The sequence below is a fragment of the Myripristis murdjan genome, chromosome 17 (genome assembly GCF_902150065.1).
Source record: "Myripristis murdjan chromosome 17, fMyrMur1.1, whole genome shotgun sequence".
Lineage (NCBI taxonomy): Eukaryota > Metazoa > Chordata > Actinopteri > Holocentriformes > Holocentridae > Myripristis > Myripristis murdjan.
The window spans coordinates 13,860,167-13,999,014 of record NC_043996.1 but is presented as its reverse complement, the minus strand read 5'-3'; the positions used below and the strand labels follow the sequence as shown (position 1 = coordinate 13,999,014).

The window sequence follows — 138,848 nt, the reverse complement described above, 5'->3', positions numbered from 1 at the left end:
TCATGAGGATACATTTTGGGAAATTTTGGAAATTGCAATGCAGTGTTTATTCTTACTTCTTTACTTTTCTACTATGTTTGACTGACCAAAATGCCTCAGTTTTGACATAATGTCAACAAATATCCCGATGTTTGCTCTGTAGAACTCCCATTACATTTCCCAATAAATCTGTATATTAAGCCACTCTTGCGTGCTTCGTGGGGGGCTGACCTTGGTCACACTTTTTCAGCCAAGACTTACTGATCAATTACGGGCTTTCCCAGCCTCCTCGCTGCCTGGCATATGGGCGCTTAAAGGCGCGAGAGTGGAGGAGAAAGAGGGGTATCATTTCATGTGGAGATCAGGGCCTATAGGCAGTGAATGGGTGGATTTAGGGGGGACTGTGAATAAGGGAAGGGGGTCCTTGGCTGTACCAAAGAAAAGAATCTCCCACAGATCAGGGAAGAGTCTGTTTGGGAATATTCATGATGAGGATGAGGAGGCATCATGAATTCATGTGTGTCTTCCGCGCGGATCATCTCTTCGGTAAACAGCGCTGTGTACAGAGCCAGGATGTCTTGCTTTCGATCGATGTTTGCCATGTAGTTTTGTGGAAAGTGTTGCCTCTCCACAAAGCAATATGGGTTTTTGTGTACTCTCTGCTGTATTCCTTTGTATCGGTGGAGCAACAGATGGAGACTGGTGGAAAGACATAAAGAACCCAAAACACACAGCCTTTCTTTCTCACAGCTAGCTACCCAGCGAGAAAGACTTTCTCAAGCTTGTTCTATTTCAAACATTTTGGTCTCCATCTCCTTTCTCTTTTACCCATACGTTTTTTGTCCAAGTCGTGTACTTTCAAGATTTGTGCCTATACACACATTCTTTGTTTATTCTTTCTTTACTTACAACGGTTCCCACAAAGCCTCCGGGCCTGCCAGGACTGCCTAGTTAGGAGAATAACTGGCAGATAGGGGAGTTTTTGTGGTTGTAACACTCACTGTTTTTGCACCAGAGACTGTTAAAAAGATTTTGGTGCCATCTCAATATGTCTGTAACACGCAGGCTGACTGTAAGCACTTCTGAAAACACGCACACATACACACTACACTGCTTACTCTTCAAGGCCTTCTAATGCTTTTTGAAGTAGCGAGAGTGTGTCCAGGTTGAGTTTTGCCAGGGCCTGAAAGCCATTAAAGGACAATTAAAGACTTTATAGTTCTGGATGGCTCATTCAACTTCATTCAGGATGTGAACATAGTTTTCTACTAAGCGTTGCTGCTGCTACAAAAACATTTTAAAACAACATTGCATATTCCTCACAAAGTTTTCATGCAGCAGTCAGTTCCTTGCTGCACCACTTTACCACAACTATTAGTTGTTGTTGGACACATAAGGCTGTTGCCTTGATTAATAGTCTGGACACAAGGCCAACCTGATGCTCACTTATGGTTGGGCTCATTTTACAGATGACACAAAGGCACCCATGTCTGGTAAAAGGCCTGCTAAGGTCTGTGACCCAGCAGACGGTCACAAAGCCTTCCTCCTCCCTCCTATCCCCTTAGCATGGGCTCCTTCCTCGGGGCATTATGGCGTCCCTGTCCCCTTCCTTTATCAGTCCTCCCAGCACTGAATGGGCTCTGTGGTTGGTCAATAAATTCAGTGATTCAGGGGGTGGACAGTTGCAGCCGTGTTAGCGTTTGTTCACAGGCTTGTCGGAGGGACGGGCCCCGCCCCGCGGCTCTTTGTCTCCCCTGGTCCCTCGACAGGTTAGAAGTCAATGGAGGGCCTTGTGCTGAGGTGGCAGGGGCAGGGATGGAGCCGCCTCTCACATGGCGTTCACATAGGGGGAGGACCAGCTCATATCACTGTGACACTTGTTAGTGTGGGGCCACACAGCGTTGTTGGGTTGCCTCCCTCTCTCCCCGAGGGCCGACGTGATATTCAGCACTTTAAACAAACTAATGGTTAAGGCTGTGGTGTTGCATTGGGGTAAGATGATCTGCACTTAGAGGCCTGGAGTGACCACAGTGAAAAGACATTCATGTTGCGTATCTTGCTATCTCATTTTACACATCAGACTCACAATAAAATGAGGTCAGGGCTTCGTTTGGCCCACCGTTTATTCGAAACACTCTGCGGTGATGGTATATCCAGTCTTTTAATGGAATAAGAATAGCAGTGACGTGCTTTTGTGCCCTCTGAGGAAGGTGCCATACTGTGGCTGATAAAGTTGGGTTAGCCCGCTTCTCAGGCTTGGCTTGGGTAAAGCATGGGAACAGGCAAACTGAGAGAAAAGAAGACGAGGAGAGAGAGAGAGAGAGAGAGAGAGAGAACCATAGATATAGCAACAGACAAACAGAGAGGGGCTTTGGGAGACAGAAAGCAGCGAACAGAAAAAGACGCACAGAGACTGAAGAGGGACTTAGAGCCATGACTGAGGCCTAACTGTCATGAGAAGATGAGAGTTGCCATGGCCACCCAGGAGCCACCCAGCAAGCATGTGAGCAGGGGAGGCTCGGGGGCCAGGGGCCTAGGCCTGGGCTGGTGGATCACATGCACTAACCAGGGATTATGTGCATAAGTGATGAGCACTAAGCCGGCAGGTGAAGAACAGAGGCCCTGGGACAAGGAGCGCGCCATCCCTCAGGACAGCTCCCCGAAAAGAGCAGGGACTTTTTCCCAAGTGAGGCTGATCTCCCATGTGAAGGGGACTCAGCCAGAGGTCCTCGAGTGCTGAAAGGGCATCCCCCAGGCTGCTTTCACAGCGTAAGTGGCCAAAACGGTGGTCTTGTGAGTCATCTTGAGTGGCAAGAATGGGCCATCTTCACATTCATAAATCCCAACGCAAACACACTCATGGATATGGACTTGGATAAGCACCGCATGCTAGTGTATCAGCAGGCCTTTTGTCAAGGGAAGCTTTTTGGTTTGATGTCGATATAAAAGAACTGACAACAGATTCTGCAATCCTATCTGTGAGAAAGAATAAAGAGCCGACTGCAGGACTGTTGTGAAGTTAACTTTGTATATTCTTCATGCACAACAGGCTCCGGGAAGCCCGACGTAACCAGCCGAAATCAGCAGGTTCAGAGGTTGTTTTTCTGTCGTGAATCAATCCTCATAATATCCATGGCCTTACAGGAATGTGTTTGAACCTTGATGGCACAAAGAAATCACATTCCCATGCTCTACAGAGAGAAAATTCACAGTTAACCAACCTCCCCCAACACCTTTTCAAGACGATAGTATCCCTGAACATATTAACATGTAAATACACTTAGATACTTTGACAATGCACTGAAATGCATATAATCTACATGCTAACTAGTCCTTTAAAGAGTTTTCACTGCTGAATGTGGTTTAGAAACACTTTCATGTCTGGGTTTTAAAAATTAAATGTGAGGCCTCTCTTAGAATCTCTAAAAGACTTTTTCAATTTGATGAGGGATAAGGCGATGACTGGATCCCCTTTCAAAGGGGAGACCCAGAGTTCAATAAGACTTCAGTCTCATTGCCTTTGCCTCCAAGTTTAAGGTCTAAATGCTGGCTTTTTAAGAAAGAGCCCACGTTAGGTGACAGATGGCAGGTTGTTATGCTGCTAGGAACTGAGAAATACCAGTTGCTATGGTCCCTTTTTCCTCTGCAGCTTCACTCGCCATAGCTAAGCATCCCTTCCATCGGTTTACTGACTTGGAATAAGCGGACTTGAAACTGCTCAGGTTGTTGTTGACAAACATGAGCCTAGATGAGTCTCCTAATCTCCTAGCTCTTTGTCCCTTCTGTATTGCCGTATAAACAGGGTTGAATAAACTAGAAAACTAAACCTCTGTTTTCAGGCTCCTCTTATCTCACGCAGGGTTTAATCTAATGCCCTCTACCCTTTTTACATCTCTGCCTCCAGTAAATTCGACCATATTTTTGATTCAGTGTGTTGTCATGGCGACCAGTTATTTCCCATCCTTGAGCCCCCCTCCCCTGCTCCTCTTCTCCATTGATACCACTACCTCCCCCCACCCCTTCTTTTTTTGTCCAAATAAAACAAAGCATGGAGTGAATGCGCTCTGAGGTAGGTAAATGTATTCAGTGACATCAGCCAGGACGATTCTATTCTGCCGGATTCCTGTACCACTTGTTTCCAGCCTTGTCTGGGGGCCGGACACTCTGTTGGGCCCATTGTCCCACGTGTATTCCACACAGGCCTGCAATTAATGGAGGCCTTGTCTAAGGCTTCTGGAGCAGAAACTGCTGTTGGGGAGGGGGACAAAAGGCGGGCAGGCCCAGGGCTGGGAGTTGCTATGGGAGGGCCCCCCTTCCCTCTTTAAGGGGGAATTCAAAGGGAGAGGGAGGTACGGAGAACGAGCGGAGCCCTAGATGAGATGTTTAAGTGATCCCCTCTGTCTGTGCCCTCCCCTTCTGGCCTGAGATGTTTTCATACCGGCAGTTGAAAGGGAACTTTCCCAGTATTTGATGATGAGGATGGCCATTTCGCTGCCCTACTGGCTTGGGCATGGCAGGGACCAGGTGGAGGGTCAGTGCAGACCAGGTGAGGATGGAGAGAAGCATGGAGGCTGACAAGTGGCCACTCAGAGTCGAAGCGCTCTATTATCCACTATCCAGGCTGCACAGAGCTGTCGATTGCTAATTTATCAGTGTTACATCGCCTAATGACTCCAATTTTCTCCCCACAAGGGAGAGTTCCTTTCAGCTGAAGTAAGTGATAGATTTTAGCCAACATATTCCCAAGGGTAAACGCCCTTCTAATCCACTACAATTTATATGTCTTCCTGCCCCCTTTCCTTCCCTGAATTTGTTGTTATCAGCCATATGTTGGACGTTGATAGCTTTCTTACCCTTCCTCTGTCAGTGTCTAAGCTCTGCAGTGTCTCCCATCCCTGTGTTCCCACACTGATACAAATCAGGATTGTGCTATAAACCACAGGTCCAGATCACCATCCACAATAAAGGGTTGTTTGTGCCAGAGAAGCGGGCTTATTGAGACCAGAACTGACAGGACATAATTTATGGTCGGCTCTCCTCCTCTTCAGCACCCTCTCATCTGTTGCGTGAAGAACCTCAGCCTCTTTCAAAGGAGCATCTTGTTAAAACATCAAGTCAGAGGACAAACTAACCATTTTATGTGATGCCTAATGAGCACCCACATGATAATGCATTTATGTGATTTAAGTGTGTTTTTTGAATACAGAGGAAACTATCAGTTCAGAGTTGTTGTTTTTTTTTTTTTTTTTTAGCAGCATGTCCTTTCTTAAATTGGAAATTGGAAATAACCAGTATTAACTCTTTTGAGATGGTCACTACTCCCCTGCGAGCATATTTCTGATAGATAGATAGAACTGCATTACTTTTATGAATCATCGTTGTTGGAAGACACTGCCCACTTTAATGCTAGCTCCTCTTATCCTCCTCAAATCTGGACTCAGGGGAAATGTGTGAAGCTATTTTCTGTCTTGTATGTTTACCCTCCAAACCTCAATGCTAACGGGAACACCGCTATCTTGATTCCATCTTAACACCTTGCTATAACAGTCACCATCACCGCAGCCACGATGCAGGTTTATGTTGCACAACCACTTTTTATATTCCGACTTCATGCATTGATCATTTTCTTGTCAATTACTATAACTACATTAGTCACATAACTGGTAAATCTCATTTCGGGCAGAAGGATTGGGTATATTGCATTTGAATATTTGCTCGGGTTTGCAGTTGTGTTGTGAGGCACTCTTGCAAAACCCGGGAGGAAGCCATGGGTAAAAACACTGACCTGGCTTTTGGGGTCATTTCACCTCTGAGGATTTAGGAGCTCTAGAGAAGACTTCTGAAGTCTATTAGGGAGGATAGAGGTGTCTGGTGATAAACCTGCGCCAGATGAAAGCAGTAGAGGTCGATGAAAAAGAGATGTCTGTCAGTAAACATGTCAAGGAAACACTTACTTACATAATATCCACTCTAATGCTGTAATGTTAATGGATGAACACAGGGAGACTGTGCATATAGAGGAATGTGGGAAAGGTCTAATGTGCAATATATGATGAAATTCCACAGAAATTGTTCAGGATGTTTTCTGAAGAGCCTGAAAGGTTTCACTATAAGTTTTTTTTTTTCTCTCAAAAATATCACGTTTGGTCCACTTACCGAAAACTAACACAGTTTCATCCACTTATCTCACCTCCACTATCTCTAACACATTACTCCTCCTTGCAAAAATGTCTGTATTTTAGTAAGTGTTGATGATTTAAAAAAGAATTCAAAAACAGTTGGCATGTGACAACCGCAGTAGAAACGTCCTCAAATGCACCTACATCTCTCAACCACCCAAAAAGGGGCATATGTGTGAATAAAGTGGTCTAGAATGAGGAAATCCACACCAACTGTATCCTCCTACTTTTACCGTTTGGTGTGCTCTTTTCCTATCAAGCATGGTTTACAAGATCTTGCACTCTATAACATCTGCACAGGGATTTTTTTTTTATTCACAGTGCCACTCTAACTTAAGAAATTATGCCCGTTCTCCACAAGACTCATTGGTTCTTATAAATGTTTCCAACTCAGTACGACGACCTTGTTGCTCTGTTACTCTGATGAACTATCAAGGCTTCAACCTCCTGCATGCCAAGCTGCACGAATGCACCTCTAGAACAAATGTGCTTTGTAAATATATACAGATATAGCACAAAAAAATGTCTACTTTTGTAATATATGTGATTGATTTAGGAAGACATATATTATTAAAAAATGGGGGGAAAAAAGGTCAAACACTGCAGAGAATTTGGACGATGAAACACAGTATTTTAAATTACACAGACAATGGTGTCCTGCATCCATACGTGGAACACACACAGTTTCACTTACAAAATCTGCAAGTTTTGGCTTTATAATTGGGTTTTATAGCCCTGAAAATGGCCTGAAAATAAAATTTCACTCCAAGTGAGATTGAAAAGGTGCAAAAATACAAAATTATTGCACAAAATCAACTTTTTCTGCTACTTTTATGAAGGATGGTGGGACAGCTAAGTTCTAGGTTGATTAAAGAGTAACATAAATGTATCCTCTGTATTTTATCAATAATTAATGATCAACTTCTGGTTAAAAAAAAAAAAAAACAATAACAACCCAAAACATCCACAGTGTGATGTTTTGGAAATGAGTGGTGATTGATTTCACCCTTCATATATCAGATAAGGCAGACGGGGAGACTGTGTTAATGGGAGAGGGAGGACGGGTGAGTGTGTCAGGATGGCAAGCCGGGGATTTCCTCCTGACTCCGGCAGACGTCAGGCCTGGAGTGTGTCAGGCTGCAGGACGAGCAGGGGGCCAGCTCTGCTCTGCAACTTTCAAGCACTCGCTGACCCCCAGAAAAGCCCTCACACATTTCTCATGCTGCATCCAGGACAGGATGCATGTGTGAGTGTGTGTGTGTGTGTGTGTGTGTGTGTGTGTGTGTGTGTGTGTGTGTGTGAGAGAGAGAGAGAGAGAGAGCAAGAGAGAGAGAAAGAGTATTTGCACTGAAAGGGCTTGGATGGCTTATTGTTAGACAGCCTGTGATTCACAGTAATGAATGTTTAACAAAGTTGTCAAAAATACTATTTCTCTGAATTTCCTCATGCTTTCAGCTAAAGTCTCCCGTAGAGTTAAGAGCTCTCACTGCACATCAAATGTCACAAATGTTGAAGCAACAGTGGGCAAAGTCAACTCTAACCTGCCACCCAATTATTTGGGTTGTTAATTGATTCAAGTGTTTATTCCTCAGCATGTTGAACGCCGACCTCAACAACATCAACTCCATGAGTGGACACACAGCAGCCCATTAAACACTGCTCCAAATAAACATTAACGATAATAATGATTCAGCAGCTGGAAAATTTGCTGTACATCTTCTGGTTGTTGTAAAGTGTATTTGGATCAAACTGCACTCAACCTGAAAGTGCTAATAACATTCAAACGTAAAATTAAAATTATACTGGAAAGGTAACCTGCATGGAGACCCTTATATCATCTCTGCTTGACACCATGATCACACTGTTAGAAGTGATATTGCCAACACTGTCCAGTTAGATGTGCCTTTCTGGGTCCAACATGGCTTTGAAGGCACTTTGCAAGTGTGGTTGCATTAAAAATCCCAGTATAATCATATCATGCCTTGTATATGATCAACTTAAAATGGCATGCATATAACCAGAATCTTGCTCTGTTGAATTCTCATCTGTAGTTTTAACTGTTAAAATTCACCCTTTGGTTGTTGCTGCTGTGTCTTTGTATGATGTCAAGTGTTGCCTCTTGGTGTATTATCTCATCTTTATTCCCACATTATATGTAAGTAGTTAAGGAATATCAGAGCCATAACTAGACACAAATTTGTGATCCTTACAATTCTTGGGGGCATGGTATGGCGGATTTTGTGTCTGCAATGTGCTGGTTCCCGACTGCAGTAATACAATAATATTTGTTGCATGCATGTCTGCCTCAATGATCCTTTTTTTAAGCTTCCTTGCAAAATGCATAGAAAAACGTTGGTTTTCTTGTAGGGCCATGCATTCATTATCAACACATAACACGAATGAACCCAGTGCAATGCAGTGCAGCTGCGGCACACTAATTCTCTCATGTTAGATGAGTGAAATTCAGTTGGAAAGTTACATCTTTGATTTGCACCTGCGCTGCGGGATCCCTCAAGGTGAATCAATTTTCCATCTTTTGAACCAGTTGAGTGATTTATCTTCTCGTGTATAGACTCGTCCTATCTTTGTTGCCCCACATCAGTCAGCGCATCTCGTCCTCATGCTGACAGGTAACCAATGGGAGGGCCTCCTCGCACGAGCCTACCGCCTCCCCGGCAGCAAGCTCCGCGCGCTCATTGGATAGGACGTTACAGTGGGAATGGAACGCGAAGAGCTTGCACACGAGCCGTTCGCGTGCAGGCACCGGCTCTATAAATACGACCCGAGGTGCAAGTAACGGGAGTGGATTTGATACCTGCTTGGTGTTGCGACGGAGACTAATTCACCTCTGACGTCTGCCTTTGTAAACACCTCCTCGGTTTTCAAGGAGAGAGCGGGACACACTGCCGGGGCTAACTTTCTTTTTTTGTTGTTGTTGTTTGCAACATTTGCATTCTTGGTAAACACTTGTCTGCTTCAGCTGGTCCACTGTTGCGAGCTGAAGAGCCGAAGATGCCAGCGGGTACTTTAGAAAGAACATCCCCATCCTCCGTGGCCGCTACTCCTGCAAGTGGCAACACGACACCCGACAAACCGCGGACTCTGGCGGAGAACAGAAAGGTATTTCACATCTAAACACCTACAAACTTGTCGTTTTGTTCATTTTCGTTCCCCTGTCGACCGAAATTGATACATGAGAACAGTTATGACACTTCAAGAGTAGCTTAATGTTATTTCCCCCCCTCTCTTCAGTCCTCTAAACCCATCATGGAAAAGAGGAGACGAGCGCGCATCAACGAGAGCCTCGGCCAGCTGAAGACCCTCATCCTGGACGCGCTGAAGAAAGACGTAAGGACACGTTTGGTTATTCATCCCTTATGAGGTCCAACCCAGCTTTCATTTTGGAAAATAAACTAGAAGTAATTAAGTCGGCGAATTTCCGGTCATTTGTAAACCTGCATTTATCATTTTATCACTTCAGAGCTCCAGACACTCCAAACTAGAGAAGGCGGACATCCTGGAGATGACAGTGAAGCACCTCAGGAACTTGCAGCGACTTCAAATGACCGGTATGTATATTTTTATTGATTTATCATTCTCTTTCATACATTTTGGCTGGGAGTTTAGATCTCCAGATTTAGACTTGGATCAAATTTAGGCTATCGTCCTATTGTCTAGTAGAAAATGATTACTGATTTTACAAGCTTCACTAGTAAACTTAGTCAACAGCATATAAAACACCAGAAGGCCTACATTATTAAATGGTCTTGTGCTTCTCTTGAATATACTATCTTTTCCTCTGTATTTTATCTTTTCTGTGCCTTTCCTTTGATTAGATAAAACACATTGTAAACTGTTTAGAGATATTTGCCTTCTTTCTTTCTTTCTTTCTTTCTTTCTTTCTTTCTTTCTACTCATTTATTTTTTATTTCCACAGCTGCTGTGAACACGGACCCGTCCATCATGGGTAAATACAGAGCCGGGTTCAGTGAGTGTGTCTGCGAGGTCACCCGCTTTCTGTCCACCTGTGAGGGGGTGAACACTGAGGTGAGGACCCGTCTTCTCAGCCACCTGGCCGCCTGCGTGTCCCAGATCAATGCCGTCAACTTCTACGCCCCTCTCCCGGGGGTGCTTGGATTCGGACAGAGCGGCACACAGACGCCGGGCGCTGCCTCTGCTCAGGTGCATGGGGTGCCTTGCAAAAGTGGCTCAGCGATGAACATTCCCCCAGAAGCGGTGAAGCTGTATGGCGGGTTCCAGGTTGTGCCAACGCCGGACGGACACTTCGCCTTCCTTATTCCCAGCGCCACCCTCGCACCCCTGAGCTCACAGAGCAGCCATCACATGTCACCTGTTGTGCCTCCTCCAGTCACCTCAGACTCCATGTGGAGACCGTGGTAGGGTCCCCCATTTGGAAAAAAAAAAGGACATTTACCCAATGAGACATATTTTTGTATATTTTGTAAATGATTTTCAGATGATACTTGAGTGAAGTTTACACACATTTACTTTTTTTGTTATATGGGCTTCTTTAGGAGCTATTCCTGGCCTCTTTCTTTACTGTGTTGTTTTCTGGCATTGCTATGGCACAATTTGTTTACAAATTCCTTGAAAAGCTCTTCACTGGTTTCTTTTTGAGATCAATAAAATGTTTCTGAGATGCTTTATGCTAAACTGGCCCCTATTTGTCATTTCTCTCCCACTGAAAAATGTTTATTTTGCCTTGATTTGTACATCTTTATTTTTATTTGAATTTGAGTGCAGGTTGTCTCTTTCAAAAATGCAATTAGCTGCTCAGGGTGTGACACTTTGACTTTACTCAGGTCTGTCTGAAATTGTATTAATTAACCAAAGCGACTCCTGTTTAGAAGTGTTCTCTTCCTGCCTCGTCCACACCTGATCTCTTTTACCGTTCTCATCGTGGCTTGTTTGGTAACAGTACAAGCCTGCTTTCTGTCTGGGAATTTATACCTCTCAAATGAGGTAAGGAACCTGAGAGGTTGTCTGCTTGCTTTCTTGCCAGATGGGAAATTGTACTGATATGTGACATGACTGTGAACTGAATGACAGGGCCAAATGAAGACTAGACTTAATATGATACTGCCACGGTCTAGGTATCTCTGGGATTAGGTGCAGTTTGAAAACACTTTGCTGCTTTTGGGCTGTCCTTCCCAACATTTATCTATCTTATCCCTCAGATTTCTACAGTTACAATAAATGACCAGTTTACATTGAGAAGGATACAACCCTTTGACAAAGTATTACAAAGCAGACTGGAAATCTAATTTAAGGCGATTTGGATCCTCTTTTTTATTTTCACACAGGAAGTGTATGTTTGCACATGAGATCTCAGAGGCTTAGCAGCAGCAGCAGCCTGGCAGTGCGGGTGCAGCGCTGTCCATTTAGCGGACAGTTAAAGAGCCGACTGTCCCAGCGTGTGTCCTGAACATGGTGCTCACACAGCGGGGCACGGTAGAGCGTGACCAGAGGTCACAGGTGCCCCTCATTCACACTCGCAGGACAACACAGCTTCAACAGCATGTTGCCCAAAATCTGGCAACCCATCAGCAGACCTGGCAGCCCATCATCTGACAGGCAGGGCCTCCTTTTGACAGCATCAAACACTGGAGCCTCAAGAGGCAAACAAAATCACACAATCCACAAGCATGTTCCTGATTTTATATTCATGGAATTTTATGGATTAAATTGGATTAGGAATAGGAGTAAACTCTATCTTTCAAAGTAGTCCTTGCTCTTCCCAAAAACAAAAAACAAAACTGAGCTACAGGAATGTATTTTGTAAAGAGTCTATAATATTTAACTTGTTAATCAGTCTATAAAGGAACAAATACTTGAGTAATGGTTTTTAAATTTAGCTTTGCCGTATGGAAACATCAACAAAATCATTTTCACCTCAACAGTTAGGAAAACTCTTGTCCTTGTGCAAATGATACAGTCAATTAAGTTTACATCTCTGTTTTGCCCCATCAGAGGCTAGACTGGCAGTAAGTAGGACTAAAGGACAAAATAGAGACTCCCCTATCAGGGCAGCCTTTGAGAAGGGCCTCCGAAACACAAAAACAAAGACTGGCCCCTCAGTGGCTCAATGGCTCCTCTCTTTGTGGCCCTCTCCATCTTCATAAAGGGCCTTCCCCTTGTTTATCCAGGAAGAGGTTTAATGGTTTGGAGGGGGGGGAGGAGGACCACGCTGTCACTTTCTCCATGCTAAAGAAGGCTTATTGTTGAGTGCTCCCAAAGGGTCGTGGGCTAAAGACTTTTGGAGAACTCTTCAGGCCAGGCCACGGTCCTAGATAAGACGAGCACTGAAGTGCTGAGCAGGTTGCTGCTGTCCATTTGCTATAGGATTCTCTATGGTGATGAAGTACGATGGGGGACGCTGGAGTGGTTTTAAACGGGGCAACTTCACCAGATGATGGCCACTGAGAAAATATGCTCTGTCTACTGGTATTAGTCACCTCCCTCCTGCTTTTGTCCAATTGTCTCTAAATCCTTCCTTGTGCTCCCTTTCTCTTCTGCGCCTTTCATTCTTCCCTGCATCAAAACCCCAGTTTGATGCATTATTTTCCTATACCTTGTAAAAAAAAAAGACAGAAAATGGCAAACATGAGGCTGGATGAGGCCTGCCCCCTCACTGTGCTCCATGATTGATGGTCTCTCTTCACAAAGACAGTGACAACGCTGACAGGATCCCTGCTATGGTGACCATCTCCTCCTGACACACACCGGAAACCTCCACTGCCGCCGCCTCGGGACTGAATCGGTGCAGTATTGTTCTGTTGGTTGTTATGGTGTTTGATGGGGGTCGAAGTAGCCAGCAGTGGTTCACATCAAGGGTAATGAATAGATTATGCACTCGATATCAATGGTGAATGAACAATGCTCTTTGTCCCTCTTTTGATTTAGCTGGTTGTTTTTGAAAAACCAAGGAACACACTCCGGCGCAGTTTACAGGGTGAATTTAGTATCAGCATGACACGATAACATTGAAAGCGCAAAATTTATTACCGTGGACCCACACAGCGTGATGAGGGTGCGATCCGACAACCAAATAACTGCGGTGCTACATCACAAGTCATCACAACTTCAAAGGGGATGTTGTGTTGGATGGTGGGCTGGGTGCGGGGGTCTCGTTTTCCTGCAATGCTTGGCCATATGCCCATGAGGCTTTATGAAAAGAGCCATAAAGATACACTTTCACTGCAGGTGTCCCTTCAAAGTGAGAGATCCCATAATGTGGATGCTCGAGTTACAGACTTTTGGTCTGACCAGGCAAGCAAGACTAAAAAATCATGTGTGATCAACTGAGAAAAGCTGACAGAGTCTAACTTGTGAGGCAGCAAGTTTTTGTAGCTTTGCAAAGTAAGTGGCTTCATGCAGTGCTGCTGGGACAGGAGAATACTCTGCACGTTTTGAAGCCAAGACAAGGTGTTCTCTGAAAACATGGAACTGAGATTTGATGAGCCAAACTTTTGATTGGCTGCTATTGAACACATAAAATTCTTGAATGATTGTCTCAGTTTAACCATGTTTCAACAAACCATGAATTGTCATGAACACTCAATCATTAGGACCCATTGCGCTATGAAAGAAGGACGTCTCTAGAAAATTTAATCATTTTGGAGCAGCAAAGTGCTAAATTTCACTGCAGCTCCTCACTGCAATGATTTATATGCAATGCATCGCTCTCTCCATAATAAGCCCTCTCCATCGGGGGGGATGGAAACAAAACAAGGATGACCAATATAAGAACGGGATCCTGGGGCTGTAGTTGCAGATTGATCCTCAATAATTGTAATTTGATGATAAGAGGCTTACAGCCCCTTGTTATCCTCCAATAGGGAAAGACAAGACAAAGGGCAGCGTACCAGTATGCTAAGATTCCCATTCTAGTGACGTCTCCCCAGCCACTTAACACCCACATCAGGTCAGCTGTTCTTAATTTGGTCAGCAACACCAATTTAGCCTCCACCCGGGGGTCTGAGTGCACTGAGGGATAAATATTGACCCTTGTTTGTAGGTATGACTCAAGTTTTGTCGTAAGTGCAAAATGGCCTATTTGTGTTCTTGAGACATGCGGGTCACCGTATCGTGGAGGATGTGTGTCACCCTCTCATTTGCTGAGAGGGACCTAATAGACACCTCTCTATGCGATAGAAATGGGTGTTGGTTGTTATCTCACGACTGACTGAACTCATTTAAGGATAGCTGGAGAAGAAACAATGAGCTTGTACTATAGTAAAGATCGGATTATATTTGGTTTCTACATGTTCTGCCCCCCACAGAAAAGACAAATGCTTACACCCTGTTGTTTTGAATATGATGTTAAGAATGATAAAAATTTGTGATTACTGATTGATCTGACTTGGTTTACAACCACAGATCAGAAAAAAAAAAAAAAAAAAAAAAACTTTTTTCCTGAATTCCTACTTTGGCCAGTGAGTCTCAGATGACCTCTAGTCTTTGTCCCTTGAACCCTGCCCTGCCCTCCCAACCTCTCTCCTCACTGGCTGTCCTAAACTCTGTGGGAAACCCCCCCAGTGTTTTGTCTTGCTTGGACATTGTGTGTCTCACCAGATAATGTCTGCTCCCCTCTGCCGCTTCCCCGGCCCATCTGAGGACGGCCGGTGTGGAGTATGGTGTCTGCCCTGACTGCACACTAAGCGGGACAGAGTGGTGGGATCTGGCCGGGGGGTTAAGCGCTGCTTTTCATCCCGCCTCACAGGACAGCGCTCACACCCTGCTGCTGTAAATTTGCCAGTCTATAACAGTAATTGGCAGTGATGGATTTCGACAGGTGATTTGGTTGTGAGGATAACTCTATTAATCCCGAGGAAACAAAATTATTGGGGTGTAGAGGAGGATAGAAAGACAAAGAGACAGAGGAAAAGCATAAAAGCATATAAGTATTTATGCAGCTGACCTCTGCCAGTTCATCTTTTGTTTATAAATGTTAATTAGGCTCTAATCCATGATTACTTTGCATTTATTTGAGTTGAATCTCATATTTTCATATTTCAGAAAGTGCTTATACTGAGCATGCGTTCTTGATGAAAACAAGAGATGTCAAACTTTGCCCCTACTCTTGTGCATTAATTTATGTTTTTCTAAAACTTTTCTAAATTTATCTAAATGCCATAAACAGCCAAAATAATGACATGTTCACTTCATTACATGTAGGGTATTGATTGCTTTAGTTTTCATTGAGCACTACTAATTCATTCAATAAAAGTGATATTTACTTGGCAATACAGAAATCACTTGACACAATTAAATTGTTGCACTGCACTCATCAAAGCAATATGAAATCACTATATTTCACCTCAAAGTCTTTTCAAAAATATGTTTCATAATTATATAGCTTGTGTGATGGTTTCGCCCCTTCTTGCTTCATCCTCTGTAATTTATTTATAAGATGTTTACTTTGATGCTCAGCATGCTCCCTGAATAAAAGATATGCATTTAACGACTTCCATATGACAACGTGCTCGTTAGCGAACATCTCTGTGGGAAGGCAGCATTTCCCCACTTCAAGTGTTTTCTGTTTATCCCTCAGTTTTGGTCAAGTGAAGATTACCTCCACTTAAGGCCATTCCTCCAAACTTTGGCAGTAAGACAGCCTCTACTTTTTGTCGTGTGAATTGTGATGTCATTCAACTCAGGCCAAGGACCCAATCGACCCGCTGACCTCTGACCCTTATAAACTATGGGGTTAGAGTGCTGTATTCAAGGTGTTGCCATCTGTGTGCCTCGCTCTGTCGAGTTTTCCCTCCTCCCTGCTCCTCTCTCTCTCTCTCACTTACTCTTTATCATCCCTCTCAGTATTCAGGAGCAGTGGGGTGTTAAGACGACTCTCACTGGATGATCTGTTTGTCTCGATCAACTTTAAAACCTCTGGACCAAAGTATGCAGGGTTCCTTTGTCCACCCCTGCAACCACATTTTGTTTGAATTAAAGATTTGAATCTGTGGTAAAACAAAATCCTCTATCTTAAAGGAATATTTTAATGTTTTGGGAAAAAATAGCCTTTTTCCAACAAAGACTAAGACATGATGTTTGATACCATTTTCACCGCTGTATGGCCGGTGATTCAGTTCCTATGAGTTCCCTTGAAGTCCATGGGAGTCATTAGCCTAGCTTCATCAAAGTGAAAAAAATAAACCTATAGTAAATCTATTATTTATCAGCCATAGGCTGATAGAGAGAGGCTTTGTCTGTGTATTAGCCTACAGAAAAGAACTAGAGTCATATTGGAAATCAAACATACCACTATCAAAACATGTGTTAAGAGATGATTAACAAATCACTCATAGTTCCTTTTAATGATGCCAGGGTCTTTAAAACTATTGGGCTGAACCTTGAACCGTACAAGAGAAGGTTCATCCACCCCCTCTTATGTTTGAGCTGCATTCATGAAATGTTGATAGCACTGGTTATCAGCTGCTGAGTTAAAGGTTTGTTTGCAATATTGACTGTGGTCAGAACATATAAATCAACTGGTTTTAGTATAAAGAAAGACCAAATGACAGAGCAAAGGAGCAGTCTTCCTCATAACATATTTGCACATAGAACAAAGTCTGATACAGCAGAAAATCCATGTGGAAATAACAGGATTAATCTACTGAGTGGTCAGTGTGTTGTTGCCACACTGCAAATCTTCTGACCAAACCTTTTTCACAGTGTGTTCATAAATAGTGCCATCATCCTCCTGGAACTGTACCTTCACTGTCAGTGGTGAATATTTGCTTACTTTACACCTGATAGTCATGGTATCATTGGTAGCCTGTAACGTACAGTCATGAAGGTCAGACATCCCGTCTTGAGGTATATGACACACCAGCTGGTCCTTCTCAATAGAGGTCACTTTGTGTCCTTTCAAAAATCCAGGGCCCTTGCAGAGCACCCTATCAAGGTCCTCTATATCTGCACTGTATTGCAGCATCCAGTCATGTAGATAGCTCATGTGGCAGTCACATTTCCAAGGGTTTCCGTGCAGTCTCATTACGTTTTGAAAGAGGAAGGTGTCAAACAACCCCACTGGGAGAGACTGGAACTTGTTGTCTGACAGGTAAAGCTGCTGAAGGAAGAACTGCTCCTCAAATAGCTTGCCGTCCACCTCGCTTAGGTTGTTCTTGTGGAGGTGAATTGTCTTTGCGGTACCGAGCGAGTGGAAGATCTTCTCCGGCAGCACGATGAGCTGGTTGTCAGATAGGTCCAGACTCTCCAGGCCTGTAAGATTTTTAAAAACGTCCACAGGAAGCCTGGAGAGCTGGTTGGAGGACAGGCTGAGGTGTGTGAGAGACTTGAGACTGACGAAAGAGTCAGGGGACAACTCTGTCAGCCTGTTGCCTTTCAGGATCAGCTCCTTCAAGCTTGGGGGAGTGACACTAATGAAGCTTGAGAGCAAATTCCCGCGGAGGTTCAGCACCTCCAGTTGAGTTAGCACAGAGAAGATGCTGTGAGGGAGCTCTAATATCTTGTTCCCCTCCAAGCTGAGCTCTTTCAGCTGAGAAATATTGTGGAAAGTGTCTGGAGAAAGACCACCAATGAGGTTGTAGTTCATTTTCAGAGTTTCTAGCCTAGCCAGGCCAGAGAAATTCTCCCATCCCATTTCCTCAATTGCATTTTGGGACAAGTCGAGGACGCGGAGGTTGTAGAGATTCAGGAACAGAAATATGGGCAAATGTGATATGATGTTGCCCTTCATCTGCAGAGTCTCTAGCTTCTTAAGGGGATCAAACATTCCTGGAAGCACAGTTTTAAATCTGTTGTAGTTGAGGAACAGTTTAGTGAGGTTTCCCTGCTTTGAAAAGGTTCCCAGGTACAATGTCTCCAGCCAGGGGTTCCCGCTGATCTCCAGCTCTTGCAGCTCAGTGAGATCCTCAAAAGCCCTGGCGTGAATATCTCGCAGGACGTTGTTGAAGAAGACAAGCTTGGTGAGCTTGGGGCTCTCATGCAAGGTGTTGGTGAACAGGTACGTCAAGGATGTTGTCATGACGATAAAGTCCCGGACCCCCTGGGAGATGTTCTTGGGTAAAGACGTCATTCGTTCATCGGAGCACAGTACCTGGGTAGGAGTGAAACACTGGCATCTGGCCGGGCAAGGGGTTTGTGATACTGTGGTTCCTTTGTAGCACAGAAGCACCATAAGGCAGAACGCGACGCCTATTTCCCTGTCCATTCTCCACTGTAAAAAAAAGTAAGTGCTTATGAATTCATGTATTAAATCCAAAACTGATACAGTTTTGATATCAGAAAAAACATCCACATTGTATATTATTATTTATATTGCTTTGTAATTAAAACTAACAGTGCCATAAAGTGGCATAAACAAAGCTTAACATACCTCTGTTCTGCAGGGATCAGGCAGGACCGAAGCAAATTCCTCTGTGGATTTAAGAGCCAGCAGACACAAAGTGCAAATGACAACAAGCCTGAGTTGGGCAAGACAAAACCTTTGGTCATTGGCCAGGTCCTGCTGTCATGTCATTAGCGCACAACAAAACGTTTTCCTGAAAATCAGTACTTCAGCAAACCAACACACAATGAGAGGTTACCTGTTATTTGCCAATGTAAAGTATATAATATCTACAAAAAAAAAAAAAAAATCTGTGAGCTATTGGAAGTTGTTCTGATCTTGACAAAGTTAATTTTCATGTCAGAGTCAGTGTAAGTCTGCTGATTCAGTGTTTATCACAACAAAACAAACAGATCTGAAAGAAAACCTGCTCTTGTGTGCCAGAGTGTAGGCACTGTGTCAACTCTGGTGAAGCTGTTACACTGTAATAGACTGTAATAAAAAGGGAGTAACATGAGAAACATTTTTCAACCCTAAAAATGCTTAATATGTGGTGAAAGATAACACACAATGCAGTTATTTTATTTTATTTTTTATATTATTTATGTATTTTGAGTTGGTGAGTTGAGGTTCTTTTTTTTTAATCCACACAGCCACGTCACAGAGATATATGGATTTATACACAGTTCATTATATTAAATTATGAGTGACTATACTACATATTGTTGCTTTTAATCCAATAAGTACTGACACTGTTTGACAAGTTCCACAACAAGTCTGGGTTTTGATTTATATTAAACACCACTATGAGGCAGACTGTGTCAGGAGGTGTCCAGTTGTCTCCACACCTCCACTAGGTGTCTCACTAGTCCTCCAAACCCCGACCAACGGTGCTGCAGCTCCAGGATCCTCCTTGTCCTCCAGGTAATTCCCTAAAGATGCACAGTTTAAAAAAAAAAAAACACAGGACAGGAGCACCAGGACCTTCACCCAAAGCCCTCAGGAACTCAGGAAGGATTTTTTTGTTTGCAGTTTCTAAAACAAAAGGACCAAAGGGATTTTTTTTTGCTTATTTATTTATTTCATTTACTTTTTTTTTTTTTTTTTTTTTACTTATTTACTTTGTGGAGGTGAATCATGGCCAACGCTGGGATACAGCTCCTTGGGTTTGCGCTGGCCTTCATCGGCTTCATGGGTTTGATTGCAGCCACAATCATGGCAGAGTGGAAAGCCTCATCCTATGCAGGCGACAACATCATCACAGCTCAGGCCATGTACGAGGGACTGTGGAAGTCTTGTGTATCGCAGAGCACGGGTCAAATTCAGTGCAAAGTCTATGACTCACTCCTGCAGTTACCAGGTAATATTTTGCTCTCACTTTGTGTGTGTTAAGACAAACTGCATCGATTATATTACATAGAATTACCACCAAAGCACTGTATTTTCATCCTAGAGTTATGAGCAAAGTGAACCTACAAATAATTGCTCTGTCCAAAAGTAATTTATTCTTTTAAAAATATGGGTCAGGGAACAAAGAGAGTCACTGGCTCATGTTTACATGATGTGGCCCTACCCACTACAGTGTTTTCATTAGAGTGCGATGAGATTCACTTCACAAAAATTTGTCTCTTATGCTGAAAAGTTGAAGATACTTTTTCCGTAACATCTAGATTTAAACAGGAATGTGTGTAACCACTGTGTCACATACCTTTAATTCAGACCTTTTAAGAGGTTTAAGAATGTCTCCTGTCCTCTGCCTCTCAGAGGACTTCATACATGTAGAGACAAGTCAGTCAAATACCAGTGTAGGACAATCAAAGAGAAAATGCCTCAAAGCCATTCAGCAAAGGACCAGAAGCCACAACCATTTTAAGACCTTGCTTGATTTTGTTTCCTGTTAAATGTAGTATGATTCCTCTGGATAACTGGTAAAATAGTCACAGCTTTACCGGAACAAAATCATCCTTGAATGAACACGCCAAGTAAAATTCGACTGAATGTGACTCATGGCAACTGAATTCCCGCCAGTTCTCCTCCTGCTGTGTACAAGAGGAAAACAAAAACAGCTCTGAGACAGAAACAGAGAAACGATAGAGTCTTTTCACAGCAGCCATTTTGACATGAAAAAGCAGGGTAAACACAGGTGTCTGTGTACTTTAATTCTATTAATGAAGCTTCCCTTCTGTTCAGGTCTCACAGAGCCAGGGCCCTGTGGTGCTCATGCGGGTTCATTGGAAAGGCTCTGCTGCACTTTAATTAATGTCATTGGTAACATGTCAATATGGCTGCTGTGAAAAAGATCTATTGCCATTAAACTTTTTTTCTTATTTCTTTGTTTTTTTTTGTGCCACTGTACTGAACCCACCTACTCATCTCTGGATGTTTGTATTTATTTGTACAATCAGAATGCAGAGTGGGTGACAAAGTAGGGTAGGCACAGTGGCGAAAGTTTTTGTGGGATCTGATCCTTTGCAGTGAGAAGAATTAATGTCCAAACATACTCTATTGAAATCCTGCAGCTTTACTTCCACCCACACCAACTAGAAAAGCCAGAGAGCAGCAGGGACACACACATGGCTGTAGGTGCGCCACATGAAATGACATGAAATGAAACAGACATCGACTCAGTCCTGTGCCGTGTGCGTGTGTGTGTGTGTTCAGGGATTGTACAGGGAACTCGAGGCCTGATGGTGGCCTCCCTCTTGCTGTGTTTCATCTCCGTCATGGTGGCTACGGTGGGCATGAAATGCACCACCTGTCTGGCAGAGGAGCCTGAGCAGAAGGACAAAGTGGCCCTAGCTGGAGGGATCCTCTTCCTCATCTCCGGTGAGTGCTCCTCAATCCAGAAACACTGACGTGATGTGCACACACACACACACACACACACACACACACACACACACACACACACACACACATGCACACACTTCTTGATCATGTATTATTTGGCTAGTGGGGAAAAGTGTATTGTTCTGAGTGTTAATGCACCATGCACCACGCTCCTATATGTTGCATCTCTGTAAGTTTAAAAATGGAAAATGTATTTCTGCACACGGTTTCCCAGGTCTGTGTGCTCTCGTGGCAACGTGTTGGTATGGCAACAGAATAGCACAGGAGTTCTATGACCCCTTCACTCCCACGAACGCCAGGTGAGGCCATCCTTCTCTGCCTTTTAATCCTGTGGGCCACATACACTAATTATCAGGTAGCAGTGTGGATGTGCGGAAATGACTCTCGCCCTGCTGCTCTTTTGTTTGTCCAAGCCATCATTTATGTTGTGCAGGCATTATTTTCAAGTACTCTGTTCCATATTTTTGTACTTCACATGACAGTAATGGCTTCAATCCAAATTCTGTATTTGTTGTAAGCTGTTGCTGAGATATTTCCTTGGTTGAATTTGTTTTCTTTACAATTTTTTTTTTGAAAGGTAAAACTCAGTGTTAACTGTGCATTTGCAGGTATGAATTTGGAAAGGCCCTGTTTGTGGGATGGGGATCTTCCTGCCTCACCCTCATAGGAGGAGCCTTCCTCTGCTGCAACTGCGGCAGCAAGCCCTCAGGGAAGCATCCACGCTACCCACCATCCCGCTCTGCAGGCCAGTCAGGCAAAGACTACGTGTAGGACTGGAGAGCATCTGTCTATAAAAAGGCCATAGGTGTGCATTGTCTTTTTTTTTTTTTTTTCATCACTGAGCTTTGTTCAATATTTTGCAGCATCTAAAGTATATTTAGAGGGGTTGTATTGGTTGCATATTTACATTTGTCAGGATATACACTCCCTTCCTTGGTAAATAACATTTTTCTCATTTGCATTTATAGGCAAAATTCTAACTTAACACTTTGATCATCAATTGGACATGAATTCAAAACATTTCAGGACATTTCTGGGGAAATTTTACTGCTCAATCATTGGGCAGCCGCTCAGGAGAGTTTAGATGTTGTGCAAAATTAGTAAAGTCAATACCATTTTATTTCTGATATTTTGCTTTGTTTGTTTGAATTACTTCTTATCATTGTGTATGAATAAATTGCTCATTATGTCCACATGATGGGATTGTGATACAGGTTTGGAGCTGGTTGACTCTGTTAGAGGTGAGATACATTGTACAATAATGTAGAGGCAGGGTTAAACTCTATGATGCGGAGCATGATCAGACCCAAAAAGCCCCAAAAAGCAGTCAAAAATGAGACAGGGAGGCCAAGAGCAGGTCAGCAGCAGAGTTAGTCAGCCAAGTGTGAATGCATGGCTCTCCACAATGAAAGAAAATATGCAGTGGTTTTCCAGGAATATAAAGCTGAAAGTCAAAGATACCTAAGCAGTCTGCACAGTATGATATTCACTTAAATCACCATATAGAGAGATGACAAAGCAGATCGTTCTATGCTTGTTTCTGCTGACAACATCTAGAGTTTACTGTTAGTCTTTGAATGAAATGATGCAGCAGCACAATTTGTCTGACTCTGCCAGCTCTGAGAGACACAGAAGCGTGCAAAGCCTAGTCATTTTTTGCGCTGTTCAGTGGCTGACAAACATCTTCTGAAAAGCAGGAATCATCTGAAGACTATGTAGGGCTTTAGAAACGTAAAACTGAGTGTGAGCATTGTCAGACTTTAGGATGCAGGAGTGGAGACAGAGGGAGTAAACCTTCAGTGATTCACACTCAAACCTGACTGTTGGAAAGCATGAACACTTTAAATAATCACACAAAGAGACAAAGGAAAGGAACATTATCTTTCAACTTTCAAAATCAAATGTAAATGAACTGTTCCTTGCTATGTTCCTCACTAGTTAAGACCAGGCTTGAGTAGACAGATAAGGAGGGGAGAAATGCGTAGCCACAGGGAAGGAAAACCGATCCACAGAGCTCAGGGAAGAGAGGCTGGGGAGCGGCTGCAGCTGGGGAGGCATACCTCAGACCTCTGCCTGTCCTGACACGCCTGTTTGAAGACACAAAGAGCTGCAGGAGTGTACTCGTCACTGTCAGGACCGGTGCCTTATCCAACTCCTTTTCATTCCAAAGAGCTGACCTACCTGTCAGCACACAGCAGGGAACTTTATGCGATCAATACGCTGGACCAAAAACAAAAAACAAAACAAAACAAAACATATCAGGAATTCCTCTCCTAAAATAATGAAGGGTTGCTTCATTGCTGCCACAACTTTGAAAAAGTCCCCACCCCAAACACAGCATGTTTTGGACTTCATGAAGTGAGAGGAATAAAAGTTGTTCCACTGCAACCAGTGAGGTGATTTCTCAGGTAGACAGCGCCACCTTCTGGCAATAACAACGCCTCAAAAAAGGGTGCCCTCACTTTTATAGGAGCACACAAGCCACCGTGTTTCAATGCAATGTTCAATGTCAGACTCTGAATAAAAATACTGCTACTATATTTTTAAATACTGTTAAAGGAGATGCAAGTTGACCCTCAGTAAAATGTGTGCAGCTTGCTCTCTTTTTCTTCAGGCTGCTGTGCGGCTCCGTGGCAGCTTCCCACAGGTCATTTTCATACCACAAGGTGGAGTCAGAACAGAACAAGCTACTTCTGGAGGGGAAAAAGGGGTGTTTAAAATTACCCACGCCTATGACGTTTGTGCAGATTTTTTTGGGCCTGGGGAAGATTTGAAAAAGCATTCATTCCTGTTTTCGTAAATCTACAAAACACTACTCGCTACATTACATTTTATTAGTCAGTCTTCTCATGCAGAGCGACTTACATTGAGTGCAAAAGTGTGACATCACATTTTTAGATCATCAGCCCCATACAAAACAAATAGCAAAGCATGCACAGGTCAGCCTCAGTGCCTTGATAACAGACCCAAATATTTCTGTGATATTTTTACTGTAAGGTGGATATCAGTGAGTGTGTGGTTGTTATTTTTATGAATTTGTGATGTTTTGTTAGGTATTTGTTTCATAAATATAGCTTCATTTTACTATGGCTGTTTGAATCTTGGTTAATGTAGGTTGTTGTCCATTTTCCTTTTTTTATTTTATTTTATTTTATTTTTAATAAATAAAATGCTTGAAAGACAGGATGAAACATCTGTGATAGTTGTGGGGAAACTGGACCTCTGCAGCATATAATAACGAGATATAATAATATCAAATAATATCACATAATAATAATAATAATTATACTACTACTACTACTACTACTACTACTACTACTACTAATAATAATAATAATAAAATATGAAAATATTAATTAAATTAAAATTGCAGGAAAAATAAAATAGAGGAGAAATACAGGAGAAATAAAATAAAAACAGAATACAGGCTTGCTAAGAGGAAAAGAGATTTAGTTGTTTTATGAAAAACATGACAATGTTTAATATATGAGAAGAGATGACAAATATCTGTATATACAGCATCTGCAATATATAGCAAACAAAGACGAATATGATCATATGAAGACAAACAGTATGTGAGAAATGACAGCGTATGAAGTGTAAAAACACAATGTTAGTTTGAGGAGTGGCAGGAAAGAGAGAGCGAGAGAAAAGGACAGGAGCATTCGGGATCAAGCAGAGGAGGAGGTGATGGAAGACAGGGGTATGAAATAATTTCTGAAAAGATGAGTTTCCACCTGAAGTAGACTATAATAATACTTAATAATTCATCCGGGCCAAAAAGCCTCAGGTCCATAGTTGACTCAAATATTTTATATCATATGCTCAGGACTTCTTTAGTTGATACTTTAGGGTTTTGAATGCGGATCTCCTTCAGAAAGACTTCTTTCTTGTTTTAATGCATTTCAAAGGCATTTTAAAGTGAGGGTTTGACTCCGCCAGAGAGCTCACACACAGCGGGGGGGCACGCGGCTCCTGGTGGGACGGCATTCAAGTTCAGTTCCTGAGGAGTTACAGTCAAGATAAATGAATCATCCGTATCTACTCTATAAATAAAAGTACCCTGGGTGCACTTTTCAACAGGGTTCTTCCAATCCAGTTTCTTGACTGACTTCAACAGCAAAATTAGAGAAGAGAAAGTGCAGTGAGAGTACAGGCTGTGTGATGTCAAATGGGGATGAGAGGATGATCATTTATTCTTCATTTAATCCAGGAACTGGACTCACATGACTTTTGAGTGACACATATATTCCTTCTGCACTCTGATGCCACACACCAAAACATCATCAAGATGCATTTATGGGACCTAAAATAAGATTTGCTTTCTAAAGGGAAAATTAGAACAGTTTGGAAAAGGACATCCATTTAAAATGTCTGTCAGCAACCCAGAGATAAATAAAAAAAAAAAAAAAAAGAAAGAAAGAAAATGACTTCATCCTGCTATAAAATGTTGGACATCTGTTTTGCCACGGAAGTAAATGAACCCAAGTGAGACGAGCAGTGTTTTAAGTAATTATAAAATCATGTTCTTTCTTTTCTTTGATTTTTGTGCATCAACATTCGCTCCTGGATTCTCTTTTAGATTCAGTCAATATAAGGAATTTTGTCTAGATTTCAGTACAAAAACTCAAATAAAAGTATGTAAAAAAGTAAGCATAAGACAAAAACGTGCAAAAGTTAAAGAGAAGTGCTTGGTGTACGGCCACTAGAGGACAACAGCTATCAAGGTTTGTCTTGGTTCATGTTAGACTGACATGGTGCCAACAAGTACTTTGGTAAGAGTACCAGTTAGATATATCTTTATTCAATGGAATACCAGTGAGAGAAAATTTCTAAAAACCAAAAAATCAAATTGAATCAAATCAAATAAAAACAATAATAACAATTAAAAAACGAACATCATTGTTATACTAATGACAACAAACTACTGTTGTCTCTGAATCATGTTCCCTCCCCCTTTTCAAACCACTCCACTTCTCCTAATGTAATATAACACACTCTTATACTGAAGGGCAAAAAATGTTAAAACTTCATGTTGACTGTATGTATGCATGACAAGTTGATATGAAGTTAATACTCAATATTAACACTCACACACAATATTAACAATATTATTAACATTATAATATCATTAACAAAAATGTGACCAAAACTACTTGACCACTGCAGTTGTTTTTACCTCTCTTTTACATGATCATTAAACATTTTTTTTCTCTGTTGCCATGGTGTTGTGGCTCTAACTCTCACTGTCCTGAACACTACTTTCTTGAAATGCAGGCAATCTAAGAAAGGAGATTGATTAATCTGCTCTTGAACTCCGCTGTTGAACTCTGATTGTCACTCTGCATTAAAGCTTCATGGGATCTGACATGCAAGTGTCAAAAGGACTCTCGGATAATAAGATGAAACAAGAATTAAAATACATGAGCATCCAGTAAGCATGTGTGACCTGCAGCAGGAACGCCAATCCATTTGACCCTTGTCCTTTTAATAATATCATCCCTGGAAGGCTGTAAGAGCTGTCTTAGGCCTTAAGGAGCATGATCTAACTGTGTCAAAAGTGTTAAAACCCCAGCGTGAGCGTGCCTGTATCACCACCCTGCCACAGCACTAGATGACTGTATATAAATCATATCAGTTGTTTTTAGACATTATTTTATCTCCAGACCTGAATTGACTTGTGCATAACTGACTAATATAGATCACAGTTTGATTTTAAGCCCTCATATCATCAGTGTCCATCAGTGTCTTGAGGATTGGTCCAGGCAGTGATCCTCCAGTAGAAGCTGGGTGTTCTGAATCAGATTAACTTGATCTGTTAATCCCAATCCACTCTGTGCTCCAGGAGGTGGCAGAGGGAAGACCCCTGTGCTCTTAAGAGGGCTGCAACGCCAATCTGGAGCCCTGTCTGCATGAATCCAAACTTTGATTCATCATTTGCCACCACACTGTGCAGCGTGCGGGGCCGCATGGTGTCAGTCACACTTGTTTTTCCTTCCTATCTATGGTAATAATAGGAAAATTCAAAAATGGAGGGCAGCACAATGTCATAGTGCCCACTGACCTCAAAAAGAGACTTAAAAGGTGACTAGCAGAGGTCGCGTTAACAGAGATGCTGCGAATCCCCACTGCAGCACTGGTTAGCCAATTAGAGGATGTGAACTGCCTATCTTGGGACCTGGTCATGTTTCTCTGACCTGTAAATACCCAGCAAGAACAGTGCTTCTGCAATTTTCTCGTTTCTCTGAATCACATCCACATCAGAGATAGAGATGGTGCAGCATGCAAGGACATTTGAGAAGTCCTGAAGCTGTGACTTCACCACGAGCCACGCTTCACCTCCTGTGCCTGCCGAGTCCCCAAGCACTGGCTGTCAAACCTGCAGTCTTTCAGCTTGTTTTTGTACTTTAAGGACAGATTTGGTCTTTTTAAACCCAGGCTGTATTAAAATGTTGATACCCATAATTTATAAGCATACACTGGTAGCTTTGGCATTGAAAATGTTACAGCTGCTGCTTCTTACTGGCCTTCCACAGTCCAGCAGGGCACTCGCTTTCAGCCTCAAAACCTGTGAAAAACGTCCTTTTTAAAACAGGAAAACTTACAGCACAGTCAAATACAGCTTGAAAATGTCCACCCAAAATTAAAGGTAGCAAACAGTGCTTTCTATCAAGTTCTTCTTAGTATTTACAATGCAAATGCTGTCGCAAGTCAGAAATTTACAAGACAGAAATTCCAAGGTCTGAGCTGGATTAGCAGCAAAACAAGATGCAAGCCGGTATTTCATAAATATTAAGTAAAACTTGTTAAAAAGCACCTTTTTTGGCTGGACAATTTGAAGATGCATTTGATTTGCTGTGAGGTCCTTAATTGTTTTCAAAAACAACATTTATAATCATTTTTGATGCTGAAAGTGAGTGAGCCAGAAGCTGCAGCACAGCAGTACCTTTCTTGTCACCACAGCTAGTGTTGAGGTGTATAGATGATAGGTATGAACGTTTTAATATGACCTAGGGTGAAAAATAATCAACCGTTGCTTTAATAATAATACCTGTTTCCTACAAATTCTCAAATCCTTACGACCACATAGGTCGTTTGTTCCAATGCTCTAATATGACTCAAAGGACCGTTTCCTGGGCAAGCTGGCCAGCCGCTAAAAATACTTGGTTAAGATCAGGAAAAGGTTATTGTTAAAGTGAGGGAAAGGTTTGTTGTAACGGTTAAGGTTTGGAAAAGGTGAGGGTTAAGATTTAAAACATAACTATATATCGTAATAAGCTGCTGTTTTTTTTTTTTTTTTTTTTTTTGCTGCAGGACTCGTGTGCTGTGTGTACAGAATATTATATCACACCAGTCCTGTGCTGTTAGATGCATTTAATATTGAGCGCACATGTCATGTGTCACACTGCTGGACTGATAAAAAAAGAACATCAGCAGGCAGGATGCTTGTTTGGATTAATAAGTGTCCAGGAGGAACGCCGGCTGCTGAATGAGCTCAGTGTGGTGGCTTCTCTTAAGTGGTGCCTTGTGTTTTATTTTGCTCCAAGCTGTATCACATCATTTTGCTCTGTGATTGATTGTTGATTAGATAGATCTAGGTGGGCCCATCTCCGAAGGCTCCTCCGAGAAATGCTTGTGATGAATAGCTTTAAAAATAAATGAACTTGACTTGAGTGATCTGACCTCCTGCTGAGGCTGCTGAACACGGTGTGTCCTCACAGCTCTTTTGGATTCAGCGCTAAGAAAGCTTTTTCCCTGCGTTTATTCTGTGTCCCGATCTGCCTGCCTTCCCCCTTGTTGCACGTGGAGAAAAATGAGCGCTTCACATGCAGACACACAGACAAACAAACTGCATGAAAAATTTACAGAGGCATGCACACCCAGACACATAGACGCACATGTGTTTTAGCTTTAAATTAGATTTATTTGAAAGGAAGCTCCGGACGCTTATCAAGACTCTGAAGCTGATCTAATGAGATCGATGTCACCAACTTGACTGATATTAAGTCTAAATCCATTATGCATTTGTGTGTGCATCTTTGTGTAAATTCATGTGTGTGTCATGTGGGTGCGGGCGTAATCAATTCCCATAGCATATTTACTGCACCATACAGTTCATTATCAGTTATTCAGACTTCACTGGCCTCCTCCAACACCTGAATTTTTTTTCCTGCATGCAAGAGCAAAATAGATGAGAATCTCCATGGGAACACGTGTGTCTCACATTTTACCAGCCGTACCTGTCAGGAATAAACACAGCAGGGTGGGTAATGTCTCCATCCACTGCACCACATGTAGAGAAATACCAAGAGGGAAATTCACACATTTTTATGCAACCACAGGAACTGCAGGAATGTACTGTAATCTTCAGCTGGTTGTTATGCCTTTAATGTTAACAGTCGCTGCCTGACATACATCTTGTGAAAGTTTGACCCTGTAGATAGGATTTAATACAAGATGCCAAACTTCATTGAGGAAATGTATCTTTGACTCCAATAGGTAACACATGCAAAAATAAAACTTCCACTTGAAAGCGTTGGCATGGATAGCAGCACAACCATTTAACAGCAACAAAACCGAGCCCCCCCCCCACTGGGCACCAACACTTTCTCATAACCATCCCTTTACGGTTCAAACCCTCCCCCACTCCAACTCTTTTGATCACCGCATAAAATACTCTGCCAAGCATCTTTCTCCCTCTGTATCAAGAACATTTCAAAGCTCCTTTTCACTCAAACCCTAGCAGGCTTAGAGAAGACGGTGCAGGCCTTTATCTCCTCAGGGATGTACCTCTGTAATGTGCTTGTCATAAGGACCTCTGCCAGCATGTTGCTGCCAGAATCAGGATGATATTTTGTCAAGATATTCATTCATTCTTAAATTTTGACTTTTCTTGCACAAAAAAACACAAATATTCAGCATTTCCTCAGAATTCCAATTTTGACAGGAAGGAAAATTACATCACTATTAGACTTTAAAATGATTGACTGAAGAGATTAGCAGCTCTTTAAGGAGCAATTTATGGACCCAGTTTGAACTTCTCTCCGTCTCTTGTGTAACTTTGAAAAATGCAAGAGTTTGGGATGGAAGAGTTCGGAAGACAAAGGAAGTTTCTAGCGAGAACGGGATCGACAGAGTATTGAAAATCTACCTTTATAATGGGGGAAGAACATTTTTTTTAAACCAAATAATGGATTCCTTGAACGTGGCACATGTCCAATTGAGCACCAGCTGCTCATTTTAACCACCAGAGGCTGAACGGAGGCCGATTTTGTGAGATAAATGCAGCTTGAATGTTGACAGTCTGACTGCCATCGTTGAATTTCATAACTAAGTATCTACATAGTACTGGATGGTTTACAAGTCAAAAACAGCGTTTTCGTGTAGAGTCGCTCTACACAGGGCAGAGTGACCCAGCCCACAATCAGCTGGTGGCTGAGGCAACATCCACCCCCATCTGAGAGGATTTTGCCATAAAAAAAATCCTCTCTGACAAAAGTTTTGTTGTGTATTGGAGAGATAAGAAAAATAGTTGCAGTCAAACTGTCATCGTACTGCGATCACCACAAATCATGATCAAAACACTCCCTTGTTGTGCTAACCTCGGGGGAGTGTAATAAAAAATGGGATGAATCTATTCCTCCTTTTGCTGGGAATCCCCTGAACCCTGTGAAGGATAATTGTGGACTTGTTTGGTCCCGAGTTTGGAAGCCACAGCATTAGGGTTTTAGGTTTTAAAAAGATAATGCAATAAAATAAAAAATCACAAGAGCATTACTGAATTAAATGATTGAATGCAAATATTCAGTGCAATTTCATGGCAGGTGCTCACGAGGCTATAATCAGGGGAAAAAGGTCCATCATCTGAGCAGTGGACAACTCTGAGAGGCCGATATCTGCTAAGAAAAGGCAAATATCAGCCAAATATTTTGTCATCCTCATCTGATGGACCCACCCCACGTATCTCCACACTGCAGGCCTCATTTCTACACACTGAGTGTCACGTGTTGCTGCGCCGCCCGACCACCTGGGGGCACCGTAGACACCGAGCCGCTCACTGACACAACAGGCCTGCCAAGCTTCTCACTACAGGACATTTTCTGTGTCTAAATACCTCAGCACCACCTCTGACCCCTCATTACCTGTTTTTTGTTTTTGAGTATAATTAATATTTTTCTATTTAATAATCATTATATTTGTTTTTAAATGTCACTGATTCATTACTAATCATAACATTGTCAGAAAACAGCATCACGGCCATTGACAGAGGCAAGTAATATCATAACTGCTGTGATGTGGACTATTGCTTTGTGGCATTTAACGCATCTAATCTCATCTCACCACCTTTTGTCCTCAAAGAAAAAAAAAACATAAAAATGTTTCCCCTTCAGCCTTAATCAAATACAGCAAACCCTCCACGTGGCAGACACATGGTTCTGATCATGAGACATGGAAAGCCCGAAATAATCAAAGTTCTCCGTTACAAATCTACACTGACTTCATTACTCCGACTGGTGCTTTTCCCAGGAAATATTTGGCCAAGGTCATGGATTAAAAAAAAAAAAAAAAAAAAAAAAAATCAGATTTTTTAATTAGCACTGCATGTTGTGTGTTGTCATAAGAAACTAATATAAAAATGCTAGTTGAAAGTTGTGCACCCATGTGGTTGAGTGATGGCGTTCAACTCAGAGGGGTTCAGCTCTTCTTGTGACCTATCCTAAAAGATCGATGTGGATGTTGGGTGTTTGCGATTGAAAATTTGGAAAATTCATTCAAGATTTGCTGCAGTCCTCTGAGACAATCCCACAATCTGATCTCTGGTTTTCAGTACACACATCTGAATCTCATTATTCCTCTGGTCTTCTGCTGGACTTATGTGGCTTCACATCTGCAAGGATGGAAAGCAGCTCTTGAAGTGCTGCAGGCTGTAATTTTGTTTGTTTGATTTCACTTTCCTCCATATAAAAATCTTCTTTTCCATCAAGCACATATAACAAAACTATTTAAATCGTTTTGCATACAAAACATTTGATCAGTTCAATAATTGTACACTTGGAAACAGTTATCAATAAGCAAAAGCATTCAAAGTTGGAGCAAGTCATGAAAGCAAACACTGTGTAAATAAGTTTAGAAGTCTGTGTTTTAGAGATGCAGGTCCTTCTCAAGTGTTGCATCAGGTCGTTACATGTCTGCACTGATTCCTTCCATTGAATACACTGCTTGTTATTTTATACAGAAATGAACCAGGCTGCACTGCCCACTCCTCTCTGATGCTGTATTTGGCCTGCAGAGAGGCACCCATGTAGAAAAGGCTCATTGATTGATTGATAATCCCTGCAGAATTCAGTTGGCTCAGGCTCTTAATGTGCACCCTGTGAGGTCTGAGGCTGCAGCAGCTTCCTGGTGCTTTAGCTGATTTAAAGATGCTCTATGCAAAGCTGCCACAGGATCTGAGTGAGGACCTTTTAGACTCAACTGGCAAAACACATAGAATAACAATGCAATTTGACAGTTGAGTCTACATGGTTCACATTATTGGCCCAACTCGCTGATAAACTTATTCCATGTTTTTTGTCAGCTTTCTCAAAACATGTGTTTATCTTGTGTTTATGTCCCCTAAAATGTCTGACCTTGACAATACTGGCTTGTATCTGTGCAAAGTTTGTCACTAGAGAGGTGTTTTCACACTCTTTACTGAGGGTGCACGCCCCTAAAGTCTGAGATTCAGACGAAAGCCAGGCCAGATTGAGTTGGTACGTCACACATCTGACAGCCAATCCCGTCAGCTGACAGGGCAGTGTTTTGCCTATCATTAGTGCTGGTGCTGGTTGTGTTTGGTGTGTTTCAGTATGAAATAGCTGCTTCACATGAACAATATTAGTGTAACTAAGAGATTCACTTAAAAAAATTACGTTGTTAGATTATGAAATACGGCACAATTTTCATCCGTTTGTGGGACGGTACTTTCATGTTCTGTGAACAGAGCTCTGGTTACGAGCTGGTGTGTGGGCAGGCAGGGGGTGGGAAGACACAATTTGCATATTCATAGATCTGTGCATTTTTAATGAGGGCAAGGTTAGGGTTACATTGTAGGCACCAAGGGATGTTATTTCATGGAAAAAAAACATCTAAATATATAATATTGATGAACAGAGATTATTTTGAGGGGCTTAATAAATGACTGGAGGGGACTCTTCAAATTATACCTTGGCAATTTTGCACACTCCAGCTTTAACTTACTTTCATTCAACAGTGATTAATTTGCACTGCACTGCCAACAAGTCTAGTGCCTTCAAAGGCTGAGCACCACAGACCACACTCACACGATGGCAATTTTCATCTGACAATACTGTGATCCAAATGAGTTTGTTTTACTTCCAGGTTTTTAAAAGAACTTGAAAAGAAATATGTCCAAGATGTTTGTGCCACTATGTAACTGTCCCCTGGCCGGTGGCTGCAGTGTTGCTCTCTGTGATTACAGAGCTGTTCAGTCTGGTTCAAAGTCCTTTAAAAAAGACATTAAACCTGTAACAGCTACACAAGTGCAGCTGGTGGCTTTTACCGCTCTCTGCCTCCTTTCGTAACATACATTACTGCATATGTAGGACTGTGTGTACAGACTGCTATGGGGCAGGTAATCCTGTAAAATAAAAAAATATATATATTTAAATAAATAAATAAATAAATACACACACACACACACACACACACACACACACACATATATATATATATATATATATATATATATATATATATATATATATATATATATATATGTATATATACTTTGTAATACCATAATTAAGAAATGGTAAATTGATAGTTAACTATACTTTAGTAATTTTTTTTCTTATAGTTAACAAATAAATGATAATTAATAAAGTTTACTTATTACAAAGAAGACTATTTATGAAAAGCTTATTGTTGCACACATTAACAATAACATGTTGTATACTATATTAACTATTAGTCAGTGATTACACAATGATTACATCTACAAACATTACATAGATACATGGACCTGATTTTTTAAATCACTTTATTAATGGGTAATAATTGATTTGTAAACCTTAAATATCAAACACCCAACCTTATAAAGACCATCCGAATAATGTTTAAAGACGCACAACAAAGTATTTATTAATTATTCACCAAGTATTATTAACACCTGTAGCCACTTTATAACAGCCATCCAAGTAATGTTTATTGAAGGTTTACAATTCAATTATTACTCTATTAATTCATTAACAAAGTTTTTACATAATATTTGGTCCATCTATGTAATGTTTGTAGATGTTTTACAAATGATTTCTTAAACGTTTACAGATGATATGGTAAGCATGAACAAATACTTAATATAGTATACAAAATGTTATAATGTGTGCAACAACAGACTGTTAATAAATAGTCTACTGTGCAATAAGTAAACATTATTAATCATGATTTCATTGTTTGTTAATTGTAAAAAAAAAAAAACAAAAAACAAAAAAAAACTATTAACTAAAATTTAATAAACTATCATGTTATCATTTATTAGTAATGGCTATTAAAAAAGTGTTACCTTTTAAGGTGATCATTCAGAGGGTTGATAGATATCGTGTGTTGGCTGTTCTTCAAATAAAAGCCATTTCATGTGCAGGTTGATGGTACATAGTGTACAGTAAAGCTTATGTCAATACTTTATGTGCCATAAATGAGAGTCTAAGTCAATCATTCCATATGGTCATGCAACAAAGGCAGAATGGACGATGTCCTGTGGCTGTATTCACCTTCACAGACCCTCAAGGCTGCTGCCATTGAAAGTAACGGCTATGGACAAGAAAACATCCATTTCAATTAGTTCTGGAGCAGTCACAGGAAGCTCAAGGCAGCTAAAGTTCATGTCGGGCACAATGTGTACACAGTGTTCCCAGCTGATTCAATTTACAGGCAACCTGTGCAGAACAGTGCTCAAAGGACAAACAATTAAGAATAAGAGGACGACAACAGGAAGCTATCAGTACACGGCTGCAGTCCTTTCATTCTGAAATTGCCTAATACTTCTCCACTTGACCATTTGACACATGCACACAGACAGGCACACACTCTCCCTCTCTGAAGTTTCCTATATGGACACATTTGTGGAGGAGACGTACATACTGACCCACTTTAATGAATAAATTGTCTTGCTCCCATTTCTGGATTATTAACATGCAGTTGTCTTTTGAAGCCTTTCTGAGCCAGTCTGACCATCCTAAGTTGTGTTGGCTCCTTGCTGAGACTTGGATATGGCACCCAGGGGCGAGAGCGCAGGTAAACAGCAGGGGGCTATTTAGGCCAGGCCCTCAGCATCGATTGTGTACCCCAGAAAGCTCCTGTTGCTAGGGCTAATCTTGGCCAATAAGCCATGGGTCACTAAGTGTTCATTCGAGAGTGATTCATCCATCTATGGAAAAAAAATCAAAGCGAGAGCTGCTGTGCTGGAAGTCTGTATTGCTGTTTTGCCAAGCCACTGGAGATATCACATAATGACTGAATTGTCCAGTTTACATTCAAGGGACTGGACGCACAGCATGAGGCACTGACTGATAGCGGAAGGTACTTTTCCGAAGCATCTGGTGGTACAAAGCCAGCGGCTCTCTTTGACAGGTTACTCATGAAGCACTGTCTGTCAGCCTGTTGGGATGTGACATGTGAGCAACGTTTCAACCAGAAATCCATCACCTTTTGACCCAAGGGGAGTCACTGAGCACCCCGAAGGACCATACTGATGTTTTTGCATGTTTAAACCCATTTACTACATTTCAAGTGTACTTAAAGGATAGGTTCAGTATTTTTCAACACAGGCCATATCAAAATGTTGACACCCATCATTACTAACAGTACAGAGCACAACCTCAGCACTGGCTCTAATGATGAGAAACTCACCACTCTGCTGCAGCTTCTTGCTGGCCTTCAGCACAATCCACCCTGCCTAAAAACATTTTTGAAAGCAGCAAACTCACAGCAGGGTCAAATATGTCTTGAAATTGTCCGAAGCTATGTTGATTGAACACAGGAGGCTTGCACTCTACTGTATGATAACTTTGGATAGATGATTTGCACCACAGAACATGAAAAGAGCAGAAAGGTCTTTTGTAAACAAATCAATGTTACAAGATGGTCAAAGTAGCAGCCGTTTTTATGTGTTTATGTGACTGCAACCGGAGATCCTCTCTGGCTGCAATTATAAAAAAAAAAAAAACATTAAAGCTCCCTGAAATAGTTTTACTTTTCTTCTTTTACAGAACAGAACTAAGGGATAGAGGATGAGTAAGAGTAAATTTAAAAAGGGAAGGTTTAATACACAATCAAAATCTCCTCACAGACAAAATCTAATCAAAACTCTACAGGAAAGGAGGGAAGAGCCACTAATTACATGAATTTTAGGCGGAGGGTACAGGACACTGTACTGAAAAAGATAATATTTTCCATTTAGACCAGTTAATAAAATATACGTGTGGAACAGCAAAACAGGAAGAAGGCAATGGTAGCTTTGCAAAAAGCACTGAGAATATATTCAAGTGTTGCACTGGCAGAGCTGCAGCGAGTTGATTATGTGGGTTTTTTGGGGAAATAAAGGCAGTAAAGAATATGTAAATAATACAGATTGAATTGGGTTTTGTTGCTACAACGTCTCATAATGTGATTTTATTATAGTGTTTTGACCCATACAGACTTACAGACATAGAAATTTAATGGGCAGAACACTGCCAGTGAACCTGTCAGCAGCCATCTCTGAGGAAGTGATAACTTTATTGACACTTCCACTGGGACAAAACAAGCAGCTGGCTGATAAGTGCATCTCTCACGGTGTGTGTGTCTCAAGGCAACAACAAAGCCGTAAGTTAAAGTTAATGCAAAATTAGTTAAAATCATCTGAGTGCTGCTAAAGTTATTAGGAAATGATTGGAAGATAATTCATAGCCTATCTCAGGTTGACATTAATATCAGCTAATTAGGTGTATGTTAGTTCAGTCATCATCAACACTCCTCTGCCGACGCCATGACATCAAGGAATGTGTACAGCACAGTCACTGACGGCAAGGTGAACCTGGAAATACTCGACGTAAAAGGCCCACGCCGGTTCTACTCATTCAGTTTCTGCAGTTTCTAGGCTTACAGCACAATACAACTGATAAACAGAAGTGGAAATCAATATTTCACCAATACCCTTGACCAAATCAGCCCAAAATATTGGTGGTTGTTCAGTTACATTCCTTATCAACATGCTCACCCCAAACTCTTCCGCTTATTTTAATAAATGTCATGCACATGTTTAAACTCCAGTGTCTTAACAGTCTGACTTGAGTTTTACATGCAAGTTAAGTGAGCATGCATAAATCTTAATCTAATTTTCCACGCTGTTATAAGAAAGCATGTTAACCGGCCTTGCAGCAATGAGCAGGATCTGGAATGTAGGCAGCACTAATTAATTTAGTGTGATCTCATAGCAAATCGCATTTTCTGTGGTACTTGTGATGTTCTAGGGAAGAGCTAAAGGGCCAGTGTACCTGGCTGATAACGAAAACTGAATGGAAACTGTCAGGATTCAGTTGTGTAAGTGTTGCGCAACGGGCTGTACACCCAATCGTACAATGAGCAGAGTGTTCCCGAGGGAATGGGGGCCAGCTATTCAATCCTGCTGCTGCACGTAATCTGCTAAGTATCACACTTCCGTAAATATAAGAAATTTCACTAGACAGTCGGCATTCAAGGGTAAACGCTGACTAAGTCAAAGCACACCCAAGCAGCTGGACAGACAATATCGTCCAGATGTTCGACTGCACTGCCACAGGTGAACCTCCAGTCTTCCATTTCATATTTTCTTTCCCATAATTAGACACATGGTCAAAGACTCAATGATAATGAGGGTGCAATGATCCTATCTATCTTGTGCGGAAAATTAATTTGTTCTCATATCTTTTCTCTCTTAATCACTGTTTCATTTTGCTTTGGTGTTCATGTTTCTATGGATTTTTTTCTGTTTCATAATCACATATGCGCGCTATCAGTAATTGTCCCTTTGACATGGTTGGCAGCAGCCTTTGTGATATTTTATAAAACCATCTGTTTATGTACTCAAATACATCCAGGCTGATAACAGGAGCAGTGAGCTGAATGTCAGGCTGTAGCAGACTCTTCAGGGAGGTCTAGTACAAGTTTACTTTTCTGCGCCGCGTCTGAGTCTCTCAGCACATATTTTTCACTTTGTATTGCACCCTCCCAACCCCCCCCCCCCCTCCCTTTTCCGTTCACAGCAGTGCATCATACATACAATAGACAAGAATACCAAATTTATATTCTCACAACGACTTAGCCCCGAGATAATATTGCAATATATACAACTACCACAGCTACCAGTTTAATTAAAGTTTATTTCTTGCCTGTTGGATTTTGGCCAACAGCAACAGGTCTGCGCAGAGCTGTGTATGCTGTGGTTTTCATCCTCGCTGTAGTCCCGGTAGAGGAATGTGATCTCTCAATCCACCCAGATCTCCTGTGGCAGACTGTGAACCGTGTGTGAACCCTGTGCCCTGGATGAGGCTCATCAACCCCCACAGGTCAGACGTGGAACGAGACTGGAACCTCCAACTCAATGGGCCTCATTCACAGAACGTCTCCTTCTTTCTTTCTTTCTTTCTTTCTTTCTTACTTTCTTTCCTTTTCTCTGCTAAAAGTGTGAGCAGCTCAGCAACTCTACATCCTACAGCAGCTGTATTTGGCAGCTGTGCTCCTATTGCACCCTACTGCTTAGTCAAGGCAGCTCACACATATTGTCCAGGTGGAGGGACGACATACATACTTACCTGTTTGTCCACATTGAGTTGATTTCATTGGCTGAGACCACAGATGGGGTGGAGGTGAGATGTGCTCTTTAACAGGATACTTCCATCTGCACGTCTGGAAAAAAATGGACACCTCGGCTCCAAAACATAATCGTGTTCAAATTTTTTCTTCTTCTGTCAATATACTGTATGTATGATCTCAGCAATGCTACAGCATGTTTAACTCAGTCTGTCATTCTGTAGAGCTTTTTTTAAAAAAGAAGTTTTGATGTCTTCTGGGTGCGATTTGATGATGTAGGCCTGTGGTGTTTCATCAGCCAAGTTAATAAATGATTTGGTGCAATAATGTCAAGGGATGTATTTTGCTGTAACAGTGCACAACATGTGTATAACATTGTGGGCCACTGAATTTGTAGAAATTAATAGAATTGTGCCCTCAATATAAACTGCTAACATTAGCTTTGTACATGAGGTTTACTATAGGCAGCAGGTAATTAGTTACATCTCTTCCTTTGTCCTGATTCCCCTGTATGAATACTCAATCCTCTAATCCTGTGGCATATATATCTGAATACACAGTTTTTGATTCTGTAACTCACACCCTGTCCTATGCTAAATAACTGATAAGCTAACATCTATATGCAACAGTTAGAGGTAATAATTTAGAGGCAAAATATAGCAGTATCTTGAAAACTGAGCAGACAGTAAATCAAAATGTCCAGTTGCAAATTCTCTGATAAACTGACGGTGTGTCGGCCCACGCTCTCTAGATGATGCTTGTAAAGCCAAACTTAAAATGATTGTTGATGGGCATGTATAAATTTAGATTATTCTTTCACAACCATCACTCACCTTCTGCCATGGTCTTGTGGTTGCTTCATGGGTGTAACACAAAGCACAACAATGTGAGTTCAAATCCTGGATGATGTAACATATCTGTTAGAGAAAATCACTTTGAGGTTGATTAATGAAGGGCTGAGTCTACTTTAATGATCCCACAGATGGAATTCATGTGTCAAACTGGTTTAACATTGACATGTATGACAGATTAATAAATAATACTGTCAGGACTTTAAAGATGATCGGGATGATGGGGAGCTTTGTCCTAAAACTTTTAAATCATCGGATGCCATATTACAGTTGTCCTTTTTCGTCTGGTTTCCTCAAGAAAGTGATCAGTCACATCTTGCTCAACTGGTAAAGCCTCTGCTTGTCAAGCTGAAGATTGAGGGTTTGAATCCAGGCCTGCATTTTTTGCAGTCATAAACTGCCAAGAACAACAGATATACAGATTTTGATTATAAATAACTTGAAAATGATCTACATCACACTTCTTTAAAAGCCCAGAATTTCAACACCATATATCAAACTGTCTGAAAAATGCTTTCCTGTTTTATCCTGGCCCAAATGTGAACTTGTCCAGCAATGTGGTGGATAGAATGGATGCAGAAGTTTAAAACACAGATGGAAAAGTTGGACCATCAAACTCCCTGCGTAGCCTGAATGCACTCAAAGTGACCAGCACTAACACGTTTGGTTCTACATAGTTTGTTATGGGATATCATCTCTTCAGTCTGTATCCAGCTGCTATTACAGCTTGGCAACTAAATGCATTTTTGTGTTAGGATGTTTATTTCATTTTCTGAAAGTGCCAAACCAAATACCACAGTAAACAATTATATTTAATCTTCTGCTTTTGTTTGTTTTTTGCACCTGAACCCTATTATGGTTTGTGGCTATACTGTCCATCTCAACGTGCTGCAAAGACCCTCAATATGTGTGCATCCACAGGCAGATTGATGATGTACACTCAGAGATGAATTCTGATTGCATGTGTGCTTAATGAGGCACTTTGGCTTTAAGGGACTCAGTGTAGTTGGTCACCTTGAACACACTAGGAAAACCGGCTCCCTGTTTGTTTACATAACATGTTCATCCAGCACGTCGTGAGCATGTGGGTTCTTACATGCTGATGTAAACAATGCAACTTTCAAAATATTCCACAATAAGGCTCTGCAAATATCTGTTGAGATACTGAACAGAAACAAAAACAAGTTTGTTTATGAGGAAAGCTGCACTACATCATGACATTATATCACCGTCAAAACAAAACACCTCTTGGATGTGTGTCAGTGATGTCTCCAGAAACTCTTGCAGTCGGGACACAAAGGTGACAGGGGGGTGTTTTTGTGTGTGTACGGGCATCGGCTTTCCTGATGCCCTCAGTCACTTCCGTGGTTTTTTCATGGCAGACTGGTTACAGTAGTGAACAGTATGGATTACATCCAGGGGCCTCTCCTACTCTAACACCTGAGCAGCGTCTCTAGCAGGCGTGTGATGTTATTATGTTTCCTCCCTCTTGTCCCTCGTCCGTGCTGCAGCAGCTTGGAGCAAGCTGATCCAGACAGCGGTCACACAGTCGTCCTGGAAACTCAAAGGTGTCAAATACAAGGCCAAGGCAGAGGGCCGTCCCGCCACAAGGATGCTACCCAAATAGGCTCTTGTGATTTGTATCATGTGCTGCACCGCCCCTTTCACACCTCCCCATCACTCCCATGTGAAACTGTTGTTTACCTCCAGCTCAGGTTACCCTTGTAGTTTTGCCTTCATGGGTCTTGTGAAACCAAAGAGATGACCTGGAATTCTATCCTTTGACCTTTTTCTGGAACATGCTCCAGTGAGGAGACTGCTCTCACATAATTGGGTTTGCTTAAGGAGCGTCTTTCTCTCTTTTGTTCTCTCTATCTTTGTTTTTCTGTTTTTGTCTTTCCTTCTTTTTTCTTTCATTCACATTCAGCAAAGAAGAGCCATGATCATAACACAATATGACAGTGTTTTGTTGTTATTGTTTTTTTTGTTTTTTTTTAAATCATCTATAGGCACCATCTCAATCTCAGTGTTAAGTCAACACTGGAACCATGACTTCAGTATATGAATATTATTGTTATCGCTCTCTGCAAACTGAAATGGACTGAAAAGAGAGAAAATCCACCAACCAATTCCTCAACTCAGAGACAAAAACATGGTGCACACATGGTCTCATATTTCAAGTCACATTTCAAACTGGATCTACCACTTAAGTGTATAGCCTGACCTTGAGTGGTGGGAATGTGAGCTGGAGTTGACACAGGGCAAACAGAGAAAAATCTTACCAAAAACAAGGCTGTCTGTGCGCCTCTGAGAGCATATAGAAGAAGCTTGGCTACAGTACAATAAACAACCTGCTACATAATGACATTGACCAGACAGAAATATATAATTGAGTAACTGAGTGAACATTTTTGGATCCTGATGATGACAAAAAGTGGAACTGGCAGCTTTGGCCCCTGCGAGTCCCATGACAGACAAAGCAATGCTCTGATGAGCCTTAAAAAAGACACAATGTTTAGTTTGCGTGTCTGTATTTGGAAAAGCGGGAGCCACTGTGAACAGAGCGAACAGAACAAAAGGTTAAAAGATAAAGATCCCAAGGTCAAGCCAGCTGACTGCCAACAGCTGCATTGATGCAACAACATAAAAATCAAAACTGTCAGTGTCTTCTCCAGTCACCATAATCCATTAAACAATATCCATTGCTTGTTTGTGTACTCTGTCGTGTTAAGTTAAACTAAACCAGGCGTCGCTGTAATTTTCTGAACATGGTTTTGGATTCCAGTTGTCTGTTCAGCATCTGTAAAGTGATTTATTCCAGCTCTTAATGTAGACAGTGCTACCTTTTATGTACAGTAATGCTGTCAAACTCCATTTTCACTAATTGCTATTTAGATGATTCATTAGGGCCAACATTCACACAGCTCAGAGTGGAAAAGTTACCCATAAGCATGGGAAAAAGAGAAAGCTTTCTGGGCCCAACCACAAGGGGGGCCCATGAAGTCCCTAACCCCAACCCTAACCTTTTTTCCCACCTGCCGGGAAAAGGGAAAATATGGAGCTCTGTCTGTGTATCATCCTCTTCCATGGTGCTTAGGTGAAAACGTTAAGAGAGTCATAGCTGAATTTAACCGCTTTGACATCTACTGCACTGGACAGAAATCACATGAAAAACCATGTTCCCCTGGTACTCCAGCTGGGCGTCGTGCCCGTGGTACACCTGCGACCATGCTTCTGGTGCTCCATGATGTCAAGGCCAGACACCTACCCCTCCACCCCCCACTGACCACTGGCCGCACACCCACCCTGCCTCCCAGCCTCCACCCTGACTTTTTTTTTTTTAAATTTATTTGCACAGAGCAGCAAAAACACATCAACAGAAAAGTAGGCAGATGTGCAGGTGAGATTTAAAAATTGTTTTATTTGCATCTTTTTTTTTTTTATTTTAAAGTTCTCATCTTTAGCCTTTTCCTTTATTAATTCCATCCTGTGATGTGTTTTATTCTTTTTAATGTTTTATTTAATGTGTTTTCAAGCACTTTGAGCTGCAATTCTTGCATGAAAGGTGCTATACAAATAAAGTTTTATTATTATTATCATTATTATTGCCTACAGAGGAAATTTCACCTCAGTATGGATCAAACAACAAAATTCACAGATGTAGGGTTAAGGGCTTTATTGATCTCCATAGGGAAGTTCCTTCTCTACATATTGACCCTAACTATCAGGAGCAGTGGGAAGCCGACGTGGAGCGCCAGGGGACCAAGTCCAGTGTTATGCCAGTGCCTTGGTCAGGGTCGTACATGTGTACTTGATGGTGGGGAAAATGTATGTAAACACGCTGAGAACATGCTAACTCCACACAGAAATGCCCTGCCTCAGCCCGGATTTGAACCCAACACCTTCTAGCTATGAGGCAACAGTGCTAACCACTGAGGCACCATGTAATCCACAAAAGAAGGTAAACAAGCAAAAGTAAAAACAAAAAAGCAAACATAAAGTAACATAAACATAAGTTAAACCAAAACATGAATAAAGTAATGTAGTGAGAGTGTGTGTGCGGTTGCATAATTCCAGGCCAGCCAGCCATGACCCTAACACTGACCCCCAGTGACCAGAAGCCAGCAACCCCGCCTCCACCCTCCACCCTCCTCCGGCCTCTGGCCTCTACCCTCCACCCTCCACCCTCCACCCTCCTCCGGCCTCCGGCCTCGAACCTCTACCCTCCTCCAGCCTCCAGCCTCCAGCCTCCAGCCTCCAGCCTCCACCCTCCTCCATCCTCCAGCCTCCACACTGCAGCCCCGACCATCCAGCCTCCACCCTCCAACCTCTACCCTCCTCCAGCTCCCACCATCCAACCTCCAGCCTCCTCAAGCTTCCAGCCTCCAACCTCCAGCCACCAGCTGTCCTTGAGCTCCAGGTGTTGATATGAGTAGAGATGATATGCAAATATAAACAATTAGATAAACAATTAAATTCCAATATGCTGCACGTCCATTTAGAAAACAAACAGAAAAACAAAAAGATAAAATTAATGAAAGAATAAATGACTACATAAATAAAGGTTGAGTAATTAAAACAGTTTACTGTTAAGTATTTCAAAAATATACATGATAATATAGACAGTGACACTGCTGTGAGTATGACCTGCTATCCTTGTAAATATAAATAATTTGCATTCTTTTTAATCTTCATTTTTTTTATGACAATGTGTCAAAATCTTCAGTGGTGAATATTTGATTTTGGAATCAAACTATGTGTAAAAGTAGAGTGGACGTAGCTCATTTAGCTGAGCAGTGGCAGCACTCAGGTACAGCACAATCTGGCATAATTTCAACCTCAAGACTCCAATCATGCTGCAGACTACCAATTAGACTAAATGTCTTACACGGTGGTATCTTTAAAATGAGCCCAGTGGAAAAGGGTATTGTTTTTTTTTTAAATTGATGTCGTTACGGTATGCTGCTGGAAATATCCAGATCAATATACTGAGATCCTCAGGAATCCAGGCAACAGTGAGCGGTCTGTAATGAATAGTTAGAAGAAAAAAAAAAACCCAAATTAAATGCGCTGTCTGTTCATTGTATTGTTTGGTCATGCTCTTGTGATTTTCAAAATAGATTTTCCACAAAGAAACACCAAATTCTTTTCACCTTTCAAACCTCTGCCCTGTAAACCTCAAGCGTTCACAAACTGAAACAGTGAGGTTGAGCTCAACACCGGCCAAAACCTCAGAGCTTTTGACCTCACAACACATTCTCATGTTTTAAGTTATTCCAGCTTGAGGCTGGCAGGCATCGAAAAGGCAGATGAACTTAATCTTCAAGATGTTTAATATCCATAAAATATTTTTAACTCACCCTTAAAATAATAATTTGACACAAAATGAATGTTTTTTAATTGATTTCTGCTTGCATTACTTAAACATATTACTTGTAGATGAGATATTTAATTTAATGTTAGACCAAACATCTTAACAGGCTGCGCCTCCTCTACTGCTCATTGGACCAGAGTGTGCAAGCTATTCAAGTTGCATTTCTGTGGTTTGCTTTCACTTAATTGAGGTTTTTGGTTGCATGGATCCAGTTCCTCAAACTGCTGTGTGACTGAGAATGGCTTCATTTTTTTCACATTTCTAGGAAATGAATGGATCCAGCTTTGTTTTCTTCAGTAGATGTTGCATTAAATCATGTTATTTATCCTTTCAAAAACAACGCTTCAACAAAATCAGTGACTATATACTCATTTCAGACTGTTCACTTGCAATGGTTGTCTGACTGATAGTCAAGGTTTTTCTATGAATGGCATTCACTCTGGCAGTTTTGCATTGCTTTCATAATCTTTTATACTTCCTGTTTTCCTCATTGTTGTGAATCGCCTTTATGTAACACTGATTTCTACCCATCCTGCAAGTTTGCTGTGTAAAATATTAAAAGAAAGCTTAAGTGCAGCAAAACATACAAATTAACAACAGTGCAAACTTTAAACACACTGTAAATGCAATTTTATTAGTTGGATATTTTGTATCAAGGATATTGTGTAAACAAGAAAAACAGAAAAGTAGGTGAGGAGTTCAACATTACACAACAGCATGACAGCAAACTCAAAAGTGGAGCGTCAATGCGGTCACAGTACGATGCAGCCTTTTTAACACACAAGGTCTCTAATCAAGTGCCCACTATTTGTTCTAGCACAATTTGTACAAAAAAGGCAGAGTAATGAGAGCCAAGAGACCTTTAGCGTGTGTAAACTCCAAAACATGACTTTGCTGTAATATGGATGATTAAAAGCACAACATCTGCTCTGTGAGTGACACTTCCCTTTTTCCACTTCACAGCAGCATTCCCCGAGCTAACAACACACATATATTAACTGTCAGACAAAACCAAGCCACGTGAGTCTCTCATGTCTGTGCTGGATGTCTGACTGCAGAGGAGGCAGACGTCCAGCACTCTAGCACAGTCCAGGGGTGGGGTGTGTGTGTGTATATGTGTGTGTGTGTGTGTGTGTGTGTGCAGGGGGAGGGTGGGGAGGGGGGTGTAGAGGATAACATATTTTCTCAGTGACAGTTACAGTTTTAAAATGCCCACCTGTCTGACGTTAACACAGGTTACACATTAACCTACTTTTCAAATAAGTCGAGTGCGGAGCCAGCGTTGCATTCTGTTTGTTCCCTCACCTGTTTTCAAGGGCAGATTTTTTTTTCCCTTTGAGAACATGCAATTCATAGAGCTATAAATCATTAAGTTGTTGGAGAGACGGAAAAACGCTGAAAAAACCAAACAGCGCTCGTATTCCTAGCGTGCTTTAGTGAGAGGATAATGCACCATCTCGCGTGTTGACTCCCAGCTCTTCTCCTCACGCTGGCCCTGAAAGCTGAGAGGAATAAACACTATGCATGGAATCTGGAAAGCCACAGCCAAACCCCGTGGACTCCTCTGGGCTTCGGCCCGCTTTGCCTATGGGCTGAAGCCCCATGTGAATGTTCATCCTTTAAGAAAAGAAGTCGTTTAATCTCAGCACAATAGCGAGGGGTGATTTTACAACAGCTGGGCACCATGAATCACATGTGAACCCACGCTTAAGACAGGCTACACAGAAATAGCCACCAACCAGGGTAGCTAAGAGACAATCCTAATGATATGCTTATGGGCTGAAGGCATACTGCTTGGCTGACGTAAGGCTGATCTCCTGGCTACATCCAGTGATACCTCTGCGCTGCACAGCCTGAGCGTTGCTACTGTGCAGTGTGAGTTATATATTTCACTCTGTGGACTCTCTGGTGCTGTTTCAAATACAAAGCCTCGGCTAAGGTCGAGAGCAGATCTTTGGCATGAACATGCATGGAATGCTTTCCGTTCGTTACCAGGAGGCTGTTGAACCTGACAGTGTTTGCCATGGAAGACAAAGCACTCTGTCAGCGAATGTGCTTAAAGGGGGATGTTGTCAGTGAGGCAAAAGATTATATGTGGAAAAGCCAGACCTCACGCAGAGGAGGCACTGGAGGAAACGTGTTGTGCTTCATACAGAGTTCAAAGTGTTTTTCCGTTCTCAGGAGTCCCGGATGATATGGACTAAATCAAATATCACAATATCTTTGACCCATGTTAGTGTTATGATGACAATTGCTGGGATTACTAATGGAGGTTTTTACACTAAGATATTTACACTTAGAGATTTTTGCTAAACAGTCATTGGTAATGTCGATACAAAGACCAAGCAGGCAGAAGGCATTAAAGAACAGCAAAAGTACAACTTCCCTTTAATGTGATGGAGCCTTTAAAATCACGGAAAAACAACACTTGTGCCATATTATGATACTATGATCTTAAAAATCCCAATAAGATCTAGTCTCATATCGCATTTCCCAAAGATGCAATCTGATCATTACCACATTATTACAATAACTATATAATCATTTCCTCTTTTTCCAGAACAACAGATGCTGTGGTTTCATGAAGACAGAGTGTACCAAAGACTGATTCTGTACAACTAGATGAATAAATAAATACATAAAAACATAAATAATACATATTTTAAATGTACCACACACGGTTGTGATGTAAATGTGCTTCTCTGGATGAGGAGAAAAAGTCATACATCGCTGAGATGAAGTTTACTTAATGCTGCTCTGATCCCTTTGTTTGATGATAAAAGCTACAAATAGCTGTTGGATATTTGTTGCATAACTGTCCACAAGAAGAAAACTAAAAACAACTCTGACTTGTCTGCAGAGCTCTGTATCCCCACTCTCCCTCATCTTTGGTATGCAGCCCTCTGGCATCTTTATTGCATCTTCCTGCAGCCAGCAACTCCTCACAAATCTGCTGATTAGAGAGGCCATATTTCACTAACGCACCAGAGTGGGACTAGATGATCCTCTGGATTTATTGGTCCATGGGCCAGAGCCCAAAATTGTCCTCGTCAGTACCACTCAAGGCGGCAAAACGCACTTATAGTTTTTGAACAGATCTGCGTCTGTAGATTGGGTATGATAAGCATTCCCGAGTGGTGGCTTAATCACCGTAACCATCAATAAGACACTTTTCCCTGCAATGTTTGCTTAAACGACATATTTTCTTTTAGCCCTGTGGCATCTAGGAACAGTGCCAATTAAGCAAAGGCCCAAGAGGCACGGTAACGCCCCCCTATATGTCATTTTCAAAACAGAACTCACCAGTTATGACACTTTGGCGGGGTGGATTCCCACGTGCTGCTGCATATTCAAGAACTGCTCATCTTGAACCAGCCAGTCATTTAATACCCAAATCGTGGCCTTATGTGACACGTAAAGATGTTTAGTTTCTGTTATAGATAGATAGATAGATAGATAGATAGATAGATAGATATTGTGTTGTGTTTTTACTGTAATATCCTAAATATTGTCCTTTGGGGAGAGATAAAGCTTTCTGATTCTGAGGTAAACAAACAAACAAACAAACAAACGAGTGAGCATGGACATTCAGATGTTCTTTGTTACCTGTGTGTCTGTCAGGGTCTGGTGATATGCCCTGACCCCACACAAGTGTTTCAGCGCAGAGCCTTGAGAAACTTCTATGTACACAGAGCGTCAGAGCTGCTGGTTCAGATCAGGTCACGTTCTCACCGTGAATACACAGGCACACTGAGGTGTTAAGCAATGTTTAAAACACACACACACACACACACACACACACAGACAGACAGACAGACACATACACACAGAGAGACTGTATTTCTTATTACGTGTGTGTGGTTTGGCTTTTTTTAAGCACATATTTTAGATACATGTTACCAGAAATTACCAGGAGCACTACCAAATAAATAAGCACATTTACACTAAAGTTCTTTCAGCTCCCATCTGTATTTGAAGAGTGCAGAGCATTGCAAACCGGATGTACTGAAGATAGATAGATAGATAGATAGATAGATAGATAGATATCTCTATTTAAACAGACATGAAATCATTTTCAAATCCATTGGACTGACATCACAATAGAACATTACCATGCAGTAATCCATCAATCACCAAACACAGCATCAAAGCAGTGACAAACATAACAAAAGCAAGAAATTTAAAATCTCACATTTGAGGGAGACAGTTGAGTCTCAGAGACCTTTGGTCTTCATTGCATTTATGAGATGCAAAGTATTTGAAAGCTGTTTTGGCCGGCCTGCACACAAACGCCTTTCATGAAGTTGTTGCAGAGTAAAAAGTCCAGGCCAAGTCAGAAAACTTGTGAGCTTATTTTTACCTCCTCCATAATGCAGAGCTGGTTGGACAAATCGAGGGAGCTCTCTCAAGCTCTGACACTGCTTTGGTCGCACCAAATGACTACATGGACAGGTCACACAGTACAGATACCCCCATTACTTCTCCAAGTGAATGGAAATTAACTTAACATCGGATTCATGAAGAAGCCAGTCTGGATGTACTGAGAGAGGCTCTCACAATTCCTGAAACAGTAGTGCCATTCTTTGGCATGAGGACACCAAATGTTGCAAAAACCAGTTACAGTAACAGTAAGAGCATCTTCCTAGAGCAGTTTCCTCTTTTGGTGTCCTCAAACCGGAGTATGACTGAATAACATGCTTGGCTAGTTCAACATGAACAGTTAACTTGTGAAGCCATTCCTCCTGGGCCTTTGTTTAACTGGCACTGTATCAGGTTTTGTTCAGCACAAAAATCGTGAAAGTATGCCAGTTTCTACCCCGCTATCACAAAGTGGACCAGTTTGACCTTTTTTGAGCTATTCTACTGGACTCTATCAAGACCATATGTGAGAGATTTCTGCCAGAGTCATTCTTCTAATTTGAGGCCCACAATCGCCTCTCACAATGGGACAGTATGGGTATATTATACATTTCCTGAATTCTTAGAGTCCTGTGAGAATTCCAGTGTTTATGTTTTGTGTCTCTGATGTTCCTAGATGCCATAAGGCCAAAAGAAAATATGTGGTTTAAGAACTGTGGAAACATGTGTCTCATTGATGGTTTGAAGAGCTGAAGCGATGCCTGTATTTGTACATAGTTTCACAACTGGGCTTGAATGAAAGATGGCCCGTTTTAAAATAATACCAGACAACATTATTAATAATGATAAATGTCCTCATCATGAGCCTAAAGCAGGATATTCCTCTAAAGTGTGTTACGGGGTTGGTTCACCTCATGAGCTGATTACTGTGACAAAGCTGCTATTCAGGGATGCTCATCATTCCCAAATATCATCTGCAGGCATGGATATTTTCAAAAACTAAAAAGTAAGTAAAAGTAAGTTTTGTCACCTTGAGTGGTACCAGGATGTGGTGTGGTCCATGTTTTGATGTAGAATCAGCTGTTTACAAGCCTAATCTCTTAAACATAAAGGTGCAATCAGCTGTTTCTCTAGCCAGTGAAATTCTGAGCATGCTCACGTTTGCTGTGTGGGAATGACTTGTGGATAGGAAAAAGAAACTGGTGCCATCAGAACTCGTCTGAACCCACTGTAACTCAAGGTACTTGAAAGTTAATAACTTTGCAAAATTAAAAAAAAAAAAAAAAAAAAAAAAAAAATATATATGTATATATACGTGTGTGTGTGTGTGTGTGTGTGGTTGTCATATAGAGTTAGTCCCTGTATCAAAAATCTCTGACAATACATTTCAGAGTGAAGAAAGGTGAACATTTTTAAAAAGTGCAATAAATCCCTATATAAACACAGTGAGCGGTGCAGTAGCTGTGTTTCTACAGAGGGCGCTTTACTGCCTTTGGTGAGGAGGCATTTGGGGACACTCACAAGGTACATTCACTCACACACATTGTTATTGTAAAACAATTCACCTTAACCTGATAATAGCCACGGTCCCTCATTGCTCACTCTCATGTTATGTTTTGCTCTTTTTCCATTTACGCTGTTAAGAAGATGTAATCTTTACCATTTATGTTGGAATATGGGCAGACTTGCATAACACTAGTAGAAAAAGAGCACCACTTGGAAAAAAAAAAAATCACAGTAAGGTTAAAGCAGGACATTCCTTTTAATATTACCGGTGTTCAGATACAATATTAACCTACACTACATCTACACCACACCATATTCAAAATGAGAGCTGTTATCTAATATAAAACATGTGTACACAGTATTATGCAAACAAGTGACAAGTCCAAGTCTGAGTGATTCCCACTAGGCGCCTGAACGGGGATCCTTAGAGAGAAACTTAGGACCCTCAGGCAAGTGATGTTGACATGATGTGGATTTGTTTACATTAGCTGATATGTCCTTGCAAACCTGGATAAGGAGCACACAAGGCCATGCATTTGGTTCAAGGCTGCAGGGATCAGCTCTGCCATTGGGTACACGCACTTCCCTGATGTCCAACTGGGACAAACACACTGATTTTGACCCAAAATGCAGATGCACAGAGGCGGACGTGCGATCTAAAACACCTCGCTGAAAGTCCAGCAAATACTACAAGCAACACAAACAAGGCCGGGGTCACACAAGGTGGAGCTCGGGATAAACAGCAGAAAGGTACAAGGACATGGAGCGCTAGAAGGCACATTAGAAAATCTGGCAAAGATTGCTGGGTAAATGACTGGTTGATACAGCACTGAAGGCTGAATAGAGATGAGGATTTTAGATAGGGAACAGGTGTGCAGTGACGGGAAACACAGGGAAGCCTAGAGGACAGGGACTGGAAAAGCAAGCAAGCAGACCCTGCCCCTGAACAGCACAAAGGCAACAAAGAGAGAGGCGACACTGAAGATGAAGGTGAGGCTGAGGATGGTGAGGCAGGTGTGGGCTGTTGTGACACTTATTGTGGGTAGGTGATTGCATTTCTACCACAAAGCAAGACAAGAGGTTATAAAAGGTTTGCTTGTATTATTTTCCAATAAGAAAACAATTCAAGAGGAATGTTTCCATCACCTGCCAAAATTTGTCCCTCAGAGCGGTCTCCCTATGATCTGATCAGCTGTGCTTTCATCTTATAGGAACGTTTCATTTGAAATCAGGCACAGTGTTTTTTTTTTTTTTTTCAAATCATTTTTTTTTAACATTCCCACATTACTGCACCTTCATTGTTCACAAAATGTTGAGTAAGCATGCAAGAAAGCACGCTACTTATCAACCCTCCCGTCCCAATCCACTGTTTACATTTCACTGATATTCACACAACCGCCCAGTTTACTCTGTGTCTTATTTTGTTTTTTTTATCTGAGTGGAACACAACAATACAGGTTCTTTCCGTGCCCGGAAGGACAAGAACAGGATTTTGATGAGGAAATAGCAGGATGGGAAGAAGGAGTGATTACAATAAGCAAAGAAGTTTATAATTAAATTTAGCCCTTCTCTTTTTTTCTCCAATGGAGAATATCCCAGCTTGTAAAAAAAAAATAATAATAATAAAAAAAAATAGATCAAGACAGTGCATATAGTAATGGCATGTGTCATCCGGTTAATTAATGTAACTAATTATGGTATATGGTGTACACATGTCACATTTTTAGTCTTTATTCTCCATTTCCCCATCCTTCACCATTCACTGTGCAAGAAACTGAAAATTTAAGAATAAGAGATAACAAATGTACATTATTCCCTGGATCCAGCAGCACTGGAGCCATTATTTATAGTTGATTTGCGCAGCTAGCGCACATGTTCTTTTTCGGCAACACCCTGTTTCACATACTGTTCCACACGCTGACTCCTGGGAGCTGCCCAGTGCAACCACAGCCTTCTCCTGTTGGCCCCTCTGCAGCTCCACTGGAGCGCTGCCCTTGCTCAAGGACACTTTGTTGGTAGTTGTTAAGGTGTGAGAGAGCATTACTCATTCATTTTCCCCACCCAGATTTTCCCAGCTGGTCTGTGCGGACTTGATCGTAAATTGCATGAACTAAATCACTGGAGAGGCACTGTGGATCTCATCAGTTACATTCCTCGCTCTCACCCCGCCTCACCCCCTCCTGCTCTCCCGCTCTCCTCCTTCACACCTGCCCCTGAGGCTTCCCTGCTACTCCTGCCAAGGTAACACGTATAAAACAACAGGAGAAACCACCGTGGTATTAACATGTCACTGGTGTTTTCCACAGATAGCATGCACTCAGAGTTAGAGTGTTGCAACATGTGTCCTCTTTGACAACCGCCGCTTTTACTGCTTCACATTCCATGTTGTCAGGGTTCAGCTCAAACAGGAAACTCAATGGGAGGTTTTGAGTTCTATAGATTTGATTTTTTCCCCCTAAGATTTATGATTAGGGTGCTGACGAATATCTGCGTCAATATACTAAGCATTATTTGTACAGAATGTGTCAAAACAAAGTGAATTACAAAGGTACAAGGTGGTTTACGAGATTAAATGACAAAGAAAACTTAGCCATAAAGATAAAAATATAAAATGGAACAAATATGTAGAATAGTCAGTTTTTATTGAATTTAAACTACTTTAAACAGATTTGCTAATCAGTTATGTCTAAGTTTACAGCTGATTTACCTCACACATAATTCCACATCCTCATAACCGAGTGGACATAAATCTACTGTTTTTCTGACAGATCAGTGTGGCCGCCCTTCTTTGTCTTCAGCCATTGCTCTAATTGTAGGGCCTCCTTTGTTGCAGAAAATATGCAGGCATGCACAACTGTTATAACATGATGTCTGTGTGCTAATAGAGGGAACAACAAATGATGCCAAGATTCCTACAGTTTGAAGATATACATACGTAAGAGGAGACGTGGGCCAAGATGTTTTTGGATTCGAGCACCACCAATATTGGGCCCAAAAATAACAACTCTAGACTTCTCTGAATTAGATCATCATTTAGTAAGGGACACTGAGCTCTGAAGATCCCTAAAACAGTTCTGTGAGATGAGCAGCTGTTTCGTATCCCCTGGGTTTCCAGACAGGTACAGCTGGGTGTCATTGGAGTAACAGTGGAAACAGATGCAGTACGTGGGCAGATTATAGCACCACAGGTAAAATGGACCCCTGGGACACCCTAGCTAACTTTTTTTTTTTTTTTTTCCAGTGATGATCTGCACTCTCTAGCGGTAACAAAGGGACTTCAATCCCAACAATATCAACAATAGGATGAAGGTCAGTCTAGAGCAGGACTAGCGATGCCAACCCAGTGTGATCTCCAGTGTAAAAGCTGCACTTACTGAAAGATCTGCATCTAAAACAGGACTTCCCTGTCTTAATTATTAATAGCAATACATTTCTCACTTCATTAAATGTGCCATGAAGAGCTTTAAAACCAGATTTAATATTCAGAGATGACTTGAGACATCATTTTCATTACTGTAACTGTAATGTGTAATCTACTGTTCCTTAATGTGCCAGATGGAGAACAGATCCGGGGCAGACGGCCTGTCCTCCACCCCCTACGTTGGGGTCATTTCGGATCGCCTATGCGAGCTAAGAAATGCATGGGAGGTTTCAGTGTTGGCTCAAAATGTCTATGGCCGTATTTCACTTGACAGCGCTGATGTGCCCTGATTTGGCCGTGTGTGGCCTTACCGAGGTTAAATCTGTCTTACACATGTCAACACATAAAGGTTTATTTTCCACAGCGTGCGCAGTCCTGCCACCGGGGGCTACTGTGGTCACTCACTCACTCAGGGACGTTTGGTGAGGGATGTTTAGCAGGATACATGTGCAGTGAACACCGTGGGTCTGAACGGTCTCTTGCTGGTTTCAGAGAGAGCACTGCTGAGAGAGCTTTTTTTGTGCAAGTGGGCAATTTCACTGGTTTGCTACATTGTTAATGTTTTCTGTAAACATTATTAAACATGGCAGGGAAGTGGCTGCTAAGTTTAGTGCTGGCTTTGGAGGCGGACACTGAAGGCTGCAGTAACAGTTTATGTTTGTATCTGTAACTAGAAAAGCAGTAGACGTTACTGGCAAACACTTGTTAGATATTCCCAACAATATCCTACTCTGTTAACACAGCTCCACTTCCTCTGGTGTTGTAGTATTTTTAGTGGACATGCCATCCAGTTCCTTTGCTTTGAAAACACAGACCGACAGTGTCATCATCAGCTCTCCCTTGTTTTAATGATACTTTTTGGTGCAGTTTTAACAATAAGAACTGATGATAGAACAAATACTGTTCATAAATACTAAAGGCCCGTTTCCACCAAAATGTTCCTGGTAGTATTTGGGGGACAGGAGCTGCTACAGGAACGTCCTCTCGCTCGGCCCTCTCACCTGCCGTGTCTCCACTGAGAGGGCCGAGTAGGAGGAAGGTTCCTGTAAAGTTACCGGGTGGTTGCGCGACCAAGACCGGGGCATCAAAATGCGTGTTGTTAAAAAAGCGTGTTGTTAGCGTTAGCTAACGTCCGCTAGCACGTTAGCGTTAGCTTGGTAGTGTTGGACGTGTTGCTAAAGCTAACGCTAGCGTCCGGCTGTTTTGTTGCTTTCTGTTGACGCCACATCGCGCCGTGAGTAAATCCAATCAGCACCAGGTAAACCCCAAGCCCCACCCAGGAGTTTTTCGGGGCCGCTCAGAGTCCCTACCCCGAGGCAGGGCCGTTTTTTAGCCCCTGTAAAGGTTCAGGAACTCTCTCCTTCAGGGTAGTTTCTGCGGTGGAGACACGCGACAACGGCCACGACCCCGTAAAATTACCCCGAAGTTCCTGTGGTGGAAACTAGAGTTCTCATCGGGCCTAAAAATTAAGACCCAACCCGACCCGGTCCCGACTGGGCCAGCCCGAGGCCCGACCCGACCCGACTAATTCGCCAGACTTTAGGCCCGACAGCCCGATAAAGCCCGAGAAAAAAAAAAAAAAAAAAAAAATCGCCAAATTCGCTATTATTTAGCAGAGCCGGTCGGCCGCGGCACCGGGGCACCATCAGTCGGTATCAGGCGAGCCGGCCGCGGCACCGGCCAGCATCAGGCAGCTCACCTGTCAGATCCGGCAGACCTGACCGGGTGGGCGCGGTATCGGACGGTGCCGCGGCCGGCCCGCCTGATACCGACTGATGGTGCCGCGGCATGTGCGGGTCAATACGGTAGTCTAGAAAACTGGAGTTTTTTTTTTTTTTCTCGTGCGCCCCCAAGTAGATTGCGCCCTGGGCAGTTGCACTGCCCATAGCTGAAACCGTCCCTGCTGCCGAGTCTGCCAGCACAGCGGGATACTGCTGCAACTCTCTCTCACTTGTTTGCGCTGCGCTCGCACAGCTGGTTTTCTGCCTGTCAATGAACGTTTAACCTCCAAATCCAATCCAGTCTCTCACTCTCTCCACCAGTCACATAAAAATGAAACGTCATGATCAATAACAGAACACATAATTCTATTTTTTTATTTAAAAAAAAAAAAATCCCCCACAGAACCCGAAGCCCGACCCGACCCGCCCAATTCACGTAAATTTTAGGCCCGACCCAACCCGAAAATGTCGGGTCGGGTCGGGTCGGGTCGGGTCGGGTTCGGGCAGAATATGAGAACTCTAGTGGAAACGGGCCTTAAGTATTGTATTAGATACAATCTGCAAGAGATGTCAATTTTTAAGAGTCATTCATACCTTATAGTGTTGTATTCTAGAAATCTTAATAAGTCACATTTTTTTTTAAAGTGTATCACTCACAGTATCTCACGTGAAACACAGTAAATCACTCGAAATTAAAATGTGCAACAAATTTTATCACAGTTTAGAGACCCCAGTTATTGCTATTGTAACTCCCCTTCCCTGTTCACGACCAACCCATACACAAAGTTTTAGGTAAACCTGTCCAGAACTTTTTGCATAATCGTTCTGACAGACAGACAGACAGACAGACAGACATGGCAAAAACATAACCTTGGCCACCTCCTTGGCAGAAGTAATAGCCAATAGTGGTGCTACCTGAATATGCTCTACTTCTTTAAAAACTCTCCTGTGACGTCCTGTTGGACAGAGGGTGGTGCAGGGGACGTGGATGTATGGGCAGTTTCTTGTTTTTGTTCAGCCTCCCTTTAATTTTCAGGGTGTGTTGTTTTCACATGTTTGAAGGGATTACTTGTGTTGCTGCTGTGTGGCTCTTTCTTGTCACAAATGTTGCATCTCGCTTCATTTTTATCTACAGGTGAAAAGCAGCACCACGCCACGCTACGTTTCCCTCCCATTCACTCCCAAGTTTGCTATGGAAGTGCCCACCGTGCATTATGCACACTCGGTTCTCATGTTACATAGGTTTCCACAGTCATGTGACACAGGCCACCTAAATATGTCGGGGTGTGTTTACTGGCACAAACAGCAAGTGATTTGAGGGGGGTGCCATCCCTTTTGTTAACCTGCCGTCCTCCCTCCTCACCCCCTTTTAGCAGAGAGAGTGCAGGCTGAGGGTTTGTTTATTTGAATATGTTAGTGTTGTATGCCTGACTCTCTGATCCTTTATCTGACTGTGGTTTGTGCAAGTTAGAGTCTGTGACCCCGAGCACGGCCCTGAAATATCAGCAGCCTAACTGTGCTGTGTATTGATAAATCCACAGTGCTGCCCGGGGTGCTGAAGTAGCAGACCGATTTGTAATTGCGCTTTTTTCTCTCAGTCCCTCCCCTCTGTCAGTTTTGTCTTGGATAGATAATATTCTCTGAACTATATACAATAAATATTCAATTCTTCACTATATTGTAGCCTGTATACTTCACAGAGTAGTGCCACCTTCATGATCACAGCGACAAGTAGCAGTGTGTAATTGCATTTAGTTTTTACTGCAGATGTTTTGGAGTGGAGCAGGTAACGTGACTGAGTGAATGAACCTGCACTGACCGCACCACACTCAGCTGCTACACTTACATAATTTGAATTAAAGTTGTGTTTTGAAAAATTAGCATTTTTAAGATGCTTAATGTCCACATCCAGTAAAGGAATATGCCTGCCCAAAATATATGTTTAGCCTGACAGCAGTTCTATCAAATCAAAATTATAATCGCAATTATAATATCAAGAATTAGGCTAGGCCTCTATGATAATCCTGCAGTCCAGTACATACAGACGTGGGTTTGGGATGCAGGTCTCTCTTGCTCTCTCTCCACTCTCTTTGCTGTTTTTTTTTATAGGTGCAAATACTTCATGTTCATTGCGTGTCCTTCAAATAACTTGGATGATAAAAAAAATAATAATAATAAAATAAAAATTCCAAGGGGTCATGTGGGTCATGGCCTGCCTCTACTGTATTATGAGAAACATGAGAAAAGCCTCCCTGAATAAAATCAGTCTGATGCTTTAAATTCAAAAGTGAATTTCCTCATTACTTTAATACAAAGTTATAAAAAGACCATGGTAGTCGGGAAAATAGGATAATAATAGGATAAAATGGAATGATTCCCTCATGATTCTGCTTAAAAAAGGTGGCGGCAGTTGGGAGGGAAAAATAAATAAATAAATAAATGAATAAATGAATAAATAAAATATTGTGTGTTTACACCCTTAATCTTTTCCCTCGCAGATCAAATAAACATTTGCAGCTGATGTCACATGTTTCAGATTACTAAAACTATCTTGTACCAATGAACTACATGCAGTAGCTTGGGAGCCAGAATTAGGATTATGACCTCTGCTCAGGCATTCAGGCTCTCAACTTTTGTGCTTTTGACTTTTTTGGTATTTGCAGTTCATTTCATACTGATCCCAGCATTTGGGGCACATCCTTCTTTTCTTAATGGAAGTGAGGGGGTGTTGGATGTTCTCGTCAGAGCAGAAATTAAATACACAATAACATAACACAGCAGGCCACCACTGTTTTATGCACTTGGTGAAAATCATGGCTCCTGTTACTCACTTGAACTCATTCTGGCCCTTAAACAAGGCCAGGCATTTCTTTAATTACTCAATTGAAGTTCAGGTTCAAGCTCAAGTTTACTTAGAGTCCCATTTCACAGTTCACAGAGTCAAAGGGCATTACAGACTCACAAGCAGACAACAGACAAAACAGGACGACACCCCCGACTTACTCATCATTGTGGGCGAGAAACAAAACAGAGGCGGATCAGGGAGAAATGGCAAAAGGGAAAATGGGAAAAATCTTGAGAAGGATCACCAAGAGAGGAGACCCCTTCACAGTCAGACCGGTATGCAATAGGTACCAACCCAGTGGGCAAATTACCAAAGCAGACACACAGTCGTACTGCAAAGGAAAACACACCAACAGACAAAATAAAGACAGCAAAAGCAGCGGGGGGCCTCAGCTGAGGCAGGCGACGCAGCCACAGCAGCACAGAGCGATGATCAGCCAGGACGAGGAGGATGAAGAGGGGGGATGAAGGCAAGTGGGGGGGACAAGCTTAAACATCTTAGATTGCACAAACACATACTCAAGCAACACACACATCCTCACAAACACTAACACACAAGCACATCTAAGAAGCTGCACTCAATTCTAACACATGATCCCAGAGCCTGGAGGCAAGGACTGAGCAGATAACAAAGCAACCATTCATGTATCTAATTAAAGGACAATTCCAGTTTCTTTCCATATTTTAGCCTGTGTGTGACACTGAAGGCATATTTCTTTTTTTTTTTTTATTTCTACCAACCATTTTCTAAAGTGTTCTTGTTTAAATGTTAGAATGTGTTTGTCTTACCCTCAGGACAGCTATTATTGTCTAGTCATTTTGTTACAGTACAAAAATCAACTTGCAGAGACTTGAAACGTGCTTCAGATAAATTATCCACCACAGTTAACATACTGTCCTAATTTATTTATTTTTCGACATTACTTTATCGTTGTGTGCACTGAATTAAAAAGCTGGCAGGTAAGGGCTGTTCATGTGCAGATAGGAGGCACCAGCAAGGAAGAACCATAAAAACCACACACTCCAAAAATCAAAACAAGCAGATTATCGTATGCGATAGAAGACGGTAGAAATGTAAACTGCATGTGTATTTGAGTACATGGACTCATAAAAAAATGGAACTGTTCAGCATTTAATTTAGTGTCTTTCCAGGAGTTTGTGAGGCCAGCTGTTGCCCACAAAATTACCGTTCGTAGATCTTGTTTTATTTTGTTGAAGCCTAAACTTTTCTAGGAAATAGAAGCTTCGTCAAGATTAAAAACAAAACATAAAGATATTTGGATTCAGGTTCTGGTTAATGGTCCAGCACGGACTGTGGACTGGCCTAATTCTGCTTCAGTGCTCCTTCTCTCATGCACCCAGTTTACAAAGGCCGTTTGTTGTGTCTGTAAAAAAGAAATTATTGATGGACCGGTGGGGTGTGCCATAAATCACTATCAGCACTTTAGCTCTTATGAATTCATACTTGTGACTCTTTTTATTTTTGGACGATCCAGGATGGAGCAGCAACAGACTCTGAACACTCTCTGAATTCCTTCCAGTGCTCAAATTCCCCGTGCACCTGTATCAACAACGAGAACTCCTGGCTGGACGAAAAGGAGGAGTACGCCCATTTTAAAGTATGAAAAGAAAACAAAACACTGTCAAAAAAATAAAAGAAGGAATACAAAACACTTCCTTTTAACGGCTTGTCACAGAATTACATGGGGTCCTCGTTGAAGGGGAGTGTGATGGGCTCGTATGAATCTCTGCTGTCGTGATGCTGTCACACGCATATCACTATTGTCACGCATGCGTGCAAAAATGCTGCCGCTGATGCAGTTTGGTGACTCAACCGAAGACCTCTTTTAAACCTCGGTTAATCCTTGGTTTTGAAGATACATGGCCTTTGCATATATCACTCCTTGTATGCTTTCTTGTGTTTGTTTTCTATACGCAAATTACTTACATTTTTACTTGCAACCTTCTCCTGTGTTTCATGTTGATTCACTTAATGCAAACTAAGCTTCAAAGAACAGAGCCCGATGTCGTGTCTGAAAACAGATGTCTGTTTTTGTTTTTTTTTTTTATTTTATTTAGGTGTCATACACCCTCTCCTAGCTGCCCAGCCCTAAATTTGTCTTTCACAACACGATAATCAATTTGTACTCTGACAAAACCCAAAGAAAATACATTTCATAAGTTCAGAATTTCAGAAATACATTATGTAAATTCACAAAATACACCACACTGGGACATATTCAGGGGGTGTAAGATGCTCTCTCTTCTCCTCCATGCCCTTTCTAAATGTTTTGTTGAAGCATAAATCTCCTCTTTGAAGAGCCACCTCAACAATTCCCGTCACACAGGATTTGTTTAAATTTTCATATTGCCTTGTGTTGTATTTCATATCAAAACTACTCACACTTAATGCAAAATAATCTCTGTTTTGACGAGGAGCAGAGGCCCTGTTCCTGGCAGCGTCGTCCAGGCAGCTTGACACTGCAGTAGGTAACTGGGTCATATGAGGACAGGGCTGATGAAGTTCAAGACTTTTCACACCCACTGCATTGCCACTCGCAGTTTCATTGTACACTTCAGCCCCTTTTCAACAGCCTGAAAGTAGTTTGAAGTTCAACACAGCTACAAACATCTGCACGCTGTCTATACTGAGCGTTTCATAAGGTGAGGTCAATGTCTAACCCAGCAACAGCTGCTGAAAGACGACCCCGACCTTTGTGCCGTAGATGATTAAACAGTCTGGTATTTTTGAAGCACCTCAGAATATGTGTACACTTTTTGATCATAAACAAATATGTGTGTATTTTTAGCTGTGCAGTAATGGAGCTCCTTCACTGGAGTAACATCCTGTACAAAAACGTCTGGCACGATCTCTCTGTTGTATACATCGCTCAACGTTCTGTGCTACCAGCTCCACAGAAATGGACATTTGTCTCTGACGTTATCTGTGAAGACCGGGCTAGTGTTTTTCCAGAGCAATATTTTACTAACACGACCTTTGCTCCCTGTCAAGCAACCATGTGCCTGGGTCATGTTTTGGGACAGGCACGTTGGTATCCGTCTGTGTCTGGGCCGGGGTCATGGGAGTTCACGAGTGGGGGTGGGGAATATTGCATTTTCACACATAGCACACTGACCTTAAACAACTGAGACACAAGAAGAGCAGCAGCAAATTTGTTGCATGGCTTGCTGGTGAAATCACATGGAGTGTTGTTTCCATGGCATGTCATCTTCAAATAGGCCCTGCAGAAAGTGAGCCAGTGGCTTTGTTTGATTTATGGGGAGCAGAAGATAAAAGGCATGCACAACTGGAAACAGACAAATGTACTTTTGATCATCCGGCAGTTCTTGCATTTTTAGATACTTCAAGCTCAAAACATGGGCGGGTTTCCTTCAGTTAAAAATTTGGGTTTGTCTGTGTGACAGCAGGGTAAAAAGAAAATTGCATCTTTCAGAATGCTGGCATGTTTTTTCCATATCTTTATTTGTGGTTATGCATTTCGGACCTTTCATTTGAAACTGACAAACCAATCACGCACGAAGCCTGATTTAACGGTAAATAATTACTACAAAAGGAGCAAGAGGCGGCATGTTTCTGCAAATAGGTTCATTTGACTCTTGAAGGCGCAGATGTCTACCACAGCAGTTCGTGTGTTTCAGATCTGCTGTAGCTTATCAGCCAACGCATTGCAGCAGAGCTCTTGTAAGCATGCAAAGTGTGAGATGCCGTGCTGATATCAGAAAGGAAAATCTGCAAAGAAGGAGTTAAATAAACAACCAAACTAGGCCATCACAGCTCCAATTTGTGACAAGTATCTGTCATTAACTGAATGTATCAGATTATGATGTTGTTGTTTTTTTTCATTGGGACTACAAAGCACCGCTTGTTTCAAAAGGATGTGAAGATGAACAAACCACAGAAACTTGAGCCACTTAAGATAACCACAGGGGAAAAACACTGAGTGAAAACATGATGAACTAGAAATAGACCTCATAGTTGCCATAGCCACCTGAGCAGCTGTATTTTAAACCTGTTGAGCTGGACTACAGCTGTGGATGGTTTCAGGCGGAAATATCTAATGCAGCATGCTTCAAGACAATGATGGGAAACCGCCTTCGTTGATTTCAGTTTTCCCGAATGCCTCTTCTGGGTGTGCTGGTTAATCAATAACACAACACTGTCATTATCAATTAAGACAATGTCTGTTACCTTTTAAATCACAAAGCATCTGGATAGATGCTCAAAATGTGAGTGACTCCCTCATGCTTGCCTTTTGGTATTGTCAAAAAATTAAATAGACTTGGGAGGGCATGGAAAGATGGATTACAAGAACATGTAACTGTGTCTCATAAATGTTGGCAAAATAAAGCAATTGGATGGCAAATTCTTTTTTCATCATGACTGTATAAGAAGGTAATAATGCAAAACTGGAGAAATGAGAAGCACGTACACCTCAAAAATGCAAAACATGAATGAAAACATTGAAATACTTCTCGAGCATTGAAAGGCCGACGTCGGAGGACAGCAGCAACGAGAGAAAACGAGAAAAAAGAGCTCAATTCATGAAGCTCAGTGCTGTGGTGAAGATACGGTGGATAACACACACACACACACACACACTCAAAGTCACTCATAATGTGTATTTATGTGTTTTTTGTGTTTATTTCTGCCACAAACATAAGTTGCTGTACATCCAGCTAAAATCACAATGAAATCAGTGTGTTTTTATTATTTTTACAAAATGAAAAGTCAATTGGATAAAAAACTTGCCTGCCATATGTGTCCAGAGCAGCCTAGGTCTCATTGGAATGTAATGTAACCTATCCAAAACCCCCCTGCCAAAATAAAAAGGTGAATGCTGCTTATCACTACACTTTAAAGTTGCATCATAATGTTTTTTTTTTGCTTTTTTTTTCTTTTTACTATGATAGAGCATTAGGTAAACATTTAAAAACTTAATACTGCTCATTCACGTCTAGTGAGCCAAACGCCAAAAAGCAGATTATTTTACTAGGAGTGCTTACTTTTGCCGCTAATGTTTGTTTTCTTTCCAAGAAGGAATTGCATAAGTCATGAGAGAGTGTAATAATGTTATGTAATATGTTGTAATTACCATTATTAGGTGTTATGTTTTGTATGTTATTATTATCATTTTTTTTTTAAATCAAGCTTGCAGGATGGTGACAAGCTGCACACTGGCCTGCTTTATATGATCAGGCCGCACGTCACATTTCCTGCAGAGCTGTCGAGAGAGCAGCAGTGGGATGTGCATGCTGGAAGTGGTTATGAGATAGAAAACGACTAATGAGATTAGGAGCAGAGGATCAGGATGTCCCATCATGAGCCGATGATGAGGAGGGTGGAGGGAAACACTGCTTTAGTTTAGGCTGGTGGTTTTAGTGATGTCTCTCTCTCTCTCTCTCTCTCTCTCTCTCTCTCACTCAGTCACAAACACATACACACACATGGTTTTCTTTAGTGCAACTCTTTACAAAAAAGGAGAGAAAGAGGTGTGTTACTTGACAGCAGACCTCACACAAGACCTCATGGAACTCACTGACCTTCAGAAACATGTATGAGAGAAGATGCACTGAATTTGCAGTCTGGTGTGTGTGTGTGTGTGTGTGTGTGTGTGTAGCCTGATCTAATAATTTAACACAAGGTGGTTTTCAGTGTAAAATGAGCACTGAAAAGTTTTTGTTAAATTTCCAGGAAAACACCAAACCTCCACTGTGCACTTGTAAAACAAAACAAAAAAACAACAAAATAAACAAATAAAACTATACTCCAAATGCAATGTGCTGAACTAACCGTAGCAATAAAAATAATATAAATAAATGAATAAAAATTAAATAAAAAAAGCAAAGCTTTTTCGCCATGAGCCCTGGTCCCAAACGTGTTCAGTCTAAATGGACTACAAACAGCTGCAACTCTGATTCACAGATGCAACGTCACTTCAAAGAGCGCGAGCCAAAGCGCGAGCCGAGCAAGTTATCAGCTCGGCGTGCTGCCGGCACCACCAAAAAAGTAATCCGAAGCAGCACCTGCATGCAGCGGGAACACATGTGAAGTAACGCGAATTTCCGTCGGGCAGCATGGTGATCAGCATGGTGATCGTGGGATTAAGATGACTAATTTCTGCTTTCTCTGCAGCACTCCAGACTGCTTTACCCCGACAACACGCTCATATTCTCCACGGTATATATAACTCAGTCAGGTGACCTTGTCTGCGGACTCATCTACCGAGCAGGGGGGTTGAACCTGCACACAAATCAAATTAATAGTTTGAATCCTCGATTTAGTTGATATTAAACACACCGTGTCGCTTTAACACTCACTTTTCTCCAGTTTCGACACCTTCAGCCCTGTTTTGTTTTTATGAGGGCGATAATAAACGAAACAGACACGCTGCGGCTCCCCCCGGTCGTGGTCAAAGTGGTACGGCCCTCTGCTGAAATTCCGAGAATTAAGCTGCTGGGTTTCTTAGAACTGGATTCTCAGAACTGGTGATGCACAGAGTTTCGAGGAAACTTTTACAAGGTGACTTTTTTTTCTCTACTATTTCTCAGAATTATGTCAGAAGTCTTGAGAAGTTGCAGACGCACATGTCGGCCGCCCCTGGCTGCCCCTTAGGCTGGATTATTAAATATTTTGAATGATATTTCGTGATTCCTTTTTTTTTTTTGTTTAGCCGTGTAACATGTGAATTCTGAGATTTCACTGTTTGTCTAGCCTACATGTTGGTTTTGACAGCTCCACTGTGCTTCTTGACTTGTCTGTGGCTCCAGAGTGCGCCTTTAGCTGTACTTCACACAGGCTATTCACATTTTATTTGCTGACCAGTAGTTGTTGTTTTTTTGTTTTGTTTTTTGTTTTTTAAAGTACATTTTCTCAGCTGCTGTACATTCACAGTGACTCGGAGATTTACCAGAGTTTAGTGACCCGACGCTCACTCGGGCTAAAGGTTTTCTTGCTCGGTGTATTGAATATTATTTGCTCAGGCTATTGGTCAAGTTGTGGCTGCTGTCAGTGTTGTGTAAAGTCGAGCAACAGGACCAGCCTGTCTTGTCACATCGCCGTGCGCATTTCTTTTTCTAGTCTTGGCTGTAACAAACATCTCACCTCACTCAGTGTTTTCACTGCGGAGCCGACGACTGTTATTATTAGTATTTTTACTATTATTGTTGTTGTTATTATTATTATTGTTGTTGTTGTTGCTGCTGTTGTATTTAAACATTTGGGAGCAATAATCCTCATTCCCAGTAGCAAAACTGTGGCATTTTTTACCCAGACGTGTAGCCTGATGCTACTTCTAAACTTGAACAGACTTGTTTCGGCCTGTTCCTTGGCATATAAATTAACCAGCTTCCAGAAAAAAAAGAGAGGAAAAAAAAAACATTTGAAGTCATATCTTGCGAAATCCGTCTTTTACAGTGAAATGATTGAGGTGTTGGCAATAAGTTGTCGGGCTACTTTGCTGCGTAGGAGTGGATGGTAACGGGGTAAATAAGATGTGTTCTACTTATATGGTGGAACAGGAAACCTCTTAGTGTACTGGCAACCTAATCTGTGCAGCCAGGACGGAATGTGCTCACTGCCAAACACGTTTACAACCAACAGGACTTAGCCCACTGGAGCTGAGTTTGATCGACTGTAGTCTGTGTAAAACCCAGCCAAACGGATTTGCAAATACAGTGTTAATCAGACATCACATTTTTCTCATGTCAGCAGTGTGGAATTTCCATGTACTTGCATGTATTTTGCAATTAAACGCACCATGTCTGGACTGAGTGGGCTGTAGAAGTTTTGAAGCGAGGGGGAGAGAGAGAGAGAGAGAGAGAGAGAGAAAAGTTAGAATAAAGGTTGTTACGTAATGCCTGTTTTCACTCACACAGCGTATCCCTGTTCCATAGTAACTTAATGGATAAACAGTATTGATGATATGTAATTACGTCGTAGTAGAGGCCCTGTAATAAGTGAAAAAAAAAAAAAAAAAAATGGCTGAAGTTGTTTAGTGGTTTAATGGCGCCGCCTATTGATGGAACAAACTCAAAGCACATGCCAAGTTCAGAGGTAACGATGATTGTAAGCCCTGAAGCCATATCTGTGTTTTTAAAAAGTGAAATTATCCTGAAAGTGGGAAAAGGAGTGCAGTATGTGTCTTTAGTTTAGTATTAATCCTCAGCACTCACACTAAAGTGGAGGGTAAACTCACTTCAGCTGCAACATACAATTTCACCATTTTATATGATGTAAATTCTGATTATACATTATATTACATATTATCAAATAGATATGTTTTTTGCTTGGTTGTTTGTTTGTTTTTTTAAATTTACTTTTTCCCCAGTGAAAGTTGAATATTAGTGTAGGCTGTTGACCTCTTGTTGATGGTCAGCTGGAGGTCTGAGGGCACCCACCTTTTGATTTAACACTCCAGCACTGTAGCCCTTTCTGTGCAAGACTTTATGTGGGCCTTCATGCAGGAATGGATTTCTTGTGAACAAATATGTTTGTTTTGTAAATACAACTGAATATTTTTGCTTTCAGACTGTGACAGCATGGCCACTACTGCAGATGGCTGCATACAGTTCACACGCCACGCGGGCGACGTCCTGCTCAACTTCAACCGCCTCCGCAGTCGGGACATCCTGACCGATGTCACCATCCGGGTGGACGGACAGCGTTTTCGTGCTCACAAGACAATCCTGGTGGCCTGCAGGTACGCTCCAAATCCTGCAATGACTTCTTCACACTGCCGCTGGGAGAACTGACTCCTCAGCAGCACTGGCGCCTGCATATCACCTTTTTTTATTTTATCTTTTATCTTTTTGAACTGACATACCTACACCCCTTCTTAAATGAGACTGTGCAAGGATTGTGTGACTTATTTCCATGCCTTTCCAGATAAATTGTTTGACATGGCCCATGCCTGTTATCTGTATAAATTTATAACACATCACGTCATCTCTCTTTTGCCTACAGTGGCTTCTTTTACTCCATGTTCATGGACCCTGACAATACAAACCTTAGTGCCATCAGCTTGGACCCCAAAGTGGACGCCAAGGGATTCTCCATCCTGCTGGACTTCATGTACACCTCCCGTCTGAACCTTAAGGACAGTCTTGTCCTGGCCACCATGAACACAGCCCTCTACCTCCAGATGGAACATGTGGTAGACACCTGCCACAGGTTCATCAAGTCTAGGTAAGAGAGAATAGAAAACATGTGATACTGAACTCACTGCTGGCTGTGTAAAAACAAATGGGATCTGGACCGGAGTTTATCATTTTTCTCTGACTCTGTTTCCAGGCATCAGTCTCTGAATGTGCAGACTGAAGAGGTAAAGAACAACTCGGTTCTGTCTGAGGAAATCCCTGCTGTGAGGCCCGAAGATGAAAAAGAGCCAAACTTCAGACCTAGCCACACATCGTCATCCTCTCTCCAGGATTGCCGGGGTTATCCCCCCAGTGTTTTCAGCGGCATCAACACGTCAGGCTCCTACCACGTCTACGGACACCTCCACATCCCCGTTGGAAAGCTTGATGATGCTCATACGATGGCTGCCCTTCCTAGAGGTGGTGATTTATCTCAGAAACTCTGCACTCAGGGAACCAGCACCAACCTGGCTCACACCGAGTCCACCAACGTCATGCACCACCCTGTGCCATCCCACCCCAACTTCCTCAACGCAATTATCCGACCTCTGCCTAGCTCCGCCTGCCAAACTGGAGCCCACGGGAGCCTTCAACGGCCTGCCTCTCCGATGGAGGAAGACAGTGTTCAGCACCCACAAACTAGTTGCCTGGGTTTGTCCCCTAACTTCAGTAAAGGCGTCATCTGCAGCCCTCAAAGTCCCCTCAGATCCGACTGCCAGCCCAACTCCCCCACTGAGTCCAGCAGCAGCAGAAATGCCACCCTGAGCCTCAAACAGCCCTCCGGCTGCCCGGAGGAAGCCAAGGCTCGCAACTGGAAGAAGTACAAGTTCATTGTGATGAACCAGACTCCTGATGAGAGTGAGAAGGAGGCTCAGGGAGGCAGTGCTGAAGCTGGAGCCTTGTCCCAGGCATCAAGCCCCTGCAAGACTGGAGGGTCAGGGGGACACAGCGAGGTGCAGCCGGGCGAGGGGGACAGCGAGCAGAGAGAAGAAATGCCAACGTCTCAGACTGCTCACCAAACCAGCAGCAGGTAAACCTCAAGTCACTGACAGAACTGACAGTAAAACAAGAACTTGGACACCATGCTGTGTAAACGAACAGTGCTGTTATGATTTTCAATGGAAAGGATCTGAATTGGATTTTAGACATTTTCTTACATGTGTAAATTTACTATCATGTGATTTTGTAAAAATAATAATCATCATCATCATCATCATCATCATAATCATGCATGCTGATAAAGGCTCCAGCCAGCCTGAATAAACATTGTAGGTGGATGGAGGGATAATGATAATATAACAGTTTGTTATTGAATGGTTTTGTTTATATGTGCATAACTTCACATTAACTCTGTGGCCTTTCTTCCTTTGCACAGCCACCTCAGATGCTCCTCCTGTGGTTGTGACAGCCCTCAGTGTCTGGAGATGGGCTCGCTCTCTCCTGGCTCATACAGCGGAGAGGACACCCCCAAACTACAGTCAGAGTTCACCTCCTCCAGCTGTGGTGAGTCAGTGTTCTCATGGAGAGGATGCACATCAGTCTTGTAGTGGCTGAATGCATAGTGCTATGTGCGCATCGACTCAAACTCTTCTGTTTCCCTGCACAGAAAACAACACCTACTTCTGCAACGGGTGCGACACAAAATTCACAGAGGAAGACTCCCTGAAAGACCACATGCTCCAGGTCCACAGTGACAAGCCATACAAGTGCGACTGCTGTCAGGCTGCCTTCCGCTACAAAGGAAACCTGGCCAGCCACAAGACTGTTCACACTGGTAAGACTGATAACAACTGGTGAACTGCTCATTGTGTTAGATGTTTGTTGATGTCAGGGTTTCATCACAGAACCTGTTTGTGTGCATTTCCAGGGGCGAAGCCGTACCATTGCAACATTTGTGGTGCTCAGTTCAACCGACCAGCCAACCTCAAGACCCACACACGCATCCACTCAGGAGAGAAGCCGTACAAGTGTGAGACGTGTGGTTCCCGGTTTGTCCAGGTGAGGAGTGCAGCTCTTTACACTATACAGTCAAAACAAAATAGCTCATTTGAAAATAGCAACTTACTGACAGTGTTAAATCACTGTCTAGAGCAGCCACTTGTTCCTTAAATTTGCATGTTAATGAGGAAAATTGATTCACTTTACTTAATGCTTAAACAGATGGATTTCATATTACTACAATGCATTTGTTATGTGAAAATAAGTATGTTTGTTGACATACATATGTGCTAATTAATGCATTACTTAGCTTAATTAATAGCCTAATTTGCATAACTGTTTATTGTTGAAGTCGCACTTGAATGAAAAATAACTTGTTTGCCTTATTAGCTCGTTCTATCAAACCGTACATCTATTTGACAATTTATGGCAAAAGAGTGGCAAAATATTTTTAGACCAGAAATCTCATCACTTCCAACCAATAAAACCATTTTTTTAAAAAAAATTCTGCCCCTCTACTCTTCCCATCACCCTAAATGATATTCCATTGGTTTCCATTTTTGAATGATCCCTCCATTGCACCCCAATATCTGTTACCATAGGAAGTGCTTCATATTGCAAAGGTCGATGACTGTGAGTGAAGTGAATGTGGCTTTAATGTGTCGCAGTGATTATGAAGTAGCTCAAACGCCTCATGTTTTGTTTTTAAATTCCCTCTCAGGTAGCCCACCTTCGTGCCCATGTGCTGATTCACACGGGGGAGAAGCCGTATCCCTGTGAGATCTGCGGAACACACTTCCGCCACCTTCAGACGCTCAAGAGCCACATGCGCATTCACACCGGGGAGAAGCCGTATCATGTACGTATCCATCTCTGTCTCCCCTCGTGACCCAGTGAGCCTCCTGACCAAATAGAGAGTAATCCCTTCCACCCTGTGATTCAACTGGCTATCAATAGTTATAAGCCCTGTGGCCACCGTGGTAATCCTGGACATCCATAAACTATGTCTGGGAGGATGGGGAGGGTTGTAATCCAGATCAGCACAAGAAGATTTAATTTAACTAGCTAATGGCCATGATTTGCGACCCGGTGCCATGTAACACATTAAATTCCATCTGGTGTGTGCTTTCATTCAAAGAACCTTACAGTCAGATGAGTGGAAATCACACCCGTAAAGCTGACAGTGTCATGCTCTGCAGCTAGAGCTGAGCAAGACCACGTGTTAATAATACATGTGTTATTTCCCCTGCTTGTATAATGCATGTATACTGTGCCCTGTTTGAGCACAACCAAATCCGGCTCAGCTGTTTTGAAAACTGGCTATTTAAATGGAGATTTTTGATCTAAATATTTAAATATATTTCTTCTGCTCCTCAGTGTGAAAAATGTGACCTACACTTCAGACACAAGAGTCAGCTGAGGCTTCACCTCCGACAGAAGCACGGTGCCGTCACCAACACCAAGGCTCAGTACCGCAGGACTCCCACCAACCTGATTGTTGGCCTGGCCAAGTCCTGCTGAGCCCGGCTGGTGCTGTCCAAGTGCATATCATTTGTGTTTTTTTTTTCTTTTGCATCTGCCACCATGTTGTCAAAAGATTTTTTAAAAAAAAGTTTTCTAAATACAAACACAGAAACATATGAATATCATATATATTTGTCATTTATGCATTTGTAAGTGATGCACATTACTATGTATAGGTTCTTTGGTATTTCAAAGGCTGTAGAAGTTTATGCTTTCATTGTAAATGTCTAACTGTAGAATGTACATTTTGAATGTGAACTTGAGCAGGTTTTCTGTATTTTGCATTTACTTAACAGAATGTCAGCATGGAAGGGCAGCGTTTCTCATCCAAACTGAGAGGCACTGTTACAATCCTGTTGTAGATATGGGTATATGGATTTGCCTAATACTGAGGTACCGTTTTTAGTTAGATTGTGAGGAAGATAATATATATTTACAGATTGCCATCTGCTGGCAGAGTATGATTGTATTTACACAAAGGTAGTTTCTTTATCCGTAGTGCAGTTGGCTTCACTAACTGTCAGTAAGCAAGGGCTTGTTCTTTTTTGTCATCGCATACTTTGTGGTGTGTTTTGTTATATGTACAGATTTTCACGATTTTATTTGTTATTTACTTTTTTCTGTCATAGTTCTACTGCTGTTATTTTGCACACACTCATTATGCTGTAACTTGTGCAGCATATTTTCATTCTTTTCATTCATGCATTTCTACCTAAAATGTTCTGTCCTCTAGGAATTTTTGGTTATGCTTAATATCCCCATACTTGCTTATTCTTATTTATATTCTACTTTTTCTTTGCTGTATCCTTACCATTTTGCTGCTGCAATGACCTAGTTTCCCCACATCATTAACGTTTTGTCTTATTCTACCAAACTTTATCTAATCTTATGTATAATAGTGCACTTGTACATACCAGGTTTATTCACTGTGCCTTACACTGAGATTTTTTTCCAGTGGCTTCCTTCCCAGACTTAAGTATTAATGCATTGTAATTTTAACAGCATGAAACCCCGATACTTGTGAATTGCTCTTATAAAGTGTCATGCTTTTCCCTGTTTAGTTCATTGCCATTTTTGTCATGTGAATGCATGTCAGGTGCTGTCTTTTTTTTTTTTTTTTTAAGCTTGTTTGTTGTTATAGCTCTAAAACTGTAAATACACCAGGCCTCAAGCTACAACATGCTCAGGAATGTTAGCAATATGTTAGCAAAATGTCTAAATGTCTTTGTCTTTGTAATTTCAGAGTGCGTGTGCAGATATATATATATATATATATATATATATATATAAGAAATGAATGAAAATAATAGATAAATAAAGAATTATATAGAGAAATGTTTTCATTGTTTTGTCTTTGGTAAAAAATACAATAAAGATGGTTTAAGCAAATGACTTAGTGATGACTTGGCTGAATTACTGCTCATGTATGAATGTGTTACTGTATAGCCATGTAGGTATAGATAAGATAAGGGCAACTATGGACAACTTCTTAAAGGAATATTTTTGGGCAAAATACTCTTTTTCTGACTTACCCAGACTGAGCCAAGATGTCTACCATTTTTCACCTCTGCTGGTCCAGTGGTTCAGTTCCTCTGGGTAGCATTTCATGTTAGTTTAGCATAAAGACTTGAAGTCTGTAAGAGTTGTTAGCCTGGCTCCATCAAAGTGAAAAAATAGATCTTGCAGCAACACCGAGGCTGTCTTACTTACACAGTGTGTTATGTGAACACACATTTTGAAATTTATTTAAGACTTATAGTTCCATATAGCGTCCTCTTTTTTAAGTTTTTGTTTTTTGTTCTCTTATCTCATTATTATGCGCTCTCATAGACCCTAAATCCTTCTCCTTCACACAAACCTGCTCTTGTTGGATTAAAGTGGTGGAGATAATGGCCCACAGGAGTGAATGTTTAAATATGATGCAGTATGTATAAGATGTAGTATGGTGTATAATATAGTATGTACAGCCTTTTTGGACATGCTTGTGATGAAGGGTTGTTTAAACAGTCTGGACTTCCTGTCTTGATCAACACCATGCCTCTGGGGAACACAGGAAGGAGCTGGGCGTGGGTGTGGATGAATGAAGATGACAGATTTGTCCAAGTAAGATGTTATGCTGCCCCCTGCTGGCATTTTAAGTTGCAAGCAACCAACATCTTCGTGGATCTGTGAAGTCTTTCATGGCAGAACTACTGTACTACATTTGTAAAGTAAAATCTTGTATAGGAGATTAACAACTGCACCATACCTTTATAGACACATTTCTAGAGTTTGTCAATAACTGTGCTGTGTGAGTAGTTCACATGCCAAAGTGTTTAGAAGAAAGACATTAAAGCTTGGAAGGTAGCCACTGTACCATTTTCCTTGTAAAAGCCACTAAAATGCATTTATAAGCAACCCTGACAAACAATCAGCTTAGATTCTACATGCATTTGAAACAATAAGACATTAAAAAATAAGTCAGTGCATTCATTTTTCAGGTTTATTCCCCTCCCCCTGGTTCACATGAACAGTATGAGATTTAATAAAGCGTCCCTTTTTTCTCTTTCATGTTTGTTATCCATGACTAATCATGGACGTCATCACTGCGATGCAGTACAAAGAGGTGATCTTATGGTGCACCACTTTAACACAGAGAGCCGAGTGGTCATGGAAAAATGATCCATCTCCTGTACAGACTTCCTATCGGACAATCCTACATGACACCAAAAAGACCCTGACTGAGGGGAGCGGTGCGTTAAGTGCATCAGTCTGGCCGTGCCCCCTTTCATACTTTGGAAGTGCAAACTCACTTATGGCTAACTTCAAGTCTTTTCCTCCAAGGAAACTGGGTCTGCCTGTCACCCTGGTCCTCTTTTTCCCATTGCTCATAAAACTTGAGACACTTGTTCGATGCGTTTTATTTGTACACCATGCAGAGGCTATTTGCCACTCATTAAAACTGTGACACATGATGGATCCCGCCGTCAGCCCAGCCCAACATTATCTTGATCTGCCCCGGGTGCAAACAAGCATTTGGTCTGTGACAAGCATTACAACTGCTCTGGAGATGCTGCTACCAGTGACACACTAGTCTGAAGACTAGACAACATGTTGTAGTGATATAAACCATTTTTGTGACTTGCAGCGCTGCAAGTGTCTTTGTTTGACAACGATAATGCCTCCCCACCCCCAAGCTAGCAATACTACTTGATCCTATGCAAAGACCTCAAACTATGATCAAAGATCCGGCAGTGCAGACGAGCTGCTGCCGCCCATCCCTACTTCACATCCACGCCCATGTATACCAAACACACGGTGTCAAATAAGCAACGTGGCATTTACAAAAGAGACAAAACAAAAGACAAAATAAAAAGTCATATGAATGAACAGATAAACATCATATAGTGTAACTGCAGTTGATAAAAAGAAAACTAAAAGGTAACTGAATATTGAACACTGAAGGATGGAGGTCAGTCCTCTTTGTCTATGATGGCTTTCACATCAGCGAACACCTGGAAGAAATACAGGAAGAAAGTTGATGCATTAACAAAAACTAGTAGAGTCTAGATTTTGAATATCAATTTTTTCACATCAAAACTGGATGAATTTCTCCCACCGAGATGAAAGCTATTCAAGAATTTGCTCCCATCCTGATTTAAAGTACTGCAATACCACAGAGTATCACAACATCACACCAAATGATTAAAAAAAATATATTTGTCAATTACTGTTGGACAGTGGATATGGTACTAGATTCATAAACAAGCACAGTGCCACAACATGGAAAACTAAACATCTCTTTGGTCAATTATCTTGTTAGTCAGTTATCTTCTTGGTCTTGGTATGAGTTAATTTATAATTTGTCACATCTCAGTTCAAAGCCTTCATATATAGTATCATGCACCGAAAGGCATCAGTGTAGTGGATAGATGATGGCGGTGTAACCATTCGCCTTTTTCGTAGTTTGGTTCGCACCACAGGTTTTAGGCCACGGTTCGAGTTTCTTTCACAATTTGGCTTGGAAAAAATGGGCTGACTCAAACCTCCAGTTCTTCTTCCTCATTGAAACGGACGACATTCCAATAGTTGAAAACAAAAATGTGAGTGGGACCTTTGTCAGTGTTCTGTAAAGGTTTTGTGGTGTAGCAAGAGTAAACCTTTGTTCAGTGAACAAAGGACTGCAGATTCTTGGTTTGGTGCAAAATTCTTCCACTTTTCAAATTCTGGTCATGAATTCATTCAGTTCTTTCAAATCTTCGTCTACTGGCTATTTAACTCACCTCATCCACACAACGAGAGGCATCTATGGTGCGCACCTTGCCCTGTTTGGCATACTGGTCAATGATTGGTCGTGTGGACTGCAGGTAGGTTTGGATCCTGCAGCAGAGAAAAATACGGCTTGTTATTGGGGTCAGCGAGAAGCACAGAGGACTCAGAGGAGAAACAAATTAGGTCAAAAATACACATGCAGGTACGCAACAGCAAGCTAAATAGGTCACAGAGGACCACGCTGATCGGATACGCCTGCTGTACTTTACAGACAGGAGAAAATCAATACATGAAATCAATTAGTGGTCAAAGATGGCAGCAAATCTTTGCAAGAACAACAAAAAAGTATATTTTGGAAACTGGAGGTTAAAGTGACAAGAAATATGGCTCCAGGTCTCTGGCCAGAGACTTAACGGGTTTGACTGGGAGCGCCGGGGGACTGTACCTTTTCTCCAGGCTTTCTCTGTTGTCATCCGTGCGGCCGCTGCTCTTCCCTCTTTCTAGACATCTGTTGATGCAAACCTTGTAGTCGAGAAAGACACACAATCCCCTCAGCATGAAGCAGCTCTCTGTATAGCAATGTAATGTACCACAACTTTATACCATGACACCAATGGATAATTAGATTTCTTGCTTCCATGACCTACCTCGTTGCTGCAGTCAAAGAAAAGCACAAATTTAACATCTGCTTTCCCGTCCATGACAGTGTTCCACCCCTGGAGGTTGTCCTCGTTTCGGGGGAAACCGTCTATAAGGAAGCGAAAGTTTTTCTCATCTGTCTGCATTGTCTCTTCCATAGCCTGAGAAACCGCAGAGAACAGATTTCTGTCAATTTGATTTCACTGCCACAACACTCAGTATGTCCACTGCCAAAATGCTCATGTTTATTCAAAAGACAAGCACTGATATCTGTAGAGTCTGACTGCAGGAGGCCAACAGATACAGGCATAATGAACAAAATCAATAATAACACACAAACTATACTCAGGATACTGATTGTGAAGGTTGTGCACACGACAAAAAGTCTCATTTTGATATAGTTACTGTATTTATTTCCAATCTCAAAAACAAAAGGTCTTTTCATGTTGTCCTGGGGAGTCGAAGGGAGATCAGACAGAGTAATTCTTTCTCAGTTCAAGAGGAGGCCTGTGGCATTTTTGTGAAAGTCTGCTGAGGTGTGAAGATTCAGCAGTAGTTGAATTTTCACAATAACATAATAATATAAAACAAAAAAACAACAGTTATGATTTGCATGTGGTGTAAACCTTGACAGAGTGCAGGGTACAAACCTTCCTAAGTAAGTTAATGGTGATTTCTACGGGGACAATTTTTCCCTCTTTGATGCAGTTGTCTATGAGCTGGCCAAACTCTGAGCCGTCTCGAGCTCGCTCTGCCCTCAGCAAGTCCCCAGCTGACAAATGGGTGTAGCTGTAACTCTGAAAGACAGCAAGAAAACCACACAATTTTTAATGATAAAACATGTAATATATCGTATGCAATTTTCTTCAAGACTAAATTGGTAATTTAATTGGTTTTATTGGTCACAGTCACTTGCTGAGGAATAGTTAGTGACAGCTGGTCAGTATTTGCAGCTCTAGCAGCAGTACAGGTCTGCAGTGGGGAGGACAGTCGTTTGAAAAATGCTAAATCCTTCTCCCTCGCAAGACCAGGCAAAAGGCCAGACCTTGTGCTCTGGATGAATGGGCTTTCTGTGCATAGCTGCCATTCCGGCTTTACCACCATACTTACAGCAAAGCAGGCAACACCCTGTAAAACTCTGGAGTTAAGTTGTAGGCTCTCTCTCTCTCTGAACACACACACACACACACACACACACACACGCATATCAAAGCAGAGTGAGTATCAGCCTCATGGAAGCCAGGCCAGCCCCCGGTGGAGCTGCAGCTTCATGAGCTTCCACAGTTCTGACGAACATCAAAGGAGGAAGTGACACACTTCGGAGATTTCCCTCGGACTTTCGCTGCACAAAGTTCCAGCCACACCGTTAAAAATAACTTTTTCTGTAAATAAATTTAAGTGTGTGCTTGTAAGCTGCGTGGGGGATAAAGAGCTTGTATGCTGCATTAAGAATGCCTGCATAGTTACAACATCGATGAGACTGACTGAATAAATCTATTGAAGGTGTTATGAGGCTTAATGTGCGTTGTGACCTTAAAAATTCACTCAAAAATCTGACATGTGCTGTAGCAACAAGGGGTGGGAGGAAAATTGGTACAGCATATCATATCGCAATATCTTGTGCTGCAATACTTTATCAATACATGGGCGCTAGGTATCAATACTGCATCACCAAGAATCGATGCATCATTTATGACAGGTTTTTATGACAGAGGTGGTCAGACTGTCTACTTCACAAGCCCACCTTGTTACAATAAAAATGACTGAAGTGAGATAAACAGAATGAAAACTTAATCTTATTAGATGAAACAGATGCTGGCAAAGTTTTCCCTTAAGGGCATAATTGGCAGTTGAGAAAAGGTAATAAATCACAATATATCACATGAAGTATGGTGATTATATTGTACCATGGGGCCTCCAGTGATTCCCACCCCAAACAGCAACAGCAACAAAAACTCATTCCTAATGTCAATAACATTACACCGCAGATTGATTAATGTGGGCAAACAAAAAAGTTTGATTATCTGACTACAGATCAACCTAGAAGAAGACTGCAAAGTTGAATCACCATCTTGAAGGGATGGGAGGCTTTGCCAAAGTGTCGTGTCATCACTGACACCTGTCAAGAAAATAAAGATAAGAGGCGGACGAGGACTCTGATTGGCTCACTAGTGATTACAAAGACAAACAATTTAGCCATTATACAACACAGGTGAGAAAACATCCATAACAAATATACAAATTCCACAAGCCTTGCTGTAGTTATTAATATCTCAGGGAGGAGGCTTGCGTGCATTCTTCATCCACTGAGGAGGATGACAGAAGAAAAAATGCTCAGCTGAGAAATATCTACGTCACCGTCTGTCTGTGTTTGTTCAGAGTGGGACTCCAGACTTACACTGACACAATTACATAACAGGACGTGCCTCGATAAGTCAATGATAAGGTTGCAACACAGGGCAAAATGTCAATAGGCTATCACTGGGTGGCTCTGTATATGCATGGTGTAATTACAGAGAAGACTTTACCATGTCCTGTTTGTTTAGACTGGTGTTTTGAAAGGCAATAAGAAGGAGCTGAGATCATGTGATTTTTTTTTTTTTTTTTTTTTTTTTCAGACGCCAAAGAATAACACAGACAAACATTTCGAGCGCTGACAACACTGGAATGATGCTATTTCTTCCCTGCCAGAGCAAGACAGCAGCTCTCCTGCGTGGCTAACTAGCTAGCTAGCTCATACACAGGTTCATTTTAGAGGACAACCGGAAGTAGAAGTATTGAATCATATACAGACGCCATTAAATCACAACCTCCCCACTATACATGCGCTGAATGCAGATTTCAATATGATCTTTTGAGTCCCAACCCTCATGCGAGTATCCCTCTTATTGTTCTTTCTCTAGCCATCTCTCTTACCTCCACGATTTTGGAGCACTGGGTCCCCTTCCCGGCGCCAGGCCCGCCCAGCACGAACACAACCTGCGGCTTCATCATCAACGCGACCCGGTACAAAACACTCGGCGCCCTCGTAGACAAACCACTCAGTAAGCGGACAATCATAAACCGGACACGAAAACCCGAATAACGAGCTTCAGACGTGAGAAAGAGACGAGGCTGCCGCCGGGAAGACCGGTGAATGCGTGTCAGTGCCAGTGGGAAGTCGACGAGCCAACCCCAAACGACACCACTTCCGCCATTGTCATCAACGACCAATGGGATTGCAGCTCGGCGTGACTCACCAGTGCGGCCACGCCCATGTGCACTTGTTATTTTTTTGTTTTTTTTTCAGTGCAGAGGTCGGGTGACGCCCCTCCCCGACTGCCTGTCCCTCCAGCATCAGCACCTCCAACCTGAACGACGCGAACCGCCGCCGAGATGCTCCGCGACCACAGCGCCTCCGAGCCGTGATGCTCCCCGGGTCGAGCGGCGGTGGCATGGACGAGCCGAGCAGCAGAGAGACGCTTGAGACGCTGGGTATATTAATTGTTTTGTGCACATTTATGCTGCCTCGCTGCCTCCATTCATGATGCACCATTCATGCATCCCTTAGAATGGAAGCACGTTGCGAGGAAAACATTAAAATATAGCCCTGTGTTTGTGTAGTGTCTCCTCTCTGAGCCTTGGAGCCACCCTCATTTGATGAAGTTTCTTTTGCAGTAGGTCAAAGTGATGAAGCCGTGGCCGCAGCCTGTTTCGCCTTTTCTCTTTTGAGGGCGCCGCACAAATGTAGGGCTAATACAAGCCAAGCAAACAAAGGCATCCAGCCCCCTGTGACGCACCTGCTGCCCTGTCGCCTCTTGACATGACAGCACAGCGCCGAAACAGGACCACCAGGATCAAGGGGCACCGACGTGCAGCCGGACGTGTGGACTCGATAAGGAATAAAGGAGCCGCCAGACGCACGGCGGAGGAGCAGCAGCAGCCCAGGGGAGGCCGGATTGCAGTTTCTGGGGACGAGCACCAAGGGCAGTGCGGCAGTCAGCAGACAGACCGGGGGAAGGAGGCTGCGGAGATCTGTGATACCTTCCCCCCACTCTCTGCTGCGCTCTCACCTTCACATCATCCCATTTACCACGAAAAGATGACGGCGGACGGTTTTATACACGTTCTGTGGTGACTTTAACTTCCGCAGTGATGCTATATTATTTATTCCCCCGTTTCTTCTCAACCAATCAGCGATGATTGGCAATTAAAAGATTGATCTGCTCTTCAGGCAAGGGTGGAACCCGGAGGAGACTGATGTGCATACTGGACAGGTGTAATTTGCCCCCTTCTTCACTGGTTGTGCTTACTTTGCTACTCGCCAGCGTTATGGGCTGCATTCAGAGCATCGCATGCAAGCCGCGCATCAGACGGGAGAATATTGTGGTGTACGAGGTGTCGGCCTCCATTGACCAGTGTCCGACCATCATTGAGGAGAACTCGCCCATAGTGCTGCGCTACAAGACGCCTTACTTCAGGGCCTCAGCAGGGATTGTGATGCCGCCGGTGCCCCGCAACGAAACTTGGGTGGTGGGCTGGATCCAAGCGTGCACCCAGATGGAGTTCTACAACACCTACGGTGACATCGGCATGTAAGTGTGGTTGTGGCAGATAGGGCTGGGTGATATGGACAAAATCAAATATCACCATATCTTTGACTGGATACCTCAGTATGGACACTGTGGCAATATTTTAATGATGACTTCTGGTGCTTTCATAAGATATTTAGGCCTACACAGATTTCTGAAAAACAATCATTAGTAATGTGGATATGATCAGCATACAGGGAGGTGAAATTGACAAAACAGCTATAACAGTCTGATCAGTTCAGAAAATTGCATGCCTTTATTGTATACAGCCTTTTAAATCAACACTTATGCCATATCATGATATTACAGTACAGTATCCAAGACGGTATGCCGATTTATATCACAATATCAATATTATGTCAATATATCGCCCCAGGCCTGACACACATTCAGAACCAAGTCCTCAGTTTTGAAGCTGGTACAGTCAGATAAAGGCTCTCACTCTGTCCTCCTCTGTCCACTGCCGCAGGTCCAGCTGGGAGTTGCCAGAACTGCGAGAGGGCCGGGTCAAGGCCATCAGCGACTCGGACGGGGTCAGCTACCCCTGGTACGGCAACACCACCGAGACGGTCACCCTCACCGGCCCCACGTCCAAGCCGTCGCGTCTCACGGTCAGCATGAATGACAACTTTTACCCCAGTGTGACCTGGGCGGTTCCCATCAGCAACAGCAACACGCCCATGTTGACCCACATCACCAGGGACCAGAGCTTCATCACCTGGCTGGTTGCCATGAACTCTGTCACCAAGGTAGGACAGTCAGACACACAGGTTTTAGCTGCAAACAAGTGAGAGAACAAAACAAAACAAAACAACTTGTAAGTGCTGGGGCAGCTACACTTTGCAGTTAATGAAGCTGGGGTGCAGACATCAAAACTGCAGCTTGCACGTCATAAACACAAACATACACACATAAAGAGTTTTCCAAGTTTCTTGTGGTAGTTGCATTTTGCAAAAAAAAAAACAAAAAAACAAAAAAAAAAACTTTAAAACAGTTTTGTGCATCACAGGTGTGCTTTACCCACTTGCAGCAGAATGAAGAACACTGTCTGTACAACTTTGGAAATTGTGGTGTCTCTGTCATTGCACGCTGATCAGTGACTGGCTGTGACAATACCACTTCTTCCAGCATTTTACTCTGTGGTGTAGTTTACACACTTTCTACTGAGTCACTACTTAAGCACTGCCATCATCTAGCATGAGTACTGTAAGGACAATGGGCCATTAACAATAAAGTGCTGCAAAAGTATGTGATCAAAATGTGTACAGTAGTCAAGAGTGTGTTCATTTTATGCCTTGGTGGAAGAGATATATAATATTTCCCCCAGGGAAAGTAGTCAGGCTGTTTTTTATTGTTGCTGTATCATTTAAGAACAAGAGCAGAACAGTCCCTTATTTTTGTTTTTGTATCACTTCGAGGCACTGCAGGTACAAAATGAATGCTCTTGTGTGAGGAAACTGGCATTAAATTCTCTTCCTATTGTTTTTACTAACCCATTTTTACCTCTTTCATTCAATCTAATGTCTCACCTAAAGACGATAAAAGAATCACAGTCTGTTTTCTTGTAAGATAAATGATGCACTATTTATTAGGATACCTATAAACTTGATGGCTTCTGTTGCCACTTTATCTGCTTAGTTTATTGCTGCTTTAACTATAATGGTTATCGGTCTGAAGGTGCTGTTATGTATTTAAATTTGTCTCCGACCGACTGAGCAGAGAACATAGTGCATAGTGCATAATCAATTGAGGTTTTTAAATGAATGCACTTTTCATGTACTGAACACAAACTGCACCACTCATACCAGTTGATGTCAACGTTTTGCCGTCTCCTTCCCCTGCAGGAGCGCATTGTGCTGCAGACGGTGCGGTGGCGGATGCGGGTGGACATTGCTGTGGACCCAGACATGCCGCTGGGCTCACGGGCGTCTCTGGTGGGTCGTCCCCACCAGGAGCAGCCTCACATCCTCAACTACCAGGAGCCCATTCCCCCTAATGCACTGGGGAGGCCGAACGCCAATGATGCCCAAGTGTTAATGTGGAGGCCCCGGCGAGGGGCGCCACTAGTGGTTATACCGCCGAAATAAGGGGGGTCAGCTGCAAAGACAAAGTGACGGCTCCCTCTCAGAGAAAATGGGAGATGTCAATGGGAATAAAGTGAATGAAGTAACGACGCCTACCTGAGAGGAGGGGATTTATGGTTTTCCTCAAGTTACCAATGGCTCGTTACCATTGATTTGAGTGGACCATTATGACAAATCACAGTGGATGTTATGCCTTGAATGTGGCACAGCGAGGTGTCAAATTGGAAGTCTACTGAAAACTGGTGCCAGGGGCCGCGAGGCATCGATGCCTGTTTGGCCCAGGCAAGTTTTGGGCCGTATTAGAGTTCTGCCTGCCCTTTGGCAAGGAAGGAACATTGTTTTTAGACGTACCACAGAAGTATAAGACCACAAAGAGAACTGCATCCCGCATCCTTTATGTAGATCTTATTGCATGAGAGAGTGAGAGAGAAAAAACTGTCCCTGAGAGGCATAAGAATAGCATTTCTTTTATATAACTTGATACCTGAAGACATTTTGATTGAAAATTAAGTTGCATCGCCCATTAAATCCTGCAGGCTGGATAAACTTTTGTCAGTGCCACTAATGGCCTTTTAGCACATTCAATACCACACTTAAAGGATGCATTCAGAAGTTTTAAAAGAGACAAAGTATTATATGAATCTTCTGTTAGGTTAAGATAAAACTCACACATCGATTCCGATTGTATTAAGAGCACCAACTTGGCATAAAGGTCTGGAAAAAGAATCTGCTGTAGTCTTGACTGGAGTTTTCTATGCACCAACATTTTTTTTTTTATCTCAAAAAGTAGCATCTGCACCCGTTTGCCTCACTAGTGCCAGTAATATTGTACTCATATGAGTGGCAGACTATAACAGGGCAAGGTGGAGCTGTTAAGTAATAGATTTGGACAAGTGCCATCCATCCTCATTTCAGACAAGAAGCTGATGTCGGTCTGGGTTATACATATGGGGCACCGGGTAGGATCAGTCTGGAATAGAGCCACACTGAACGTGTATATGATATTATATATGGTGGTATGATGGGCTGGAGTGGGGCACCAGGTCGTGTTATTGGCATTTTAAAGCAGATGTCCGTCACAGGATTGTTTTGGAATACAGCCATCAGCGATAACAAGGAGCAAGAGGCTGACATGATAGCAGTCAGGACTGTCATTTGGGGATCTGGGGATGGAGCCCATTAATAATAAGGCACACTGCACTGCCAAAACAAAGATACATGCATCATCCTGGGACAAGGGAAATCTATTCTTAATAGATTTCTCAATGTGGGATTGAACCAGACTGGGTCTTGACAGTGAGGATTGATTTGCAAAAGTTTTGAGGTATTCGCACAACAGCATGCAAGCATTTATTGTGAAGGCAAGACAACGTTTCAACCTCACTCGGTCTTTGTCAGACGCATTGATCACCGCAGCCTTTGTTAACCTTTTTAATATGTTATCTGGTCAGGAAATGACTTCATATAAATGAAGAGCTCCGCAAAGATTTTGTGTACATCTAGTTGCTGTCGTGTGGATGCTTTATTCAGTTGTTTTGTTTTTTTTTTTAATCCTGCACCAGCACTTAAGTCGATGTGTGTAATTTAATCTTTCAGTCTTGATTTGGGATAGTGCTGTTTTTTTTTAAATCGAAGGCATGTACAACATGAGCTTGGATAGGCGTTGTGCCATCGTATCCTCTCGCCGCGCTGAATTTGAAAATGGATCATGAGTAGGGCTGTTTGGAGGTTTCCTTAGAGACGTATAGAATAACGTGTTCCTGTGTCATGGCTATGGTGGGTCCAGTGGCTCATCCTGGTCCGTCTCCAAGTCCCTGCCTGCCACTCCACACAGAAGTCACATGACTCATCCTCCATCTGTGCTTCTCTCCAGGTTTAGGCCTCACCTTCCAATCTGCCTGCTCTTTCTCTCCCCTGTCTGTCCACCTCATCACATATCTCCAACCCAAACTACTGCTGTTCTCCCAGACTCAACAACTATGCAATGACACAGTGTTCTGAGTACATGAAAAAAAGGGAGAAAAAAAGAGAAAGATGACTTCTATTCATGAGCCTTAATTCTGTCTTCACACACTGAGGTTCTTCTCAAATAAAAATGCCAATTACAACCATGCAAAATACCCAAAAGAAGTTGAATTTACATAACATTTATTCAGCTTATCTACCTTTGTCAGTGCACCCAAACCCATTCAGCCATCTGTTGCTATAGAGACGGGTTTGGTTTTTCTGACACACACACACACACACTGCAACTGGAATAAAAAAACAAAAAACTGTTGAATCAAAATATTCATGGGTGTGTCTAAGTGTGTGTGTGTGTGTGTGCTCACGTCCCCTTTGAAGTAAGAAGAAAGAACAAGGCAGAGCTAGCTCTTTCAATAGAGCACCTTTATTTTTTTGTTCTGTCATAAAAACGATTTTTAAATTTATTTAAATGACAGATGAATGTGAGCGTTTGATATTAATGCTCAGACTTTGAGCAGCAAGGTCAAAGCACTCGCATCCCATCTCATCTTATAAAAAAAAGGACATTCAGCATCTTTGAACAGAAGTAACCCCTCCTCTTTGCAGCAAACGAGTGGCTCCTCATTTCACCACTAGAGGGAGCGCTCTGTCAAAGGTGCAGGAGCTGCTCTTCCTGTCTCTGAGGCAGGCACTCTGAACACAATCAAAACACTTTCATACACACTTTTAAAAACAAAACCCTTTCCCAATATCCCACAGTATATAAATACAAGATCAAGTATATAAAACTATAAAAAAAAATAGCAACATCAAGTTGGCAGAGGGGTCATGGTTGTGTCTCCCTTAAACTGCCATGAGTTCACTCATTAAGTTGTGAGCAAATTAAAACCAGCATTTGTAGAGTTGTAATAATTTGTGTGAGCATGAGATTTATTGCCCCCATACCAAGTTATTGATTTTGATTTCATTAAAAAAGAAGCTACAAAGCAAACGTCTTCATCACATTATTGATCCCCATCTGTCGTGCAAATCATCAGTAGTGTTGTTCCAGAGCAGCAGCAGGGCTCACTCACTCTCCACTCCGCCTGAGTCACAGCACTATCCATCTCTGTCTTGGATCTACCGTCATTTTCAGGAGGTAGCAACTTTCACTCCAGGTCTCTCATTCACACTTTGATGCTGCTGGTGGCGGATTTGCACTCAAGGCTGTAGAGAAATGTGGCGGCAATGACCAGCACTGCACCTGTGAAGAACACACTGAGACAGACGGGCAGGGGGAGGAGGAGGACAAGGAGACAGAATGTGGTGTCTGTGCTGATAAATTATTTGTAAAGCAAAAACGAGGAATGGGTGTACATGAGCATGTGTTGCATGTGTTTACCTGGTGGGGTTAAAGTCCTCCAACAAGAAGTAAGAAATAAGTGTGGACATGATAATCGAGAGAGAGGTAGCAAATCCTTTAAGGATGTTGTCTGCGTATTTGATCACTGCTGCGATGACCAGCCCACCCAGAGCCTGCGAACACAGCACAGAGAACACAGAGTCTGAACACCTCAGGATCACAATCAACAAAAACGCCTCAGGATCACAATCAACAAAAACACCTCAGGATCACAATCAACAAAAACACCTCAGGATCACAATCAACCAGAAAGGCCAAGTGTGCTCACACATACACGGCTTTTGACTCCAGTTTACAGTAACATCTAGTACTCACATGGATCACACAAAGGAAACATAAAAATAAAATAAAACAGACTAAAATATGAATAATAAATCAGAGTAATAATATTAGAAGTAATAGCAATAATAAAAATAAACAGGAAGTAACAAGGTATATCACATCTACACAGAAGTGTTGTTACAACTGTATGTGCAAGCACTTTATTTATGGCCAATGTACAGCAGTAATTACAAGTGTACATTTATATTGCAGAACAGAGTTATTTATGTCACATATGTGCAGAGGGGTTATCATGGCTGAATGTACAAGCAGTATGATGTGCAGAAAGCTATGCAGAAGAGGACTCTGTGAATGATTTACAGCAGAAGTTTTCAAACTCCGAGACTGTGGGCCTCCCCCCGGACAAAAAGCAGAGACAGGCATCCGCCTTCGCTTAATTCCTGGATATGTATGGGCTCATGTAGCAGCTATTTGATCCCACAGACGTCCAACAGCTGAGCTGAGAGCGCCTAACAATGCTGTTAAACTTAACTGTACACAGATGTATAAAAAAGGCTCAGTCTAAGTTTGTAAAATTACACGGAATGATCTGTGAACTCTTCAGCTGAATGAGAGATATTTAGGCTTTTCTACAGCCTGGTTCCTTTTGATGACTATCTGAAAATCGTTTTTTTTTTTTTTTTTTTTTTTTTTAAAGCATTAAGTCTCTGAGCCTCCCTGAAACAGTTTGGCGCCTCCCACTTTGAAAACCTTTCATTTACAGGAGCATAAAAAATGCACATTATATTGTAGACTGATGGTGTGTGTATTGTGCTGTCATTCTGCAAAATAATGATATGATGGGCTTATTTCTTGTGTACACACACACAAAGGCAAACACACAAGCACAAGCATCTGTAGAAACACACATGCAGGTAGACAAGCAGACACATGATGCACATTTACACTGAACACATGAAAGCAACAGAAATGACCCACTGTGCACGAAGAGAAGCACAACGCCGACTCGTACCTGTAAGACCACGACCGTGAAGGTGATTTTGTTGTAGCCCTGAAACATTCCAGACTCTCTCACCCTCTGGCCATCATACATTAACATTCCGATTAAACCAAACACGAAACCAAATAAACCTGAAGGAGGAAAAGGACAAGAGAGACATGAGAGAGGCCGGGGCTCCACATCTAGGAGATTTTGTATTTTGCTCAAGGACCTTCCAGCAAAACAAAGCTGATAAAGACAACAGCAAACATGCAGAGCTGAACCCAAACACAACGTCATCCACCCAGTCAGAGGCCCGCGCCACACACCTAGCTGGATGTTACGGACCCACACACTCTGCTTGGTCTCCTTGAGGATCTTCTCAAAGTAAACGCCAGCGAAGCCACTGGAAAAACAGGCGGTCAGCACGGCCATCAAGCCCACAAACTGGAAGCCTGCAGACAGCGACGTCTGCTGAGAAGCATCTGCAGACTCTGCAGGCCACTGCCGGAAGTTAAGGGTATATTTAAAATCTATAATCTCCAGCTATGAGACATATAAGTCATGTACGACAATAAACTGACAATCAATGTGAAATATCCCAACATTCAGAAAACAACCACATTACAGCCCCTTATAGCCAAGGCTATGAAAAATATTGTTGTTTTTTATTTCATTACTTTTAAAATTTAAGGTGTTGTTTTCAATCTCAATTTGAATTTCAGTTTAGTTGGAGTTCGTTGTCAGTGTGGGTATGGTAGTGTTTGTTATATATCTTACAAATTTTTATTTTTTGTTCTATCAAAAACAAGATGAAACCTAAATCATTTCACATTTGTATTTTATCTGGGTTAGTGTGACAAGCAGACTAGACAGTTTTTGTCCAGTTTTACTTTTTTCACAGCCTCATTATTTCTGGCAATATTTGGCAGATGATGGAAATGGTTAACACCTATTTATCATGACAGTTTTAGCTCAGTTTAATGAATCACTATACCAGAAATCACACAGCAGGTCAGCCTTTCTCTCCGTCTGCAGCAGCTTTAAAGGTGCAGCGTGTCAGGTACCTGCACTAGAGCCACTCCGGCCATCAGGATGAGCAGCGAGAGCCACTGGTTGCAGCCCAGCCTCTTCCCCAGCATGGTGACGGAGAACAGCGCAGTGGTGAGGATCTTCAGCTGGTAGGTAACCTGCACAACACCCAGGACACACACCACTGAGACAGAGAGCAAGGGGGCACACACAGGATACACACATGTAGCATTATTAAATGTAAGGGATAGGGGAAAACACCAGTGACAGTAAATTTCCCAATCCTATACACACTAGCAAAGATCTCTATTAACACACATATCCGTATTGCACTTAGAGCTGCTTTGGCCCTCTAACCAGTGCTGGCATACCACAACAGCACACACACACACACACACGCACACACACAATGGACCATGCACATTCAAATATAACCTGATAGGTGGCTGCATCCAGGTTGGATAAGGCAACATAGAGCAGATTGTTCTGCAGTGTGTAGATCCCTGCAGGAACGGCCAGCTTCATGGTCTCCATGGGCTTGTTCACAATCTCCTCCTTCAGGACCTGGTTCAGTGCCCGCACACTGAAATCTGGCAGAGGCACAGTTTGCTGGTGAGGAAGGGAACTTATTGGACCACCCAAGGAGTCAGACAATGGAGCAGCGCACGGGCCAAGCTGCCCTGGGCACTGCTGTTACCAGACACCCCCGGTATCCACAAGGTGGAGTAACGTTTCTGTGAGAAGTTATGTCTGTTAGTACAAACTGACTGGGAAACAGAGAGAGAGGGAGAGAGGGAGAGAGAGAGAGAGAGAGAGAGAGAGGGAGAGAGATTCCTACACTGTGTATTCCTGCACTGTGCTGATCTCTGTACATACATACATTTAATTACATTCATTTAAAAACAGACTGCAGTGTTTGTATAGTTCCCACTTTTTTGTATTGGCATACACTTCTAACTGCTGCTATATCTATATCTATATCTATAAATCTATATCTATATCTATATCTATATCTACATATGTAGAGAGAGAGAGAGAGAGAGAGAGAGAGAGTGAGAGAGAGATCCAGAGACCTCATTCCCCAATCACCCGCACCAAATCACACTCCCAGACACCCGACCCCACCCCCACTACTTACTGTGCTCTCTAAAGACAAGCAGGGTGCAGGCGAGGATCTTGAGCAACTCGGCTGACACCACAGCGGAGGAGGCCAGGTAGCGGGGGCCGTCTTCCTTCAGGGTGCGGGAGTAGCGCATGGTGAGCACCAGCGAGGTGGTCTGCACCACCAGCACCCCCAGGGACACATACTTCAGCCTCGTGGAGAGTGAGGAAGACATGGCCTCGGGGTCTGACAGCAGCAAAGGGACCTTCAGGAAGGACAGAAAACACAAAAAAAAGAGAGAGAGAGAGAGAGAGAGAAAAGAGATGATGGGGAAGCTAATGTGTCAGACTTTTTGTTCAAATCTGGGACAGTTAAATGGAGCAGAAAAACACCTGTTTAAGGGGTTGTAGTTAGCACCTATAAGAGCAATCTGTAGTACCGTTACTTCAGACTGGGCTCAGTGGGTGCTGCATGCCACTTGTACAGACAAGAGGAAGTGGGCAGTCAAGGAAAAAGTGATGCCACAGATGAAAAGATGACGTAGAAAGAGGGGAGGAAACTAAAAAGGCAGCACCACGCCGCAGACTTAAAACCACACAAGCTCCTGCAACAGCAAGCATCCACCTTGTTGAAGTGCCCTTGAGCAAGACACTAAATCCCTAAGAGCTCCAGGGTACTGAAAAGATACACTTTTCTTTTTAATGGAATCACCAGGATGTCACAAAGTCAGAAAAATAATATAGGGGCAGAGCAGGACAGACAGAAGGAGAGCAGCCTAATGCAGAATGACAGTAAATGCAGCAACACTGGAAAAAAAAAAAAAAAAAGCGAGAAAGATAGAGGCTGTTTGACAGACTGCACAGAAAATGAAAAGGCTGGAGAGTTTGGGAGAGGAGAGAGTGGAATGTTAGCTGGTAGTTTCAGGGAGTAAAGCTAGTAGATTTGGCCAGCCTCGAGGGGCTGCTGGACATTCCTGGGACCACTCTGCTTTTCTGGGACGGTACGATACACAGAACAAAGATCACACCAATAAGAAATAATTTGCATCAAGCAAAAATGTACTTTTGCATATTGTTTTTTTTTAAATAGTGTGTTATGGTCGCTAGGAAAAAGTAAAGTTGAATTTCATAATGTTTCATAAACACTGTAGTCCCTCAGTGACTGTAAAAAATTGGCAATGCGCTCAGCTCATAAGGTCACTGATACATCAAGGGTCCATGATGTTGGGATATTAAAATAAAAGGTGGAAAGATATCACATTGCCATGAAGGCATTTGTTTATTTATCACCTCTGATCATGGCTGTCGCTCTTTTAATAATGCATTTTGCACACATATATTTTGCATGGCAACATGTCATGTATAGCTTTGAATATATTTGAATATCATGTAGTCCACAGGCCATTTTAGGTTATTCATAGGCTTTTATGGATTTATGCTTCCATTAGGAGGAATAAGACAACAACCATAACCTAAATAAATTATAGTTTTGTAATTTTCATTGTTTTTTTTTTTCATTTGGTTTCATTTTTTACTTTTTTCCCCAATTCAGTTTAGTGTCAGCTAGTTGGTTTTTGGGTGAATTTGCTCATTTCAGTTTAGTTTTTAATGTTTAGTTTTAGTTATATTAGTTTCATTAGTTTAGCAGTTTTATTATATTTGTTTAAGTTCGTTTTTTATTATAATATGGATGGTGTCTGTCACGGTCAAGATTTGAGAAGTTCAGAATAGATTTTACAATCTAATCCAATCCGCACTTTGTGAAGGCAGCTGACTCCCAGTCTCAGTAAAACATCAGCACCAGCACCTCCTCATGCTGCTGTGTTGACACATTTGACCAAACTGATGAAAAACTAAAGACATTTTCTCTTTTAAATTTTATTTTACTTCCGTAAGTACACAATATTGCTTCAGCTGTTTTTTTAAATCATTATTATTGAAGTTAACTAAAATATTTTTTCACACCTAGTTTTAGTTTTTAGTTTAGTTATTAACCTTACTCATAACATCTCAAGGCTCAGAATGACATTCATCATTAACTTTGAATTAAATTGAACTGAATTGAAAGCTTTATTGTCATTATATAAAATATGACGAAATTACAAGGTGCTGCTCCACTGTGCTTGATACAACAAAATAACAACATTGAAAAAAGACAACATATACACAGCAACAAATAAAACAGTGCTAAAAAGATTTTTAAAAATAAATAAATAAATAGATAAAACCAGCTGTCAGTAGTCGTTAATTGCACGTGATAAGTAAATTGCACAGATATTGATATTGCACATATTATTGTTTGTTCAGTGTTCGTATAGACCAGGGAAAGAAATTGTTTTTCAGTCTTGAGGTCCGGGCTTTGATTGTAGATTTGATCTGTAACGCCTGCCTGAGGGCAACAGGTCAAACAGGTAATGATGCGGTTCGATGAGAGTCTTTGAGGATGGAACCGGTTCTGCTCAGGCATCTGGAGCTGGAGATCTCCTCTAAGGAGGGCAGAGGGCAGCCAATGATTTTCTGGGCTGTGTTGATTACCTTCCTATCTGCCGCTGAGCACCCAGCATACCACACCGTGATGCAATAAGTCAGTATGCTCTCTACTGTAGATCGGCAGAAGGTCACCAGCAGCTTCTGTTCGATTTTGTTTATCCTGAGAATCCTTAGGAAATGCGGTCGATGCTGGGCCTTCTTTGTCACTCTGCCAGCTGGTGTTTGTTGTCCAGGTGAGCTCCTCTGAGATGTGGACTCCCACGAATTTGAATGATGCCACCCTCTCCACCTGATCCCCATTGATGTAGAGTGGGGCCTGTTCCTCTCTTTTCCTCCTGAAGTCTATGATGACCTCCTTGGTTTTAGAAGTGTTCAGCAGGAGATTGTTGGCTGGACACCACTCTGCCAGCTGCTGGACTTCCTCCCTGTATGCCGCCTCATCAGGAGAGATGGGAGCCAAGTTGCACTTGTTGAGGTCTGTTGGTAAGAAAGTCCTTTACCCAGCTGCAGGTGGAGGGGGGGATGTGTAGGTCCAGTAGTTTGTTGATCAGGATGTCAGGGATGATGGTGTTAAACGCTGAGCTGAAATCTATGAAGAGCAGTCTGGCATAGCTGAAGGGCTAATGACAGGAGAGCTAGGAGCCGCTGCACAGACATCTTAACTCTTTTTTTTTTTTTTTTTTTGAAGTCTTGTTATCATTATTATTGAAGTTAACTAAAATGTTTTTTCACACCTAGTTTTAGCTTTTAGTTTAGTCATTAACCTTACTCATAACTTCTCAAGGCTAAGAATTCACAATGACATTTATCATTAACTTTGCTGATTGTTTGTCTTATATTTCCTGATCGAAGCACCTTATATCATCTTACCTGCTTTCCTTTATCACCTCAACCTCTCCACCCAACAAAATCAACACAATCCTCACGGCAGAAAACAAGATGTTCCAACAGACAAACCGTAAAAGGGCTGCTGGGGTAATGCTGCTCCGAGGCTGTGAAAGCAGATGTTTGTCAGCCACCTCCTCCTCCTGGAGCAGCAGCGGGGAGTGACATGGAGACATTGGAGAAGGACCTTTCCTGGTTTTTGCAAGGCCTCTTGGAGATGTGAGGATAACCAAGCATACAAACTAATGGCTTGGTGAAAATAATGATTAGACAGCCCACCAGCAAATTAGGAGAGACTGTGTACATCCTGTTCCTATTTGACTAGAAGCAAAGAAAATAAAGTCCATTGAGCAATCTGAATAAGCAGCCACATATGTAATACTGTACAAACACTGCTGTAAAAAAAAAGGGATGTGCAATGAGCTCTGAAGGCAGGACGGAGCGATGACGGAACAGAGGTGTGGTGTATGTTCAGCACACTGGCCTCCTTATGCAGCCCCTCTGACCAACAGGCAGAGCTGCACAATCCTCCTCTGTCTGTGTGACTTAATGTGTATTTCTGTGCAGAGTGTGAGTGTGTGAGGGGCAGGGCACTGAAAAGCAGCCACCAAGGCGAAAGCTGCCCCTTACACACCCAGCACACGCCAAAATTACTGCCAGATTCATAATTACATGTGCATAACAGGCCTTAGTCAATCAGGATTTGAGTATTTGGATACCGGCACTGTAAATCAAAGACACATTTTCACATTTTTGCAAAATGTTCTCTGATTTAGCTGCTTACACAGAAAGTCCTGTCATCTGTCGCTCAACAGACTCTCTTTCTAAATACATCAACCATGACAATTACACCATGAAGTTACTGACACGCCACATCTGTGCTAACTCAGATCCCCGGTCCCAAACAGCCCAACGCAAACATTTTAAGTGGATTTTATCATCAGGGGTTGTTTTCATCCTCTGTTTTTTCTCCTTCGGACTCTAACTTTGTTGGGTCCTCTTCAGATATTTTCTGTCAGAGCTCCAGAGGAGTGAATGAAATGAATATATTTTTTTTCTCTTATCACATGTTGCAAACGTGGCCATCTAGCTCCAAACCGGCCAGTCTGGATCTCAAAATCTGCACAAACCAGCTCTACTAAAAGCTGTGCCATTTATGAGAAACCTCACCTGACATTGTGGCAGAGGATGACATTGGATCCACGCCAGAGTAAACGATGGCAGAGTTTCATCTCTGGGTGCCAGTAGAGAGTGCACACTGCCTTCCATCCTGACATAGCCTCAACTTAGTCAACACTTTACACAGTACAATAGTGCACCAAACAGCGATTTACAACCCAAATGATGCTGTACGACTAGACTATATCACATACAGGTTTGTCATTAGGTTGATGGAAATTACTAAGTGTACCAGAGTTGGAATCGTCGTCCTCCTCCTCCTCCTCATCATCATAAATGCAAATATGAGGTTTGAATTGTAATTTCTATTACATGCAACAACAATGACTTCCTCTGAAGAAGGACTGGGTTGTGCAAGAAGTGTGAGCCTCTGAGTCAAAAAACCAGTTTGCTACAGTCATCCAAACATTTGAGGTCAAGTCACTTCAAGAACATGGTTTACAATAAGCATCTAGAGCCCAAGGACCAAATCCTGCCCAGCTTTCATGTTTGTACAATGGCATTGGCACCCTGCCCCGCACATTGTTTCAGACTGGACTGGGTGGTGGTTAGGACCTCACCGTACAATATAACAACACATAGGCCGTGATGCAATCTGTACCACAATACAACTGACAGATAAAGCATAGTAACAGAAAATACAACTTACTGCTCAGGCAACTGGATAGACTAATGAAATATACAAGATATTATCTGTCAAAATTAAAACACAATTAGCACGATGCACTTAAGACAGTGCACTAAAATGTAGGTGTTGTAACATCTTAATATGAGAATGAAATGCATAAATGATACTAATGATACAAGAGGCTATGAACCTCCACAGAATAACACATGGTATGATACTCAGCTCGTATTTGTTCCCTTTACATCTCTGGCTTTGGAGCAGCAAGAGGAACAAATGCTTCCACTGGGAGGGCATTTAGCTCCTAAACACCCCTCCTGAGTACATGATGGGATGTCTTTGCCAAAATACAACGATAGGCTGCAAAGCATCAGATAATGAGGAACACAGTGATCTGGCCTAACTCAAATCACACACAGGATTATCTGCAGGCCGGCTGAGGGTGGGACTACTCACTCCCCCTGCTCCACCTGGAGAACATTTGGGACAGGCCATGGGACAGCTCTCAATCTCTCCGTCAGGTAACACAATACCGGTGAGAAAAAAGCAGGTCAGATAAGCAGATCTGTGCAACTCTGCTTTGGAAGTGCAGAGTTTGCCACGATTTGATATCGCAGGCTGCCAGTGTGTGTGTGTGTGTGTGTGTGTGTGTGTGTGTGTGTGTGTGTGTGTGTGTGTGTGTGGTCAAGTAAATCCAAGCATATGTTCACCAAGCATATGTGAATCAGGAGGCGGATCTCTGGGGTAAAATAAAGGATTACGGGCAGGGGAGTTGTTTTAATGGGAGTTCACTCGGACAACAGCGACAACAAATATTGAACTTTTAACAACGTCACGGAGTTTCAGGATGTGTGCGTGTGTGTGTGTGTGTGTGTGTGTGTGTGTGTGTGTGTGTGTGTGTGTGTGTGTGTGTGAGAGAGAGAGAGAGAGAGAGAGAGAGAGAGAGAGAGCGGCGGTGTTTCTAATGGACAAACACACAAAGTAAAGGATCCGGGTCCTATAAAAAGCTGTCAGTCTGCTGATAACAGGATAATAAATGAGAGAGCGCAAACAGCCCATTCACTGGTTTAGTCAACATACTAATCCACGCCACTCCGAAAACATGTCATTCATAATTAAAGTGCACATAATCTACTTTAAATTGCTCATTTACACCAGGTTTCTCTACATAGGCTATTTTAGATTATTTATAACATTTTTTCCCATTTTTTTTTTCTCTCTGAGCTAGAGCTAACCCTAACTCTAACCCCCGTCCCGAATTCCATGGCATCAGTTCTGCCTCAGATTAAACACTCAGATTATCCTTTACCTGTAGGATTGGATCTGGTCTGATGAGACCTCATTCGCCGGACAGTCTTCGCCGTGTTTGACTCTTCGTTCCTCTTAAACTGATGATGCGGTTATTCCTTCTCTCTCTCTCTCTCTCTCTCTCTCTCTCTCTCTCTCTCTCTCTCTCTCTCTCTCTCTCTCTCTCACACACACACACACACACACACACACACACACACACACACGCACGCACATAAAGCCCCTCACGGCTTACAGGTCGCTGTGTTTGTCCTGCCGCTGAAGTCGGGACGCGGGTTTGAGCTTCACTCCGCTCTGCTGAATGAACTGACCAGAGATTTAATGACACCTGCTGGAGAAATATATTCATACCTCCAATCATATTTATAAGATCCTCAGTGTCACAGACAGCCTTATTAAGGAATATTATTTATTATTATATATCATAATATTACCAGAGATTTAATGATAACTGCTGGAGAAACATATTATGTATGTATTATGTAAATCCAATATATTTATAATATTCTGACTAGGCTAGCCTACTACATACACGGATATTATAATCGCTTTTCATTTCAGTTATATTTTATTTTATTTTGTTTTATATTTCATTTATGGGAACAATGAGATATTTTGACAGGACTGACGTTGATAAAAAAAAAAATAGTAGGCCTATGAAAAAATTGAAAATAAACTATAAACTTGAATTTAAAGGGATGTTTTTTTTTTTTTTTTTTTTTTTTTTTTTTTTTGCTTGTTACTGGTCCTGAGCTGAGATGAAGGGAAGAACTGAATCCAGTACTTTGTTACCACCGCAGTTAATCTCCAATGAATTTAGAGTCCCTCAAATCTTACAGACAAGATATTGGCTACATGAGATAGGTAATTTTTTTTTCAACAGTTTTTCACGTGTCTCACTTGATGTTTGGACAGAGAGTAGTGAGCAAGCTGGCATGTGTGCTAGAGAAGGGAATAATAAGGAATTTAATGTTGATTTTTGAAGCGCAGGGGAGTGTTTACCACCGCGGTGCAGTAGATGGCGCTGTGGCCACCGCTGACTTTACATTCACTGTCAATTGGTCAACGAAGAAGACAACACGTGTTTCCTGTTCTGGTTCCCTGCGGTGAAGGGAGAGATTCTTGGTTTTATCGTGCAGACAAACTTGTGTCAAAATGGTCCGTAAGTTGAAGTTTCACGAGGAGAAGCTGCTGAAGAAGGTGGACTTCATCAACTGGGAGGTGGACAACAACCTGCACGAGGTCAAAGTGCTGCGGAGGTTTCGCATCGAGAGGAGGGAGGACTACATGAAGTGAGCCGCACGCCTCACACACATTGTTGCCAGTTATGTTAGGACCTAATGATAATGTTAAGTAAAATAAAATGATCCAACACTAACTAATAAACAAAAAAACATTTGACTCTGGGCGAACAATAACACCCGTTTGTATGGAGTTCATAGCAACCACAATACTGTAATAATAACAACAACAACTGATGCTGCTGTAACAAGAGAATTGGGAATGGGATCAATAAAGTAAATCTATCTATCTATCTATCTATCTATCTATCTATCTATCTATCTATCTATCTATCTATCTATCTCTCTGTGACTGAAAATGTGTCAGTACAGATTTGGATAGTGCATTGTGTGTGTTGAGAGGGTGTATTATAGTTTTTTATTTTTCATAATAGTTTTATATCATTTTTAATAATCGTTTTCAGTTGCAGTTAGTTAACAGCGTGGAGTCTGGGAGGGTTTAAAAATGTTTAGTTTCATGTTAGTTTTTAATTCATTTCAGTATTATTGTTATTATCATTGTTGTTATTAATATTATAATTGTATTGGGGTTTCAGTTCAGCATAGGTATTGCAATACAAAAATCAGACTTTATGAGGGCTTTTGACTCACAGATTTGATCAAATTAACAGACTAAAGTACATATATATTTTTATTTTAGTTTAATTTGAAAGTAGACAATATTGTTTCAGTCAGCCAACCCCATTCTAGTTTTTATTTATATTTCAGTTAACTGTTTTTTTTTTTCACACCTAGTTTTAGCTTTAACTTTAGTTTTAGGTAAATGTAATAACTTAATTGGGATACGGGAAATTCTGAAATTTCAAATATTTCACTTAAAACAGCTTGAACACAGTCGCTTGGCCATTCTAGTGATGACCTGGGTTTGGACCCTTTTAATGCTTCTTTAATATTTTCCTCACTGCCATAGCTATAATGCAGGGTAACAGCCACTAAGAGGACAAGGGGAAACATTTCCTCATGGCCTTTTAATGTGACACTGCCAACAGTATTTCCTTTCTCCGATGCCTCAGGTACAACAAGCTGAGCCGTAACATAAGAGATTTGGCCCAGAAAATCCGCGATCTTGATGAGAAAGACGGCTTCAGAGCACAGAGCTCCCACCAGCTCCTGGAGAAACTGTGAGTGCTGCAGCTTGGCTTTGTTTACCCGGTTGTCACTGTTGTTGATGTTGTACCAACTCATTTTTCCAGCATAATGACTCAAAACCTCAGAGTGAACAGCTCATCTGAACCAATTTGAAGCCTTTCTCTGGTGTTTGAATAGTTGAACACCACAGTGTCACTGTTGCACTGTGATAGCGTGTTGATATTAAACGTGATATTTTGTTTTTTCCCAAAGGTACAGCATAGGCCTGATCCCCACCAAGCAGAACCTGGCACTCACAGAAAAAGTCACAGCTTCCTCATTCTGCAGGTGAAGCATCCAGTGTCCTGTTCTTTATGTGTGATTGTCAAATGTAAAAGAAACCAAGTTATATAGTCATTTTTTCCAAGAGTGCAGACGTCCTTTTTTCATTTGTTGAAGCACCAAAACAAACCTTTATGTAAGCACGTGATCATCTCCACTGTATCCATGTCTTGTCTGTGTGTGTGTGACCCGCTCAGGAGGAGACTGCCCAGCATCATGTTGAATCTTCGCATGGCTCAGAACCTCAAGTCAGCAATCACCTTCATCGAACAAGGACGTATCCTTCGCCATCATTTTATTAGTGTCTTGACTGCATTCAAGTGTGGGGTTTAAAAAAACAAAAAACAAAAAAGACTGTAATTTTTACATACCTGAGTGACTTGGTTTTGTCAGTATCAAAGTGGACAGTGGCCTTGACTGTGTCTCAGACGTGCGCGTGGGTCCGGAGATCGTCACAGACCCGGCATTTCTAGTCACAAGGTTGGTGTCTGCATTTTGTTATGTCTTACCATCGTTTCTTTTTCAAACCCTCGTTACGTCCAGTCACTCATGCCAGCACTCAGTTCTTTAATTTTTTTTTTTTTTTCCAGAAATATGGAAGATTTTGTCACCTGGGTGGACTCCTCCAAGATCAAGCAGCATGTCATGAATTACAATGATGAGGTGAGCCACGTGTCCAAGCTCTGCCAAGTCACTCCATCCCACTTTGTTTTAGTTGTTGTTTAAAAGCACATGACACTTTGGTATCTAAATCAGCCCCATTGCCATTAAAGTTGCCTGTATTTTTAAGCACACTTTCTTGGTCTGAAAGGCCATAAGGCTGACATGACTGAATGAGTTGAACATGGTGTTGCTCTTTCTTTTGCAGAGGGACGACTTTGATCTGGTGGTGTAGCTTTGTCGTCCTCTGGTCCACCCATCAACGCTGCAGAGCCGGACAGGAATGTGAGGTCTTTGTAAAGGAACTCAATTCAAGACTTAACACTTACACACCATCAACCAGTCGTTTGTAATTATATTGTAGTAATTTAAGTAGACGTGAAGTCAACATTTGTAAACTAGCAGTTCACCCAGTGTCTTTCGATTTCTTCAAGATGCGCACCTGGGATCTGCTCTGTTGACAGTGTTGTCTAGGGGAAATACACTCTGAATCTGTGCGTTATAAGAGTTGGTGTTGGGAACACCAGCGTAGAGGAGGATGAAAAATCTATGGCCACTTTGACATTACATGGTATCTGCTCTACTCACTTTTGGTACAAGTTACTTCTCTGGATTTTGTTTCCATTGCGCATTGTACCCCGTCACAGCGAACCCTTATCAGTCCCATGCGGGTGTGTTGACTAGTTAGATTATCTACTACAATACAAATTTCACAAGTCTTGCTGTTTGTATTTCCTGGGTTAAGGCAGCGACCAGTAGGGCTCTGCTGTTTAGCTTCTCTCTGTCCTGATCCGCAGAATTTTATGTTTTATTTTAGTATCTGCTCAGCTCACTTGGAACCTAGAGGTTGGTGTTTCTAAGAACAGTATCTGGTACCAGATACTATCCCAAACTTTTGCCTGATGGAAGACCAAAAAAGCGTGTAGAACCGAGATGCCATGTGATGGAAAAGGGCGCTGTGGTCCAGTGGGCAAGGGGTACAGGGCCTGTGGGATGCTGGGTAACACACAGTAACAGTTTTAAACTGTTGCCACCGAGATGTTGGCACATCCTTCTCTCATGTTTTGCCGTTGACACAGTTCAGTGGTGCAGTGGAGGGCGAGAACTCTGATTCAGTGGTGTAGTCAACTTTTCCAGTAGAGCCACTCATGGCCAATAACGCAAACTGTTTCTGCTTCATCATATAACGTTGTTGTTGTTGTACATAATGTGTTTTCTGTGTGAGCATGAGCTGACTTAATACTGTCAGTATGTATGTGTGTGACAGGGAAAATGCTTGTATAAGATTATTTTCAACCTTGAGGCTCACAGTGTTTGTGATATTGATTTAAGAAAAGAAAAAAACAGCATTGTGTCATGCACAGAGATGTAATACAGAGCCTGAGACTTTGGTCAATATATTCTTATTTTGAAGAAGACTTTAAGATTGTGAACATTTTGTAAACAATAAACAACATTTTTTTTGCCACAGTTTAAGACTTTTAACATTTTAAGACAATTGCATATGGATAGATGGTTTCTCCTTCACAGTGAAACTTTGAAAGAAACCCCTATGCCACGGTGTAAACATAGATAATTACATAAATCCCTCGTCTTAATATATCAGTAAACAGATTACCCTAACTCCCATTATTCACTTTCATACATACCCATTGGCCAGTCATATAAACCTATGGCTCAGTATAACATACAGTATATATTTAACTGACTGCTAGACAAAGCATCGCAACAAACTTTACCCTATAAAATGGAAAACGGTTTACAACCCCCTTAAGGCACCCTTTGTGTGCTGCAGTTTTGGTGTGTAACTGAAATGTAACAGGAACTGTTTAGATGCTTGGATTTAAAGGGTAAACAGACAAATTTCCTCCTCGTGCAGAGTCCATTTTCCATCAAAGAGTCCATCAAAGCCACCAGAAACGCACATAGACGATGAGTGTGATGAAGAAAACCGCCCCGGCAGCCACCTTGGCATAGGTGGAGCGGGTGTTGAGGTATTTGGCATCGCTGCGGTACTTCTTTGACAGGCTGGACAGATTGCTGGCTTTTGTGTCTAGAGCTGGAGGAAGAGCAAAAATAGACGATGAATAAATAAATAGAATAGAATAGATAAATAGATTGATGAATTTGACATTTCTTTGCTAATGAATGTACATGCAATCCTGAAAATGTAAGGCAGCACTGACAATCTGTCAATATTGTAATTTGAGCAAGTGTGGGGTTTTATTTGATGGCAAGTAACAGTGCTGGAAACTGAGTTCTGTGGGCGACCACAGATACGGATACACAGAGACAAGGACTTTTTGTTTCACTGCTGTTCACTACTTGTGTATTTAGTGGCTGGGCCAACCCGAGAGATCCACAGAGGCTTTGTTTTGTTCCCCTCAGTTGGATCACTCCTGTGTTGGTATATCAGCACCTAGAGGGTATTCCACCGACCAGTAAACTGTAGAAAATACTATCCTAGATCCCACTGATAGTGAGCTGTTAGGTTAAGGATGGTGAACCAGTTATTCCTGATGATGGTTGCTAAAAACAGAAAAAAAATTCAGTGACACTTTTCAAAATTATCTGACTAAACTCCTAATTCTGCTTGGTGGAATTCCTCTCTGGTTTCTCTCGGGGTCGAGGTTAGGAAGCAACTACCGACCCAGATATTATATCACAGTATTGTTAGAATGTTGCTCAATGACAATATATGAATCTAGCAAAAGGCAAAAACCAGCACAGGACCACTAAGGCAGGCTTGAAATGGAAATGAAGCAAAAACTCTGAAGTGATTTCTAGAAGATAAAAAAAAGAGAAAAAACACAGCCTCTGCCAAGGTAGCTATGCTGGCAGGCAATAGTCTAACAGTTGGCTGCAGACAAACTGTGACAGAACAGTGTTCAGGCCACAATTTCTAGCAACCAAGTAGCAAATACATACAATCCAAGGTGAAAAATAAAATTTACTCAAGTAATGCATCTCTGCACAGTTTTGAGATACTGGCACTAGAGTAGTCTTTTCATTTTGTGAACCTTTGTTTATTTTTTATTTGTGACTTCACACTTTGACTGCACTGCATTTCTGAGGGAAATATTGTTCTTTTACTGCACTGAATTTATCTGATGGCTGTAGCTACTACTGGAGTTACTTTGCCAGATAAGATTTCACCTGTAAAACATAAATTCTGATGCACTGTTAGTGTGTAAACTCACTGACAGTACATGGAGTAGTTAGAGCTACAATATTAAAATACTTCTAACAGGTTAAAGCATATATAATTTAACACTGAGAGGAACCAGAACTGAGAGGAATCTTCTCAATGAATGAATACTCCAGCACTGCATACAATAAAACAGCACAAGAGGAAGTGGTGAGTAAGGTAGCTTCTCCAGGATAGATTGAGCCACTAAGTATTTTCACAATTAAGAAATAAAAAACATAATTTACCTTCCCAGCACATTTACTGACTGTAAAACTTAACTTATTTGAATAGGGGGTGTGCCTGTGTGTTCAGGGCCTGGCTGCACACTGCAGGTGCACAGTGTGGTGAAACTGAAAGAGCTTGCTTTGAATGCGTTCCTCTGCTGCACAGCCATATCAATATTGTAGCAATCCAATTTTGGAAAACAAAACCGGCTGCTTCAGTGATATTTTTTATTTTTTTGCGTACTTACCAGAAAGCGCTTCTCCACGTTGCAGAACCTCCTCAATGTTGGCCACCATGATCCTCTGGACATCGTGAAGCTCTGTGTTAATGCTGCCTAGGTTCCTCCTGGCTCTGCTGTCGATGTATGACTTCTTTGTCTTCTGAATGTATGTGTCTAAAACAGGATTTATGCATTCAGTTCATTCGAGATTTTTTTTTAATTTTATTATTGAGCAGAAGAGACAAGTTGATGGTTGGTTCCTCTGCGGTGTATTTAGAGGAACTGCAATGTCTGTTGAATGTGCAAAAAACAGAAGATACTCGCTCACCGAACTCGATGAAAGAGTACGGCCTCGATACTGTGGGGACTCTCCTTCCATACTGGTCGTGGAACTCAGTTTGGAGGTCTTCGAGGTACGCGAAAACTGTCTTCTTGGGAAACGAGGCCTCACACAGAGCCAGGTAGCACACACCTTGCTCGATCAAATAGCTGGAAACAAAAACATTCATGGTAAAACTGACAGTTACAAATAAGCAGGAGGAGGTTGGCAATCAGATTTTCTCCATCTGTGATAAAAAACAGAGTTGAGGTGGTGTAGCTGATAACCCATGTACAAAAATGCCTGTGCCTTTGTGAACTCACTGGAAGGCCATGTCCCCGGCCTCCAGGGTACAGCGGCTCGGACTCTGGGCGTTGAGTTTACGAAAGAGCTGTTTGGCTTGATTCTGGTACTGCTGGAGGTCTCTTCCTGACTGACGAGGACAAGCATGTTACAGGTTAGAGTCAGTAGTGACACACTTTGTGATTTCTTAAGTGTTGCACATTTAAGGAAGTCACAAAATACATATAAAGTAAGAGAGAAACATATACATCACAAATATACAGAAAACGCCAATCTGCCCTATTCTGCTTTACCTATCAAAGATCATGTGATTGTTCTTTGGCCTCTGAATAGTCAAGGGAGGGACGTTAATCATTTTGTATGGCCACGACACAACTTAATCTGCACCAGTGCCAAATGAATAGGAGTCATGTGACAACCGTGACATGAAAATATCAATCAAATCAAACTAAATCAAATTAAATCAACATGCGCAATTATATAAAATCATAGTGTTTATTTTTTGCTTTCTCCAATCTTCCTTTATAACTCCCCATTTAACTCCAGCTTGTGGTGGCTGATGTTCTGCTGATTATAGAGGCTCCAAACAGAGCACCAACCCATGTTTTGCAGGTTCATGTCCAAACTACACTTGGGCCAAGGATCCATTTAACATTACATAAAATAACAGGAATTATCGGGCAACAAATTATATATCATCGTATCAAGACGTCCCGCCGAGCTAAAATTACAAGTGGCAGTTTATTGCGGCATTGATTATGGGCAAAATTGCCCCCTTTTCAATTCTTCATAGGTACAAAACATGAAAAAGCACTTTATGTTTCAATAAAAGTTCAAAATGTTATCGTTTGTTATTCGTCCTGTGTCGGACCACAGTGGGCGTTGTAAACTTACACCTAAAAGTTGTAGTTCACTCAAATAAATTGGTGTTTGGTAGATTATCTATATGCCGAATTTACCAGTAGTAGTTAACGATTCAGAAAACGTGTTGAGTCGTGTTTTACGAGTTATTCACGTTAGTCTTTGAGCAAAGAAGCTTAAAATGCAAGATTTTTCAACAAAGTCTGGTGTGGAGGTCTCCCCAGCAGACTGGAACGTCAAAGGGGCTACGAGGCGAGGTTTTCATTCATACCTGCTCATCTTCCTGCATGGACGCAGCGAGCGGCAGGCCGTCCTCCACCCGAGCGATCATTGTAAGTGTTACCATTTTGGTGGTGAAATATGTCGGCGGTGTAAACTGTCGGCTTTACTCAAAAAAACAAACTTGTAGTAAAGTTAAGGAGCTAGCTGTCAACTCTGATGATGCAGGACGTATGAGCTGGCCGGAAGTGCACGGTGCCTCAAGGAACAAGGTCCGAGTGGCAACTGACAGCGCTGCAATTCTGTAGTCAATATATCATCCGACCGACAGCGCTGAATTAAGAGGTATGGCGCTTTTAAAAATAACTGTTTTCGTAAAAGAGAGAGATATATCTTATATAATGTACGCGATACAACAAAATAGTTTCTAACATTTGCGTTATGATTGATTTGTTATTTGTTTTTATTCGTTGTGTTTAGATTTCCAGAATAAAATAATCACTTAAACACAATACTCGGCTGTGAGATTCACCAGAGCGACCAGACGGCGGGCAGACGGACTGACTGCATCTCGATTGCTAATGTCTGTGTTGCGGGATGCAGACGCGGTCTCCTGATGCGGCTCCTCCGCCTCCAGTCTCGACCGGAGCCACTCTGAGCTGAAACCCACAAAGAGGAACGATGGACGCATCATGCACGGAGCGGTAATTCTGCTTTCCTGTATCGCCTTTATTTTCTTATATGTTGTTGCTGTTTGTTTGCTTCGGTCTATCTGGGATCGTGTCACCCGGTGGCCACGGAATGGCTGCTCATTTCTCATTTGCTTTTGTTGTTGTTTGCAGAAGGCATCTTGATAATTATTTTCCCACCTTTGCTGCTGTTGTGAAATGAGACGCTTGACATTTGCCGCACCGAGGCGCATTTATTTTGCCCGTCGCCTCTCTTGTTTATTATCTGATAGGCTGAAATGGTATGAAATAACCCGATGATGAAGATTAAAGCATTTTGTCGTTTTTTTTTTCCTCCGTGGAAATGTACACACATAAAAGAGGATAATATATGAGGACAGTGAGAGGCGACGGGATCAGCTGACTCTGCAGCTGGAGTCAGCGGCTGTACTGGGATCAGTCTTGACTCAGGGCATCGCTGTGTTTCAGACAGCGTACCTGAAATTTACAACACTTTGCCTCCAGCCTCATCGGGACACATTGTCTCCTGTGGGTGTAGATGTTGCGGGCCTGCAGGCCGAGCCCAGCGGGGTGAGGGTGTGCTTGTGCGCGGCCACATTTTAATCCTCGGCTCTGAGCGCCACAGAAACCCCTATTCACTCCTGAAGCGACCCGGCGCCTTGGCACCGTGGCATCGCTGGGAGCTTGAAAGGCCTATTGTTGCGGTGCAGCTGGCACCGGAGCGCCTTGTGATTGGTGTGTCCCAGACTGGCGCAGCGCTTGCAGCGTGTGTGATTCATAAACCGGCTAAACCCTCGATTTTATTGTCTTTCCTAGAATAGATTGCGATTCCCTGTGCGTTTTAATTCAAGGGCGGGGCGGCCCATGACTAATTAATAATGTAAATCAGCAGTTCCCAAGGCGGAGTCTGAGGTGCCCCAGGAGAGCTGTTGTTGGTTCCAGGGGAAGCCCAGCAAAATGAGAGCTGGTGAAATTTCACTCTTACTTCCCTCAGTTCAAGTTAACCCTTTGAGTTGCACAATGACCATCATGATAACCAGTTTCACTCTGTCCTCTTAGTTCATCAGATGTTTTTTTTTTTTTTTTTTTTTTTTTTTTTTTTTGACAAAACCTTTATCAAATAGTCTGGGCCCTAAAGTTTGTCAGTCTGGAGTCCTTGACTGAAGGGAGCTCAGGAACTTTTGATGAAATGAAGCATATTCTCATGCCCGTGTTTCCCATCTTTCCTGTGCTTCCTTATTGCTCTGTCTCCCCATCCCTCCACCAGGCCTGCCTGTGATGCTCGGGGCTGAGGAGGACAGCGGCTGAGGAGGACAGCGGCTGAGGAGGAGATGGGCTGCACCTCGGCCAAGCAGGTGTCGGCCGTGTCCAACGGTGAGGAGGGCCGGAGTAAAGCCTACAGCAACGGGGACCTGCTCTCCGGTCAGTCAGCAGAGGGGTTTGTGTGTGCCCCTCTGAGTCTCCCCGCCTGCTAAACAATTATCTGACGAGCCTATATCACTGTCAGTTCTGCTCCTTTATTTATTAAACAACAAAAAGTTAGTGTCGCTGATAGGACACAGTTCATCCTTGACCACTGAGACAAAAAAAAACTGAAATTTGATCGCCCTTGCATTATTTATTTTTGTATTTAATTCTTCAGTTATTTGCTTGAGGCTCGTCCAGTTTTAAGGCACTAACCAGTCCCCTGAATCTCACTGGTCTGGGTTTTACTGGAGGGTCTGAGTGTCCCATGATGGTCCAAATGCTGTTTCAGAGGCTTTTACCTCCTTAACATGAGTAACATTGTGGGGTACAGCAGATCCTGGTCAGATATAAAGTTAAATAAAATATTGTCGTAGATTATCAATTATTGGCAACATCACTGGAAAAAATATTGGTATCAGCTTTTTAAAAATCCATACTGGTTGACATATTTTTTCTACCTCATTTTTGCTAGATATTTCATGTCTAAAAATCTAAAAAATGTACTTTTGTGCGAAACATGCACTAAATGACTTATGCGTAGGCTAAGCTGATGACCAATGTTTTCATAGTCTGTAATGCTGCTGCAGATGAATAATATACCTTAGCTGCAGGAGTCATATCTCATATTCAGCTGACACGTCATCAGGATCAAGTTGACTTACAACACGGTGAAATCAGATAACACCGTTCCGTGTTTAGCCGCACTAAAAATCAGATTCCCTAATTTAGCTCTAGCCGTTTATTATGGCTTTTTTATCATCCTTCTGCTTGTCCGTTTCTTGCCCGCCGTGTGAGAGGGAGAGAGGATGGCTTCGCGTGTGTTAAGAGAAGAAAGCGAGAGGGAGAGAAGAGGGGAATCGGGCTGACAGCTCATGTGTTTTGCTGCTTGCCAGCCATTGTTGAGAGAGGATTTAGTTTGAAGCGTGAGAATTCAAGCACATAATTACTTCGCCAAGTACTGAACTGTGAGAACTGTTGACCTGGATTCTGCTGATCAGAGTGGCTGTGAGTGGATGGTCCTCTCCTTGCCTACCGTCGGTCGCTGATGTCATGTATTAATAGGAGATGTGCTCCTCTCTCTCTCTCTCTCTCTCTCACACACAGATGAGTACAAGACAAAAGGAGTGGAGAAAGTCAAGTACATCAGTGGAGAGGAGGGAGGAGGGGACAACCAGGACAGTACAGTGCGTGGTTTTGTTTTATTCTGTTTTTTAGTGTGTAGTAGAGATAACACCATGTCAGAATTATGGTACGTGAAACCAGTACAGGTGGGACTCTCTGATTCAGTATGGAGGCAAAAACAGAAATCCCACTGAAGACACTGAAGAGGTCGTTTTAAGGTCCTCAAAAAGTCTTAAAATGTGTTAAATTCAATTTAGTAAATATTAGGCCTTAAAAGTCATTAAATGTCTTAGAGTTTAATTTATGATGTCTTCTTTTCCATTTAAACATGTTGTCTAATTTCACTTATCCATCTTTTAATTTTCTAAATTTCTTTTTGTCAAAAATTGTCAAGCTTTTCTGCGTGAAATTCAAAATTTTTGATGTTGAAAAAACAATACTTGTGAACCTAATACTTTCTTGATACTGAGGTGTTACACTTCACCTGTTTGGAAAATGCTTGTTGCACATTAACCGACCTCACTTCATTCTTACTCTTATATACTGCACAAAACAGACCAGGTTGTTCACTTTAGCAGTGGTAGAGAGAAATATTTGGAATATCCTAAGACTCACCTGTTCCAAGTTTTGTTTCAAAATTGAAAAAGTCCTGGTTTGATTTTTTTTAAGCTAAAGGAGTCAGCTAGAGAAGGCCGATCATGTCGTCACTAATCCAAATATATTCCTACCTAAAACTGACCTGGACACAAGACCAAATACTTCACATTGTTGTACTTACCTTTACAACTAACTGCAATGCTAATTTGAATAAGAGAAAATGATTTTTTTCCCAAAATGAGTCTCAAATTTTGTTCAAATTTATCTTGAAAAAGTCTTACAAATTGTTAAATTTAACTATCTTGACACCCTGCTTTTATTTTAAAATCACTGTATGAGCCTTACGAGGTAACTTTATGTATTTAAACAGAGAGACTGCACTGGGATCAAACCAGAGTGGTGCAGGGGTGTGATTATGTGCTGACAGCATGACTGCATTTTCAAGTATTTCTGTGGTTAAACATACAGGCTGAGGCCACTTTAGCACAAGAACACTTGAGTTAGAGAGCGAGGGATCAGGTTCCTTTGATAGTTAAGATACTGAAAATACCAGTAATGTTTTTTTCAAAATGTTGGTATTGACTTGGTACTTAAGTATTCATTCTTAAGACATGGACAGCTATGTAATTAGACAGTTATTTGTGTGTGTGTGTGTTCACGGATGTGTCCTACAGGAGAAATGTGCCCTACTTGGCAGAGGTCAAAACACAGCAGAAGACACAGGACCAAATGGAAATGGAAAGATACTGTAAGTGCCACTGACTGCTGACGTTTGATGACATTTTTCGGTTCCAATGTTGTCAACACATTTTTGTGTGTGTGCGTGTGTGTGTGACTCTTGTCATCCCGACCCGTCCCAGTCTGGGCCGGGTGACCTGCGTCATGCCAGGTCCTAGCTCTGCAGCTCTGTCGCTGACTGTACTTTCTTCCCTGCAGGAGTATCCACTCGTCAGAGAGTCAGCAGGAGTTCTTCAGGATGTTGGATGAGAAGATCGAAAAGGTAAGAAGCGGCAAAAGCTGTTAAGTGATGCACAGTGTGAGGGAGTTATTTTGTGATTTCAGTATTAACTGAAAAGAACGCTGAGAGTGAACCTAAAACAAACGTTGGTTGTTGTTTTCTACTCCATTCATTTTGGAGTTGTACACTTTCTCTTGTTCTCACGACAGGGAAGGAGTTAATGGCCCAAACTTGGTGGATGTACTTTTCTGGCATAGACCAACATTTTCACGGTAGCAGTGTGGCAGATATATCGGTACATGATGTCGGTTTTTCTGCTTTGGTACAAATAAATCACGGGAACAAGAAAAATACACCACAAAACAACACAAATGCGTCTAAAATTCAAAATACACTGCCAAATGTTATTTTTAAGTGTACGTATTTGAAGTGAATTTTTCCTTTAAGTATTGCCTGAACTGTGACTCAAGTTTTGTTGCCAACCAAAAAGACCATATAAAAACTTGTTCTTTCATATTCGTTGCTTATTTTTTAGTCCAGTTCTCACTTTGAATGGCTTGTAGCAGAGGTTTTTAAACCTTTACATTAAACAAGTCCTAGCCTGGCATTCATGGACCCTCAGTTGTAGTGATTTCACCTTATGAACCCGTACATGAAAAGATAGTTTGGACTGACAAATAGATTCAAAGTGGAGCGATTAAAACATAATGTAAAATAGCCACTCATTCATTTTTTTGAGTGATTTGTAGTGAATTAAATTATAGTGAAAGTAAGTTAACTGTTCCTTATTTTGCGAAGGACCTCCTGGAGGCCCTCAGGTATCTCCGGACACCAAAACCACTGGCTTATATACAGGGTGACCCAAAAGAAACGGGAATCTTTGAAGTGCGTATTGGCAGACATGAGCAAGTGGCAGCACAATTTTTAAAAAATGAAAATTCCATCATTGTTTCTTAAATGGCATGTTTTAAGGTTTCAATTACTATGAATAAAATATTTTTCTTCCATCACTCTTGGTTTTATTGGATTGTTAAAAAGTTCCCGTTTTTTTGTGTCACCCTGTATTTGAATTGCACCGTTTCTCGCCTGTTCTGCAGTCCTCTATCTTCTGTATCTGTCTGTCCACAGGGGCGGGACTACTGCTCAGAGGAGGAGGATGGGACATAGCACTGTGGTCGTGTGTCCATCAGTCCCAGAGGGAAAGGAGCTGTGGTGACATTATGGATGGACTGTACCATATAAATTCATATCTGGGAGGTCTCTGTCTTGTTTTGACTGTCCTGTGTACACGCTCAAGAAGACTGGACTACTGACTTGAATGAAGCACCTTTTGCCCTCCTGTTTTCCAACCCTTTCCACTCGGTAGCTCCTCATCCGATCACCTGCCCGGGGAAACGCACTGTTAAGGTCCAAGCTTGTCTCAGTGTCTGTGATTTATCGAGGTTCTTCGAAACGATGGCGCCACATTTATGTTTACCTCCTCCTGCGAACCGAGCGAGCACGACACCCGTCTGGACAGAACCGCTCTCATGATGAAACGAAGCCATTAGGAGGATGACAGAGATTGTGGGATCTTAAGAGAAACACTTGACTTTTCATCCCGTGCTCGGAAAGCTCCTGGGAGGCCGGTGTTCACGGCCGTCACCGAGACGGGCTGTATGCGTTTGAGACACTCAGGCTGCTGCAGATGTAAGCGGGTGACAGCAGAACTAGAGATGCTCTTGTTGACACTGAACAATAGAGAATATGTCTCCAGCTGAATCTCTCAATACTTCATCCTTGAATGCATCCCTGCAAAAAAAAAAAAAAAAAAAAAAGAAAGAAAAAAAATCAGCGGATTTGAAACTTCCTGCATTCCTCGACACATTTTGGACAGTATTATCCTCTTTTTCTACAGTACGTTGGCCATGAAGTACCTTGTGTTTGTCTGTCCATGTCCGTTCATGTTACGATGTAGGGTATTTATGTTGAATAAGGCTCAGGGTTGAAGTGTTCTAGTCATTGTCTCATGTAGTCGAGTCCTTCTCATTAGACACTGTTGCACCATTAAGATTATTACACACACATGCACTCACAGGACAGGATTGCTGAAATTTCCTGTTTTGCCACCTTGTTCCATTAGTTGTGTTAAAACCTACAGAGAGGACACTGCAGAGTGGAGTATTAGTCTGATTCTGTATCGCTCTCACAAGTGTTGTGTCGTATTTGTTTGGTTTTTATGTTCTCTTTTTTTTTTTCTAGAAAAATAAAAACGATACAAGTGTTTACAGGACAGCTGACATTGTAACATTTTAATGGAAACTGGCACCACATTCAGGAATACAGCCAACACAACATCTGCTGGGTGATTCATTTCATCACTGACATAATTCGGTGTCATTCTCCAAAATGAATACCACACAACTGCATGAGGAAGGCCATCAGCACATGCTACATGCTACAATCCAAATGTATAATGTATATAGTCCAAATCCAAACATGTCAATCAAGGCTACCTCTCCACAATATACTGAGTCACTGCAGGACGGGGGAGGATTAACAAGTTGGCCAGATCACTTTAAAAAGTGTTACAAGTTACCAAGATACAGCATAAATATCATTTTTTCCATTTATCTGGCAAACTCTTCTAATGATGATTTGTGGATGGCTATGGTTTCTCAGCCAAAAATGTCAAGTGTGTCCATGCAGTTTAATTAGATGAAACACCAAAAAAGAAAACATAAAAAAATATCCAGCAACACTGTTGTTTCCCAAAAAATACATTATGATTTGCTTGCACAGTTTACCACGAACCAAATGAAAATCTGTGCTGCTGCGATGTCCTGTGTATCTTAATAAGCTGCATGTTATTGGGAGCAACACCGTTGATGAATGTTTTTCTGTTTTCACACCATCCAGTTTCCTTCGCAGTCCGATTTGCTCTGAAAAACGTTATTGTCTGCACTTTGGTGGCAGGTGGAGGACAGATATATCAACACCCTGTTGTACTGGTTGACATCACCTTTAAGAAACAGCATCAGCATCAGTCCAGTGTTACTTTTGCCACTGACATTTAACTGATTGTGAAATTGGCACATGCGTCACTTCATACACCTGTAAAACAACCATCAGTAAAACTAACATGTTCTTTGGCACACTGGCATTGGCCATTATGAGTGGGATGGTGTTGGATACCTGTATCAGCCTCTAACAGTCTTATCAGTGCATCCCCAGTTCTTATTCAACCTTGTTTCCCTCCATCATCCTGAAAGGGAATGGAAACTATGCGCCTCACAGCCAGATGCCAAACCTGGATAGACCCACTGTCACTAGCTGCCATTTTCTCAGCCGTTGTCTCCTTTCCAGAAAGAGACAGATCGGCAGGCAGTTTGTTCCGTCTGGCTCCCTTGTGGTTCACCAACATCGCTGTGGTCAGCTCCTCAGTGCTGCTGGCGTCTCTTGCGGTGCTGCCGACGTCCCAGATCCTGGATGGGACCCACAGGAGGGTCAGGGGTCACCAGCCCATCGGTCATCCTCTGGTAGACCAGGGTGGAGTCAGAGGCCACCGCACACAGCAACACAGGAGCGCCCCTGTCCAGCGCCAGTCGTATACTAGAAAGAGGAACGATGATGAAGAAGTCACACACTGAGGAAAGTTGAGGGGAAACTGTGATAGAGAACGTCTATTTTCCAAAAGGAGGGTTAGGATTTGTCTGGTCCCGTCACCTTTTGTGGCTCAGAGATCGGTGGACAGGCAGGGGGAGAACCGTCTGGATGGGGGCGCCGTCCTTCTCCCTCCCCTCCAGCAGCACCACCTGCAGCTCGGGACACTTGACGCCTGACACGTCCTTCCACTGACGCACTGCAGTGGACAGAAAACCCCTGTGAGCGGCTCTGGGAGCAGCAGACTCACTATCTGTGGTGGTGTATGAGCAGTTTATCACTGTTTCTGGTGAGTCTGTCAAAGTTAAGAGTCTCACATGCAGCGTTTTAGTGCTCAAGTCAAGTTTTCTGACTAACTCTCTGATGCAAAGAAAAAAAAAAAAACAGCTCCAGATGAATCTAGCATTATCTTTAGGCAGCCTGGTGCAGGAAGGGATGGGGAACAGTTTAAGAAATAATTAAAATGCATTTATTACAAGCGACATATGTAGAATAACAGAACAATCACAGCAAGTTGAAGCCAGTCTTTTATATGAGCACTGAACAGAGATACTGTTATGGCACTGACCAAATTCAATATTACTTCAATACTACTGAGTACTGAAAGATGCCATGGTACCGAAATTTGGTGCCAAATGAAATACCAAAGGAGTAAATCCCATCAGTGTTGTTGAGCCAATCAGCATGCAGCATGCTTGTACCAAGATCTAATAATGCTGCTGATTGGCTGTCTAACACTTCACTTCATCACCCTCCAGAGATGTTCTGAAGTTGATTTTATAAAACTGGTATTGAAAACAGTATCGTTCAGAACCCAGTGCTGAAGTCAAGGTACTGGCAATGGAACCGGGATCAAAAATTTCCAAACGACATCCAGCCCTAATCCTAGAGATGCCACTTTTAATGAAGGCCTTTTAATTACTACACAGTCCCTTCTCTTGGCATGAACCGCTCCTTCAAGAGCATCTTCTCACCACTTCGTCAACACAAGGCATCAGTTTTTGAGCAAACTGTCCTTTCTGTTCCCCATTCACAAACTTCTTTCTCACATCTTGGACGTTATGAAACATTAATTCGATTTTTACACATCTAGACATCTTCAAAGATATCACTGCCTCTGCCTGATCCACATTTGATCACTGTCTTCCCAGCACTGCAGCAACAAACAATCTAAAGGATTATTATACTAATGGTGTGTAATAGGCATATGCATTACGTTTTCTTGCCCATTGAAGGACAAAGTAAAGTGAACCTCTTGATTTTAAAGAAAGTCATTGTCACATTGGCTTGTTTTGGTCTTTGCCTTGGTTCTTGGTTCTCTCTGGACCCCTGGTCTTAAAGCAGACTCGGGACTCTCAGTCTTGTCCCCCTAGTCCTGTCAGGAGGTTTAAACAGGACATGTCCACCAGCCCACTCACCCTCTGCCAGGTCCATGTACACCAGGAAAGCCGCGTGCACCTGAGCTTCATCCCCAACCTCCAGACTCCTCATGTGCTGATACTGACGAGAGGAAAGTCAGATAAAAAATCAGTGACTGCATGGTTTAGCTTTAGCACTCACCACAGCACCGCTCCTGGCTTGTTTCAGCCCTCACCATCGGGTGCTGCACCATCCAGCCGGGAGCCGCAGGTTTCTCCTCTGCTCTGTCTGACGCCGAGCTCATTTTCACAGCAACTCGACTCAAAACAATTACAAGAAATCTACATTTTACCGCTCCGCTGCTGTAGACATGTGTGAGTGTTCTCGGTGCGGCAGCGTCTCATTCGTCTCATTGGTTTGCCGACGTGCAACACTATAAGCAGTCCGGGTGGAAAATGTCGCTAGAAATTATGGTATGGTAATTGATTTAAATTATGCCCATTTATTCCAATGCATGTGGTCTGCAATACCCATTTAGTGGTTATGAAAAAAAAAACTAAAAGTAAGAGAGCAAATATTAAGTAAAAATTTATGTATTGTACTGAATGGGTTAATGAATGATAAATATGGGCCTATTAGATGACCTTTTAACAGCTTGTTTAATTAGGCTGATGTTAATCAGAGAATTGACACGTCACTGTTATATCAAATACCAACTGGACGATGAGTGACCTGTCAGCCCCTCCCACCTCTCTCTCTCTCTCTCTCTCTCTCTCTCTCTCTCTCTCTCTCTCTCTCTCTCTCTCTCTCTCTCTCTCAGTTGGAGCGGTAAAAGGCTGAGGAGACAGACAGACACAGGTGCCACATTGGAAATAATGCCTTTTGGATTTGTGGGATTCGGATTATTTCTTGTGATCTCAGCTGGGAGAGCCTTGCAGAGCTGCGCAGAGGAGCTGCCAGTGGCCCCCCAGCAGCCAGTCCAGCGGGAGTCCCCCCTGCTGAGGCCCAAGGTGCTGATCACCATCATTGCGCGCAATGCGCAGCACAGCCTCCCGTACTTCTTGGGATGCATTGACAGACTGGAGTACCCAAAGGACCGCATTGCCATCTGGTAATGATGCATCTATTTAATACTATCTGATGATGTATCTAAAACTCTCATTTGCTCTTAAGTAGTTGAGTCTTGGTTGGCTCTAGCAGCACAATACAGTATCATTAAATACACTGATTTCCACCAGCTATTATGAATGCAATCAGAATTTCTGTCCCTAGTTGCTGAGGAAAATATTTCCATGCTAAGTTAACAATTAAGATGCCAACACGACAAGAGACTTTGCCCCCCACCGATTAAAATGTCATACTTGTCATTCTGCATCATCACCCATCAGCAAACAGGCTGGAGGACGGCCTGAGTTCAACCCTGTCCTCATGTATGTGAGAAAAGTCCACAGGGAGAGAAAGTGGGGTCACAGGGAGGGAGGCAGAAAGAAAGAAAGAGAGGAGGAAAGATACACAGAGAGGATTTTGCAGAGTGCAACTGCATGATATTGTCTGATAATGGGGGAGATAAAGTCTCAGTTTAATGCTCCTTAACCTGTGACCTCAGGGCAGCGTCTGACCACAATGTGGACAACACCAGCGCCGTGCTGCAGCAGTGGCTGAGAGGCGTGCAGCAGCTGTACCACTCTGTGGAGTGGAGACCTGCGGAGGAGCCGAGGTGATTAAAACATGTCTGTAGTGTGCCTGAGGCAGCCAACCTCATCATCACCAGCTTCACACTGTCCACTGTCTGCTGCCCTGTTACAGCCTAACCACTGAGTTAAACAGAGTGTTCCTACACCTGACATGTCTCCACTTAATTAGACTGAAGAGTGATGGTCTCTTTCAGCTCCTATGCAGAAGAACAGGGGCTGAAGCACTGGCCCAAGTCTCGCTTCATCCAGGTGATGAAACTGAAGCAGGCAGCGCTCCGAGCTGCCAGGAGACTGTGGGCCGACTACATACTGGTGAGATGGCAGCACTGATCCACTATGATTTTAATGATTAAACATTTTAGCCATCATCAAGTAAAGATATTGAATATTTGCTGGTTACAGCTTCACAATGCAGCCTTGCTTGTTCTTTCTCTGTTTAGTATCATTATTAAATCATATGTATTCTTTTGTAGCATTGGTGAGATTATCAGAGCAATTTTAAAGCCATCACTTTGGTCTCTAGTATTTTCTGATGAGCTTTTGTCATTATTTTTTACACTTTATGGATGAAAAGATTGTTAGGTTAAGCAAAAAAAAAGATTAATTGACATTGAAAATTATCATTAGTTGCAGTTTTTAAGACACGACAATGATCTGCCAAACAAAAAAAAAAACACTGTAAGGAACACAGGGCTCAGAGTGATCATCCACTCTGACAGTATCTTGGCTCTAGATACTAGATCACTAGACTAGAGATGTAACAATACCTCAGTTTTCAGGTCTTGATTCAGTTTGTAACACAACTGTACTGGCTCAAAATTCAAATTCTTCCTTTAGAATTTACACATTTGTTATTAATCAAAAGAACTTTGGTAAGTGAAAAAAAACCATGGTTCGCTACATGTTGTAGCGGTTCGGTGAACGGCCATGGTTTTTGGTTGGAAATTGCTTCATCCCCACCACACACTACTAGACACTCGAGTCACTTTGTCACACACAGGCTGTGGTGAAAATCTTCCTGCTTCAGAGCCAGTGATGAGTGAACAATGATTACTGCTTGGAAGAAAATACTCTGGTGTTTGTGTGTTTCCCTGCGGCCCTCAGTTTGTGGACTGTGACAACCTGCTGACACACCGGCGGCTGCTGACAGACCTGATGGCAGAGAACCTGACCCTGGTGGCGCCCATGTTGGAATCAAGGACTCTGTACTCCAATTTCTGGTGTGGCATGACCCCTCAGGTACACACTTCAACATGCTGGAAGGCACAGTTTACAAACCCAATCACAGAAAACTATGGGAAAGTAAAAAAAAAAGATTAATTTGTGAACAATGTAAGTATTCCTGGGTGTTTTGGCAACCATGTAGGGCTACTACAGACGCACGCCCGAGTACGTCCCCATCCGCAAGTGGAAGCGTCAGGGCTGCTTTGCGGTTCCCATGGTGCACTCCACCTTCCTGATGGACCTGAGGCGCAGTGCCAGTCAGGCGCTGGCTTTCTACCCTCCTCACCCCGAGTACCCCCACCACCTCGATGACATCATGGCCTTCGCTTTCTCCGCACAGCAGGCCGGTCAGACCACACACACAACACCATCAGCCTGAGTTTTAACCCACAGGATCCATTTTTATGTGGTGTTTATATGCCGCTCCTCTCAGGGGTCACTTGTCAATCTAACAGTGTGGCCATGACTGTGATGTTTTTTTCATTGGATTTTCTGCGGGTGAACCTAGAAAACGATATGCCATGGTGGCTATATCGCTGCTCTTACTAACCACCTAGATCATGTTCAAATACAAACATTCTTCTTTAAATACATCTATATTTTAGGACATGCATTAGTTACCAGATCATGCAGCGTAACGGGAAAATATACACTACATACAATGGTATAATCCTGCAATCTACATAATCTGTGACAGTAATCTGTGCAGGTGGAAGTTGTGATGATTTTTGGTCTATAAAGATGTCTTCAGGTTTTGGGGATTTTAGGGCGGGTTGATACTGATAAAATAAAAAAATATTATATCTTTCGCTGAATATTAATATTGCGATGATATTGTAGGGATGACTGTGGCTGCTTTCCAATGATATTTACACTTTACACAGTCATTGATAATGTGGACATGATGACCAATTTCAGAAAATTGTATCCTTCTACTGTAACGCAGCCATATCTCCATGTTATGATATCCCAAATCCCAAAGTATATCTAGTCTCATATCCAGATATTGATATACTGATTTATTGTCCAGTTTGAAAATACTGAGAGGATTTATGTACTTTGACCTGACTGTTCCTATCTCCCATGCTGCACGCTGCAGAGGTGCAGATGTACGTGTGCAACAAAGAGCATTATGGATATTTGCCACTGCCCCTAAAACAGCATCAGACCCTGGAGGAAGAGGAGGAGAGTTTCACTCACACGTTGACAGAGGCGCTGAGTAAGCATTTACTGTATTTACACGTGCAATTCACAGTGCTTAGCGAATGGATGAACTGCACAGCTTTCTTTCTTTCTTTCTTTCTTTCTCTCTAATATCTTGTGGTTTGCCACTTTGCCATATCTTTTCACTGTCCTTCTGTTTTATTCTCTGTATATTATGGCTTTATTCTCTTTCCGTCCCGTCTCCCCTGGGCTCGTCAGTGTCAGGACATTTGGTCCTTTTCACTCTCATCGCCCCGTCAGATTTCTCACTCCTTTGTCAAAGCTTCTCTTTTCCCATGCTCTGATCTTATTTGAACTTTCCCACACAGACATTAGACACTGAAGGGCACTGAGGAATCCCTTCAGACTTTAGAGCCAGAAGAAACTAACATAGTGCTATAAAACGTAACAACTGTATTTACTGCATTTTATCTGACACTGCTCAATGGGAATGTGTTATATCTCTGTCATTGTAGTCGACTACACCATGGAGCCTTCGCAGTACGTTCACCACACGGCCAAACAACTAGGGAAGATGGGATTTGACGAGGTGCAGATACATTTGCAATACATGAACAAATAATTTCCTGTGCTGTTTTTTTGTGAATGGGACTCTTGTCACTGAATATTTGAACAGGCATTTAACTCTCCTAGATCTTTCTGATCAATCTGAAACGCCGGCTGGACAGGCGAGAGAGGATGATGAGCACCCTGGCCGCCCTGGGCATCGATGTTACTCTGACAGAGGCCGTGGACGGCAAGTATGACATAACAGCTCTCATTAAGCCCTTTTTACATGATGATACCCCTGCAATAGGGATTAAGAATTATAAATGCACTCCAGTAAGAAATACAGCACCAGTCACTTTTTGTAAACATTTTTTAAAATTTGTGTTTCAAGAAACATAAACAATACATAACAATATATAAACATTCATAAGACAGGATAAAAATTGAAAAAAATTAAATTAAATTAAAAAAATGATATTGGAAAAAATCTCTGAAATAAAATACATAAAACTTTTAAAATATATATATAAAATAAAAAACAAAATAAAATATGCTTAAAAATACATAGAAATTAAAAAAAAAAAAAAATACAAAAATGTACGATATTGTCAACATACAGTGAGGCTTGGTAGACTTCCATCCTGCTCTTAGTAGAGGAGCTTAATTATCTCCATATTCACTTGGCTGACCCAGTATACTTGTATTCTCATTGCAATTTATAAAAGGATACCATACTTTTTAAATAACTGTTGTTTTCCCTTCATAGAATATTTTTTTTCTAAGGATGTACATGCTGACAAGAGTCACAACTTTTATCTACCATCAAATTGAAATTTAACAAAATCAGCAAGTGTGTTTTTTTTTTTTTTTTTGCTGGTAGTGTGAACGCTCATGTGCTTCTGCTGGCAGGGCTCTAAACCACAGCACTGTCTCTGGCTGCTGGAGATGTAATCTTATGACGTATTCATCCTCTTTAGTAGGCTTTACCTGTCATGAAGCATTTAGTGCTGGCTTGAATGCCTCACCTTGATTGACCTTGATTATAAGGAGAATATTTATTCGGGTTGTTCGCAGAGCCCTGAACTCCTCCCAGCTGCTGGCGATGGGCATCGACATGTTGCCGGGGTACAAAGACCCGTATTCAGGCCGCGTGCTCACTCGAGGGGAGATCGGCTGCTTTCTCAGTCACTACAACATCTGGAAACAGGTGCAGCTGCTTTCTGAGCACGCTCTCAACAAAATATGTCTTAACTGAAATCACTTCCTGAACAGCGCAGAAGGTCGAGTGGGTTAAACAGTGCTGGGGAGTAGTGAAGCAACGTTTTGCAATAGTTCAACTAAATTTATATTCACATACCAAATCATATAATTAAAATACTTTTTGTAGTGAACTACTGAAACTACAAACAGTTTGGGGCTATTAAGCTTAAGGGTGCAGAACAGAAGTTGTCAGTCTGGTAAGGACAGGTTTAGGTTTAAGATTTTTGGCTTTTTAATGTTTTTCAATTAAGCTTGAATTAATGAGAATTCAGTCAGTCATGAGCATTGATGATTTCTATCTATCAACAAATTTTCAGAGAAGTTGTTGCTGATGTTGATGCTGTTTTTGAACTTCTGCTTTGTGCAATAAGGACTTTAAAAAAAGTTGAGCTATTTATTCTCATGTGTGACATTCTGTCAGTATGTTTGAGTGAGCAAGTTGTCACTTTTTAAACTCAAATTAGTGGCAATTTTTGTAGGTATGTGACTTAATGTTGGATGATATTTTGTTACAATTTTATTATACATTATATTTTTTCTATAATAGTTAGAATAGACCTACTTTTTCCCAAATAGCTTCAGTGCAGCTCTATTTCTCTTGATGGTAGTTTTGCTGTAGTTTAATTTCTTCTAGTGTTTAGAAATGTGGCAACCTGCAAAACTGTGCTTTGAAAATAGCTTCCCCAACACTGGTAGTGAAAGCTGTGCTTGTGCATCAGTTTAGTTTGAAGCTGCTTAATGTCTACAGGGTAAGACAGGATTCAGTGTGTGTCGCCCCCTAGACGGTGGAGCAGGAACTGCAGCAGGTGCTCGTGCTGGAGGACGATGTGAGGTTTGAGCCCAGGTTTCGCAGCAGGCTGACAGCCACCATGGACGATGTGAAGAGAACGGGCCTTGACTGGGATCTCATGTCAGTCAGCTTTCCTCTTATTGATTCAGTCCTTAACCAGTCATCCTCCCCTTCGATAGTGCCAACTTTTTACTCACCAAACACGTAGCACCTCTTTGTTTCTCACTGATCTCTGTATCCCCGCTCTCTCACAGTTATGTTGGCCGTAAGCGGCTGCAGGTGACGGAGCCAGAGTCCTGGGTGAAGGGAGTCAGTAACCTCGTGCACCCTGACTACTCCTACTGGACTTTGGGCTATGTCCTGTCCCTGCAGGGGGCCAAACGGCTGATAGAGGCCGAACCCCTGAGCAAGATGCTGCCTGTGGACGAGTTCCTGCCCATCATGTTCAATAAGCACCCAAAGTGAGTCCCTATGGCTTAACTTTTGGCAATTATCAAAACATGGTCATTTTTAGTAAACATACCTTATTTATATATTCATTTTTATTATTATTATTATTTTTTTTTTTTTAGTATTTTTATTTACATTAAACCATTCCACTTTTCCCATACAAAAACATATAAAATCAATAAACAACATACAGCACAATACAGGGTTATATACTGCATTTTAAACAGTATGACTTGTCAAAATGTGTCATCAATAAACAAATGTCATGTATAATTTCCATTATATTGGGGAGTTAATTTAAAAATCAATTTTTTTAGTGTTTAGTTTTTTAGTGAAACAGCATCATTCACTATTTAATGACATGTCAAACTTCTTTTCCCTTCAGAGATGAGTACATGCATTATTTTAAGCAGAGGGACCTGAGGGCGTTTTCGGTGGAGCCCCTGCTGCTCTTTCCGACCCACTACACCGGCGAGCCGGGCTACTTTAGCGACACAGAGACCTCCACCATCTGGGACGACGAGACTGTGGCGACAGACTGGGACAGGGACAACGCCAAACGCCGGCGCAAGCAGGAGCGTGAGAGTGGAGTGGAGGCCCGGCCCGTAACTCCCCGTCCTGCCCACAGCAACGTGCCCTCCTTCCTGCCCAGTGGTAACAGAGACGAACTCTGATGACCTCCGTAGTCAAAACCAGGAGCAGGTCCAGACCAGGTGAAGATCAGGTCCAAAGGGGGATCATGGCCAAGACCAAAGCAAACTGACTCCTACTCAATACCAAAACAGGCAAACAGGTGTTCACCTTTCCAAATGTAAAGATAATTCTTGAGTGTAACATCAACAGAGATGCTCTGCACGTTGTCCTTCAAGATTAATTGAATTAATGCAAAAGATCTTGACCAATCAATGCACAGACACTCTAAGATCTTTGCATACCATATGCACAGGTGTAATCCCTTAAATTGCTTGTTTATTGCTGATGATTATATACATGGAATGTGGACTAGGTGGAGAAACACACCTCATATATTTTAATTTTAGATTGGTGAGAAAAAGTTGAGTCAGCATGCAGCAGTGGCCAAGACTGAGACAAGCCCAGGATGTGAGAAAAGTCTTACCACACAGAAGTAACACACTGTACTTAAAGTTCATATAATACCATCTTGGGTGTCTGAGTGTTTGAGGCTTCAATTCGTCTTTCAACAACCCATTTTTTGGGGGGATACTGGGATTATTATTATTATCAGGATTATGAGACATACAAAATGGGGCTTCTACAATGCTACTTTGTATTAAGTTATTGGGTTTTGAAATAAAGAAACCTTCCTGCTGGCGGTGTTTTAAAGCTGACACAATTTGTTCTTAGTGCATATCCACTCTAGGTGCTTAAGGGTGCAGTGTAAGTGTGCAAAAGGAAAAAATAAACACAAAGCAGTCAACTTAGGGAATTTTTATTTTTTAAAAAGCACTGGTATTTTCATGTCAAGCAAACAATGGAACCTTTTAATATTAGTAGTGTTCCATACCACAAAATAATGAGTTATGCAAAGAATAATTAAACCACACAAATGATACGTTGTAATAAATTAATCAGCATAACAAAAAGAAACGAGACATGCTTGTACTTCGGTGTTGCACAGGAAATACTGAAATTCCGACGCTCAAAATTTAAGACACCTGAGAATATAAATATCAAAACAGCATGTTGCAGCAAGTATTAATTCAGTTCCACAGTTCCTCCTATATTGACCTTAACTAAAGCTTTGATAAGAGGATTAAAAAATTACATTATTATTATTAATGTAAAAATTAGGCATCAATTTAAAAACATTTGTCTCTGTACAATGTGCATATCTGAATTAGTGTGGTGAGGACAGAAAAGGCCGCGTTGCTCAGCGGCAAAAATGGAAGTGAAACTGGAGAACGCTCGTTTGTCATTCAAGCCACATTTAGTGATATGAACACATATTTTTGGACTGAGCTCTTTCAATCTAAGTGAACTGACAGCCTGCAGGTATCTTTGTGTTGCATCTGAATATCAGCCCTCTGTCTCTGTCCCAGTCAGCGGTGAGTCGCCGTCACAGACTCGGACCAGATTCTTTCCCTTGGTAACCCACACCCGCTGGACTTTGATTTAGCTTTAGAGCGGCTGTTGCTATTTGATTCATCCACCAGATGAATTTATGTCAGCTAAGACTTCACTGATCGCCGTCTACTGACAACAGGAGCTCGCTGAGTGGGAAGTCTGCTGCTACACAGGCAGGAGTGGTGCAGCACAGAAACAGAGACAAGAAGGACTTGGGGGTACAGACTATCTACAGTTTAGTAGAGTCAAACTCATTATAGAGCAGCATACATCAGAAAATGCTGGAATAACAGTGTAGGTACAGCTGGAAATAAAGGTTCCCAAATCCAAGGCTCAATGGCTTTAGCGTAATTTCTCAAAGAAGGGCTGGATGGATTTTCTATGGACACCACAAAATCAGTGAGGTAAGTTCTTACTTGTGATACTATAGCTTTGATAAGAGACCCGGAAGGACCCGGAGTCTTTATGTGAAGAAATGCTTCCACCTACGCAACGAGATGGAAGGGAATATTTTCCTTTGAAACGTAGCAAACAATTATACCGTGTGTTCCTCTGATGCTATAACAGTCCGTGCATTCAAGGCTACTGCCAGCAGCAACCGAAAACTGTCAACAGATCGAACCTTGGAAAAATAAATGTGTACAAATTCCTAAGAATTGCAATCAATTCAGTGAATACATTTTCCCATTAGATGAACAGGGGATTGACGATGGAGTGAAATGATATATGAAATGAACTAATCTGGTGGTTTTGACACACAAAAGAGGAAGACACAGAGAGCCATGCCCTTCAACCTTACAGTGGAGATAATTTGAACAGATTTGAGAGCACAAAGTGTCAAGTGTGCTCTGTCTGAATGAAAAATGAGCTACACATCAACTACTATGACGAGAGATGGCCTGAATGACTGAAACTGAGCAAACAAAACAGAGAAGAAAAAAAAAAGAAAATCCAAATAAAAATAATACCTACCCCGATTTTTTTTTTTTTTATCACGCTTTCTAAAGCACTTGGACAAAGGCAGTTTTACAAACCATTGGTTAATAATAACACATTGTCAAAGTTCCACAGTGCTTGCTTGGAGAAGCATAGTAACAGTGCAAGCCATCACACTATTTAGCGAAATAGATTTTAAAACAACACCTGTAAGAAAAAAGTGCCATATTGCATATGAGTTATATGTAATGAGCCCACAAAGGGGGCATATACCTGTAAAATGATCCAACTGTAAACATGGTGCAAAGTAGTTATGACATAGTTTAAGGCTTTCTGAGTTTCCTGAAGTGTTGTTCACTGAGATAAAGGAATTATATCATGTCCATATTGGACAAAACAGTGTGGAAACAATTAAAAATAAAATAAAAAAAAAAAACTCAACCTCTCTATAACCAGTCCTGGACATTGTATGCACTTGGTTTTAAATTTCTTGAGGTTTGCTTGATTTAGTTTTGCTTGCACAGGTTATCATTTTTTGAGCAGTGATTTCCAAAATACACCAGGATGATGGATTTTGTGGGGCAAGACATCACTGGAAATATTTTGACATGAGTTGCTCTTTGCCAAATCCAAGCAAATTTCCATAATGTATTTTTTGTTTTGTTTTGTTCAATACATTATATGGAGTTTGCTTTCATAACACTAGCGGACCATGTTCAATTGACTTTAATTCAAATATCCCCACCTGGAGGATCAAACATGATTTCAGCTGTTTATAGGGTAAAACTTATTTCCACATCAAATTGATGCAGTTCTGATGGGAATTATTTTTCCCCCAATACTCAGCATTATCAAACATGACACTGAGGGCAACCTAACTGCAGTATTCTGCTGAAATATTGTACTTAGCTCCATATGGATAATGAATACCAAATATGAGATTCTTGTTCATGCGGTACCAAAACGTAAAGGTGGAAAGAAACTCCTGGCATCTGTTCACATTCAGGAGGCACCAGCAGACAAGGAGCATGCCGGTGCTTTTACTTTGAAATCATCTTTGCGCTCAACAGGCAAAAAAAAAAATCAAGCTTGCCTCATCTCAACTTGTTTTCCCCTAAATATTTTGATATCATTGCATACACTTTGCCCAGTTTTCTCTAACAAAAATGTAAATAAAGAAACACATACACACCAACACTCACAGGCAATGCCATCCTATCAAGCATATACTGTTCCCCCTTATATAAGGACTACAATTCATCAAATGTATTATTTCTGCTCCTAGTAGCATTAAGATTCTTCTACATTAAAAGCTTAAAGCTTATATACATTTGCATCAGTATTAGACATAATACTACTGTGTATTATGTGTCAACATTTCATGGATGATAGCTGATCTAGACTTAAGGATGGCGTGCAAACTGCTCTTCTATACAGAAGTTTGATCCACGTTTCAGTAACATTAAGGTTTGACCTGCATTTAAATCAGAGATCTACAAGAAAAATATTGATGACATAGCCTCAATGAGTTACTTCAATTAACGAACAAATAACAAAAAACGAAAGAAAAAAAACACGGAATGTGCTACCACTAAAACTTAGGATATGGAATCAGCAAAGCTAAAAAAAAAAAAAAAAAAAAAAGAAAGCTACAAAGCCTCTAGTCATTCTATGCCTCACTATTTAACATCACAAATTTTTGCTAATCAAGAGAAGTAAAGGGCACTGTAGGAGCACAAAAACAATCTCTACAAAATAACCACAAGGAAAAAAAATGTTTTGGCTGATGATGAATGTGCAGATTTTTTTACAGAAAAAAGTGAGAATCCCTGCAAGTTGTGAGTGTTTTCTGTTGTAGTTTGAGAAAATGAGGTTGTACTGAGTTAGAGGATAGTGGTCATTCATCTGTGCGAATGGTGATGAGGCTACTTCCCCATCACTTCCAGGTCTCTGTGTATTTGCTTGTGTACATGTGTGTATGTGCACGTACGTGAGTACAACACAGCAATGCTAAGTCCTAGCCAGTGGATCTGATTGTAGCTGGTTAACTTGAAACCCACTCCCTGTGACCATCTGAGCTGCTGCTGCTGACCCAGGATCCAGGCAGCAACCCCCCCCCACCCCACCCTACTGGCGCACAGCCAGGCTGGAGGTTGCGCCCTGCCCCGGGCCGGAGGAGGAGGCTATGCCCTTGTTGCGCCCCAACATGGAAGGCTGGAAGTCGGGATGACGTCGGGCGTGCTTGATCAAGTGGTCGCTGCGCATGAAACGCTTATCACACAGTGGACAGAGGAAGCGTTTCTCCCCTGTGTGGGTGCGGGTGTGGCGGGCAAGCTCATCAGACCGGGCGAACTTCTTCTCACAGTCGGGCCAGGTACACGGGAAAGGCCTTTCACCTGGAGACAAAAATCAAGTAGTCAGAGCCAAGGGTCACAAATTTAGATTATGAAAAGTCTGGATTAAAATGTCTTGCTTACTATCATTTCATAGCGGGAGCCATTTTATGCAGCAAACTCAAACATCTGACTGAGACACTGGGCTGAGCTTCGGGATAATAAATCAGTGACAAAGAGGCGTACAACTTGTTTGTGTAATGAGGAAAATATGTCAGCATCCAAGTGGGAGTGAATATCCTCCATGGAGTATTGGCTTGGCCTCGCAACACATCTGACTATATCTAAAGTTTCCTGTATACAATACACTAGTATTTAAACTTTAATGAACCCCATCATAGTGGTGACACAAGCCCTCTCTGCTCTGCCTGCATGGCACTACCTTCAGGAACTGAAGTGCACAATTTTTAAGCTCTTCATACTGATGATTTAGATATCCTAGGCTGGTGTTAAAAATAGCACTACTAGCCTTAATCTCTTGCATGGCAAATGGAGTCAGGCCAGGATAAGCAAGTTGGTTACCCAGAGCTATATTCAAGATCACAACGCCAGACCACGTTTTCTGTAGCAGCTCTCTGTCCTCACTCGTCTGCTCTCTGTGGGCGTTTCCACGACTGTTTCGTTTCACTCCGCGGTTTCCTGCCCTTAATCCGTCTGCGCTTGCTCATTGACCCTGAACACACCCACTGCCCCCCCATCAGCATAGTCTCTACAGCAGTTTTGGTTGGTATCACAATGTGGGATATGACTATTCTCAGCAAAGTGCGCGGACAGCTAGTGGCGAGGCATCCGTTATAGGACTCGTCCTCAGCTGACATTTTTTTTTTTTTCATGTGCCTTTTTTTTGCGGCAACATTTCGGGGTACAAATTCAATGCGGCCCCATCCTCTAAAATCATTTGTCAGTAGAGAATGCAGCAGCTCATCCGATCATCACTCAGCAGATAAAAAAGAGGAAATGAGGCCTGGAAATGCCAAAACAACAACGGGCATTACGCATTATCCACTACGGGGATCTGCAGCGTGTCCAATAATGAACACTCAACGACGTTAGGGTTTCGTCTTACGTTCATTTCATATGCAAATCCGGTCTAGAGGAAGACCTTCGTCACTGGTTTTTACGTCCAGCCCAGTTCTTTTGTTAGTTTACTTCTTTGTCAGGCAGGAGCCCTCTGTAGGGGAGGTTTTTCCCCTTTGTTTGGCAGAGTTATTGTACTAACTCGCGGGTAACGAGGAAAATGCACCCACCCACCCAGCTGCTGTCACTCCCAAAGAGCATAAAATGTTATTCTTTGGATGAAGTTGCAATATGAATATTGACAAAAGTAGATCCGGGTAATTACAAGTTAGGGACAAAGTTGGTGTTCTAGGAAAAAAAGCACGAAAGGGTTATAATGTCAGCACGTATTAAAATATGCAGCTATACAATAAAGATATTACCAGACAATCACAGACTGTCCCACAGCCGTCTGACTATTGTACCTGTGTGGGTCCTGATGTGTGCCTTCAGGTGGGACGATTTGCCGTAAACTCTGTCGCATCCGTCGAAAGTGCACTGATGTCGCTTGACGGGGGACCGTGGGGCCCCTCCTCCTCCTCCCCCCGACTGCTGGTGCTGTCCGGGGACCGGGGTGGCGGAGGGGGTCATGGTAGGGGTAGTGGAGTCAGACAACGTGGTGTAACCGCTTTCCCCACACGAGGAGTTGCTGCTCTCCGAGTAGGCCGACATGGGGCGGAATTTACCGTGGAGGTCGGTGAGGATACCGGCCACCGCCATAATGTTGGCCCCCTCCAGCCTCAACGTCTCCCGCACTTCCCTGTCCTCGTTCGACCCGTCGGGCTCCCCGGGGAGTAGGCCCGCTGGGGTCGCCTGGCTGGCGGGGGCGACCGGGGTGGGTCTGTGCAGGACGGGGCCGCTGGATATCGACACCAGACACTCGGCAGCAAAATAATCTGAATAGGCAGCCATCGACATTGTTTTCTGCCTTGGTGTAGAGTACGGCTTCTGGCCTGAGCTTGAAACAAAAAAAGACTGAAAAAATCCGCCTTGTTTAAGTCGCCAGGAGGGGCTAACGTTAGTCTGAGCTCGACCTCGTTTTGATCAAACTCGACGAACCGACCGTTTCCAGCAAAGCCTTGTTACCGCCATAAAGTGTGTCGACACGTTTGGAAAACCCGAATTAGATCAAACGAAAAGACACAAATACGAATGATAATTTGCTAAAACGGTGCCACTGCCTCCAGCCCGACATGCGTGCCTCCCACCGTGTGACGGTTCATTGTGTCTGAGACTCCCAGAAGCCGGTCAAACCTACGCCCCCCCGGTCCGGACTCATGAGGCGTTCACATGCCATCTGAAAATCCTCCAGCGCGACGGGACGTTTAAAAGCAACAACCTGAAAATGATAAATATAATCCTTTATGGACGCCACAATGAAAGTATTAGAGTTTTCCTTAGATGTTGATCGTTTCTTATATTTTATCTCATTTTCCTGGTGAATAGTTCCAGCTGACACTTTATACAAAAGATAAGTTGTAATGCTAGCATCAAGAAAATCGTACCCTACACGTGTATTTAACATTACCCCCACAAATGACACATGTTAGAGATTCAGAATTTAGTAAACTTGGGAAATCCTATAGTATTCATGGCACCAGAGGAAAGGTGAACGGTATTTTCCAACTGCAAAACTCATGGGTAGCGTTAATCTCTTGTTTTTGAATGCAGCATCAAAGCAACACGCAGTGACTGACGTCGCGGACTGACGTGCGGCACGGGCGTGGACCACGGCGGCGGATGCAGCGTGGAAAAGTCAGTGGCCAGCTCGGGTAATGATGGGGGAAGATGGGGTGTTGGGTAATTTACTTGTGGCAGTCGCCTGAGGTGGGAGGATCGTAGCTGCGTACACAACACTTCACTTTTTGTTTTTTCCAAAATGTTCATGAGAAGCCATGATAGCTCTAAAGAGTGAAGTCTAAACATGTTTTACTAGACGATAAAAGTTTACAGCTCAGTAAGACACAGACACTAGATGTCTCTCTTTTCTAATGTGTACACCTCCCTCAGCTGTTTTCTTTGTTCTCTGAGAAGTTTATGAACCAGCCCTTATTAGATTACAGCCCAAAGTGGCGTATTGATTATAGTCACAGACCTAAGTCATCAGTAAGAAGTTCAAAAAGTCTGTGTCCTGTGTCTGTGTGCATCCTTAAAATATCTCCAGGCAAATGTATTTTGGATGTCATACCATCCCTACCTCAAACCTTAAAGACTGTGTTTCTATCATGATGCATTGTTTTATTTTAACACAGTCTATCAGCTTTGAAACTGTTTTTACTTTTTGCAATAAACTGGAATTCCCATGCATATGTGACTTACGCCTTTTCTTTGCAAGACATAGGGGGCATTAGACCTCCTTTTATGTGGGGCCCAGTGTTGTGTCAAGTGATTGGCTCAGTGCATGTTTGTAGCTCCAGCATGGAAGGTATTTCCTGATTGGATGCTGTGAGCAGTATGGGTCACTGTGGAAGTCCACGCACAAGCATGGTCATTCACTGGCTGTGAACAGTGCTTGGTTTTCATCTCACTTACATGTGGAGGCTTGGAGGCAGCCAGGGCTGCAACCGGGGGGCTGCTGTGACCATGTCCATGTTATTGCTTAAATGTGTACATGTTACGCTCATTTTTCTCCTTCTGCATGGTAAGTTTTCCATGGCTTTTGTTGTGAATTATTCATTCATGAAGCATCATTTCATTTTCCAGTTAAAGCACAATTGATTTAACTGTGTGGATAATAACATGACTGAGCGTTCAGAATGAATGAAAACTTTAACAGGCTTTCTTTTTTTTAAGTGTGATTAAGATTTTTAACGAGTGTTTTTGTAGTAGGTAATTGCGTTCAGATGGAACACAATCTCTGTGATTCAAGTTGTGCAGGTAAGATTTTATGTTTTAGTGACACAATGTTATGCATTTCAAAGCAGCTGTATGCTCAGTGATGAATATAATTGAGAAGGTACTGTCTTTTCATGCTGGATAGTAAATGATATATATTTTTTTAAATGGCAGAAAATACCTAACTGAGACATTACATTTTTTTTCCCTCTCATTGCTGATTGTCTGTTGCTTGATGTGTGCAGGGTTTCCTAGCCCTGACCTGTCCTACCAGAGAGGGGTGAGGTATACGTACAGGTATAGCACCACGATTACCACAACTCTGCATGGCTCTAACTCTGGCAGGAACGGACTGGCTCTGGACTGCGTGGTTGATATTGATGTGATCTCAAAGTGTCATCTGATGATGCAGGTCGGTGTTTTGACAGAAGTGTTTTTGAGACATCTGAAAAGGGGAAGTATATAATGCGCTGCAAAAAAAAGTTCATGATGTGCTTTCATGTCTGTTTACCCATCAGATTAGGAATTCACAGATAAAGCGTCTCTCCCCTCAGAAGGAGCACTCAGTACAGCGGCTAAAGAGTTTGAGGTAATGCTAGAGCAAATCAAGCCAATGAACGAATCCATGAATTTGTCCTCTATCTGCTCAGCTATTTGGTTTGCATGAACGTGTGTGGCTCTATCTGCACTCCATCTACAGCTTTCAAAGCTAAATTTTGGAATGCTGCAACTGTTTTCCCTATGAATGTGATACTCTGTTCAGATGTCTCACTTGTCTGAGTTCGAGGGTCTCGGGGGGCTCATCTGGTGTTTTTGTTTCCCAGGGAGTCACTGGAGAGATCACGCCTCAAGTTCTCCCTCCAGGGGGGAAAGGTCACGGCCCTCTGTCCGCAGGAGGGGGAGCAGGTGTGGGCCCTCAACATTAAGAGAGCTCTACTGAGCATGCTCCAGACCTCCCGCACGACATCCAGACAGGAAGTAGAAAAAGAGGTGAGGGTTGGTGAAGGACTGTATTCTCTATACTACATGGATAAATTGCAAAGATGTTTGAAGTGGGAAGTAGAACTACACTGATATTAGATTTTTGGGGCCAGTAACCTTCAAAATAAGAATATATTGGCTGATATTTTTATACACAAGAAAACAAATTTATAGCAAGGAACCAGTCATGATAATCAAATAGTTATAATAAAGATCTCTTGAATAATAAACTTCTAAACACAATCTGTGCCACTATCTGCTCAGCTATGATTCACTACTCTGCTAACCTAAGTATTGAACACAACAGAGTCTCCTATTTAATGATTATCCTATTTAATGATAACACTGTTTCTAACCTATATCAAGTGCATTTTGCTGCAATATGTTACTGTTTCTTTTTTCCCGCATAGCAGCCTCTCACAGATACATATCGCTTATCCCAATAAATTTGTGAAGAGTCAAGATCGGCTGGGCTCTAGTTGTAAAAACCTCACACACCACTTAAGTGATGGTCTGGCAGAGAACTGTAAAAGAGACAGCAGCTCTGCTACCAGTACTATAAATTCTCGTCATCCCGATACTTAGAAATGCCATCATCATCTCATAATGCTGGTTCTGCAAAGAATGAATGTCTTATTTTGCTCTCATGCCTCTTCCTCAGACCGATGTGTATGGGACCTGCACCAGCAGGTATGAGAGGCGAGGACCGATACTGCTCAAGACCAGGGATGTAAAACAATGCCAGCAGCCTAGACTGGCAGACTTCTGGCCCCATTCAGTGTCTCTTGGTGAAGACACGGTGAGTTTAACCTTCTTCTTTCTTTGCTCAAAAATGGAAAAACGTGATTTATCAATGAGCACAATGCTGATAGATTCCCTTCTCTTTTTCTTAGCATGGTATAGTATCCTGTGATTAGCAGTAGTTAGCTGTCATTTGATTTTTTTCCTGCTAAGTTGTCACTAATACATCAGTTAACTGGTTCAAGTCATCTATTCGATTCAACCTTTTATAGCAGAAACTGTTTTGTCCACTTTGTGTCCAGACTGTGCATTCAGAGCTGCAGTGTGTGCAGCGCCATGGAGCTGCTGTGATGGAAGAAGCCAATTGTACGGAGGCTGTTTCCACAGTGACGTGGTCCGGGATGGCAGGACGTGTCAGGACCCAAACGGTGTCGACACTGCTGCTGCTCAGAGCCCAGCCAGGGACACCTTCAGGAGTAGGTCTGTGTGCAACTGGCAGCTAAAAGGGCCATCATTGTAGTTTTCAGGCCTGTCACTGAATACATGACTTGTTCAGTCATTAATTATAATTAGACCCTCAACAGCATTGCACCATACATTATAAAAATACAACACGGTCCTCTATCTGCCTATATTGTGGCTCATTTTTGCATTTGGCAGACTTGGACCATTATGTCCATTCTACTTGTTGCTCCATTAGATTCTCTAGGAGTGGGTGTGCTGACCGACCTGCAGTATGAAGACGAGGGAGCTGCACGGCCCGGCCGAGGCAGGACATCCACACCACAGCAAGCCAGTGAAACAGTCAGGATGTTGTGTGGTCTCATCTCGGACCAGCAACAGGTAGGGACCAGATGCAACAGGTTGCAATCAGACTTCCAGTCTTTTTTCTTTTAAAATGCTGGAACAGTCAAAGATTCAAGTCTAAAATATTTTCAGTTTACCCGCTTATAGGTGCTGGGGAAAAAAAATCCTTTTCACAAATGCAAATGTCTTGCTTTTAAGTAGCCAATCTCCTGCCAAACCGATGTTGGCTTGTTTGTGTTTGTACGGGGTTGTTTGACTTCCCCCGAGGCTTTGCTGTCTACGAGCCAATGATTTTACTGTCTCCTTCACACAGGAGTTCAGTCAAACCCAATCTGGCAACCTTCATTAAAGTCTGTTTATGTGGGAGGTGTTTGCAAGGGGCAGCCAGACAGCCAAACTCTATGATGAAATTACCGTTTGGCGGTGATTGATGATTGGAGGGAGTCATTTCCCAGTTGTGCAGTCATTTGGTTCAAAGTTGTTTGGTTCATGTTCTAGTTCTGGCTGGGCAGGAATAGTTTTATTAAAGACTGTAATTATGTAACTACACAAATTATGTCTTCCTCTTCTACAAGGTCCAAATTTCTGAATCTTTAGAAAACATTTCAATAACTGTCTATATTTTACCATTTTGTAGGTGTCACGGCAGTTTCTACAACTAGCCTTCCAGCTGAGAGATCTGTCTCTCGCTCAGCTCAGGACACTCTGGGAAGAAGTGTCTTTCAAGTGCCGCAATGACTGGTCAGTGTTTTCTATCCAGCACTGTGTGCTTCTCAATGTGTTGCAATGAAGAATTTTTGTGGTATGTTTCAATGTATCTCAACGGGACAGTTTCCATTACGTGTTCATACACGCTCCTCTAGGATAAATGAATTACCTTGAGCAGGGATAAGTACATTAAAGACTGAAGGATGCTTGTTTATGAGCTGTAATTAGAAAAATACACAGCCTCTGGCAAAGCCATGGGACAAAGGACACTCTGTGTGTGAGACAGTTGCCAAATTTATCAGAAACTCCTCTCTGACACAGATGACCTTACAGGTCAGAACATGATCTGTCCCTTCTACAGCACTTAGCATTTTCTTCCACAAAATCTAATAAAATTTTAATACTGTATTCATTATATTCTGTCACCTGAATACAATAAATGTAGATATTTCTGTAGCATGTTCCCATGTAAATGCTTTCCATTAATAGCTTGAAATGTTAAAACACAACATTAGGAATTGATAATATGACATAGCCTCTATTAGAGACAGGACAGTCATCAGAAAATTCAAAATCGATATTGTGACCAAAATATCACTATTTTTGCTCTTATCACAGCATTATTATATTAACTTTCTCCCAGAATTTTTATAAAAAAACAAATTGCGACAAAACATAAGACCTGTTTGGCTCTTTGAAGGGTTGAAAATGTTTGCTGTCACTACCCTCTGTCTACATTTATTGAAAAGAACATAAATTAACATTTTAGGCCTATGCTGCTCATACATATTAGGGTCAGAGACACCTGACTGGCTGATGCTGACTTTGGTTGATGCTCCACTGTATCAATCACAAAAACGTGACTTTATTAAAACAAAACAGTTATTATGATGATTAAAATGAGGAGCAGTGGAAATAACTGTTGGATATCAAAACACAAACACATACAGCTGCCCTCTGTGTTAATTCATTTGTTTGGACAGGCAGCCGTTGCTGGATGCTTTGCCCGCCTGTGGATCAGAGAACTGCATCCTACTGCTGACTGAGCTGATGAAGAACAGGGAGCTGGAGGACGACCAGGCTCACTCCTACCTCACCACCATATCCCTCATCCCTCACCCGTCGCCTCAGATCATCGACTTCATCAACGTAGGAAGCTTTGGGTTATATAAGATAAATGATGGCTGGACTCTCTCAACAAAGTGAAATCCAGTTTTCAGTGATTTTAGATGAGATATTTGGTCATATTGATGCGGGCAGAGATTGAGTCTGTAAAAATCTGTAGGAATCTCTTATAGTCTCTCTGATGTGTGACTTAGACCTTGCTGGAGGTCCCTGAGGTTCGGCCCAAGGCCCTGCTAGCTGGATCATCCTTGGTCCATGTGCTGTGTCAGAGGTCCCAGTCCCCCTGCAGCGACCTCCCTCAGGTCCAGACCTTCATTCAAACACTACAGGAAACCCTGAGGGACGGCTGCGAAGGAGCGGAGCCCACAAGAGTGAAAGAGGTACAGTGGGCACACTTCATATGATGTATTCATGTTCATAATGATGCTTTGTTGCTGCTTTGTTTTGTTTTCCAAAGCTATGATAATGTGGGAAATAACTATATATAGTTTTATATATATACTATATATTGTATATTTCTATGTATGTATTCTCTGTTCTCTGTATAAAATGAGGTACTTGCACTTTACTTGAGTATTTCCATTTTGTGAGACTTATTGCTTTTACTGCACTACATTTCAGAGAGAAATATTGTATTTTTTACTGCACAGCATTAATCTGATGGTTGTAGATACTGATCACTTTGCAGAATAAGGTCTTACATGCAAAAGCATAAAATATGCTGCACTGTTAGAGCTTAGACTAGCCAACAGCATATGAAGCAGTAAGAGCTACAGCATGAAAATACTTTTTACAGGTTAATGCATCATTACTTTTAAACTGAAAGGTGGACCATTACTCGCAGTAACTTGTTCTACTTTTGATACTTAAAAACATTTTCACACTAATATGCTTTTACTGAAATAAACTTTTGAATGCAAGATCTCTACTTTGAGTAGAGCATTTTCTCCGTCATGGTATTGTCATGTTCTCCCACAGCTTTTTTATGCATTGAAGTCAGTGGGAAACGCTGGTGCGCCTGCCGCAGAACTTACGTTTCTGCTCAAACGCTGCATGCTTGGTCGCTCAGTGTCACTGGAGCTCAAGCTTGCTGCCATCCAAGCCTTCAGACGCATCCCCTGCTCTGCTGATGTGAGTTAATGCAGACAGCTTCTGTTTTACTCAGTAATGATATGACAATTGTCAACTATGGAAAGAGGAAATTTCTGATATTTCTGATATAAGCCTGTGTCTAATTGATGTCTTAATTGGTTCATGATGAGTCGAGGCCGAGGTGAGGAGGAGCGTGGGAGTCTGACAGCAGTGATTGACAGCTGGTTTCCTCCTCAGAGGTCCGTGCTGTTGCAGCTGTACCGCTCCTCCCAGGAGGATCCGGAGGTCAGAATCGCTGCATACCAGCAGCTCATACGCTGCCCTGATCCGGAAACGCTCGACGTGGTGAAGACGACCCTGAACAGCGAGACTTCCAGCCAAGGTCGGATCTTAAGCTGTTAAGAGATAATGTGGTTAGTGGAGGGAATGTCCATAACAGCTTTTTTCACTGAAAGGTTTGGACAAAAGGAAGGAAAGGATATTGTATCTGTGGGAGTTGGGAATTTATAATTATTTTTGATTTATAGTCACAAATTATTGGTCATCAAAACTGATTGACTGATAGATTGGCCTCATATTGGCCTAATGGATGGTAAAGGGAGAAGGGAGGCGTCTTTTTCAGACCGTTCTGGCACACGTATTGATACATATGCACGTGTATATTGCTTGGCATCCCTCTTCTTTGTTCTGTTTCTCTTGATATTGAACAAATTAAAATCTCTTAAAAGAAACTGAGATATTGATCCCATGAGAAAAACAAAGGATCTGGATCCATAATGTAGAAAATTTATTTCAGAGCATGGATTAAGCAATTAAGGATTTTCTCACCACTATAGCCTCTCACTATATCCCTCCCTCATCACCCAAGTATTCATTAATTTTTAACAATTTTTTTTTAATCAGCATATTTTCTTGTTTTAAAAAAGCTCTGATGATATTTAGCTGAGCTTTCCATGAACTGGATCACTATGTGCTAATGTGGCTTTTTATTTTTTGTTTTACATGTTATAATTTGGTAGATAATGACCTTTTTGCCTTTTAAAGCTGTAACAAACATGACATGGTTGGTTTTAACCTAATTAACAAAGACATCTTTTTAAAATTCTTTTTCCAAATGTGCATGAGATTCAACTATTTTGCTTTTTCACCATGTTTCTAATACTTTTGATGTTAATAACGAAATATCACTGGAATTACCTCATTTATGTACCTGCACATAACAGAAATTAATACTGAACCAGCTCCTTTTCCTGGTTCAGTTTGACATCATGAGCTTATTCTCGTCTCTGTTTTCTTGCATCTCACCGTTACAGTGGGTTCATTTGTATGGAGCCACCTGACTAATGTGCTGAGGAGCGAGGACCCCATGAAACAATCCCTTATAGAGTCTCTGCCTGATGACATTATCAGCAGAGACTTTGAGGCCGAGTTTTTGAAATACTCGTCCTACTCCGACTACACAGTTGGCTCAGGTGCGATTTTGTTCTCTTGATTTCAGACAGAAAGTTAAGATCTCATCAGAATGAATTAAAATGGTAAGTTTTAACTGTCCCTAATGGAATAATGGACTTACAGCAAGGCTCACATTAAAATGCGTGATCACATTAAATGAAGATAAGAGCCTGTAGTAAGGATAACAAATTTGTGGTTGTAACTGATTCAGTTGATGCACAGAAAGACATCATGGTCACATTAAACACATTAGAGATGGCAATTAGCAATGATCTTGTTTACTTGAGCAGAAAGGGGTGACAATGAGGAGGAAGATGTTGAGGA

The 138,848-nt window shown here is 42.1% G+C and overlaps 13 protein-coding genes and 1 long non-coding RNA gene across 20 annotated transcripts; 7 read left to right on the top strand and 7 right to left on the bottom strand.

Moving 5' to 3' along the window:
* Nucleotides 1-8,995: 8,995 nt before the first annotated feature.
* Nucleotides 8,996-10,778, top strand: LOC115375242 (transcription factor HES-1-like). The gene is made up of 4 exons (XM_030074641.1): nucleotides 8,996-9,278; nucleotides 9,411-9,506; nucleotides 9,640-9,727; nucleotides 10,096-10,778. The coding sequence occupies exons 1-4, from the start codon at nucleotides 9,171-9,173 to the stop codon at nucleotides 10,557-10,559; spliced, it is 756 nt and encodes a 251-aa protein (XP_029930501.1). The 5' UTR covers nucleotides 8,996-9,170; the 3' UTR covers nucleotides 10,560-10,778.
* Nucleotides 10,779-16,794: 6,016 nt separating this feature from the next.
* Nucleotides 16,795-18,357, bottom strand: LOC115374857 (carboxypeptidase N subunit 2). The gene has a single exon (XM_030074001.1). It carries the CDS (start codon nucleotides 18,355-18,357, stop codon nucleotides 16,795-16,797), a length of 1,563 nt encoding a protein of 520 aa, XP_029929861.1.
* Nucleotides 18,358-19,456: 1,099 nt separating this feature from the next.
* Nucleotides 19,457-22,102, top strand: cldn1 (claudin 1). Its single transcript, XM_030073562.1, has 4 exons — nucleotides 19,457-19,834; nucleotides 21,136-21,300; nucleotides 21,539-21,623; nucleotides 21,933-22,102. Exons 1-4 carry the CDS (start codon nucleotides 19,612-19,614, stop codon nucleotides 22,093-22,095), a joined length of 636 nt encoding a protein of 211 aa, XP_029929422.1. The 5' UTR covers nucleotides 19,457-19,611; the 3' UTR covers nucleotides 22,096-22,102.
* A 3-nt stretch (nucleotides 22,103-22,105) lies between these two features.
* On the bottom strand, nucleotides 22,106-38,441 carry LOC115374584 (uncharacterized). The gene is made up of 4 exons (XR_003929632.1): nucleotides 38,428-38,441; nucleotides 27,215-27,220; nucleotides 26,504-26,507; nucleotides 22,106-23,706 (listed from the first exon to the last, which is right to left on the bottom strand). It is a non-coding gene; the product is annotated as an uncharacterized LOC115374584 (long non-coding RNA).
* A 27,265-nt stretch (nucleotides 38,442-65,706) lies between these two features.
* Nucleotides 65,707-72,962, top strand: bcl6ab (BCL6A transcription repressor b). Of its 2 annotated transcripts, none has more exons than XM_030074676.1 (9): nucleotides 65,707-65,770; nucleotides 67,778-67,949; nucleotides 68,213-68,434; nucleotides 68,540-69,415; nucleotides 69,761-69,888; nucleotides 69,992-70,159; nucleotides 70,253-70,383; nucleotides 71,045-71,182; nucleotides 71,701-72,962. In XM_030074676.1, exons 1-9 carry the CDS (start codon nucleotides 65,740-65,742, stop codon nucleotides 71,842-71,844), a joined length of 2,010 nt encoding a protein of 669 aa, XP_029930536.1. In that variant the 5' UTR covers nucleotides 65,707-65,739; the 3' UTR covers nucleotides 71,845-72,962. The 2 variants fall into 2 exon arrangements, with proteins under 2 accessions (XP_029930536.1, XP_029930537.1); XM_030074677.1 differs by lacking the exon at nucleotides 65,707-65,770 and adding an exon at nucleotides 65,814-67,303.
* A 1,353-nt stretch (nucleotides 72,963-74,315) lies between these two features.
* Nucleotides 74,316-79,929, bottom strand: cmpk (cytidylate kinase). The gene is made up of 6 exons (XM_030075334.1): nucleotides 79,654-79,929; nucleotides 77,388-77,534; nucleotides 76,746-76,898; nucleotides 76,544-76,620; nucleotides 76,110-76,206; nucleotides 74,316-75,341 (listed from the first exon to the last, which is right to left on the bottom strand). The coding sequence occupies exons 1-6, from the start codon at nucleotides 79,795-79,797 to the stop codon at nucleotides 75,300-75,302; spliced, it is 660 nt and encodes a 219-aa protein (XP_029931194.1). The 5' UTR covers nucleotides 79,798-79,929; the 3' UTR covers nucleotides 74,316-75,299.
* Nucleotides 79,930-79,984: 55 nt separating this feature from the next.
* Nucleotides 79,985-84,335, top strand: fam78ba (family with sequence similarity 78 member Ba). Its single transcript, XM_030075333.1, has 3 exons — nucleotides 79,985-81,311; nucleotides 81,778-82,057; nucleotides 83,153-84,335. Exons 1-3 carry the CDS (start codon nucleotides 80,977-80,979, stop codon nucleotides 83,393-83,395), a joined length of 858 nt encoding a protein of 285 aa, XP_029931193.1. The 5' UTR covers nucleotides 79,985-80,976; the 3' UTR covers nucleotides 83,396-84,335.
* Nucleotides 81,986-96,901, bottom strand: slc35a3b (solute carrier family 35 member A3b). Of its 3 annotated transcripts, none has more exons than XR_003929749.1 (9): nucleotides 96,642-96,901; nucleotides 90,191-90,419; nucleotides 89,488-89,642; nucleotides 89,088-89,210; nucleotides 88,350-88,524; nucleotides 88,054-88,172; nucleotides 86,739-86,872; nucleotides 86,431-86,614; nucleotides 81,986-82,085 (listed from the first exon to the last, which is right to left on the bottom strand). XR_003929749.1 is itself a non-coding variant. In XM_030075332.1 (8 exons), the coding sequence occupies exons 2-8, from the start codon at nucleotides 90,387-90,389 to the stop codon at nucleotides 86,524-86,526; spliced, it is 996 nt and encodes a 331-aa protein (XP_029931192.1). In that variant the 5' UTR covers nucleotides 90,390-90,419; nucleotides 96,642-96,901; the 3' UTR covers nucleotides 85,712-86,523. The 3 variants fall into 3 exon arrangements, 1 of the variants encoding a protein (XP_029931192.1); XR_003929750.1 differs by lacking the exon at nucleotides 81,986-82,085 and adding an exon at nucleotides 85,297-85,369; XM_030075332.1 differs by lacking the exon at nucleotides 81,986-82,085 and having other exon boundaries at nucleotides 85,712-86,614.
* Nucleotides 96,902-97,703: 802 nt separating this feature from the next.
* imp3 (IMP U3 small nucleolar ribonucleoprotein 3) lies at nucleotides 97,704-101,481 on the top strand. Its single transcript, XM_030075336.1, has 7 exons — nucleotides 97,704-97,932; nucleotides 98,955-99,062; nucleotides 99,283-99,357; nucleotides 99,549-99,628; nucleotides 99,780-99,831; nucleotides 99,942-100,014; nucleotides 100,220-101,481. The coding sequence occupies exons 1-7, from the start codon at nucleotides 97,796-97,798 to the stop codon at nucleotides 100,244-100,246; spliced, it is 552 nt and encodes a 183-aa protein (XP_029931196.1). The 5' UTR covers nucleotides 97,704-97,795; the 3' UTR covers nucleotides 100,247-101,481.
* Nucleotides 101,482-101,647: 166 nt separating this feature from the next.
* sec22ba (SEC22 homolog B, vesicle trafficking protein a) lies at nucleotides 101,648-105,644 on the bottom strand. The gene is made up of 5 exons (XM_030075335.1): nucleotides 105,401-105,644; nucleotides 104,289-104,398; nucleotides 103,975-104,135; nucleotides 103,674-103,820; nucleotides 101,648-102,070 (listed from the first exon to the last, which is right to left on the bottom strand). Exons 1-5 carry the CDS (start codon nucleotides 105,473-105,475, stop codon nucleotides 101,916-101,918), a joined length of 648 nt encoding a protein of 215 aa, XP_029931195.1. The 5' UTR covers nucleotides 105,476-105,644; the 3' UTR covers nucleotides 101,648-101,915.
* Nucleotides 105,629-112,014, top strand: LOC115375796 (uncharacterized protein C1orf21 homolog). 3 transcript variants are annotated; one of them, XM_030075339.1, is made up of 7 exons: nucleotides 105,629-105,693; nucleotides 105,829-106,052; nucleotides 107,305-107,459; nucleotides 108,609-108,688; nucleotides 109,898-109,971; nucleotides 110,160-110,223; nucleotides 111,310-112,014. In XM_030075339.1, exons 3-7 carry the CDS (start codon nucleotides 107,369-107,371, stop codon nucleotides 111,346-111,348), a joined length of 348 nt encoding a protein of 115 aa, XP_029931199.1. In that variant the 5' UTR covers nucleotides 105,629-105,693; nucleotides 105,829-106,052; nucleotides 107,305-107,368; the 3' UTR covers nucleotides 111,349-112,014. The 3 variants fall into 3 exon arrangements, with proteins under 3 accessions (XP_029931199.1, XP_029931200.1, XP_029931201.1); XM_030075340.1 differs by having other exon boundaries at nucleotides 105,693-106,052; XM_030075341.1 differs by lacking the exons at nucleotides 105,629-105,693; nucleotides 105,829-106,052 and adding an exon at nucleotides 106,876-107,004.
* A 430-nt stretch (nucleotides 112,015-112,444) lies between these two features.
* On the bottom strand, nucleotides 112,445-115,620 carry tsen15 (TSEN15 tRNA splicing endonuclease subunit). Of its 2 annotated transcripts, XM_030075337.1 has the most exons (4): nucleotides 115,418-115,617; nucleotides 115,242-115,323; nucleotides 113,887-114,022; nucleotides 112,445-113,772 (listed from the first exon to the last, which is right to left on the bottom strand). In XM_030075337.1, the coding sequence occupies exons 1-4, from the start codon at nucleotides 115,484-115,486 to the stop codon at nucleotides 113,601-113,603; spliced, it is 459 nt and encodes a 152-aa protein (XP_029931197.1). In that variant the 5' UTR covers nucleotides 115,487-115,617; the 3' UTR covers nucleotides 112,445-113,600. The 2 variants fall into 2 exon arrangements, with proteins under 2 accessions (XP_029931197.1, XP_029931198.1); XM_030075338.1 differs by lacking the exon at nucleotides 115,242-115,323 and having other exon boundaries at nucleotides 115,384-115,620.
* Nucleotides 115,611-123,609, top strand: LOC115375788 (procollagen galactosyltransferase 2-like). The gene is made up of 13 exons (XM_030075330.1): nucleotides 115,611-115,655; nucleotides 116,003-116,293; nucleotides 116,789-116,899; nucleotides 117,071-117,188; nucleotides 117,981-118,115; nucleotides 118,243-118,447; nucleotides 119,200-119,319; nucleotides 119,780-119,853; nucleotides 119,958-120,064; nucleotides 120,888-121,020; nucleotides 121,856-121,983; nucleotides 122,118-122,324; nucleotides 122,699-123,609. Exons 2-13 carry the CDS (start codon nucleotides 116,058-116,060, stop codon nucleotides 122,985-122,987), a joined length of 1,863 nt encoding a protein of 620 aa, XP_029931190.1. The 5' UTR covers nucleotides 115,611-115,655; nucleotides 116,003-116,057; the 3' UTR covers nucleotides 122,988-123,609.
* A 138-nt stretch (nucleotides 123,610-123,747) lies between these two features.
* Nucleotides 123,748-130,031, bottom strand: LOC115375528 (Krueppel-like factor 9). Its single transcript, XM_030074961.1, has 2 exons — nucleotides 129,209-130,031; nucleotides 123,748-127,730 (listed from the first exon to the last, which is right to left on the bottom strand). The coding sequence occupies exons 1-2, from the start codon at nucleotides 129,699-129,701 to the stop codon at nucleotides 127,462-127,464; spliced, it is 762 nt and encodes a 253-aa protein (XP_029930821.1). The 5' UTR covers nucleotides 129,702-130,031; the 3' UTR covers nucleotides 123,748-127,461.
* Between the last annotated feature and the right edge of the window lie 8,817 nt (nucleotides 130,032-138,848).

Bases quoted from the DNA above. Each gene is read 5' to 3' on its own strand.
- LOC115375242 (XM_030074641.1), top strand. From the start codon at position 9,171: ATGCCAGCGGGTACTTTAGAAAGAACATCCCCATCCTCCGTGGCCGCT. The intron at 9,279-9,410 runs GTATTTCACATC...CCCTCTCTTCAG, and splicing joins CTCTGGCGGAGAACAGAAAG to TCCTCTAAACCCATCATGGA. The intron at 9,728-10,095 runs GTATGTATATTT...TTATTTCCACAG, and splicing joins GCAGCGACTTCAAATGACCG to CTGCTGTGAACACGGACCCG.
- LOC115374857 (XM_030074001.1), bottom strand. From the start codon at position 18,357: ATGGACAGGGAAATAGGCGTCGCGTTCTGCCTTATGGTGCTTCTGTGC.
- cldn1 (XM_030073562.1), top strand. From the start codon at position 19,612: ATGGCCAACGCTGGGATACAGCTCCTTGGGTTTGCGCTGGCCTTCATC. The intron at 19,835-21,135 runs GTAATATTTTGC...GTGTGTGTTCAG, and splicing joins CTCACTCCTGCAGTTACCAG to GGATTGTACAGGGAACTCGA. The intron at 21,624-21,932 runs GTGAGGCCATCC...GTGCATTTGCAG, and splicing joins TTCACTCCCACGAACGCCAG to GTATGAATTTGGAAAGGCCC.
- bcl6ab (XM_030074676.1), top strand. From the start codon at position 65,740: ATGCACAGAGTTTCGAGGAAACTTTTACAAG. The intron at 68,435-68,539 runs GTAAGAGAGAAT...CTCTGTTTCCAG, and splicing joins CACAGGTTCATCAAGTCTAG to GCATCAGTCTCTGAATGTGC. The intron at 69,889-69,991 runs GTGAGTCAGTGT...TTCCCTGCACAG, and splicing joins GTTCACCTCCTCCAGCTGTG to AAAACAACACCTACTTCTGC.
- cmpk (XM_030075334.1), bottom strand. From the start codon at position 79,797: ATGATTGTCCGCTTACTGAGTGGTTTGTCTACGAGGGCGCCGAGTGTT. The intron at 77,535-79,653 runs GTAAGAGAGATG...GCTGTCTTTCAG, and splicing joins AGTGCTCCAAAATCGTGGAG to AGTTACAGCTACACCCATTT. The intron at 75,342-76,109 runs GTGAGTTAAATA...TATTTCTTCCAG, and splicing joins CCTCTCGTTGTGTGGATGAG to GTGTTCGCTGATGTGAAAGC.
- fam78ba (XM_030075333.1), top strand. From the start codon at position 80,977: ATGTGCATACTGGACAGGTGTAATTTGCCCCCTTCTTCACTGGTTGTG. The intron at 81,312-81,777 runs GTAAGTGTGGTT...CCACTGCCGCAG, and splicing joins ACCTACGGTGACATCGGCAT to GTCCAGCTGGGAGTTGCCAG. The intron at 82,058-83,152 runs GTAGGACAGTCA...CTTCCCCTGCAG, and splicing joins CCATGAACTCTGTCACCAAG to GAGCGCATTGTGCTGCAGAC.
- slc35a3b (XM_030075332.1), bottom strand. From the start codon at position 90,389: ATGTCTTCCTCACTCTCCACGAGGCTGAAGTATGTGTCCCTGGGGGTG. The intron at 89,211-89,487 runs GTTATATTTGAA...GGTGTTGTGCAG, and splicing joins TGGATGCAGCCACCTATCAG to GTTACCTACCAGCTGAAGAT. The intron at 88,525-89,087 runs GTACCTGACACG...AACTTCCGGCAG, and splicing joins CCGGAGTGGCTCTAGTGCAG to TGGCCTGCAGAGTCTGCAGA.
- imp3 (XM_030075336.1), top strand. From the start codon at position 97,796: ATGGTCCGTAAGTTGAAGTTTCACGAGGAGAAGCTGCTGAAGAAGGTG. The intron at 99,063-99,282 runs GTGAGTGCTGCA...TTTTTCCCAAAG, and splicing joins CACCAGCTCCTGGAGAAACT to GTACAGCATAGGCCTGATCC. The intron at 99,629-99,779 runs GTATCCTTCGCC...ACTGTGTCTCAG, and splicing joins CACCTTCATCGAACAAGGAC to ACGTGCGCGTGGGTCCGGAG.
- sec22ba (XM_030075335.1), bottom strand. From the start codon at position 105,475: ATGGTAACACTTACAATGATCGCTCGGGTGGAGGACGGCCTGCCGCTC. The intron at 104,399-105,400 runs GTATGAATGAAA...TGTCCTCGTCAG, and splicing joins CCATGCAGGAAGATGAGCAG to TCAGGAAGAGACCTCCAGCA. The intron at 104,136-104,288 runs GTGAGTTCACAA...TTTTGTTTCCAG, and splicing joins GCCGGGGACATGGCCTTCCA to CTATTTGATCGAGCAAGGTG.
- LOC115375796 (XM_030075339.1), top strand. From the start codon at position 107,369: ATGGGCTGCACCTCGGCCAAGCAGGTGTCGGCCGTGTCCAACGGTGAG. The intron at 109,972-110,159 runs GTAAGTGCCACT...TCTTCCCTGCAG, and splicing joins AATGGAAATGGAAAGATACT to GAGTATCCACTCGTCAGAGA. The intron at 110,224-111,309 runs GTAAGAAGCGGC...GTCTGTCCACAG, and splicing joins TGGATGAGAAGATCGAAAAG to GGGCGGGACTACTGCTCAGA.
- tsen15 (XM_030075337.1), bottom strand. From the start codon at position 115,486: ATGAGCTCGGCGTCAGACAGAGCAGAGGAGAAACCTGCGGCTCCCGGC. The intron at 115,324-115,417 runs GTGAGGGCTGAA...TCCTCTCGTCAG, and splicing joins GGATGGTGCAGCACCCGATG to TATCAGCACATGAGGAGTCT. The intron at 113,773-113,886 runs GTGACGGGACCA...TCCTCTTTCTAG, and splicing joins CGATCTCTGAGCCACAAAAG to TATACGACTGGCGCTGGACA.
- LOC115375788 (XM_030075330.1), top strand. From the start codon at position 116,058: ATGCCTTTTGGATTTGTGGGATTCGGATTATTTCTTGTGATCTCAGCT. The intron at 119,854-119,957 runs GTGCAGATACAT...TAACTCTCCTAG, and splicing joins GGAAGATGGGATTTGACGAG to ATCTTTCTGATCAATCTGAA. The intron at 120,065-120,887 runs GTATGACATAAC...GGTTGTTCGCAG, and splicing joins ACAGAGGCCGTGGACGGCAA to AGCCCTGAACTCCTCCCAGC.
- LOC115375528 (XM_030074961.1), bottom strand. From the start codon at position 129,701: ATGTCGATGGCTGCCTATTCAGATTATTTTGCTGCCGAGTGTCTGGTG. The intron at 127,731-129,208 runs GTACAATAGTCA...TTTTGTCTCCAG, and splicing joins ACACATCAGGACCCACACAG to GTGAAAGGCCTTTCCCGTGT.